The 144,179-nt window shown below is 46.3% G+C and overlaps 3 protein-coding genes and 1 long non-coding RNA gene across 13 annotated transcripts in view; all 4 read left to right on the top strand.

Moving 5' to 3' along the window:
- The window catches only part of LOC135901019 (uncharacterized), a 3,978-nt gene extending 2,768 nt beyond the window's left edge, over positions 1–1,210 (top strand). Inside the window, exon 3 of the long non-coding RNA XR_010564000.2 lies at positions 1,016–1,210. This is a non-coding gene — a long non-coding RNA (uncharacterized lncRNA). The remainder of the gene's footprint in view (positions 1–1,015) is intronic.
- A 26,651-nt stretch (positions 1,211–27,861) lies between these two features.
- On the top strand, positions 27,862–68,711 carry LOC135900965 (monocarboxylate transporter 5-like). 2 transcript variants are annotated; one of them, XM_065430591.1, is made up of 6 exons: positions 27,868–28,257; positions 48,311–48,509; positions 51,099–51,242; positions 58,007–58,265; positions 62,129–62,718; positions 63,931–68,711. In XM_065430591.1, the coding sequence occupies exons 1-6, from the start codon at positions 28,216–28,218 to the stop codon at positions 64,104–64,106; spliced, it is 1,410 nt and encodes a 469-aa protein (XP_065286663.1). In that variant the 5' UTR covers positions 27,868–28,215; the 3' UTR covers positions 64,107–68,711. The 2 variants fall into 2 exon arrangements, with proteins under 2 accessions (XP_065286664.1, XP_065286663.1); XM_065430592.1 differs by lacking the exon at positions 48,311–48,509 and having other exon boundaries at positions 27,862–28,257.
- An 18,207-nt stretch (positions 68,712–86,918) lies between these two features.
- Positions 86,919–109,786, top strand: LOC135901018 (monocarboxylate transporter 1-like). 7 transcript variants are annotated; one of them, XM_070532970.1, is made up of 6 exons: positions 86,919–87,055; positions 88,117–88,172; positions 95,615–95,885; positions 104,332–104,475; positions 105,051–105,929; positions 107,306–109,786. In XM_070532970.1, exons 3-6 carry the CDS (start codon positions 95,690–95,692, stop codon positions 107,479–107,481), a joined length of 1,395 nt encoding a protein of 464 aa, XP_070389071.1. In that variant the 5' UTR covers positions 86,919–87,055; positions 88,117–88,172; positions 95,615–95,689; the 3' UTR covers positions 107,482–109,786. The 7 variants fall into 7 exon arrangements, with proteins under 7 accessions (XP_070389071.1, XP_070389072.1, XP_065286725.1 ...); XM_070532971.1 differs by lacking the exon at positions 88,117–88,172 and having other exon boundaries at positions 86,919–87,051; XM_065430653.1 differs by lacking the exon at positions 88,117–88,172 and having other exon boundaries at positions 95,683–95,885.
- A 30,589-nt stretch (positions 109,787–140,375) lies between these two features.
- LOC135901017 (monocarboxylate transporter 14-like) overlaps positions 140,376–144,179 on the top strand; it is a 19,375-nt gene continuing 15,571 nt past the window's right edge. For 2 of the 3 annotated variants that reach the window (XM_065430649.2, XM_065430648.2), the window contains exon 1: positions 140,376–140,763. In XM_065430649.2, coding sequence (XP_065286721.2) covers positions 140,592–140,763 — 172 coding nt within the window. In that variant the 5' untranslated portion in view covers positions 140,376–140,591. Of the gene's footprint in view, positions 140,764–142,017; positions 143,317–144,179 lie in introns of those variants that run through there. The other variant, XM_070532969.1, reaches the window with a different exon arrangement.

Genomic DNA, 144,179 nt, shown 5'->3' with positions numbered 1-144,179 from the left:
AAAATTTGTCTCGTATCTTTCAGGGTTAATGTAGGCTACTCTTTTGATCACGTGCATATTTGGTCCAATGTACATCGGGCACGCTGACTAGCCGGTGCCTCAGCATGCGCCTAGGAGGGCACCGTAATTCACTCAAAGGACCAGTGTGCTCGTCTTATTTGACCATGCATTGACACGACAGGCTGTGCACTGGATTTAGCTTGTTTATCTGTTTCGTTCGCCTATGGCAACCGACTGATACAACAAAATCAGTGAAGAATACCACAGCCAAAAATGGGACGTGTGTCAGTCGACGCTCATTATGATTGCATGACAAAGAGGAATACTCTCTAACGACGTGGCATAGCAACCACCATGCTTATTTATTAAATTATTTTTATGCAAGCTTGTTCGTCATGCTTCTACGCATTTGTTTTTCAACTTGTGCCCTCCCTCTGAAAGCAGTGCTCGGGTATAAATGATAAAAAACCCCAGACATGGTGTGGTGTATTTCTTGAATGGGATATATGCCATCATTCAGGAGGCCAACACATGCATGACATAGTAGGCTTGGAATGTATGAGAACTGTGCCCGTAGCTGATGCAAATATTCTATAACGACTGGCACTTGGATGTCTCTGGGATGCATTGGGTTGCCCATACACAAACACTCCTACGCTCATTTCCATGCCAAGTAATTAGTGAGAATTTCTCATTCACGCTAGCAATCCACAGACACTGCTGTCCTTTGTCAAGTAGAAACCGATATAGCTGAAGTAGTTCACGACATGTACACACGCCACAGCTGATCCATGTTGCACATTTGTTCCGCCAAGAGCAATTTCTGCTTACTGTAGTTACTGCTGCACCCAAAGGCCACACAGTGGTTCCTCAACTTTGTGTGAACCGACACCACATAAATTTTTCGCAGAACTAGCTATAACGTCTCCAGACCGTTCTGCAGCAAGTGATACAGCGTGTATTTCTGTGGTTGATTGCCAAGTTTTGTTAATTATCTGTCCTTTCTACCATGCAGGGTACACATGCACTTACTTCAAGATGACGACACTCCACCTCAAGAACAGCCTCTCCTCAGTGATAAGTAGCGAGATTAAATGAAAGGGAGATATCACATCCGTAACCAGGCTGATACTGTGTTTTCCTTTCATTTAACCTCCTTCTGCATTTAAGGAAGCATTGATATGCCCAATAAATGTTTTTGTTAAATTTCTTTCGTTGAGTAATGTCTAACATGCAGCATATGTAATGCCCATGTACATGTCAGAAGTGCTGCATCTTCACTGGACATACATGCATACAGGCTGCATATATATAGCACCAAAGATAGTCACGCACAGGTAACATATTTAAATAAGGTCTGACTGCCATTGGGACACATGAGAAAATGTTACCACACGTGGTGGCCAATTTTGTTATAGGAGTAATACGAGCACCGGCAGTCTAATGTATAAGCTCATTAGAGATTCGCTAGGAAGACGTGAGAAAGTCACAAGAAAACTGCTTTGGAGCACACATTAGGAAGACATTTCATGCTCACAAGAAAAGCACTCGTCAAGAGTTCTACAGAAAGACGGTGGCCAATATGTTATAGAATGACATTAGGAATACATCAGAAAATTCCAAAGAAACTCATCAGAAAGTCTAATGGCTGTGATGTCAAAACTCGTAAGACTTTCATGTGAAACTCATCTCATATTTTCATAAGGGCGGTGAGCCGTGTTCACCCTAAGAGTGGACGAGCCTGTACATTAGAACGCCTCTGCAACGAACGCCTCTACAATAAAAGGACTTGCATAGTGAATAATTGATGAAGTCCCACCTGAAATTCTCTATATTATATGCACTGTGAACGCCTCTACAAAAAAGACCACTGCAGGGAATGTGTCCGTACAGCGAAGGAATCTAGATGGCCTCCACGACTGATTCATTATGTTACAACAAACGCCCCGTAGCGGCGCCATCACTGCACTCCGCAGGCGCCACTGAGCTACGCTCTGCCCCAGCGCTGACTGCAGAAACCATGGCGCCCTTGATGAGAGTACCGATGCTCGCGAGTCTTAGAGTCCTGCTAACATACTCGAGGAATCACTGAACTAATCTGTAATACACCAGTGGGTGCTTTGTCTGACGAAATCGTCGCGGCTGACGGCGATGTGATGATGCAGTTGTAACCGACCACCAATAACATCATCAACGCCACCTAGGGCGGAATAGACGAAAATGTAAATGAAGGAAACATGCAGCGCTGTCCTGTGTGTTTCCTGCCTTCTATCATCGTCTTATTGCGCTGCCCCTTCAAGATGTTGAAGAACCCGTAACAAACCAGATATTGCGACAGTGAGGGATGAAATCGATGATTTATCTGCAGCTTTCTTTGCGACATTTCGGCGTTTCGCCGCGGAGCATGTATTAAAAATAAAGTGCAGTAAGATTGGCTGCAATCACCTATTCCAAAGTGCATTACTATACCGCAGTGCCTTACTTGCTTAAATATCGTACTCATGACTGTAGCATCTCTGCACTAGTTCACCAAACCGTGTTAATAGGCCATGATAGGCTGCATCAAACAATGGGAAATCTCTCATGATGGGAATTAAACTTCGAAGTTAATGCCCGCTTCGACGACCGAAAGCATGATCAGTCACGTAGTTGCGAGAGGTCTGTAAGATTTCCAATCAGAAAGTTATGCGGCACAGCTTGGCCTACGTCGCCCACTATAACTGTTTGTCATGAGCACTGAATCATCTAGAAGCACCTGAATTGCGGTTAACATCGTAGCACTGCTGTCGATAAACCTGTAAAGTTACGACTTTTGTGGTAACGCACTGTAGCGCTGCGATGCGATCGAATTCTCATGTGTAGTCAACAGACATGGCATCTGCAGCCACCTATTACTGTTCGTCAAACTCTGAAAGGAAGGCTTGTACAGAGTGAGGTTTTTGGTTTCCTTGGTAACAGCCAACCATAAAAAACGGATCGTGGGTCCAGCTGATCGTGGATCGTGGGTCCAGCGATCGTGGGATCATGGATCATGGGCCCAGCCAACACGCATGCCGTCGATGTAAAAAGGCAGCTCAAGCTTTGTCCCACCTAAAACGATTTTGCAGCTGTGAAGAACTCAAGTGTTTCTGCAAGGGAATAGTGAGCATATATCTCAGGCGGCACGCTACGTGTCCGAGTACGTCTCGGCATACTGAGCTGTGTTCTTGCGTCTCACGGAACATCTACGTTGCAGACATTGCGCAACTGCACAAAAAGTTCTGATACCACGGTGAGTAGGATGGCGTGCCTAGTAATTCAAGGCACCAACCCCACTTAAAACTATGTAGGTGGCCTTGAAAACATGCAGCCAACCTGGCCGCTGACTTCGAAATGTGACCCTGGCCAGCCATCATCGTCGCTTGTCGCTGGCAGTCCAATATTGTTTCCGTCACTGCTGCATATTGACAGTTCCTCGGCTACTGATATAACAGATGCTCTGTCAGAATCAGCGCTAACACCAGCACGATCTGCTGATGAGCAGCGCTCTTCCGCGGTCGATGCGGAGCTTTTGTATGCGTTACAAAGAGCGGATTCAATGTTTCTGTACTCGCACTTTATTTGCTACTGGCGCAAAACACTTCCTGTTGCTATGCCAACTTTATTTGAGGTTCGTCTCTTCTGACGTTGGGTCAACACCACAAAAGGCTGTTTTTTCTATCCGCATTCATGCTGATGCAGGTCGAACCGAGCAGCAATTGACACGAGAAGTGGTGTTTGAGAATTGCTGCTTGACAAGCAAGGAGTCCTCCTTCCAAAAACGGCGCTTTCGAAAACCCCTACGCTAGAGAATCGAACAGATAGAGCGAGTCTTGTGAAGTCGTTTTAAAAACGTATTCACCCCTCGTTTTTAAGGTATTTTGCTTGGTACGCCTTTAATGCATGGATTTCGGTCAAAAACCGATGCATACTATGTTTAATACTATGTGTTAATACGATGTTTTCAAAACTCTCTGTGCTACCTGGGATGCAATAGCACACATTGGTATAAAGGTTATAAAAAGGGATAAGGTGCCTCAGAAAGGCCGGCCAATGTTTCCGCAGGAGGACCTATCTTCGTCATAGGCTAGGATCTGTGCGGGGAGCATGCAGTACGTGGGTCACATACCAGATCTTGGATGCAAGAAACACGTTGCCTACCGTAAAGTGCGTAAACATTGACAGTTGTATTCCATACCACCCGTATACCTTTTCTGTCGCGCGTGATGTTTGATCTGCCCAGTGATCATAATTGTTGTTGTACTGTCCAAGACAATGCTATGATGCCTTGAGAAGCCATGTGGCTACGATGCAACTGGATTTAGAAAAAGCCTTCGATCTTGTATCACACAGCGTCCTTTTTAGTTGATTAGACTATTTGAAGGTGGTAACCACAATCTGCCAAGGAGTAAAAATAGCATGCACTGACTGCGCAACTAGCATAATTGTCGATGGACAGCTCCCAAAAAACGTGCGATTGCACTATTTGATTAGGCAGGGATGTGTCATTTCGCCATTGCTATTTGCTGCCTAGTTTGAGCCGCTTTGTTTTGACATTGCCATTAACGAACACATAACAGGCTTCAAATTACCGTCTGCACATGTCCACATCTTATCTTATGCGGACGATGTCGCTGTTTCTTGCGGGAATATGGAGAGTATTCGCATAGGTACTGACATTGCAGAAACATTTTGCAAACATGCAGGTTTCCGCATCAATTGTTTCTGGCATGGCATCTGTGTTACGAAGTCTCAGCATAAAGTAACATAAGTAAACGACAAGAGTGAACACTCTAGCCGTTTCCCAGCCGAGCTATGGAGATTCGACGACTCCGGCAGGTGGCCCTACATGTTTCCCGTTGAGGTAGCAGCGGGTATGGCTACGGCTGCGACAATGGCGAGCAGTTTGACAGGCGGTACGACGCAGCACGTGAGAAACACAGTCGGACTCCATCGCCTCGTCGCCGCCCTCTCGACGTCATTACTCTGCAAAACTCGCACGAGGACCATTTTTGGAATTGTCAGGCAGCGTGTAACGCTACTGCTTCGTTGCCGCTTCATATTAAGGCCAGTGGAAGTTATCTTTCACGTTATTAAATATTTATTCTCTTCGTATCTCGTTGTGTGACTGCTAACCGCATGAACGAGTGACGGCGGGGCACATGGCGGCCTTTAAGCAATAAACAGCTGCTGCCCATTCGTAACGCTTAGTTTCTTCTTTTAGATTTTTTTTCTTATCATGCACAGCAATGAGCGCTGAACGTAACTCGCCACTCTCTGAGCGACGAGGCTTGTTCCAGACAATGAAGTTTGTAAATAAAGAAAAATGAAAGCGTTCGTTAAGAAATGTTCCCTATAAACACGTTTCGTTCGGTGTAGTGGGCTTAACGTTGATTTATTCAAGTAGGTTGCGCGCAGTGGCTTCTGAAGAAGTATGGTGTGCGAGTTTTTCAAAATGAATATGGCTATTTCTCAAGCCATAGACAAAAACGGCACCGAGAGCGGCGCTGCTGCGCCGGCGTTGAGAGCGCCGCATGCGGAGCAAAATTCTATTAGCGGTGGTACCCCTCTCCCATCTCTCGTTCGCGCCGCCTTGATTGCCTCCTGCACTGCGCGTGTTTGGGCACGTTTCGCGCCGCGCGCGGTGTGTGCGCGTGGACATTTCCTTCGAAGGGCGGTGTACAGTCTCTCTCACATTTAGGGGAAAACTCGAAGCGCAGCAGCTCGCGCAGATGCTCGAGGGGCGGGATCTTGAACGGCGTCGTCTGCTACGGCGGCGCACGCTGGCCGCATTGTCGAGAAACGTTCTACTGTCAGGTGCAGGGCGCTGATCACATCGTTACTGCGTGAAAGGAGCCGGTATTCTTTGCTAAGCGTTGCGCGACGCCCATTGATACGCCTCGAATGTAAGTTCATCGCTGCATGGCAGTCATAGACGACGTACTGATTCCATACATTCTTGACGGCCCGTTTCTGGAAGGCGACTATATATTCTAACGCGATAGGACGCCAATCCACACTGCTCGTGCTGTGCAAGAACTGCTAGAAGAGCGCGCAGTCACTCTCTTGGAGCGGCCGCCTCAATCCCCGGGCGCCAACATCATTTAAAATGTCTGGGGCTCGTTGAAAGTATCGCTGGCGCAACATCCCCTCTATCAGTCGCCCGAGGATAGGCTTCGATCCACCATCGTCAGTGACTGAGACGTGCAGCGAATGAACACATCCCTGATCAAGTCATTCTACACTTCACTGCCTTCCAGGATGAGCGCTGTCATCGCTGCCGCTGGGGACATGACGAGATACTAACTGAAGTTCCGAGCGTGACGTGTCCAATTCCCCACCGGCGGGCAGGGTCTGTCTGGTGTAGCGAATGATTATCGAGAAAAATCACTTCCAGCTCATTGTCTGAACCTAAAACGTTCATTTAATCGTGTCCGTTTGTTTCACCGTGTTCGACTCCCATTGTTGAGTGCTTTGTTTTCCTTTCGAGTCAAACAAAGACTGAGCACGTTGCGCGCACATCTTGGTGCGTTTTGTCGCTGCTCATTACGGTAGCACACACAGTGAAGAAATATACGTGCACACGCTCAGTACTCCGGCCCTTCGAAATTACAAATGAACCATGTTGTCAAAAGAAGTTTGTGGAACTCCATAAGCGCCAATGAAGGATCAGAGTGTGGCGACGCACAACGTTTAGTAAAGAACATCAGCTCAGTTCCCGCAGTACCGATGAAATCGGTGCACTGCCCCTGACAGTACCACGCTTCCCGAAAATGCGGCCAGCGCGCGCCGCCGTAGCAGACGACGCAGATCACGACACCGCCCCTCAAGCGTGTGCGCCTGCTCGAGCTGCTGCCGCCGCACGACTCCATTGCTTGCCGCATCGCGATGCAATACGTTCCGAGTTTTCCCCTTAGTGTGAAACAAACTGCACACGCTATATTTGCCTTTAAGAAGATCGGTACGCTTGACGATTATTTTTATGGCTGCAATGCGGCGAAAGGGCAGCGTCTGCTTAACCATGTAAGGGACGCTGAGCAGGTAATTGGAAACGACATCGTATGTGCCGCCGGAAAAATCGTCAGCACATACGATGCGGCACATACATACGGCACCTACGAGCTAAAGTCATTTTTGCAGTTTCTCACATTATGTTTGCTACAAATCCGTGTTGTCTCTGATGGCGACAACGGACTTCTATCGACACTGTGCGGAAATAAACAAGATATATCGCTGCATAGCACAAGTACGACATGCGCACACAACTTTAACTAGTACGTCCCCTACAATATGGAATAGAGGCAGCAATGTAGACAGCTTGGTCATTTTTTAACAGTACTCAAGAGACGGAAGTTGAAAGTATTATTAATCATTCCTGCTTCAGCAATGCCGGCGCGACCAAGACGCGGGTGTGTATCGTCCAGTAACCCGATCGATCGGTGCAGTGGTGAAGCGGGAATGAACTCCGGTCATGTTCAATGAATCATGCACATATTCAATTTCTCGGCACGCGTGAACTTCGGCCACTGCTAGCGCATACAACAGACGTGGTTTCCATTCTCAGACAGCGCACACACAAACGAAACACGAGAAAGAAGACAGGACAAGCACTCGTTGAACTTAAAGTTTTTGTATGAATAAAAGGATTATGTACCGAGTAATTATTAATTTCACGTGGGTTAGATATAGAAACCGTCATACACTCAGGAGTGATCAATAAACGATCTCGCTTCGTTTGCCAGATGTTTACTTCGCTCGGCGCACCGCAGTAATCCATGTCTGTCGTCTGCTTCTTTCATACCATTTTCTTGTGAATCGGTATAATTTCACTGGTGGCATCAACCTTTTCATGTTTACATTGCTGTCGTGACAGTTAACAACACAATAATAATTTCCGGTCATCCGAAGAGGCGCCATCGCAAACAAGAGACGTTTCGCGCGCAGCGCGAACTGAACGCGGGCGCGACCGCGAAGGGAAGCGGCGACGGAAACCTACACCTTCTCGCGTGCAGCGCGCGCGAGAAAGCCTTCTCTCGTGCAGCGCACGCTCAGCCTGGCCTCCTCTGGCTCAGCGCGAGCGAAGGGAACCGGCGGAAGCAAACCCCCGGGGGATTGGAAACCGTGCCGCCAGGGGAGAAACGAGCGCTGGCGTCTCGGGCGAAACTTGGCGTGCGCTCGTCTATACACGTGCAATATTTCCTGCATGGTAATAATGCGTGCCGTCATAACCTCTGTTCCATGCTATCTACACTCGAGCGTTGTATGGGGCAATGGGGCTGAATATGCTTTAATTGTGTTTGGTGTCCTTACTGTAGAAAGTTTCTTGTTTCTTAGCTAGCAATTATAACAGTGCTTCTTTGACAGCCATTCTTTTCGGTGACATACAATAATAATAATAAAGTTAGATCAGAAAAATTTGTCTTACACGAAGGAACAAAGCATCTAACTACGTTAAAAAGCTTTGAAGGCTCCAGTATTGATTACCTTCTGCCGTTGTCATTCAATGTATTGAACGAATCTCAACTATTCCTTTCTCAAAATGCGCTCTACTGCCTACGGAGATCATTTATATTCAAGAGCAAATCCCAAGTATTCTAACATGATTGCAAGGCATCGAAGACAGCAGGTGAATACCCCCAGCGCAGTGAAAATGCTTAATCGGCTGAGATGCCAGTATCTTTAAAGGAACTGACAACTGGCCAGAATGTGCTTTGAGACGTAGATGGAAATGAAATGCCCATGATTTATCGTGATAAGAATACAGCACACTTTTCGGTATTGAAGTAGGAAATATAATCTTAAATTGGCAAAGAAAGTAAGCAAAAACCAGTACGTGGCAAGGCCTGGCGGTGAAACCATGATACTTCAAAATAAAGTCAAGCTGACTGTCATTAAGTAGAGTGTTGTACCTAATGGGTACGTAATAAGTACAGTATTCCACTTATTGGTAAATTAGTTAGTATATTATTAGACACTTGCGCTTTATACTATGCATATTACGAGGTAAAGGAAGTCTACGCTAACGAGTGGCGCTCGTGTCGTCGGACATGAATGGCGGCGCGCATAGTGTGGTACGCGCGCGAGTATAACGCGAGTTTGCAGGTACCCAGAGTTTTATGATCTCCCTGTGGTACAAGATGCCATCGATGAGTCCTGCCGTAAATTGGCGCGTTCTTTACCTACGTGTCGGCGCCTCTGTAAGATTGTACTGACGCCGAGCTCTTCGCCGACCGTCGCCAGATTGTCGACGATGGTAGAATGTGACAGAGGCGCTGACACGAAGGAAGAAGTGCTGTTGCCGACAGTTGGCAGACCGAAATCGGTGTCGGGCTGGCTTACTTTGAGTTAGCATTTACCAATCGGCAATCTCCAGGCGAGCTGCTTGTGGCGGAGATGGTGGTCTATTGTGCAACTCGGATATGTCGCTTTCGCTGCCGCTTTCGTCCATCGAAGCAAGAGGTTCCGTTGCTACTTCGTTAGTATCTAAATTCTGAGCACGCACGCGAGCTAAAGTCTCTTGTTCCAGCTCGCTCAGGTCTTCGAGACAAGACTTAGGAAATCAAAAAGCGCACGCTTGGCTACAGCAACATGAACCGCGTAGCACGTGTGGAAGCCTGGTTTCGTTTCATTTTTGATGCGCTTGGTTTCGTTTTGACTCGTCAAATACCAAAGCAGTTTACAGGGAACCGCAAGAACGTGTAGCTATTATCGCACAAATACATTAATACTTTGGAAAACATGAATCGCAGGTACATCGACTTGATAAACAAGATACTTTCGCACGCCTATGGCGGCACTTGTCTTCTTCCTCCTACTAGTGCCGGCTTATATACGCTATCTCCTTCACCTATCACAGCTTTCAGCCTTCCTCCATGGTTTTTCAGCATGCTTCCAGTGAACGACTTCATCCTCACTGCAGATTGAAAAATTCTGATAAAAATGTCTCACGGCGTTTTCTTCGTTACTGAGTGATTACACGATCTGGCGGGCAAGCTTTCCGTTGCACTAAAGAAAGTGGGTTCCAGGAAAATTAGTTGTCACTCCGTTTAAGCTGTTTTGTGAGAGACTCGCTGGATGGCACATAAGATGTGATGGTGTTGGCTCGTGTACAATTGCTTATGCAGCCATTTTATTTTAGCACGTAACCCTTGCAATAATTTTGCTACCACTCCTTCGTACAATTATGACAAACAGCGTCATATTTATGCCCTCTAAAGAATCCCATTTTGAGTAAATGTCTGGCTTTTATGCGCCGCTTTTTTTTATCTGAATACTTGCATCACTTCCTGTGTGTGTTGTTACGTTTTTGTAGAGTTTATATCCATCACACCATTAATTTCTGAGTACTCTCTAGTACTTTCATCTCGCAGTTTCTACCCGTTTCCATGTATCCGCCACTTTTCTCACAATCTTGCTCCAATAATTTGTTGTCTACTAATTTCGTATTTTTGGCTATCCAGCCAGCTGAGTGACATTGAAAGAACATGACACATTTATTGACGATACTCCTTTGGTGTGAATTATTAGAAGTACAATATCACAAACAAAAATGTGCTACTTCCTTATTAAAGGCTGACATGACAATTGCGCTAAGAAACAGCTTGAAACATAACGAATATGAAGTTAAACATAAATTTACGTTGCTTAGCAGAGCAATGTAAAAGCCACTAAGCAACTACGCAGGGCTAAATTGCCCCTTACCAAGTCCGTACTACGCATCTGGAGATGCTGCCTTTACCAGAAGCGTGTCAAGAGAACAACGTTATGTAGATGAAGATTGCGTGTTCGCGACTAACACATTAACATTTGTTACAAAACTAAGATTCCCTTCACATTAGATATTGCGCTTATTCTCTCATTGTTGTCGACGCCCTACTGTGCTGTAAACGCACACAAAACAAGAAACACCAGAACATTTCAAATATAAGTACTGAAATACCTGTCCTTTTCATCCAGACCGACTATTCAAGCGAAAGTATTGACACTATTAGAAAAAAAGGTCGCTCTCTGAAACCACATCGCGCGACGTTAGTTCATTAAACCATACCCATCTACCCACCCACACACACACACACACACACACACGCGCGCGCGCACACACTCACACACGCAAGCACACGCACGCACACGCACACGCGAGCACACACACACACACACACACACACACACGCACACACACACACACACACACAAACACAGCGCTATTTCACAATTGGTTTAGGACGTTAGTGGTAATCGCCCAAGAAGACATAATAAAGGAACGGATTCCGGATGCCGATCAAACATTTTGCTTTTTGTTATTGTCGGAAAATATAGTGAACGCTTCTGACGCTGTGATACAGTAATGGTGTTTCATATCTAGGCTATGTTATTTGTATAATTTGGTTGCGACTATGTTCCTCCACACTTAAAACAAAGAAAGGGGAACCTGTCCCGTGTGTCAAGTGCTTGCAGTGAGCCTTGATGATTAGTGGCAGCAGACGCCTGTTCAGTGGGGTCCTAGATAAATGAGAACTTTTATTATAATTCTTATCCTAGTTCGACTAATCGCGTGTTTTCTTTATAATTCCACTGGTGTGTACTACGACAGCAACCCAAAAACTGATGAGAAAACTAGGCGATGCACGAGGATTTTTTCAGCACATGTGGGTCTCCTGCGTGCTGTATACACTCATTTTAATTGATTACACGTTATAACATAATAATAATTACGCATCTTATTGGACCTTTTTTCTTCATTCGGTTTAATAGGCGAAACTGTTGTTCTATCCAAAGTAAGATTGGTAGAAAGAAAATTTAAACCATAGGCGGGCATGTTTTGCGTTCATGTCAGGTGCACTTGCTCATCGAAACTATAATTTATGGTAAATGTAGAATGTGGCGTCAAATGGAACGCCGAGAGGCAGATTAAATTGTTTGTTGATTAAAATACCAATTCGTTCACGTGAGAAACTAGTCCCCTTGAATTTTCGTATTGATGTTTTATATTGTGCGTGTCTAATATTTCGTTCATTAAAACTTATCTTCGTAAGGAGATAGGCTTTTAGTAAACAAGCCAGCACAACTTTATATAGCATCATCGCGCTATTTCAGTTATCAAGAATGTTTTTTGCATTCCCGAGTCAGCTGTCTGGGAATTCAACGCGGCTAGGAATAAGCTTTACATCTTTTCCACGTGCGTCAGCAAAATGGCATCATAACGTCATGTATCATGTATGGTCATGACACAAGAATTCTAAGCAGGCAGAATGAAAAGCTGGCAGCGTCATTTGTGAGCGTGATTTGGCCAAATTGCCCCGCCGCCTGCTGCTGTAGATTGAACTGTGCATCAACGCAAAGCGTAGAACACGTGAGGATGCCTCTACGCTCGGCCAGATGCGCTCGCTCAATTTACTCGAAGCTACAACAGCAAATGTAACTGGAGGCTTAAGACTAGACGCGTCAAAAGTCGAAGTGAACTGCGACCGTATATATCACTGGTGCTTATATTACAATGGTTATATGCTGAAATTGTATTCCCGTTACATTAAAACTGGGCTCGTTACCACAAAGATCGTGCCCCTACAGAGCATCAGTTCGTCAATTCTGCTAACAGCGGAGAAATAGTGATAAAGAAGCACTGTGTACCGCACGTGCTATTTAAACTTGCGTGCGATGATTTCGGCTAAAGAAATTCAGCATCAAAATTAGCGTGCCTTCGATGTCATACAGCACAATTGATACTCTATAAGGCACGCTACGAGACGTATATTTATGTCTAAATATTTTTTTGAAATGTTAAAATTATTTTTGCCTTGAAGTATGGATACAAGATGTCAAATTTTGAGCATTTGTAGGAGCGAGTCGTTCAATCCTGCTACCATCCTAAGTAACACGTATGAGCGTTGAAGAGGCCCATTCAAACTGTCTGAACTCATAATCGATGCACCCGTAAAAATATTAGATGTTTGTGGTAGCTTTTGTTGAAAAGGGGCGAGGGATAGACAATTCTTAGCAGTACTACAGTAAATGCTGCGAGATGCTAGGGGCGTATGAGGAGGTGGGGCACTCATTGCAACCAAAGAATAACACTCAGTGAGATTTCAAAGCACATGAAGTTGGCAGTAATGACAAAGATGGCCCAGATTTTGAGATATGCGTCACTAGGCTGGCGTTAATAATGCACAGTATCTTAACGAAACTTTCCTTTTTCTTCTTTTTTTCTTCTTTTAAACACAAATATATTCAGAACGCTAATCAATTAATTCGCGCACTTTGGCAATAAATATCAAGAACTCATGATTTCCTGCGAATTCATTTTAAGTGGATGCGGCCTGCTAATTCGTCGGCTGCCATGAGTGAACCGCAATGTGCACGGTATAGTATTGACGAAGTTAAACTTGAAGAATAAAGTATTATGAATTAATCGATTACCTACTTTAATTTCTCGCTCACATAACGTCTGCCACTAATCCAACTCAAATACTAAAATTCTACCATCGGCTGTAGGCGGTTCTGGAAATTATTTATTAGACTCCCACCCCGGCTATCTGAAGAAGATAAGCATACAAGCTTTCAGGCTGGCTTATGGTACGCCCACACTAGCGACAAAAACGCGCGCGACACGCCGCACGCGGCAAGCGACCGCGCGGCAAACGCGTGCGGGCAAGTCCACAGTCGCGTTTTGCGGCACGCGGCAGCGGCCCGTGGAGTCCCGCGTTGTCTCGTTCCATTCGATACTTCTCGCGACAACGCGCTCTCCGTTCTGCCCATTTCGTCTTCCATCGGAAGTGTCTGTGTTTTTTTTGCGCCACTGCCGGCCACGCTCAGGCATGTCGGATACGGACGAGGAGCTACTGGTGACTGTGAACACTATAATACTTGTTTGTTCTTTACTTGTGCGACGCCGACGTGCCAGACAGCGGACGAGAAAGTTTTGAGTGCGGTGCAGGGACACTGAGGGCCAGGCGCGCACTCTGCTTCCCCACCTTCACCAATTACTCACCTGTCATGCCAAACTGCTGTCCATAATGTGCCAGTGGTTGGCGCGCAGCTCCTTGTCCGACGCTCGATTTATCATAGAGGTACGCATATCAGCGAACGGTTTCCAAAAACGCCTCCATTGCGAGGCGAATTCTTCGTCGACGCCTCAGTGGCGGTGTGGTAAGGCTTAACAAAAACAGCCCCCTTGACTGGAAATGGCCTCTGAGATTTTACGGCGCGCGTGTCACTGTTCAGTCTCAGAGCCCATATATTATGATGCTTTGCTTATGCGACAGGTGGCGCCACAACAGCGCGGCTCGTAAAGCGGCTCGCTTCTGATTGGTGGACGTTTCGCGTCTGCCGCGAAAAATGGGTCTCGCACCCATTCGCGCGTTTGCCGCGCGTTGCTGCCGCTTTTCGTGAATCTTGCCGCGCGCGACAGCACCGCTCGCCGCGCGCGTTGTGTCGCGCGCGTTTTTGTCGCTAGTGTGGACGTACCATTAAACATTTCGCGAGCTTTTTTGACGCCCACGCATCCTTTCAGACCCCTGAAAATTTTTCTCAGATATGGGAACAAAACGTGCAAAATCCAGGCACACTGCTAAAAAGGGCTTAGCAGGGATATGGGTGGTGGAGGCGCGTCACCAAATTCGCACCACGTAGTGCAGAGCTCTCATGTATGACTACCCCCTTGACATGCGACAAGACGTGCGTGGGCTAAAGTGGTCTATGTGTTAGCAAGCACCAAGGGAAATGCATGCACACCTGCACTCTTCCTACATTTTCGTAAAACTTACGAATTCCGGCTGGTTCTCTGGTTTTACAAATGTTTCGAGAAATTTCGTCAAAACTTTTGTCTCATCGGTCTCCCATCGTACCCTTGGAAGTGTTCCGATTTTCAGTGGACACCAGAGGGATACAACCGTTCATCCAGGCAAGCTCGTAAAGCAGGCAAAATCAATGACGGCAAATCCGCCAAGACGTAAAGCCGCTGTAGTCTAAAAACAGTATGTTGCTTGTATATTTTTTGGTGTTACAAGTTGCTCCTGCCTTGGCTCAGCGTAGAAAGGTAAATCATCATCAATATTGGCGTATGAATCCCGCAAAAGGTGTGTTCTCAGGGCATACAGTTTCAGAAACCCTTCATATTGCCCTGTACCACATTTCAGTGTTGCGTCCGCCAGATCTTTACTAATTTCATAGTTCACACTTTGGTAGGTATGCAGATGTATTCATCAACCCACTCTTTCTCCTCCTTTCTTTTTCTGTCGTTCTTGGATCGTCTACCACAATTGCATATGGTCTTCGTCCATTTCCTCAAAAAATGGTGTTGAGTGACCTCTCATGCTTCTTCTGGGTTAGTTGAAATCAAATCAATATTTATTCTACATATAAGCTGTAAAGCAAAATATCCAAGATGTATTAGCAGTAGGCTAGGTAATTAGTCCTGTTCTTGCTCTATTTTGCTAAGGCTAAACCTTAGAGCTCTCCCTGAGCTGCCGCGGAGGATCAGTTGCTATGGGGCTATGGTAAACAGCACAAGGTCAGGAGTTCAATTCGCGACAACGTGACCACGTTTGGCTGGGATCAAAACGGTCGTGTATCTAAATTTATGGGCAGAATAAAGAATCCCAGGTGATCACAATTTTTCCAGAGCCCGTCATTACAGCGTCCCGCTTAACCCACTGCTTAGTTTCGGCAGTGTAAACGTAGCGATAAACAAACAAAGAAACTGCTTTTACAGGCCTTGCACCTGCTAGAACGAAACCGTTGAGTATGAAACGGCCTATAATAACACGTCTGTGCGCTTTGGAGATACACAAGAGCCGACAATTGCATACGCAGGGCGTATCTATGAGGCAACTTAGCATTTAAAAATAGCCATTTTGATGTAAATGGATTGTTCCTTCGAAGACATACCTACAGTGGTGGCTGTCGCATGTAATTAACAAAAACATGTTTTTTAGTTAGCGGAGCACTTAGTTAAAAAGTACAGAGTTAGTTACGTTAAACACCATGGATACGGAACACCATGGAGGTGCCGTCGGCGCCATAACGGCTGGAGACTCTCGATAGCTGATATGGCTAAAGAAAGACAATGTACAAACATTCTAAAGCTCTACAACACCTGTGTAATACTTCTGCAATAAATTTACGTTGTTTAGAAATTCCAGAAATTCCATTAAGAGTGGAGCGTGATAGCATTAAAATATCTCCGATTGCTTTTCACGCTTCCCGGCAAGTTGTGTAACCGTAATGTTCACCAGGAAACGCTCGCCGAGAACGCCATGCACGAAGACGAGCTTTCTGGTAGAAACGCGGTCTCTTGCGTGGGCCGATCTCCTGTTATATTTTCGCACTTTTAATATTTCAGTCTCATAATATCTAACATTAAGGGTATGCGCTGTCGTTTTTTTGTGTGACATTTGTTTGTGGGCTGTCATTCTCTAAATTCCAAGGAATAACATTGTAAAGAATGAGAGACAAGGCAGGGGAAACTTTTCTGATAGAAGAGTGGTTGGTTATGCGTGGTTCGAAATGATAATTCGTGAAGCGATGGTCGACGCTGGATGCGGGGCGCGAACGCCGGATTTCCTGTGATGTGGGGCCCCTAACGCTATCGCGTTAAAACAAAACACTCGCGATTTTATGTCAGGCACTGGGACCCTTAGCAGTGCATAGTGAAAAGTAGACTGCTGTGGCACAGCTTGAAGGTCGCTAGTGACGTACATACAATGAAGTGACGAGCGCATAATCATCACGCTGACTCACTTGTACGTAGTTCGTAGCGAAGCACCACAACAGGCTGTCAATTCTTTTTTTACAGCGTAAGCTGTTATGGGCTCATTCCAACAGCCGTTTCGGGTGGCCATGGTGTCCACCGGTGCCGCCGCCGGTGTCCGTAGCAGCTTTATTGCCGGGAATGAGAGGAAAAAGACCCAGTTCCAGCCGGGATAGGGCCCGGGCCCTCTAAGTAGGAGTCAGATACTCTACCACTGAGCCACGCGAGTGCTTGCTTGCATGCAGCAGAAAAAAATCCATATAAGCGCGTTCTAGCGAGCGTGGTGACACGAAATCTGACATGCGCACCGCGCAGCGTCGATACGTGCACATTTTCCATTGCACTTGCATATTATTACACAATCTAGAACGCCATGTAGCAGATGCACGTATAGCGGTACAAGGCCGTTAAAAAAAGGTTTCAGAAAGAAAAATAAGTTTAAGGAGATGAATCCAAGAATGCAAGAGAACATATAGATTGTGTACGTGAATAAATCAAGCTGGCTAGGTGGCTATGCCATCACCGCGTTTCAAATGGGGTGCAAATAAGTCATCATAATCATTAGCATCGTATCGTGCCACTTGCCTTGCATTTGGATAATCAGGCCTCGTAGCGCCTATAGCTGCGCCCTATCCATTGCGGTTCCATATTATTTATTACTACAGGCGCCACGACATGTAGCAGCTGCCTAGGTAGCGCTGCAAGGTACATAGAGAAGTCTTGACCAACGAAAAGAGGATTACGGAGACATATAAATATTGATGTAATGAAGGTAGACCTGATTGGTAGACCTGGTTGGTAAACCTGCAGGGTAGACCTGATTAATTGAAGCAGGCTATGTGACGGTTTTTCACCGTCCCATTAGAAAAAAATGCCGTTAAATCAGCGTCGTCATCATCACCATCGCTATGTGCCATTTAACAAGCGCGGCACATAGCGTCGACACGTACAAAATTGTACTTCGGCCGCTCACGCTCCCGCGCGCTTTATCATAGAGAAAGAAATGCAACACCAGGGAGCACTCGGCCAGAACTGGCAACAGGAAACACGCCACGCCTAGTGTTCACCCCATCCGTTAGCTTACGCGAGCATAGAAGAAAAAAGGATGTGAAATGAACATAGAATGGTTAATCTTTTATTTTTCTTCCGCTAAAAATAAAAAAGAGCTTTTCAGTATAACTGAACCTACACTCTGCGACTTACGTTTCTTGCGTTACCCAGCTACAAGTGAATGATAAGCCAGCCGCGCGAGATGCTTGCGTCATGCGTCAGACACGCTACCAAAGCATGGTTGCCAAATTTGGCGATTTCTCACCAGCTTCGCTACTTTTCGAGGCTCCTGACAATGTAAAATCGTGCTTGGCGACTTGGCTACTTTCTGGCTACTTTTGGCAGTGGTAAGCGGCCGAATAACGCTACCCCTGACAGCCCCTGGAAGGAACAGCCTCAAACGTCATACCTTCAAGGCCACGCTTTTGTGTCTTGCAAGCTCCGGAAGCGAATTCTGGAGTCGAAAATATATCATAGCCGCCACATGGTCAGTGTGCCTCTTCGACTTGCTATGTCTAGTCGCATACGTCTGTCTTCTCTAGCCGCATAGTCACATACGTCTCTCTATGTGACTACGTGAGTGCGTTCTATAGGGAGTGCAGAACGTGTCTTACCTCATAGAGTTCGCATCGGGACGTTTGAAGTGAAGTCACGGTTGCATAGAGTTATTATAGTCATCAGCGCGAGGATGGCGTGATGCGAGTTTATTCTACTGAAACCGGCGATAGCACTTCGGCTGCGACAAAACACGCAAATGTGCGACAGAAATTATGAAAGAACATCACCTGGTCACTATGGTACAAACGATACAATATTGTGTGATAACTATTGTTTTGTTCTGGTATTTATGTTTTTCATTAGCGCAGCAGGAAACGACAGGTCTTTCTCGCCTTTCCTTACTTATTTTCACATTAGATAGGGCGAGATGTTCGTTTGTCGCACCGTTGCTCTATTTTTGCCTACCAATTACAACTTTTTCGACTACTTTTTCTTCCGAAGAGCTGGGAAACCTGCACCAATGCGAACGAGGCCGTTTCACCATGAGGAGTTGGCCTGTTCGGCGACCGGTCTCTCTGTTTAATTTTTTTGGACGTGGCCTGATTTTTGGGCTCCCGACGCATTCTTCCGTTGCTTCTGCACTTCGATACGTCAGCGCTGCACTATTATTCTACGGCAAGGTGAGCAATATTGTTCGATAATCTGCGACGCATTTCCAGCGCTTTAGGCTTCTACCACACACAACCAAGACTTGTGTTGCAGTTAGCGAACAACAGTTCGGCCGTCCTGGCGTAGTTGATTTGAGCTAATGAATCGTACTGGGAGATGTTTGCGACACTTTCTATGAGCCCCACTATTATTGTAACTTGTTTCGGTAGTCTTTGGGCACGCTCACCGCATCCTTCTTTGCGAAGCAGTAAGCGAAATAAGCTGGGCCGTGTGACGCAGTTACTTTCGCAGGTAATGAATCTTACTGGGTCAAGCAATTCCTGGATATCAGTTGCTGTCTCCATATACTATGGTATGGTTTGGAATGAGTAGGATATCTCCTACGCTATGTACGTAAAAGCGGTTTTTTTTTGTAATCTCGCCCGTTCATCAATTTCTAACGTTTCACCTCTACACGCAGTATTTTTATAAGGCTTAAGTACAAAAATGTAACATGCTTGTCATTTAATTTTTTCAGCTGTTCCGTGCGGTGGAGCTTCGTATGGGAAGCACTGCTGCTTACTTGGCACCACAGCGTTGAACGAATGCACAAAAAAGCAGGAACGAGCATTCTTAGTGCAATGAACATTTCCTCATTACCCGCCGTGGTTGCTCAGTGGCTATGGTGTTGGGCTGCTGAGCACGAGGTCACGGGATCGAATCCCGGCCACGGCGGCCACATTTCAATGGGGGCGAAATGCGAAAACACCCGTGTACTTGGATTTAGGTGCCTATTAAAGAACCCCAGGTGATCGAAATTTCCGGAGTCCTCCACTACGGTGTGCCTCATAATCAGAAAGTGGTTTTGACGCGTAAAACCCCATATTTTAATTTTTGACATTTCCTCATTTAAAGGTGTCTTGCGTCTACTTGGTGAAACTGCACGTGGCACAGTATCGATTGAGGTTTCTAAAGATAAGTGGCAATCATTTTTACTAAATAAGAAAAGCAATCCGCACTAAGGCGTTGCGCGCATGAGCAGTAGAACCAAAAAGAAAGAAAGCAGGCAGATCCTACGCCCTGTGGGAATCGATGTTATGTGAAGCAGCGTACGGGGACACTACCATGTTGACGAAACGACCATGAGAACACCAAGAGGTAAGCGGCTGTTTCATGACTTACGTGACACGCACGTCATGACATTCATTTCATGACCTACCATTTATGTTCGTCATAGACTCATAGCTTACCATGCCAATTTTGGTACATGCCAAGACGTAGGCTGCTGTTTCATAACCTACATGACACGCATTTCCCAATGTTCATGTCGTGTTCATGTCACTTATGTTCTTCATACACTCTTGCCATACTATACCAATTTTGGTACACACCAAGTTAACGAAATCACCATGAGAGCACCAGGATGTAAGCGGCTGGATAGATACTGTCAAAGTGGCAAATGTTCGCCAAGAAATGCTTCGTATTTCAAATATTTCCTCTGCCGTAATCTGGAGTAGATGTAAGCATGAGATGGCGACCGGCAAAGCAGATTAGTTGGCGATTATACTAGCCGCAATCTTAAAATGGTTGTAGTGCACGTTCGCACCGACACACCACTCCACACCACTCCGCACCACTCCGCACCACACCGAACCACGCCATACTCTGCACTGGTCCATATGGACGCAATAGTTTCTTGTCACAGAAGTATCGCATCGGGCAGACAGTCATCCGCGGTGCGCCGGACGCTACCGGCTTGGACGCTGCCGAACGGTATACCGGCGCTGCTGGTGCGCCGGACGCGCCGCGGACCTGACGGACCGCGGGCGCTGAAAAGAGCGCAGGCAACCCTGTCTCAGCGCGAAAACATCACAATTAAGTGGATAGGGTCCTGTATCTGCCTTTTGAACGTCGCTATTGGAAATGTCAGATAAAACTTGAGCGTACTAGAAGTTATAGCTTGAGTGAAATTGGGAACAAACATTGCGACGAACTACATAGTACAGTTGTAATACATTACATTGTAATAATAATACATATTGTAACTTGTTTTAGAAGTAACTAGTGTATGTGATACGGTATTGACTGGTTGCCCGGAGGATCTAGCTTTGTTTTCGCAACTTGCTCGGATATTTTCGTTTGAGTGCCCGGATAACGGCTCTGGCTTTTGGCTCAAGGTCACTAGAAGGTCGCTGAGAACGAGAGCTAAAATACGTCGGGAAAATCGTAAAGTACGACTTACACACGACCTACAGACAGGATGGCACCGTATTGTAATTTGAATACTCGAGAAAACGAAATCCTCTTGTGCGGAAACTGAAAACAGGAACCCGTTTTCCATCGTTTCTGCTGTTCATAGAGGGGTCATGGCCTCCGAAATTTGCGTTCGCCTGCGCACGCAAATCTCAAAGGCCATTAAGCAATGCGCGCGGTTCCTTGCCGCATGTCCAGATGGGACTCGCCTCCGCAGAATTGTTGTGTTCCTGTATATGTTCCTGCAGGGAGAAGAGCTGCGCATAGCTTTCCTGGTGCCGCTTGCACAGCTATTCGCCGAGTTCTATCACGTGGTGCAAAATTACGTCAAATGTTCAACTTCGCCACTGCGAAGCTAACTTTACGAGTGCGGCTCCGACTAGTTCTTGTCAGTGCCATCACAATTGCGCTCAGCAGACCGTCGAGCGTGCGTTGCACCGATAGGCTCATGGATGCAGGTGCGGTATCCGACAATATTGAGTTAATGACTTTGGTGAAGTGGTGCGAGACACATAATTTCGGCACTTGTATTGCAGTATGACCGGCTACAGCGCACCAAACTGCGCAAATCGCACGGGAGGTGGCAAAGCCTTTTACGCGGTGCCATGCGGATGGACGAGACCGGCCGGCTCCGAAAGGGGCAGGATATGCAAGGTTCATTCGCCTTGTTTACAGAGGTGAGTTCGGCTTGTTAATACTAAAACAGCGCTTATCTCGAGTAACACTCCTGTACACGCTGAAATGCGTACAGCCGGCATGAGAGGTTGTTCACTTGTGCAATTTTTGCTGTATATGAGCAGCGCACATATACGCCAAGAATGTTAACTTACCAACCCGCCCAATTCGCTGTGTTGCTTGTACGATTGCTCTGACTATGTGGAGCTAGAACACTGCGTTCAAAACAAAGTAAACACTAGCCGATACAATTCGCCCGGTACACCCTTGCTTTGCTCTACTCTGTTTTTTTTTTTTTTGTCGGCGTTGTGCTTTTTCATATGAGGTCGATCGATGTACTGGTGTTCATTGTTTTGTAGTAAGTGAAAACGTCCTGCACTACCGCTGATGACACAACTGTGATAGCTTCAGCATTTACTGGCTGCAATATGTTGCTTGTTCGGTCAGTTTTAGTCGACGTGAGCAATGTGAAATTATTTTTGTACGTCGAATCATGGCTGTGTATAGTGAATTATGATGATGAGTAGTATGAGTAGTATGAATGAAATGAAAAAAAAAGTAGTATGAAGCTATCAGTAGTATGATGAGATAAATAAAAGAATTGTCATATTACAGTCTGCAATGTGTGAATAATTTATTTGCAAGTTTGGCATGTTATATGATTAGTGCAATAAAAATAACCTGTTGTTATTCTCTAATGACTTGCCTTTCCAGTGGCACTGAATTCTGCCCCCCAAGGCTCCAAGAACCAGCACTGATCACCTGCTGCCACCAGCCATTGCTCATTTATTGCCTTGTACGAAATAAATTTGATCTAGAAGCTCGCGCATCTTGAATCTTACTCCACTTGCAGATTAGCTACCAAGAAGTAGCTGAAAGTTAAATTTGCGCTATGAATAGCAATAATAGGCTTTGCATAATATGTGCGCATGTGAACATTTGGAATGCCTTTGAATTTACGTGTCTGTAACGCATATATCGAAAACGCGCAGCAGCTGTGAACGACGGTTAGTGATGAATGACGGTCACGATTAACGGTCACGGTCATAACTGCAGACATTATAGTTCTCTTGGGGACCGTCATTATTCATCTGGTTTCGGCAATCAAAATCTGCTGACATGATCGTTCACCAAACGTGCGTGAAGTTTTCTTTACCCACCCTTTAAAATCATTTGCTTTTCGGCCTCCGCCAGAAATCTTCATATGCATGCTCGAAAAGATTGCACCGCTTTTTGTTGCAAGGTAATGCGCGTTGCCACGGGAACTTTTGAACTGCTCGAGCCACGGGCGTAGTCATGATTTTATTTCGAGGGGGGTCCTGCCCCATATATGTACGTTGGTGCGTGTGTTTGTATATGCACGTGTATATATGTACATACAAAGTAAAAATTTTGGGGGGTCGGCAACCGTCCAGCTAGTCCAATCGTTCTAGCCTGGCCTGCATTAAAGAGTGTTTTCTTGCTCAGCGCTTGCAAACAATTGCCGCATGTAGCTCGCGACCAGCAAACAAAAAAGCAAATGGAACAGCGCGCGGCATCTACCTCCTGCGCGCACATGGAGTTGCTTCACTGCAGAGCTGGAACATAACGTCGGACCCATGCGCCACTGTGCTCCCTGCGGGAGTATATGTAGGTATATATACATATACCGTATCGCGGTTCTGCCAGAAAGCTCACCTTTGTGCACAGCGTTGGCCGCCAGCGTTTCTCGGTGAACATTACGGTTACATAAGCTGCAGTGGGCGGAAAGCGTGAGAAGCCGTCACGGACCTTTGTTTTCTATCGCATTCCACTCTTAAATGCCAAGGTTAAGCGTCCTCCAAATTTTAGTGCGTGAAAATGCCGCGCCCATCAGCGCAGGCGTCGCAATGTGTGCCAGCTAGCGTTTCAAAACGCACCCACTCGACACCGAAACCGAAAGTGTGGTTCACGTGCTAATCGACTCAACTTGGTGCGCTACAGTGAATTCGACATCTGGGTTACATGAAAGTACCCACTCTTGTTGGATGTCTTTCTCTATGGCTTTATCTTGAAAGCGATCTGCTTTGGGGCACAGTCTAGGTGGGCCAATGGTTCGTAGCTTTGCGTGCGCTGTGTAGTACTTACCGCTGAGTTTCCTTCTAAACGATACAAGCACGAAGGTCACTTTGCTCGCTGCTGTTGCCGCGATTCCTCACGCTAGCATTTAGACAGGGATTGTTCGCGGTGAATGTTTAAACGGAGCGTTCAACTTCCCCTGCTGCTGCGTGTGGCGACGCCACGCGAGCCCTGTCTTGATACGATCTCTGATGCCGGCCGTGTAGGCGTCGAGGCGCACGGAGGGCCGATACCGTCGTGTGCGCAATAGCACCCATACATTTGCGCGTCGCCCACGTTCGCTAAGTTAGACGTCACTAACGTTTTGGTTGCGTGCGATACTGCATGCTAGGTGCACCTCATTGGGAACTGATTTTCTAAGGGTGCGATAATAGAGAGCTTTAACTGTTGAAGCCAGTGTTCGTCATACCGCCAAAAGGAACAGTCGCGCGTTATTTGAGCTTGGTGCCCGGTGCCCGTTATCCAAGGGACTCCAAGACTGCACGGAGGAGCTATCATAAGAAAACTGTTGGGTAATTACCAGTAGTTGGAACTTGGCTTAGTTATGAAATTATTCGTAAGTCTGCGCCGCTGTGCCGTCTTGGAGCCCCATCGACTAACCATGTTGCGGCTCATACTGAACGCGAGGTGACGTGGGTCATAAAAAACAAGTGTTACGGAATGAACACAATGAGGTCAACGAAGCGGCTCACAAGATACATGTGACCACTAGGTTTCAAACGTTGCTACTGAGTCGTTCCGAAAGTGGTCTCACGCTAAGAAATTTACAGCAAGATCTATTGACCCGACTCGGAATAGCTTCGGACGAAACATGGGCGAGAACCAATAGCAGCGATGTCGACAAGGCAGTTACAAGCATAGCGAACATTCCCGTTACGTAAACTAAATCACATTGTTCTGCTCACATCTTCCAGAGGGCTGCCTTAGCAATAAGCTCTTCAAGATGACGTGCGGACCTCCACAATTCCGACAGTGACGTACGACATTAGACGATGCCAGTACATACCCCCTGTAAAAAAGGCGTGGCTTAACCAGCATAGCGAAACACGCTTTGAAACATAAATTGTAACACGTTAAATATAAGAGCAAATAAATTAATCGCAATAAGTTAGCAGTAAAGCTCACATTAGGTGCAAGTGTCGTCGTTCGTGGTGTGAACACCTTAACATTCTTTATTTCGCCTGCATTAGCCAATGGTTTCTAGAAAGTTCCTCTTTGTCCCCTGTGACGTTTGAAAAGTCGCAAGTGCTCGTGCTGCATTTCTCATCTTCTTTAGAAGGCTTCCACATGTGCATGTTATTTTACTCTCGATTACGTGAAACACCGCAGCGCCAACAGGCAACATCGCACGAGTCATGAAGCGGTATAGAACACAACAGTATATAGAGTTTCAGCCCATGATTTTCTCCGATAACAAGTTTAAGTTTTGACGTTCATATGCAAAAAAAAAGACATAGTGCCCTTCCACTCTGTGAAGAAGCATAAGCAGAGAAGCTATATTGGGATGAATAATCTGGCAACTATAATGACTGAATAAGGACACATACACGTAACTTCGTGGTTGTTATCGTCTTTTGTTTTCTCTCATTAGTTACCACAGTGACCATAACTCTGTGGTCGCTGTAGTGCACCGACGAAGAAGTACAGTGAGCCCGTCTGGAGCGTCGGCAGCAGCATCAACGTTGATATGCTCGGCGACGCGGGCGAATATGACCGACGAGGAGCCGGCCACGAATGCCAAGTGCAAGCGTCGTGCCCGTCGGGACCCCGAGTGCACACATTGGCGCAACACCACCGCTGCGCACTCACGCTGATGTTGATGACGCACGTCGCCGATGGTGGTCAAGTCCCCGGCAAAACACAGTCGATCACACACCACACACGTGGCACCAGACGGGTTGCCCACGAACTCCCTCTCAAACCTCGCCGTCGCTACGGGGAAACGTTCCAATGGATTGTAGCAACGTTGACGCCTTGAGTTTCCCAAGCCATGGTACTAGGCGTGCTGACGGGCACAACGCTGGCACTTGGCAGCCGCGGCCCGGTCCTTGTAAGTCGTATTCGCCCGCTGTCACCGGACTAATTCTCGCTGTTTCCGCTACGCTCCAGACGAACGTTTTCGTTGGTAAGTGAGCAGCTACTCGATGGTCTCAACCGGTTGGCCGCTGCGCTTTCGATGACAGCGGCTTCCGGTCGCTTTCGCGCCCATTCGCGCTGTTGTTCAACGTCGGCGCTCTTAGAGGGCACGTTCTTCTTCTTCAGAGCGAACTACGCGCGTCCTGTCCATAGCAAGTCCAAAGTGCAATATATGCTAACGTCGCTAGGGCGATGACTATGTAAGAAGGAAGTTAGGCACGACGATCGGTCGGTAGGCTATGACGTTTTATTTTGTCTGTCGACGCGACTCCATAGACGGATGCAAAAATTTTCAGAACCTAGTCATAGAAAGTTACGCTGAAAAAAAGTTTAGAATAAAGAAACACTCGCTCACCGCTTACCACTGCTAACAATATGAAACGACAGCTGCGCGCAATCGAGTCGCGGGTGACCGCCAATGGCGGTCGACTGCGGCGTGACAAGTGCAGTGACCTATGGGGCTCCGTAGTTTATCCAAGCTTCCCACTCTCATTTATCAAAGTGCCGTGATACCCCGTATTTCTTGCGCTATTCCGTACACACTGTGACGCCATCGCATACAGAACAAACCTCGAGTTTTCTTAGATGCCGTTAAAGAGGGGGAAACGAGCCAATAACGTCATAAAAAATTTTTGGCCGATGGTGGGATCCAACCTCTATCTTACAGATGATCTTGCCGTTAGACCACGATAGTAATTTTATTATTTATTAGGCCACCATCACACGCTTGTTTCTGTCGTGCCAAAGTCATTCTTCAAAAGTTCTAGTTTTCTCATTCTTTCCTCGTGAGAGCGAACCCTTTGCGACGGTGGTGTAGACTGTGCTTAATCAAGATTGACGGGCATATTTATGCTACTGCCTTCGCAGTCAGCTCACGTTTTTTGTCTTACGTATACATATGCAAAGTGTGCTACGTCCACCTATGATGCCTTCGTAATAAAAATATATCTCCCTGTAGAAGTGCTCTTGAACATGACAAGCATGGTCCGTGCTATTATATATGTGCTTCATTTGCTTGTTTCTAATGTTTCCTGAAGTGTTACGCACGCCCGATTTTCACGGTCCCAAATGAAACATTCAAGGAATGCACTTGTAAAACACAGCCCTATTTTCATACTTCAGTACACCATTACGCATCCGGCATGCAGACAGACGTCTGTCATCGCTCAAGATATCGTACCATTTTCGTGGCCGTTCCAGCGGTCGGCGTTACATTTTTGTAGCACACTAAAATTGCCGTAGTGCTTGCTGGCCAGCGCATACTCTTCCTATACGTGCTCGCAAAACTGCGGCAATGCTGTGAACGACGAGACTGACTATGACGTGAGGGTGATTATTTATTTCTTTTTTGTACATGCAAGAATAGTTGGAACACGAACGGCTGTCTGCTAAGTTCGCTCAGCGATCTAGATGACGTCGATTGCGCTCGTAGCAGTCAAGCACTTGCGATTAACGAACACCTGCACAAGTTGCACGTCCCTCTTTCTCTGATATGCTTTTCCCTAAACCCGGTGTAGCATACATTATCATCTACTTTCCTCCTTCTCTTGCCCTATCATTTTGGTACGATAGGTACCTACACTGCACGGCTGTTATCTATCAGCCTGCGGTTGCTTTTCATCTCCCTCTTTTTTCATGTTGTTGACGTACAGTTTTTTTTATGTCCCGTAAATCTGAACTCGAAGTGCAATTCAAGCGACGAGACCTTTTTATTGCATCACATTCTCCAGCTTTATCCTAAAATCACAGGCCCTATACGGGACCGAGCGTGAATATGAAACATCGCGCGCCAATTGGGAGAGGGCTCGCCGTCGCAGCGCGTTCGTAACGCCGTGTCAGAGCAGGTGGCAAGTCAAGCCAAAACACGACCGATACAAGCGGTGACCGTGCGTGCAGTTTGAAATGTAGACAGCGGATACAGCGGTGGCGGCGGTGGCGCTAGCAGCAGCAGCAGCAGCCACAGCAGTGTCCTTCCATGTCCATGATTTTACGTCAAGCGACTCGCTGATTCCGCTGCCAAAACGGAATGCGCGACCAGCGCGAATGCAACTCGACTCAAGCACGGGATTCGTGGCGACGTCCTCGCGGGAGAAAACATGTCGGACCAGGGCAACAATCCCCCGACGGAAAGGGCGAGGGTGAGTGAGCCGTGTTGCTTTTCCGGAAACGCTACTTCTCGCAGGGTAAAGAGTACTCTTATTTTACACACGGCGGGATGCGTGGTCTGCATTTTCTTCCAGTATTGCAAGGGTAATTGGGCAGGGTGGAAAGGTGATAAATAAATGCCTTTCTTGACGACCTGAAAACTGTGCGCCGTGGTTACTAAAGCAGAAGTTTGTTCGCACTCCATTAAAAACGAGGAACGTCGTTTCTTTTTTTAAGGAGTGTTACTCAATTCCACAGTCGCAATTCAGTTGAAGCATAAGAAGTCATGCCGAGTGTTCTGGCTCTAGCTAGATCGCCAGCGCTCAGATTATTCGGCACGGTCAGCCTGATGAAGGCTGAATACACGTGCTTCCAGGTTTACAAAGCACAATTAATTCCTAGTTCATTTTCATGGCTTGACCATGTGGCACTAAATATTGTAGCATAAAGTACAATAAACGAAGCAGTATATACTGAAAAGTTCTATACAAATAGGAGTCATGTTTTTCTGAACTCGCACATTCAGAATCTGTCTTTTATTCATCTCATAGTATGCACAAATAGTAGTGGTAGCGTGTTAGATTTTCCTGTGTCTTCAGAAGGACTGAAAGTGGGGCTAACTGGTACGGGTTCATCCGTTGTGTAATGGCGTGACATAAAGAATTCGGAAACGAAATAAAAAGAACACACGTTGCACACAATGGATAGCAAGCGTGTGCCTGCCATGAGGTTTACAAATTTATATACCTAAGTGTTTGTATGCCTACGCAACGAGGAAACCCGTCCTTCTGTAACTCAGTCTGTCCATTCGTTCGTCACGTCAGGCTGTCGTTTTCAAGATAGAGCCCGCAGCAGCGAGCGAATTGACACTCTCGCCGCCTCTCGCTTCAACGCGAGGTGGCGAGAAGACAGCGCACACGAATTTATCTAGCGCTCGGTGCACTCCGTCTCCATTGCCAAATGCTTTCAAGATAGCGCCCGCACGTCCGCGCCATACGCAGCCACTGCCGAAGTACCCTTGGTCTTGGTTGGTATTGGTTTAACGCGGTTAGATCACACCCTAATTAGCGCTAACGGCTTATAATGATCGGAACATCATCAGCGCACTTTTTGCTGCCACTTGCAATAGTTTTCTTGCGTGAGCAATGCAATTTGTGCCACTTTCCGCAGCAGTTCGTGTCGTCACTGCGCTGTCATTTATACTTGTTGAATCAAGTTTCTTAATATTTACAATTACGCAGGCCGCCTTTAGATGAGCAAGTGGCACAGTGGTTAACTATACTTAGACAACTCCCAGAGAAGTTTCTGCGTGTGGTTATTTTCACCTTCGTTTGATTTGTGAAGCAACCGTGCACCAGAATATTTCCTGCGGCTATTGCTGTGTCGAGTTGGAGATGATTCTTCATATTTGGGAGATGTGGACGGCGCTTATGTGGTCGGTCGTCAAATATGGTATCGTGCGCAGTCTGCGAATTATCTGCTGACAATACTTTCGAGTATTCTTTATATGGAGGATACTAAACATTCGGTCTCAGTTCTCGATATGTTATTCCATTCAGTCCTCCATAATGTTATCACAACAAGGTTGATTCCTTCTAGAGTTATTTTGGTGGCTTCGTCGGCGAGATTGTTGCGGAAGATATCGCAATACCGGCTCACCACTGAAATCTGCACTTTGTGTATAAAAGCCTTGCACCGGCCAGAGGGCACTATGACACTTTCACTCATCATCCAGGTGTCATTGGCACCGGCCGCGAGGCATTCGTAGAGATTTTGACTAGAATAACATCGGCAAGAACTCATATTTCATGGATTGTGTGAACGATAGGTACTGAACTCTGCCGAGTCAAAATGGGAAAAACTCCGTGCTTTTGATCTAAGTCTCAATCATTCCGAATCATACAGAGCATGCGCACTTACGCATTTTTATATATCGGAACCTCTCGATAAGCGGTCATAGATGTTACGGCGAATGTTTGTCGCGTCCCCTCCTTGTTGCCTCCACCACTCGTTCCACGGCGCGTTCTGGTGCTGCTGTCAAAAAAAAAAATGGCTGTGGCTTAGGTAAGGTTAAGCCCAGGATGCGAAGCATACTAGCCTTTATTTTAGTTGTTGAACCACTGTTTAGCCTGGTGAACTGCTGTTGCTTGGCTATATTTGGTTCGGCTAGACGAAGAAACAACTCATGCATTACTGCTTCGCCTTCAAGAGCGGAACGCGACAGCGTTCCCGTCGACCCGCCAAGGGGTGTAAGTCAATGGGCTACAGGGCAGCGACTACGCGCCCCGCATTGGACGCGTTGAGCGTCGAGCAAAGCAGCGTTCGGCGCGGCAACGAAATGTGCGCCTGAGCAAGAGACGCACGCCTTAGAAACAGCTCGTTTCTAAGGCAACACCGCATTCACTAGAGGCGCTTTTGTACCGCTTTGAAGCATCGTACTCGTGGCTCAGTGGTAGCGTCTCCGTCCCACACTCCGGAGACCCTGGTTCGATTCCCACCCAGCCCGTCTTGCAAGAGTTGAGCCAAAGCCACTTCTCCTCTTTCGTGACGTCACGGTGTCACGTGCTTTCATGGCGACACCGCCGCGCCTGAGGAGCTGGGTTGAGCTCTCGTAATATGCTTCGCATAAAACGGTAGGCTTTAGCGCGAGGTGGAAATAATCTTCCATTCGTTAAATATTAGAGCGCAGCTCTTTGGCGTCCGTTCCTGGGTTTCGCGTCGTCGTCGTCGTCGGCGTTGTCGTCGGCCTCGTAACCAGCTCGCCGACGAATATCATGCTCCGCCGCCGCGCATGCGCGCTGTCGGCTCTCCGGGCGAGGGTGGATGATGGAAGGGAGGATGAGAGACTGTGGAGGAGGGCTGGCTACACAAATGGCTCTTTGGCGTCCGTTCCTGGGTTTCGCGTCGTCGTCGGCGTTGTCGTCGGCCTCGTAACCAGCTCGCCGACGAATCTGCTCCGCCGCCGCGCATGCGCGCTGTCGGCTCTCCGGGCGAGGGAGGATGATGGAAGGGAGGAGGAGAGACTGTGGAGGAGGGCTGGCTACACAAATGGCTCTTTGGCGTCCGTTCCTGGATTTCGCGTCGTCGTCGGCGTTATCGTCGGCCTCGTAACCAGCTCCGCCCCCCTTTCATCCCCCCAGCGCTAGCAGCGACCGACTGATACCGCTTTCGTGAGTCCGCTACCGCACTCACGAAAGACGTCGTGCACTTCCTGCAACTCGCATTAACCGTCCATCGATCCACACCGATGTTAGTAGTGGGGGACTTTAATGTTGACATAAAGACAAACAGCAATTTCCTAACACTTATGCGGGAGAACATCCCGTTCCTCTCGCTCGTAACGCGTCCTACGGCTGTGACAACCTCGCGGGGCACTTGTATAGATCTCGTCTTTGAGAATCAAGCATTGGTGTACCAAGTCGAACATATATTAGTCTATTTCTCCGACCACAAAGCTTCCTTCATGACTGTCAAGAACTGTTAGTGGAGTCTTTGTTAAAGGAATACGTGTGAAACATAAAAAAAAATTCTGTGATAGCGCATACATGTGTTGCTCGATTTCTTTGCCTCAATCTATCGAAAAGGTGAAACAGCTTATTTGCTGCGCTCAAATTTCGCATTAGGAAGTAACGTAATCGTCGGTAATTTTTTGTTTATTTATCCATTTGTACACATGCCTCACAGGATCTAACTGGAGTAATGCGTGAAAGGGGTAAGAACAAGATACAGCGAGAACAGAACAGCATAACTAGCAACAAATCGAAGAAATAAAAATAAAGATGCCGTTTCACATCAAGCAAACGAGCAACAACAGCAACATTCTGATCAATCAGAAACGCGCATGTCCCAACCTTTTGGCAAACTGAAAGCGTAGGTATATATATATATATATATATATATATATATATATATATATATATATATATATATATATATATATATATATAACTAGCAGGCAAGAAAGGATGCCGACAGCGAAGTCAGGTGGGACAAATAAAACATACGCGCATGAATGCGCTACGGAATCATTTTTTTTTTGTTTCTCGAAAAGAGCCCACGTTACTAAATTCAACAATGTGGCTTAGATGTTTGTTAGCTGCTATTGGACGAGGTAATGCAGGTTTATGAAATGCGTTTGCGCGGCCAAGTACACTTGTTAAGCAGTGTGTATCTTTTATAAGCGGCGAGATGTGCGAAATGTTCGGGAAAGTGGTAATGCAGTTGCGCGTGGACCGGGAGGTAATTTGTGCAGTAAGCAAAGCAGAGCTATCATCCTGTTTTATTCAATTGATTGGAGTGATACAGACTTCTTTATAGCAGCAGCACTAGAATGCCAACTGGTTTTTTGTCGATGAAATGTGCGACATAGTATGAAACAGATTCGAGAGAATTTGATAAATATTCCTGATGTGACAACCAGGGCCCATATTCTGAAACGTTTGCCTTCCGCGAAACTATCGCCCTGGCCACGCCTCTGCCAACGGCGCGCACTGATTGGCGGTTTTAGTAAAACCGGAAAATAAACAGAGCCATCTAGTAGTTCCGGTCTGCGTCATTTTAACGTCATGGTGTGGATCGGTGCTCTCGACATATATTAAACAAACGAACATATTTTTTGGCGTTAGGTTGGTGGGGAAGTGTACTAGAGATAAGGTAGGTGGTTGTTAATAGTAGTCTATTTGGTAGGGTCTTACACGCGTTGTCTCGAGGCGATATTTGTTGATTCATATAAAAAAAGAAATTCACACTTCCTTATTCAATTTATTTTACCTAATGAGGCCGTAACCAACCGTAGTCAGTGCGTAGAACCCGTACTGCGGCAACTACACACGAAAATAACACACCCGAGCAGCTCTGCACTCGCAGGGTGTGCTCTCTCGTGCGATGTGAAATGTTCAACAGCGCGTGTTGGTAGTGCACGCTGTCGTCACGGGTAAGCAGTCGCTTGATGCATTGAACGTGACTATCGCGGCGGCGAAACTATAGCGGAAGGCGAGCTTTTCAGAGTACGGCCCCAGGTGGCAGATGCGAATTCGAGCTGTAGACGAACAAAAGTTCTTTACGCTATCACGATTGGCTGAAGGGGTTTCATGTAGGTTTCGTTTTAGATAACCAATTGTGCGAGTTGCTATTGCTGTAACATGTTTTATATGCGCTTTGAAAGACATGTTTGTTGTAAAATGGGTACCAGTATATTTGTTGAAGGGGTTGGCTGTGAGAGCACTGTTATTAAGCGAGTAAGTGCAAACAGAGCTTCTTTGCTTTGGGTTGATGGTCATTAGTTTATATTTTTCTTTACTTAGTTACATTTGCCATAATGTGCACCAGTTTGTAATTTCATCTAGATCTTTTTGAAGAGCGAAGTGGTCATCGAGTGTCTTAATTTTGCGATAAGCTACGCAACGGAGCAGCAGTGGCGTAGAGGTAGAGCATCCGACTCGCGTGCAAGAGGAGCGTGGTTCGAATCCCTGTGCCACGCAATTTTACATCGCATGAAGAAAAATCCGCGTGTTGATAAAATTGCAGAAACAGGCCTGGAGTGCGGCCTGATCCCGGTGACCAGAACCGGTAACGCACTCCGTCACCAGAGCAGGATTGGCCACGCTGGTGCAGTACTTGGCCAAAACCTCCCATATGAACGCAATCAAACCCCGGCCCTCAGTCCCCAGCAGCTGCGAAGCAACTGACCACGGCGACGGTCAGACCTGCGATGCAGCAGAGGGTGCTAAGAATCCTTGGATCCGGACAGGCCGCCATTGGAATCTGAAAGCTAGAACGTTATCTATTGAGGCGAGTCTAGCAGTGCTATTGGAGGAATCAGATGTCAGTAAATGGGATATAATAGGGCTCAGTGAAGTTAGGACAAATGAAGCATATACAGTGCTAAAAAGCGGGCACGTCCTGTGCTACCGGAGCTTAGCGGAGAGGCGAGAACTAGGAGTCGGATTCCTGATTAATGAGAATATAGCTGGTAACGTACAGGAATTCTAAAGCATTAACGAGAGGGTGGCAGATCTTTTTGTGAACCTTAACAAGAGGTACAAATCGAATGTCGTACAGGTGTACGCCCCTACATCCAGTCATGATGACCAGGAAGTCAAATGCTTCTATGAAGACGTGGAATCGGCGAGAGGTAAGGTCAAAACAGGATACACTGTACTGATGGGCGACTTCGATGCCAAGGAAGGCACGAAGCAGGCTGGAGAAAAGGCAGTGGGGGAATATCGCATAGGCACTAGGAATAGCAGGGGAGAGTCATTAGTAGATTTTGCAGAACAGAATAATATGCGGATAATTAATACCTCCTTCCGCAAGCGGGAATGCCGAAAGTGGACGTGGAGGAGCCCGAATGACCAGACTAGAAATGAAATAGACCTGATACTCTGCGCTAACCCTGGCATCATACAAGATGTGGACGTGCTCGGCAAGGTGCGCTGCAGTGACCATAGGATGGTAAGAACACGAATTAGCCTAGACTTGACGAGGGAACGGAAGAAACTGGTACATAAGAACCCGATCAATGAGTTAGCGCTAAGAGGGAAAATGGAGGAATTCTGGATCAAGCTACAGGACAGGTATTCGGCTTCAACACGGGAAGAGGAGCTTAGTGTTGAAACAATGAACGACAATCTTATGGGCATCATTTAGGAGTGTGCAATAGAAGTCAGCGACAACTCCGTTAGACAGGATACCAGTAAGCTATCGCAGGAGACGAAAGATCTGATCAAGAAACGCCAATGTATGAAAGCCTCTAACCCTACAGCTAGAATAGAACTGGCAGACCTTTCGAACTTAATCAACAAGCGTAAGACAGCTGACATAAGGAATTATAATATGGATAGAATTGAACATGCTCTCAGGAACGGAGGAAGCCTAAAAACAGTGAAAAAGTAACTAGGAATAGGCAAGAATCAGACGTATTCGTTAAGAGACAACGCCGCCAATATCATTACTGATATGGATGAGATAGTTCAAGAGGCTGAGGAGTTCTATAGAGATTTATGCAGTACCAGTGGCACCCACGACGTTAATGGAAAAGAGAATAGTCTAGAGGAAATAGAAATCCCACAGGTAACGCAGGAAGAAGTGAAGAAAGCCTTGGGAGCTAGGCAAAGGGGGAAGGCAGCTGGGGAGGATCAGGTAACAGGAGATTTGCTGAAGGATGGTGGGCAGATTGTTCTAGAAAAACTGGCCACCCTGTATACGCAAGGCCTCATGACTTCGAGCGTACTGGAATATTGGAAAAATGCTAAAATAATTCTAATCCATAAGAAAGGGGACGCCAAAGACATACGATCTCTGGGATGCTATTCACAGCATGTTTACAGGAGGTATTCAGAGACCTGGATTGGGAAGAATTGGGGACAAGAGGTAATGGAGAATACCTTAGTAACTTGCGATTTGCTGATGGTATTGCCTTGCGTAGTAACTCAGGCGACCAACTGCAATGCATGCTCACTGACCTGGAAGGGCAAAGCCGAAGGTTGGGTCTAAAAATTAATCTGCTGAAAACTAAAGTAATGTTTAACTGCCTTGGAAGAGAACAGCAGTTTACGATAGGTAGTGAGGCACTGGAAGCGGTAAGGGAATACGTCTACTTAGGACAGGTAGTGATTGCGGATCTGGATAATGAGACTGAAATAATCAGAAGAATAAGAGGCTGGGGTGCGTTTGGCCGGCATTCTCAGATCATGAACAGCATGTTGCCATTATACCTGAAGATAAAAGTGTATAATAGCTGTCTCATACTAGTACTTACCTATGGGCCAGAAACCTGGAGGTTTACGAAAAGGGTTCTACTTAAATTAAGGATGACGCAACCAGCTATGGAAAGAAGAATGATGGGGGTAACGTTAAGGGATAAAAAAAGAGCAGAATGTGTTAGGGAACAAACCCGAGTTAATGACATCTTTGTTGAAATCAAGAAAAAGAAACGGGCATGGGCAGGACATGTAATGAGGATGGAAGATAACCGATGGTCATTAAGGGTTAAGGACTGGATTCCAAGGGAGGGGAAGCGTAACAGGGGGCGGCAGAAAGTTAGGTGAGCGGATGGGATTAGGAAGTTTGCAGGGACGACATGGCCATAATTAGTACATGACCGGGGCAGTTGGAGAAGTATGGGAGAGGCCTTTGCCTGCAGTAGGCGTAACCAGGCTGATGATGATGATGCAAGTTCTGGTGAATAGTCTGATTGCTGATGTAATGATGGACGGCAAAACATTGATGTAGATGGCAAACAATAGCGGAACCAGCGCGTTACCTTGAGCTACACCAGACGCGCGTTCAGCTTGCGTTCCATTTCTCTTCACGCCATTGGCCTAGGCGGCGCCTAGTCGTCAGCCGCAACGTTTTAACGCGACAGCGTTAAGGAGCTCGTGTCGCTGAAAAGCCGGTGTCGTCGGTGTCGGCGTTAGCGGCGTTACCGTGAGCGATAAATCCCAGAAGGCACTTCATAAACGTTCCTTCAAAAGGGGACAAAATCGCCTCTAGTGAGTGCGGTGTTCCCTTAGAAACGTGCCGTAGAAAGTTATACTGCAGTGTATATCGGTAATTATGACCATGTAACCTACAGAAGTCGCAGTTTCACGAGTAGCGAAGTACGTTTCCGCTAAATTTCTTCTGCGCTCTGCGCACACGCAGAGCCATCTTGCGGCAAATACAGAAGACCCACTCCTCGCAATGTACGGCGCTGCCCCGACACGGGGCGCGCCACTCGCCCCATGATCGCGTCCGCCTTCATGGCGCGTCAGGGCCCGGCTATCTCTGCCGATCGCGTCGTTTGGCTGGCGTAGCACGTTTGAGTAGGTGGTGCGAACGGGATGCGATAACGCTATCGCGTTCCACTCTTGAAGGCGAAGCTTAAGCGTCCTCCAATTTTTGAACAACAATCTCCGTTCGCGTTCCAGATCTCACATCGGCCAAGCGAGATGAATGATTGTCAGTAAAGGTAAACTGTTAGCGGATGTGAAAAAGTTCCTTATCCACGATATTGTAAGGCTCTCCAAATATAATGATGTTATTTTGACTGTCAATGTAGAGTGGGGAGCGCCGTTAAAGGCTGTGGCAAAGTAAAAAAAAAATGGTGTCAATTTGAAATCTATTGTATATGCAAGTCAAGAGCTAATTAGTGAATTCGATAAGTTGAGTCTCACAGGAGAGTCCTTTCCTGCAACAGTGTTGCTTTGGATAGAAAGAATTGTTAGCTTGTATTTGCTGCTCAGTATTAAATGCTATGACATGCTGTAGTACCATGCTCTAGCTAGTAGTTTACATAGAATGGTTTTAAATGACGTGGGGTATAATTACGTATCTTGATTTTATTGCCGGACTTAAACATCCGCATGATTTTCCAGACTTTACAGCGACATGGTTAAGGGCTGCTAAACATGCATGAAATGGTGGGGGGGGGGGCTGAATATATTACTGTATACTTTAAAATATTATTACTAAAGCCGTGAGCGCTTGATGAGATAGAGACCTTTAGGCTCTTAATTCTCGACGAGATGCCAGAGACAATCAGTCTGACCGTTCTCAAGGGGAAATCACTCACTCTTATATCTCCCTAAACTGCAAGCACGTGGGCTCACCCGATCGAAAGCGCGGCTGGATATGTCAGTGGGGCGGTACTATAGATCTCAGTTTGGCTGTAGGTGGTGAAGAGCGAAAGTATACGTTAGTATTCTAGTGGTTCGCGGCGAAAAAGCGCGACTGTTGACAGGCTTGATTATTTTTCTTCGCTTTCTGATGGTCGTGCAAGCCACAGATATTCCTTGGCGAGACACTGCTTGTCGTGCAGGGGGATAAATTTCGCCACCTGTCAGTTTCACTAATTTCTTGCCGTTGCTTTTGGTTTGTGTGGTATAGTGTCGCCCCCTGCAAGATCTCTGTGTTATCATACATTTATGTTTCGTAGTAGTCTAGCTAGATGGCGCACCACCCTTCTGTCATGTGACAAGCTTGGACCACTCAGGAGGTGCCATCTGGCGTGTAGTCTTTTTTGGTGATAAATGGCTGCGAGCCGGCCCAGTCCTTGTCCGGTTTTCATCAGGAGCAGTTGGCTCCGGGTCTCCCTCTCTGCGTCAGGCGCTCGCCGCGCGTTTGCTGGGTGTGGGCCCCCACTTGCCTGCCGCTGCCGACACAGCAGCTTGTGTTTCTTTTTTATTAAAGAGCAATTCGCTATTATGATGTCCTCTGGCCCAAGATAACTCCTTGTTATGCTTTTGCATTCGTTGGTTGCTATGTGCTACCCCGCTGCGCAAGTGACCTTGTTTACGGTTTCGCGTCAGTGAAACGGAAACCTGCACAAACAGCATGACAATTTCTACGTGCTTCCGCCCGTCATTCCCGTCATATATTTATATGATTGCCCGCAGTTTTTTGTTCAAACGCAATAAATAACGTGCCAGAATGTTTTCTACATGCCTTTGGAGCACGGTACGCTAGTTTGCGAGTTATTCTCTAAATCGGAACTGTTCAAAAAATACCAGCAATGCGCCGACTGTAGCTCGCTTTGAGGTCGATGATTGTTTCTAATTTTTCCTGGACTTGGTAATCGTTTACAGTATGAGACTCAGTGTTCTGCATTGAAGAAAAAAGTTCATCGACGATTACGATACTCACTTATTCCAAATTTGAGCGCAGCTCCGTGCGCGTTTTCGTTTCGCGTGTCAATATTTTGCAATACGGTTATATCGCTGCACAGTTTATATTAGGAAGAGAAGGCTGCGAGTAGCGCGCTTTGTTTCCATAGACAGGGCGCGCGCTACTGTGACGCCGTATCGCAGCCATCGTCGGCCGTCTTGCGCGGCACCACGCTTTATTCTTCTCACGCTTTCGTTCCACTGACGACGAGAGCGGTCCTTCGTCATGGTGACCCGCCGTGGTTGCTCAGTGGCTATGGTGTTGGGCTGCTGAGGACGAGGTCGCGGGATTGAATCCCGGCCACGGCGGTCGCATTTCGATGGAGGCGAAATGCTAAAACGCCCGTGTACTTAGATTTAGGTGCACGTTAAAGAACCCCAGGTGGTCGAAATTTCCGGAGTCCTCCACTACGGCATGCCTCATATTCAGAAACTGGTTTTGGCAGGTAAAACCCGATAATTTATATTTTTTTCGTCACGGTAAAATCGTGCCACCAGTGTCAGCGGCGACAACAAACAAGGCAGCGTCACATTGAGCCTTGCACGCAGCCGCTCGCCATCGCTCCTTACAGGAGCTGTGATCCTCGTCACACATGCTGGCACCGTGGAGCAATTCAATAAGAGCGGACGTTCCTATAGAGCCCAACTGTCGAATCGACTGTAGCCCTCCAAGCCGCCGGCATTAATACCTCAACCACACTGCCGGCTTCGGTTTTGGGCGCCCGCGTTTTGAACGCAAGCTGTAAGGCCTAACTCTAGCTGCGCTATTCGGCGCGGCATTTGTTTCTTGGCTTCTGATGCTGAACCACGCGCCGTCTTGATACGGAATCATTTTATTAAGACAAAATGAGTGCGGACGACCTTTACAAACCTCCATCGGATATATTGCACGTCCAATTTCATAAAGTAGATGCAAGATGCCTTGTAAAATGAAAAAACAAAGAAAAAAATGTTTATTTCGATTCATATATATGCTTCTGGCGGGTTCTTCTGCATTCATCCAACGCTGTGGCACCAGGTTAACATCAGTAGTTCCGGCACGAAGCTCGACCGGACGGCATAAGCTGAAAAAAGCAAATTTCAAGCATGTGTCATTTCGGTGTTAACACCTTATAGGAATGTTGCATGTAGAGGCGAAACGTGCGAAAGTGGTGAACGGGCGTCATTACAAATAAAAGCAATTCGCTTTTACATACATGGCGTAAAAAAACACCAGCCTCATCCCAAACAATGCCATATATATAATATGGTGAAAATATCCGACTACTGTTAGATATGGAGCTGGTTCCTGCGATTTCTTCGAGTTCCCCAAACCGCTTCGAGTGGCAGCACAGCTAATTGAGGAATGCAGACACAGGAAAGCGCATTCCAGAGAAGCGGCCGAGCAAACAAGTTTACGTGCCAACAAGTTCGTGCGTCGCCGGGATTAGAAGGGGGCCTGGGACAATGGAGCTCAATCGACCCCCTTCGTCTTTGAAGAAGGCATTTGCCACCGCTGCGGAGCCGAGTCGCCGGGGTTAGCAGGTGGGCATCCGACAATGAAGCAGGTGCACGAGCGCCCCCCCCCCCCCGCTCCTTCTCCAGCCTACAAGTGGATTGCCAGTCTGCGTGGCAAGAGCGCAGAGAGCCCCGACAGGTGTGCCACGCGACACGGGCGCCTACCATTGGCTGCAAGTGGCGTCATCGGAGTGGACTCTCCCATTGGTCAAACATGACGTGACTTGCAGTGCTCGAAGGGCTTATAAGAAGCCTTCCAGAGAGACCTGAGCATTCTGGGACATGCCCTGATTCCCTGATTCACCTCTCTCGAACTTCTTGCCGCGGGCCGCAGCGTCCGAGTTGCTGCCGGCCCGTAATGTCTGTACGACTGTTAATTGACGCTCTCGTCCCTGTACATAATGTAGAATAAATCCCTCCCAAGTTGTGGGTTTCCATCCCGAAGTCCCGTCCCTTCAACCCCTACATCTGGTTGGCAGCGGTAGGATCGCCTCCGAATGCATCAGCTGGTGGCAGCGCTACGGATAAACCTTCGTCAAGAGAGATACTAAGGAACCGGGAAGAGCGAAGAAGAGAGAGCCTTCGTCGAAAGAGGTCCGAAGAGACTGGGAGTATCGAAGAAGGAGCGAGCCTTCGACCCAGGGAGTCCGGAAGGAACCGGGAACAGCGGACGGATGAACCGGATGGCAGAGTGCTGCAACCGTAAGTGAGCGCGTGGTTTTTTTCCTTATGATTCGCCAGACTCAAAGGTTGTGTGTTCAATTTTGATAGTTCTGGGAATCGGGAGTTTGTTGCATTGTGTGTTTGCACAAATTAATTAAGGAAAACAGTTTTTAACCACCTGTCGGGGCAGCTGCCATGGATCTTAGAAGGTTGACGAGGTTGGACTTGTTGTTGGTGTGCGACGATTTGGGAGTTGAGGCGGACGAACGGATGGAAACGCCAGCTATCATAAAGGCGATTAATGATAGTGGCAATGATGACAAAAGCATTGAGCTTGCTTGGGAAGTGATACAGGAGCCACGGGAGCGTGCGCGTCGTGTACGTTTGCGAGAGCGTCGTGAGCTTAGGAGTGAGCGTCAGCGTGAAGAACGCGAGAATGAACGGAAGCAGGAGCTTCAAGAACTTACTCTGAGGTGTGAGCGTCACGGACGTGAGAATGAACGCGAACGTGAGCGAGAGGAAAAGTATGAGAGAGAGAAGGCAGCACTGATCAAAGAGATACAGCATTGTGATCAGTTATTGGCACAGAGACAACGGCTGTCTGAGAATTCTGTAGGAAGTACAGAGCGAAAGAATGAGGAAGTGTCTAGCGGACTTTCGCCAGAAGCCGACGAAAAGAATAGTGCCTGTGAGATTGACTGCCGATTAATAAGTGAAGGGAAAAGGCTAGCTGCTAACGATGCCTTAGTGGCAACAGAGGCCGTTAAAGGCCGCAAGGAGAGCGACGAGGTGCTGTGCCAACAGATGACTGTAGAGACAGCTAGGCCAGCTGCGAACAAATTGGCACAGTTACCGAGCGTGTGCGTCGCTGGTAATGTTAGCGAGGTTGCTAGTGAGGAAAAGGGTACTGTTGACGCGACAGACGCGAGCACCCATGTAGAGCCTGTGCGTGCAGAAGTGAAGTGCGAGCTGGACGATGCAGTTGAGAATAGCTCTCGGGGTGGCGAGCTCCGTAGCTCACGAGAGAACAACTGCATTGTTCAGGGATCGGTGCGGCTCTCCGCCAGTCTAGGTAGCCTAGAGAGGGATGATTCAGTTATTAATCATTCGGACTGTGCGCGTGAGACAGCGATCGATACCGACGGGCTGTGTGCCGATGCACAGCGTGCGCTGGGCAATGTAGCAGAGGGCAGTTCGCAAGAGTGCGAGTGGTCTAACTCGAATAAAGCCTGCTGCATTGTGCCAGAGTCGGTTGAGCTGTCCGCCAGTCGAGGCAGAGCGAGTGTTGATTTAAGTGAGAATCACTCAGACTGTGCGGGTAAGAGGCCGATCCGGGCCGACGAAATGTGTACCGGCCAGCACGAGGCACGAGAAGGCGACATGAAAACTAGTGCAAGGAGAAAGCGCCGTAAAAAGAAGCGCGGTAGAGACCCAAAGTCGGTAATTAATGTAGCGCCGCCAAAAATGGCGAGAAACCCAAATGGGCAGGGCGCGAGGAAAAAGATGCGGTCGTCTCGGACGATGTTGACGCATCGAAAACGTTCAAACCACCGGTCAAAGGGGGACCGCGAAGAATGTTCTGCGCGGACGCGGACAAAGGGCACGGGGCAGTTAAGCTCCTCGTCGTTCCGTAGTTCTTTTTATAGCTCAGCGTGCAGTTCGAAGAAACGCAAGGTGGCAGGACGAGACCAGGTGGGGAGAAGCGACGCGGTCAATCGGGTTTGTGTTGAAAGCGGGGCGCGAGGACGCAAATTGGCAGGAGACCGTAACGTCTTCGGGGAGCTGATAGTTAGTCAGCCCTTTTGTTGTCTCTCGGCAGCCAGAGTAGCTTTCAAGCCGCGACCACCGCGAGGACGGCTCAGAGTATGAGTCAGACATAAGCGTTTGGAAAGGGAGGCGAAGAGCCCTTCCGTAGAAATGGAGTGTCTTGTTTTTTATTTTGAGCATCGGAAAGTTTTTCGCGATTTGAGACTAGGATTTCTTTCAATGTGTAAGGTTTGAGCTTTGTTAGTGTTTTGGTTTGAGAAAGCTCCGAGATTTGAAAGATGCGTTTTAAGTAAACATGTAGTCTCGCGAGATGCTCATTAATAAGCATATAGGCTTTCTTTTTTGTGTGTGTGAGTAACCTGAAGGTCAAGGTTATCGTCGAAAGGCCTATGGTAAAGCGCGTGTGTTATTTAACCTTCTTTCTTTTTAAGTTTTTTGAATTTTGTAAGGTTAAGCGCGTAAGTTTTCAGTGAGTGCATGAGTTGCACTGAGAGGCGTTCTTAGTTCCATTAGCGCGTGTCCTGTGTGGACGGAAGGAAGCAGACTTTATGACTGGGTTGCTAGTGTGTGTGTGAGGGCAGCCGTGTATTCTGACTTCTTTAGTGAACGTGCGTGGAAAGAGTTAGTAGAAGACGCATCATTTTAAGAGTTCTGCGGAGTGTGTAAGTCCCGCAAGTTTAATTGTTCGTTTACGTCACGTGTCCTGTAGGACTTTCAGGGAAGAAACGTGAGTAAGCGTAAGTGAAAAGTTTGTCTACAACGCAAGTACGCGTTTTGTTTAGTGACCACAAGGCTAGTGCGCTTGTGATTACGTACTTGTGAGGTTGACCAGATTGTTCAGTGGCACCATTACGTGTGATAAGTACGCCACTGCGATAGATTGGAAACATGCTGTTCGTGTGGTTAGGCCACTTAAGTTATGTTCGGCTGTTTTCATTTGTTGTTTGCATCGTCAACGACCCTTTTGTTTTGCAACAACAATGGTACTCTGGTCTTGTCGGCAATCGAGGAGAAATGGATAGCTGTTTGGAAGGGTGGTTGGAACTGTTTAGTCAAAATTGGGGAAATAAAAGATCAGGGTTCATTTTGACTCAGTAATAGCCTGGCGAGTCAGGGGTGAAGAGCCTGCGCTTACACGTGGGGCAGCGCTGTGTTGTTTGGTTTGTTTGACGTATGTTCTCCAGGGCCCAGGATCCCGAGGGTTGTCAAACGAGGCTCGACCCCAGTACCCTGCAGCTTCTTTCAGCGTTCCTCATGACCAGCGAATTGAGTTCACCGGCCATTCGGAACAACCGGGGCGAGGACGAGCTGTTAGATATGGAGCTGGTTCCTGCGATTTCTTCGAGTTCCCCAAACCGCTTCGAGTGGCAGCACAGCTAATTGAGGAATGCAGACACAGGAAAGCGCATTCCAGAGAAGCGGCCGAGCAAACAAGTTTACGTGCCAACAAGTTCGTGCGTCGCCGGGATTAGAAGGGGGCCTGGGACAATGGAGCTCAATCGACCCCCTTCGTCTTTGAAGAAGGCATTTGCCACCGCTGCGGAGCCGAGTCGCCGGGGTTAGCAGGTGGGCATCCGACAATGAAGCAGGTGCACGAGCGCCCCCCCCCCCCCCCGCTCCTTCTCCAGCCTACAAGTGGATTGCCAGTCTGCGTGGCAAGAGCGCAGAGAGCCCCGACAGGTGTGCCACGCGACACGGGCGCCTACCATTGGCTGCAAGTGGCGTCATCGGAGTGGACTCTCCCATTGGTCAAACATGACGTGACTTGCAGTGCTCGAAGGGCTTATAAGAAGCCTTCCAGAGAGACCTGAGCATTCTGGGACATGCCCTGATTCCCTGATTCACCTCTCTCGAACTTCTTGCCGCGGGCCGCAGCGTCCGAGTTGCTGCCGGCCCGTAATGTCTGTACGACTGTCACTTCACGCTCACCTCCTTGTACATAATGTAGAATAAATCCCTCCCAAGTTTGTTGTTTTCCATCCCGAAGTCCTGTCCTCCAAACCCTACACTACCAAGCATTCCCCCATGTACAGGCATTTGTGTGCTTTAACAGCCCAAATACACGCGTGATGGCGTGTTTGCTAAACTACTTGGCGTTAGCCGACGCGATGGTGCTACTTACGCAGAGGTAGCCATAACCCAGGCTCTGAACCAGACCATGCTAAACGCTCGCATATCAGGAGCAATGCGCTGGCGCAAAGCCTGTTTTCAGTCGTTCCGAAGACAGAATTTTCGAGTTACAAGTTCCTGGTGTTTGAGTTCCTTGGCGTTATCTTTTGTGCATTTCCCGGCTCACGCAACATGTTCCCGTATTATCATCCTAGGCAATCAATCATACCGTGTTCGACAAGCGTGAGTACCGAAAGATGGTACATGTTGTTGCACGGCCACTAAAACCGTCATAAGCTTGTCCCACGAAGAATCTGTACGCGGGAATGTAACTGCGTCACACGGCCGAACTGATTTTCGCTCACTGCATCACAACACCAGGCACAGCAAGCTTGCCTCAAGAGTATCCTAAAAAGTAAGGAAAATATTTACGATAATTGTCCGGGTTACAGAAAGTGTCACCAGCTTGTCGCTGTAAGATTCAGTGTGCGCGAAACTGACTGCTTCACACAACCGATCTGATTTTCGCTCAATGCGCCCCAACGCCAGGAGCAGTGAGCATTCCAAAACTATTCAAATTAATCACAGTAATGGGGGACCGATAGAAAGCGCTGCAAATATCCCCCCTACGTGCTATTACTTCAAGTTAACTCCGCCACTATAGTTTAGCTGTTTTTTCTTGACTGCGTCACAAATCTAGGTTCCGTGCCGCAAGCCTAAATTGAGTGGAATGCGTCACAGATTGTCGAGTAATGTTTCACGCCTTGCCATATTCAAATAATGCAGTGGTGCCACGCCAAAGTACGGAACGGACGAAGAGTACGCCCCGAGCCCAACAGAGGAGGCTAAATCTGAAAAAAGAAAAAAAAGAGCGAGAGAGAGAAAGACGAGTTGCCAAATCGGCGAACTTCACAAGGGCTGCCGTTCCGTGAAGTCTGGCGGCGTGTCTGGTGCATGACGCATGTATCCGGCTCGTCTCGCGTGCCGTTAGCTTGTTTCTAGGTAACGCAAGAAAAATAATTCGCAAAGTATAAGTTCGTTTATATGGAACACTTCTTAGTTTTAGCGAAAAAAAAACAGATAACAAAGTCTGTTAACTTCACCTCACATTCTCATTTTCCGATGCTCGCCGCCGCTAACAGACTGCGCTAATACTAGCGTGATGTATTTCCTGTTGCCTGTTTTCACCGAGTGTCCGTTCTTGTTGAACTCGTTTCACTATGCTGGTACCGCGGACTGACAACGCCACGGGCGGGCATAGCACTCCCCGCCTTACGCTGCCCTGCTCCCCCCCCCCCCCCCATCGGAACCGTAAATGAGATCACCCGCGCAGATGCGGATGCCGTGGCTCCCGGCAACTCCACTACGCACAGGCCGTCTCCCGTTCTCTCGTTGTCCGCATTATGCTTTCACTGTAGTTTCCTCCTCCAATTACCTCGCGCGCTATCCTTTCCCGCTGTGATCCGCGTTCACTTTCATCTTTTGCTGTACTCGTTCGCTCGCTTACGCCGCCGGCACTCGACGCAAGAACGGAGGCCTGAAGAGCTGCACTCTTAAGAAAGTCAAAAGTACGATCCCCGTAGGACCACTACTGACCACCATGTGTGCGCGCAAGCTTTGGTGTATTAAATTGCTTTTCGAAGTTGTAACTATGAAAGCCACGGCACAAGCGAGTAGGCCTACTGACATGGCATTTTATGCTCTTCGTTGTTTACATTGCGTTCTGATTGTAGATTCGCTCTACACTTATAAAGCCTAGAAAAAGAAATATGCAGGTCCAACCGACATGTTCGAATGCGAGAAGCGAAGTTTCCGAGTGGGTAAATAAACGTCTGAATATTTTCTGCCGAGTGTTTTGTATCGTGGCGATAATGCCAGTGATGACATGACGCGGAGACCACCATTACAAGAGTCTCCCCGCGACGGTCCCCCTGCATCACGCCACGCATACATAGTCAACGCCGGAGCGGAGATCCATTGCGAAGATCCCAGTTCAAGATTCTATTGGTATACCGTCGGACAACTTTCAGTGGCAAATAAAGGAAATCTACTTTTGCAAAGCACGCTTAAATAAGAGCCCTCCTAAATATAGTCTAGAATTCTCGTTCCCGATACTTCAAGCGGCGAAAAGGAAACCATAAACATATACAACTCTTATACTAGAATAAGACCTAACTTTGCGCCACTGAGGGTTAAATTTGACTTCGCGCTTTTCTCTTTCCCCCTTAGTGCAAATGCTAAACCGTAGCACGTGAGAAGCTCGGCGCTGGATCGGTATCTGTTCAAGAATTAGAAAGCGCTGTCGTGGTCAGCTGGAATACTTGGTGGTGTAACATATCTGCAGGAGCGACACCCATACGCTTCGCTCACAAATAAAGTACAGGCTCCACTGTGATGTTTGCACTTGAGAGTTAAGGGCACGATTCTGTCATAAAACTGTAGGACCAGTTAAAGTGCATAAAAAGATGCCAGGGTCATGACGAAAACACGAGAATAACTTAGATGCTACGCGTTGATCTTGCACGTTTGTAGATGACGCTCGCGTTATTTGGGCGAATATGTCACGCGCCTTGCGTTCGGTCATTATGGTAACAAGAAGATTAAATTATGAAGCTGTACAAGCTGGGCACAGCAGTAGATTGGGTGCACGTAAGTACACACGTACGTACTTCGAGCAGCGTAAACGAATCTTAGTTGTTGAATCTGCAGCTACATAGTGCTGCAGACAGGCGGGTACCGGCAAAACCTTAATCGCAGCCCTTTCACGCCGGACAAGAGTCTTTAGAAAGCTAAGTAAATAATGTGATCAAGGTAATTGAAATAACTCGCGAAGCGGGTTGATCTGTGCAAGCAGCGACAGTGTTTTTGCCTACGAGTATAATCCATAGCCGTGGACGACATAACACTCAAACAAAGCTCCGGCATTTATATAAACGTCGTGGGCAATAAGTATGCATTTATTGGTGAGACAAACAATTCTGTCTTTTGTGCTACTGCTCGACACTAAAAGGAATTCATCCAACAAACTATCCTCAAAATCCGCCTTTTAACTGTAAGCAGGCAGCCAACGCGAAGCCACAAAACAATCACGCAGTTATGTGCCGTAAAAGCTTAAGAAACATCTGCTTCTGCCAGTTTCATAGCGTTCCATCATCGCTTGTAGCGCAATACACAATATTCAAGCCTCAAACACGACAAAAATTCACGTATATCATTGATTTACTATAGGTTAGTTTATATAGCTATAATGCAAACATTTCTTTTAGGGCTGGTCATGGCAGGGAGCCGCACATGCGGAGACGATGGAACGGCCTGAATAATAGTCCTTCAATTGAAACTGTACTGATTTTTTTCTTTTGCCTTGCAGGCGCTATTGCAAGGCCACATGTACGAAACCGACAAGGACTGGCACGTGACCATAGTTGCTGCCGCCGCATTTTTCTTCGGTTCTGCGTCCATCCGCTCTTCAGGAATTTTCTATCTGAGCATTATGGATGAGTTTCGGGTGTGTCGATCCACGGCGTCGTGGCCGGACACACTCATTGATGCAACCAGCGAAATGGCCGGTAAAGGATTGTTCCACCTACTTTCCTTGATATACGTTTAAAGTTTTATAAGCACACTAGTGCCTCTAGCTTATGCGTAGACGGTAAATTTGATGCTTCTGCAATGCGGGTGTTGTTTAAAGAAAGTTCAGTTTTCTCAGAATGCCGAAAACTGAGTTCAAAAGAGAAATTGAGATATTCTGACGTTGGCGCTTCTAATGTATGCAGGAGAGGAAAATCCAACAAGCCCTTTGGAGGTTATGTGATTAGTTGTCTCAACCGGCACCAAATACCTAACTGTCAAAGACGAGATAGTGGCTGCTGTCCGATATTTAAGGCTGCTCGAAAGGTGTCCAGATGTGGTCAAGCGGCTGATGCATAGTTTCACTAAGTGAGTTTAAAGGGCCATGAACCGCTTTTTATCGCAGTGGAGGAAGGCACTTGAGGTGGAAATGGGCTATTTCAGAAATCCTTCCCCGTAAAATGTACCTTGATGTGTTCTGCAGTTATGGCAATCAAACGCGGCCACGGCGCATAGGGGCATGCCCACAACGTTTCGCCTCCTATATGTCACAGTTGCGGGCGGTTCAAATTTGATTTTGGATGTTAATGTAGAAGCCACTATGTACTTACAATTTATGTGCCCATGAGGTGCCAAAGGTACGCGAAAGGCGGTTATCCTCAGCAAGCCGGAGTGCGCTAAGCCAGTGGGCTCGTCACGGCACATCGCGGTGGCCGCGGTATCCACGCTACGTAGCAGACCGCAGCTACCTGGAACTATAGTGCCTATGCGCAGCGTTTCCTTCGTGCGCAACAAGGCTTGAGTGCGTGCTCGTCCTCGTATGCAGCAGTCTGACCAAGCTACGTGGTTCGGACCAGCTTTGTCCTTGACCAGCTTGACCAACAGATAATATCCACATGCAAATTGCCCATTTTCGAAACGCTATCAATTAGTGTGCAAAGGCGTCTACCCGAAGCTTCCACGAGTGATCGCACGCTGACAAGCGTGAACATAATATGACCTTAAGTTTCGCGTAAAGGCCAGTTGAGCTTTCATCAATAGTCGAAATTGTCGGGATCCAATGGCTACGACACCGATACATCGGGTAGCCAATATTTATTGCCTACGCGGGCGGCCGCAGCCAGGCGTGAAAAGACGATAGTCGGCTTCTTCCCGATGTACATAATTATTGTAGAAATTTTAAAGCACAGTTTCGCTTACTTCAGCCTCTTTATTGAACTTCCTTAATAAATAAATTCCGTAACTTTAGGTAGAAGCCCACTTATCCAAACACCTTGTTTGATTGACGTCAGCAATTGGCTAATGGCAGCCGCGTATCGGAATCCCCTATATGGCGAAATACGGCGCCCAGAAGAGAGCGAGAGGAGCAGGTTTGTGTTGCAATGAGAGCGCTTGAGAGAAAGGTCACTTCGCGCTGCGCTAGCGAGCTTCACGCGCCTCGCACGACTGCAAAATTTGGTTGGGATATTTTGTAGCAGTGTACGCCATCCGCGGGCTATGTTTTTTTGCCAAGCCCGAGGGGTGGTTCAGGGCCCCGTTAAGGTTTCCGTTTGTGGGACAGCTGTTGAAAGCGCGCACTTTGGCCTGGTTTTTCCTATCGTCCGTCATTTCGATTGCACTGGCGTAGATGGCGATGATCGCCTTCGTTAGCGTTGTGATCGTGCAGTTGCAAGTAGGCCTCATCCTTACCTTCACGCTCCACGGAGGGCCAAGAAAACGAACATTGCTTGCAGTGCCATGCACTCCGAACCACCATCTAACTGGCTTACATAGCAAGGCAGTGGAGCGCCATGGAGTGCATCTCAATTCTACGTAGTGAAACAAATAATCACGGTGTAATAACCTCTCTTTGTTTACGCTGTTGGCTCATGGGTATCTCCATGACACATAAGCCTGCTAATAAAATAGTGCATGTTTGTCAAATGAACCACTATATAGGTTGAAATATACAAATTACTGTGACATGCGAAGGTTGTGGGGTCGGTTCCCACCTGCGGCAAGTCGTTTTTTCATCCACTTTATTTCCATTAATTTATCGTTTCTTTATTTCATTTATTAGGCACAAAAAATTTCCCCTATGTTGTCCTTGGTGTCAGTGTTTATTGGCTTCTTATGATATGACTAATAAAAATCGGGCTCCTTGGTTGATCCCCTTTCTTCTCGTTTGTGAGAAATTAGGTGTTCCATGCCAACAACGACACAGTGCAATGACAACAGCCTAAGAAGTGCTAAGATCAAAATGGCGTAACCACACGATTTGAACTCAATTTCCTATAAGTGTGCGCACTAAGGCAACGGACACGTTTACCTTTGGTAAATCGTGGGATACTAGCTCTTGGCAACTCGTGCGAAGTCTTGGTCCCCTTACATATCCTGAAAGGGGAGGGGGGGGGGGGGCAGGGCGTATGTGCATTTATTTCCTGGGTCACGAAAGGCAATACTGTAGATGAAGAAGACGGCGTTGCGTGCATCACGAATAATTTATTTCTTGAGAATGATTGTCCTTGTAATAACTTGTCAGTGTCGTGGTAAATGGGTTCACAGCCAGAGAAATCGCTGAAGTCTGCTCATATTTTTTTCTCTTCCAGGGCTCCTAGTGGCCGTGTTTTTCGAGCGCGTCAACCCGCTTGGAGTTATGACGGTCGGCAGCATCCTAGCCTGGGCTGGCGTCATGTGTTCGGCCTTGGCACCCAGCATCGTATGGATATCGCTCACGCTCGGTGTCACTCACGGTAGGAGCGCACTAGCACGTTTTCTTTTTTTTGGTCACATGGCGCAAGTTGGACATTGTGCGATAACATTTCTCCATCTGCAGGCCATATAGGAACGAGCTTACTAGTGAAATACTTCAATAATACCGATGCCTAGCACTGATCAGAAAAAAGCGGTCTGCAAATTCATGCACGGGGTTGCTAGTTTGTTTCGGCAAAACGGTGAAGTAGTAGGAGACAGAACACGCACTTTCAGAAGTGTTCGGAAGACGTGCAGGAGTTGTGCATTCGCTATCAGGCAAGATGGGTTACCTGTTTGCGCATGTTACTGCAAATTACGCGTGAACAGTCGAAAACGATGCTGTACAGCCACTGAACGACATTGATTATATCAGAATGAGGGCGTGGTAGTAATTAGCGTAGAGTGTACGAATGAATTTTTCGGAGCCTAGAATACCAGCAACGGGGGTTGTTGGGAAATGTAAGAAATTTTTGTTGGACAGAATCCCCTCAGCTATGCGCACTGCATTTCTTTTTTATGTTAGCCTAAATTATGTGAGACGTCGCCGTCAGGACATTTGCAGGAAGGTTTTCTTTCTTCGTTTCTTTTTTCTTCATGTGTCTGCTTCTTCAAGCTCACACTTCTACCGGCTCTCCTTCGTTGTCCTACATGTTCACTCTCCTATCTCTTGCAGTGAGAAACTTCCGCGTCGTTGGTGCGCTCCTCATTGCAAATGAAGTGGTAATATTGCTGCGAAATTCCGCCCCACTCATGTATACAGAGGTGAGGAATCCTAACCATGGGCAATGAATATAAAATGGCACCATATAAAATGCGCTTACTTCGCTGCTCGCGAGATGCTTCCAGCTTTCTGCAGAACTTATGTTTCATAGGGTTTACAGGTAAACTGAACAAATTCCCAGCGAAAAAAGTACACTGGTATATTTCAAGCATTGAATGGATTATAAACTACAGGTACTTCACTGAATGATGGAGGCTTGAAGTGATTGGCCGTTGTAGAATAAGGAATGCCGCTGTGGCTAACGTTTCGAAAAGGGGGCTTATCTCCGTCAGGACGGGAACTACTTTATTTGGCAGCGTTCCCGTAAGCGTGACTGTCTCCGTCAGTCGGGGAGGAGGAGGAAAATAGGATGTTGCATGAAAAGAATGAAAGAACCCCAAGTGTTTAGAAAATTGTAATTAACAACGGATTTTGATGCTTACACGTGATATAAAAAGAACGCGTCGTGGTGCTGCTGTGTGTCCTTCGAACAAGCATGGGGGAGACAAACATAGAATGCAAGCTACACATATACGCAGGCATTTTCAAACTCGTAAGCCTAGTTTTGCCAAATACCAGGAACGCAGAACAGTTCCGGAGTGTGCTAAAGCTGACCACTTTTGTGCTGGGCAAATTAACACGACCCGCTTTACTCCAGTGCTCCTCCAGCACGCCTTATAATTAGATCGTTGCTCTTGCTCGTGAACTCTCAGAATTTATTTACTTTATTACGCGCGTTTTTAAATACGTTTTCTTTGCAGTTTCTGTCACTAAGCTCCGCCTGGAACTGACGCCAATTTTTGTCGTTATTCTTCTGTGTCTCTCTGCACGCGCAGCAGTGCTTTCACAGTCCGTTTACTAACAAATCCAACACACAACAGTTCTACAGTTCGTATCTGGTATCGCATGACGCGAGTGCTCCCGTATACTGACGATAAATGCAATAATCAAACACGCACGCTGCCCCTAGCAGACACTAGCACAAGTTCCCACCAATGCGTATTGTTGCAGGTGTCAGCAGTACACTCCAATAACAATAATTCACAGAAGCACTATGGTTGAAAATTGGGCAAATTCGTATTTTGTTTCTAAAGGTGGTATTGTGTTTAAAATTGGAATCCCTCGTGGTTCCTTAGGGGCTATTGTGTTGAGCTGCTAAGCATAGGTAGCGGGATTGAAACCCGGCCACGGCGGCCACATTTCCATGGGGGCGAAATGCGAAAACGCCCGTCTACTTAGTTTAGATGCATGTTAAAAAAAACCCGGTGGTCCGAATCTCCGAAGTCCCTACTACGGCGTGCATCATAATCCGATCGTTGTTTTGGTACGTAAACCCCATAATTTAAATAATTTATAAAACTGGTACAGCGCGATGGGAAAGAAAGAAGCCGAGCAGGCAAGAAGGAACAGAGCGCTTACTTCCAACTGGCCTTATTGGTCGATTGCACGAAATATATAGCCACAAGAAAGCACTAAGCAATGTCGTCATAAAACGTCGCAAAACGACCGACTGAGAGAAGGCTACACCATCTTGTCATACAACACGCCCCATTCAGTACTACATGGTTAAACTGATCAAAAACTGTTACTTCCTGTGACGATAGGCACAAACATGGTGCTCTAAAACGCGTGCTGCCAGTCCTTGCTGTGAAATCAGCTTCAGTAATCTAGAAGTATGGTTCCTTGGGCTAGTTGGTTAGATAGAGCAATGGTGTTCATAGCGCTGGAAAACACGGCTAAGAGCGAGATAACAGGATGAGCTCTAACTTTCATCTTCATCTTAAAACTTACGTTCTCTTTGAATGCAACGTACGCGGAATGCAATGGGCGCATCTATCTTCAAAAAAGGGGGGCTTGCATTGGGTCGTGTCTGGCACCCATACTTAGTGATATTTTCTTGGCCAATTATTAGAAGGTTATACAAGTTTGCATGTCTGAGGTGAGGATCCCCAAAATGTTAGATATGTAGACGATTACCTAGTCCTGTTTCATTCTACTTAATCGCCAAATGACATAGTTCACATTTGTTTCTCGATGTCTTGACAGTGTGGTGATAACACATGGACTACCGGTCAATAATTCCATCTAGTTTTTAGACTTGAGAATCTTTTTTTGTTCCAGAATCATATTTGTTGGGAACATCATCCTAATGACAATAAATGATGCTTCCGCTTCATTCCTCTCATTCTGAGCTATTGAAAAGAGGAATTGCTAACCTGTGGGTTGAGATCGCGCTCCGGAAATCATGCGCCCATAAAATGTGTAGAAGCAATTTGACATACAAAAAGAGCCTCTATCGGACGCAGATTAGTTACCCTGAACCTGTACTAGTATCAGTAGCAGAAAGTGCATTAAAGAACCAGAATGGCATGCATGTTAGCAGTAGTGACAATATGAAAAGGGTGGCTGTGCCGTATTTGCATAACGTATCAAACGCACTAAATAAACTTGGACAAAAGCCTAAAGTACATGTAGTATTTACCGTTTCGCAGAAATTGCTCAACTTATGTAGTGCCACAAATTTGTTTGCTAAAAACGCGCATGCTGTAAGAATAATTACCGGCCCCCTCTTTTGTCATGCGTAAAGAATGTTGTGTATCGCCTTGCGTTATCCTACGGGATGGTTTACATTGGGCTGTCTGGGAGAAGCTTGAATGATAGGTTAAGAGAACATAACCAAAAATTGAACCGGTACCGGGATGGTCAATGTGTCTGTGCAATGCGATGGTTGTGGGTGTTAACCCTTGTTTAAGAACTGCTCTGTTTTGTATATAAATGTGGATAAATCTGCGCGAGATGTTGTTGAAGCTGTTTTGACAGCGGCAGTGGCTGATCACAAGTTGTCCTTCAGTGGCTCTGACTGCAAGTGAATTTGTGTTCCTGGAAGCAGCTGGTTTTCATGTGCGGTGACTAAGACTTTTCGGTGTGCGAGCCTGCGAATATGGTGGTCTTCCGGGGAATAAACACTCATTTTAAAGTTAACGCTCGTCCTGTTGTCTCGTTCTTGTCCCTGTCTTCCAGCGCTATGACCCCCATTGCTTAAATGATCTGCCGCGTAAGTTGTTATCGGTGCTTTTTCAGCAGTTCACACCAATAAAAATTCGGCTCACACCCACAATCGCGACAGTCAATTCGTATATGTCTCGAAATAGCCCTGTGCACATTTTAATCATGTTCCTTCAGCCTTCCATTAAGGCTGCGAGCAGTTTTGCATGTATATCTCTCTTTATTCAATGTTGCTATCATGTGGAATTAGGCGTATAGGCTAAACTGAGCGCTGCCCTAATGAAAGAGTAAAAGAACATGATCACTTTGGGCACCGAGCTATTCAGAGGCCAATAGGAATGAACTGTCGTGATTGTGGATGTAAGCCGAATTTTTATCGATGCAAAGTGTTGAAAAAGCAGCGATCACATCTTACGCGGCAGATTATTGAAGCCGATCTCACAGCAAGGGCTCGCAGCACGCGTTTTAGCACGCAATCTTTGTGCCGATCTTTACAGGAAGTAAGAGTTTTTCATCAGTTTAACTGGGCATGACAGAATGGCGCGTGTTCTGAGACTTATGATGGTGTAGTCTTCTCTCGTCATGATGTTTTATGGCGTGTTATGAAGACATTGCTTGAAGCTTTCTTGCGGCTATACATTACGTGCATTCTGCTAATAAAACCAGTTGGAAGTCAGCGCTCTCTTCCTTCTTTTGGCAAGATCAGTTTATTTCTGCCTTTCTTTGATGTGCTCTACCCGTTTTAGAATCACAGAAGAAAACAGAAAAATTGAAACAGGTGCATCTAAATAATATCAAACACGATGTTTTGCTGTAAACAGAATAAATGCATTTCCTACACGGAATGCATTTCGACTGCTTAGCATACAACAGGATTTTTGAGGGACAACTTAACAAACAGTAGTTCTACTTCTCTGTCTTTCCGCATTTGAACGCTCCGATAATGTTACACGAAGCTGGCAGCTTTCCACAATTTTCGTCTAATTCATGTATTGCAACGAATGCTAAATGTAATGCTTCCAAATGTATGGTCTTTGGCACTGGTCTTTGGCAGTGCCATTACGGTCATGCTTGACAGCGCTCTTCGAGAGCAAGGGATTCACTCTGGTTCATAAAAAATACGTTAGCAGCTGGAGCGCAGTGGACCACGCTAATGCTACATATGCTATGGCCTATACCATCCATACATTTCTCTGTTGGCATTTACCTAGGTGGATTTTATTATCTCCTCCCAATTATTATACATGCCTGGTGACGGTGTTTTGATGACATTCGCGGCTTTATACGGCGAGTTTCCCTGAGCGACACCGGAAGATAATATCACGTGGATAGTATTGCATGTCATTGTAGTACAAGGACAATGGCGGCTTAAGAGCTGCACATGTCACGGCGTTCTTAAAGGCAGCCGTATTGCGCCTTATGTGTGAGGTATGGGATGAACAGACAGCCATTTTTGTCTTCTCAGCCTTACCATGAAGGCGCAGCTTTTCGTCGGACTTGTAAACACTATATTGTGCTGTTAGAAGTGTGGTGAAATTTCACTAATTAGCTCCTATTTTTTCGTGCCAAACATTGTTGTCTTGTCTGAGTAATGGGCGTCCGCGCACAGAATATGATAATAAGGGCCGGTTAGACGAGTCTAGAAGAAAGCGAACAATAGAGCAAAGAACAGAGCCACAGTTTGCCCTTATTTTTCTGCGTTAGACGCGCTATGTGGTATCGCCGTCCTAAGTGCAGGTCTTATTTAGCTTTGGTTTAGTGCTTAATATCTGCCAACCCGAAAATGGATCTGGGGACGTAATTGCAGCGCACGTCCCGTTTGTATTACTCACACTTTTGTAACAAACTTAAAAGAAACGCAATGTTAAACGAAAAAAAAATTTACACCACAGTTTCATTATTAAGGCAGGATCTTCCTGCAGTATTGGCCTATGCACAGAGATCTTGTACTATCGCGTGCTAGGTTGGCCATGTTGATGCTTTATCCGGAATATTCGTGTTAATTCATAGTAACAGAACTGCACTTCGTGGGTGCGTTTCACCTCTGCTGTGAAGTAACAGCGTGTGATTGGTGTGAATTGGTGTCAATATTGACCAAAGGTAAGTGATGGCAATAAAATTACCGGACGACGTCCACGTCATTTTCCATTAATCCGATTGTACTTTCGCGGTGATCATTTACAACTTACAGCTGCCGTTGCAAAAAAACGTTGCCTAAAGATCTCCCTAAAAGTGTTGTCAAAGGGTTCACGCAGAGCTCTCAGATGACATGATCAAACAACTTGCGCACGACAGTTCCTGTATTCCTCGGCGTCGTAAAGATTCATCTAGGACCTCAGCATCCTTATGACTGCCTACGTTTATGGCTACATAAGCCTTCTTATAGTTATTTTTGTCTATAAACTAGTTTGTCGATGATTCGTAAAGGCTGTGAGAAAAGTTTAGCATTTTTAAGATTTTTCTAGCGTAGGTAGACATTCAGCGCAAACTTTATGCGTGATTGCGCGAGCTGAACTTTACGGAAATTAAGACAGCGAACGCTTAAGTGACGCCTGTAGGAAGGGGAAATCCGCTAGTAGATGTCTGTAAAAAGATATGTCAATTTCCTCGCCTAATTTTACCTGATAGAAGATCCCGAAACGGCAAGAACATGGAACGGCGTTTTTCAACTGAAAATTGTCCTTTGTCATTTCTTGCTATGAGCGTCTCCTCATATATGAGACTGAGTAGTGGACACAATAAACACTGCAGTATTCAAAACATGAACGACATTCTTGGTAAAACACTCAGGCAAAAGTGTTAAGTATTGGCAAGTATCGTTTTCTTCGCAGACTCCATGGTAATCCAGTAATAAAAGAAAAGGTAAGATGAAAAATAGGCAATGCAAAGAGGTGCCTGCAGTGAATGACATCGGTGTCTTAGTCAATTCAATAATTTTGTGCATGAAGTTAACGAAACTTGAATACCCATATGTTGTGCTCTCCTTTTTTTTTTCAGGTATCGGCATTGGACTGGTATTCAGCTCGCTGCAGGTGTTCCTTAGCCAGAACTTCAGCAAGTACCGTGGCACAGCTCATGGCATCATGTACGCTGGTGCAGCAGCCTCGGCCATGGTGTTCCCCTACTTGCTCGAGTACACCACGCATGTATTCGGGTTCCGTCTGTCCCTCGTCATCTTTGGTCTTATCCTGGTCAACCTCACTATCATAACCCTGCTTCTGGACAAAAACTCGTGGGTGGACAGCGCTGCCACAAGGCAAGGAGCAACACCTGGGTTCATAATTTGGAACGATAATTTCATTTTTTTTTATTTTTCTTGCCCTTACTCAATGAATCTTACAAAGCCGTGTAACTGTCGCCGGTAACTTCTAATTGGTGGGACGTCCCATAAGAAGGGTGTGTAATCACACAAGAATAATATTCATGAAATCGGGATCCTGTGGCCATATCTTAGAACAATCCATTTAGTTTTAAGTTCTTCATTTCTTATCAGTCGAGTGGAGTAGATAACAGCGGTAAACGACAGTGCGGGGGCGTTTAGGATGAGCTTACAACGACAATCGTAACGAAATCAAATGAAACAATTATCTACAGCGTACCGCTTCCGATACTGTGGCAACCCTCTTGTGCTCGATCTAATGTTGTACTTAGTGAATAACCGCAAATAAAAGCGCTCCGATGTATCTCCGAAATAGAGTTGACAATCGAGTCAAATGGGCGACGCGCATCAACCTATACGGCACAGTATTTTTTTAAACAGAATTGCTGTTTCCTGGTTCGTCAGTGTAATGATTCTCCATAATGTCTAGTTTTTAAGCATGAAATTATTTTAGCTCCCGTTGTCGGTGACCTTGAGGTGCCCTTGAGCCATAAGCCATAGCGGTTATCCGAGCTCTCAAACGAGAACATCTGGGCAAGTAGCGAGAACAAAATGAAATCTTGTGGTCAAGCAGTCAAGACTCCATTAGATTCTCTAGTTACATCCCAACATAGCTAATGACCGCCTAAGCAATCCGTACAGATTGTTAACCAGCGTGGCTGAAACGTGTGGCCCCGGTGTTTATCACTGGGTTAACCCCGATGGTTCGTTAAACGACGACTTGATAGGCTGCCGGATACGTGGTATACGCAGTGGCTGCTTGCGTTCAGCTGCAGTTCTTGTGCTCGGGATGCGGCATCGGCACGGCGTGGACGAGCGCGTTCCCGTTTCTGCTCGCGGCGTTGCTGATGGAAAGCAGCCTCCTCCTCAGGAGTTCTTATGACGCGTGGCCTGGCCATTTCAGAGCCGGAGAGAAACTGCGGCGCGCGCTTTCGGCTGCGACTAAGAGCAACGATGCCACTACTGGCAGAGCCAGTCACGCGCCTTTCTTTCTCTTTATTTTTGGTGCATGCGCATGAGGTTGCGCGGGAGGAGTTTTCGGCATACAGGCGACGGAAGGACGAATCAGCTACACATACACAGCATCACTGTAAAATATTGCTTCCAAGTTCTTCCTAATGTTTGTACAGAATATGACTTGAGCTGTAGCTTGCAGTACGCTGATGCTGGTCGTTGCCGATAGCGACGTTCAGATGGCAGATACAGGCCACTGTACACTAGATTTTCATCTTCTTGTACTGCATGATCTTTCCAACGCCAGCGGTCCACGAGTTCCGTGATTCGGCAGTGTCTCGTGTGCCCCGCGAACGGCCGTTTGACTGAGCCGATACGTGAAATGAGGTTCCGTCTGCGACAGGAAGCTAATGCGTCCATACGAATCGGAGCACAGTATGGCGTGGTAAGGTGTGATGTGGTGGGGTGTGCGGTTACCAACGTGCACGACACCCATTTTAATATCGCCTCTAGTGTCATCTCCAACCAATCTGATTTACCGGTAGCCATTTCATGCTTACATATACTTTCGATTACGGAAGAGCCAGCAATTGTTTCTTCCATGTTGTCACTGCACTTTGTCCAAAAAGAGCAGCTCTTTAGGTCAGTGTCCTGCTCCCCACACCTAGGAAAAGAAGAGAGCACATTAAAACGTCGAAAAACAAAAATGGCGTATGGACTTGTGCGATATTGCAGAATCGCAATCCAATTTCCAGCAAGACTGTTTTGTTCAAGCAGATGAAATAAAAACATCAGTTGCGTGTGACTATATAACATCTTTCAGAACGCTGCGCGTTCTGGTTTGCCGAAAACTGCGCTCGAGACATTGCGCCGTTTCTCGAAATCATTTATGCTCTGGAGCGCTTGAACACGTCGTTTAATACGCTGGTATATTTTAACGCAAACGATTTGAATTTCGCCGGCACAGAACCCATACCATGACCGTCATTTTCCCCAGAAATAAATTTTGTGTAACGTAGTATCCCCTCGCGTTAAAACAGCGTAATCTGGCCAGTTAATTCATTCAAGTTCATGTCGCAGAATTTTTGTTGCACTGGTCTTATTTATTGCACTTGCATTTCACTTCGCTCACACGCTTGCCATAGCCTCACCGCTCCCCCACCTCTTATTTAATAAACTTTATCTCAGTGGTATTTGTGGTTCAGTCCCCCACCCCGTATTCACTAAATTTTATCTCATTGGTATTTGTAGTTCTGTCAGGAAAACAGGCTATGTTTAGCGTGCTTGGAACTTGCTCATTACGTTCGACAGCGCAGGCACATGTAATTTATTACAAAGTGCACATATAACCCACACAGATGTAGCTTTGCCTGCACATTACCCGTTACCAGGCCCTTACTTCTACCTAACATAAACAAGGCCCATCGTTTAGTCAACCGAAAACACCGGCTGGACTTCGTACGTCCGAGAGAAATACAAAGAAAGAAAGAAAAACGCCCGCTCTCGTCGGTGGAACGAAAGCGCGAGAAGAAAAGCACTCTGCCGGGACTTTGGCTACGTTATAGCGCCAAAGTAGCGCGCGCGGTCTGTGCAACAACGCTCCTCATCATAAAATTTAGTGCAGGTTAAATAGTCCCAGGTAGCCAATTGTAACAATTTACGGTCTGCCACTACACCATGCCTGAGGGTGGTTTTGGCATGTAAAATTCTAGGATTTATTTAATTTTTTTATCGTAACTTATGCTTTCTTGATTTCGCGTTTTCACGTATGTAATGTTCCATTTATAAAGAGTCACGCAACCTTTGAATTGCCGATATTTTGAGCAATATGAACACCGCATGGCGACCAGCATAAGTTAGCCTTACAGCTTGCCAAAGCACCTCCACGAATTAAATGTGTAGCGATGCGAGTGCGCTACAGAATGGGCCCTGCGGAAGGCGATAGTATGATTAATGCTGCACGATCCCGGAAATTTCTCTGTTTGATGTCGGATACTCAGCTTGCTGTCAAATTGTGGTGTTTTTTTTATTTTCCATGAAAAAAGAAGAAACACATCCGAAGAGAACAATGAGGAGTGTGCACTCGACTGTTATACCCATGCATGCACCGCAGAATCGAGAGTAAAATTTAATAGTATGCTACAGGCGCAGCTTTATCATACACTTGAATATACAGCCATCAACAAACCTGAGAACGAAGCAGGTCTGAAATGAGTATAGCCCACACGATGAGCGGATGCATGTTGTGAGTGTGATGGCTATATCAAAACAATAACTTAACCACTAACAGACTGATTCATGAACGTGTCAATGAATGTAACGTGAATATAGTCCTGCTTACGAACCTCATGTACTGCGGTGAAGGCTAGGGCACGTATTAGTCTGTCAATAACGAGACCAGGCAGTGTACCAAAAAAGAGAAACGAGCTCGTCCTGTGTGCGCTAGTAATTTCGACATGTAACTTTCCATTCAGCTGATGACACGCGGAAGACGATCGACGGCGCTCATTGCAAGGCCCTCATTATATTTTTTTTTTTCTGCTGGGCTAACGCCAAGCATAGTTTTCGACTAGATGGAGCAAAGGAGATTACGTATATCAGCGCTGCATTGCACGGCACTTTGATATGCAATATGACAAATGCTACGAATGTGAATAGGTTTCCGGTGGCCGAAATTAGCGTGTATTTCCGGCGTTTGAAATCCATTTTGCGCAGAAATCAAACGTTCTACGAAGTGAAAGCACGGAAGTCCTGATATAGCTTTACCTGTCACGTTGATGCTGCAGGCGAGCAGCTCGGGGGAGCCTTTACAAGTCCACCAGTGACGGAAGGGCGTCATCTACAACCGCTGTCCACGCAGAGAGCAGCTTGCCAGAACCGGGGTCGCCTTCACACACAAACATTATTCTCCGGGAAGGCAGGGTATTCAGTTGCCCGATGTACTACGTCATACTGGGCACGTGGATCCTCTTCAACTACTGCTTCGACATGTTCATCGGCACTATCGATGATTACGCCACGGACAAGCAGCTGGGTTTCCTCAAGACGATATCTATACTGCCCATAATCTCCACGACGGACATCTTCGGCGGCGTCTGTCTTCCTGCGCTCGTTGACAAGGGGCTACTAAGCCGGAGCGCTCTTCTCAGCACCACTTACCTCGGCCTCGGAGTCACCACAGCGATTCTGCCTGTGATGACAGCTTTCCTCCCGTTCGTGGGCGTTTGTCTTGTGATGGCAATGTTCATGGGCTCTGGCAACGCCATGTATGGTGTCCTGCAGGCCGACTACATCCGTCAGGATCGACTACCCGTTTCGTACGGCACAGCAGGATTTCTCGCAGGTATCCTGCTCATCGCCAAGCCGTTTGTCATAGGCAAGTATGGCTAAAAGAGTCGCAGTTTTGCCCGAAAGGCGGAGCACAGATTGCGATAGCAAATTAGGAGACACCTATACGAAGTGAGGGTAGTAGCTATATCGTCTGTATAAACTTGTAAAGATTCGCTTACTAACTAAATTAACAAGCATGGTGTGACGCGCTCACAGGTTAACATGAACACATCTCGCTCGATAATCGCGGTAACTAGCTGTAAAAATTCTGAAGTGCGGAGGTGCGGCAGCACCAGCAAGCGAATGAACCTTCATGCTGCGTTTCGCTTCAACGCGAACGACGCGTCCAAAGCACAGCGCATACGAAGCTACCTTTACTCGGTGCACTTCGTCCACATCACACATAGCTTTCAATATATGCAGCACGCGTGACCGCGAGCGCTGTACGCAGCAGACGTAGTAGTAGAACGCCACCCTCCCTCTCCCTGATGCCCCGTGCGTCGTGCCTGAAGACGGCACGCTTTCTCCCCCTTTTCCTCTGCACGCGCGAGATTGAGCCACTATCGTCGGCTAACTCTCGCAAGCTTCCACTCGGACTTGCAGCATAGGGCGCACAGCGACGATTTTATCGTGCTTGGACTTTATACGCAATAGCACGGCGACGCCACCGGCAGATATGCGCTTGGAGAGTCCCTATAATTGCTATCGCATTAACGAACTGTAACGAACCTTACTATGAATTCCATCCAACTGACCCGAGTGCCGTCTTGAAAAGAAAGGAGAGACTGAGAAAAAACAAAAACGAGAAAGTGAGCCAAACACGATCACGGTGATAACGTATGCTTGTTACAACGTGGAAACAGATCACGGTTTAGAAGGTATACCAAAGCAATACGCAGCAGCGTATCTGTGCAGCTAAGTGAAGTATCGTCACGTTTTAATTTTGTCTGCACCAAACTATGGTATCTGGATTACTTCAAGCTGCTTCTCATTCGGTCTGGCCTCTCCGGAATTTTCTGAAAGCTATAGCTGAGAGTACAGTTTTCGCGTTCCTGTCATGCCTTACACAATTACTTATTACTTGCTTATTTGCATGCTTGCTTGCTTACTTACTTACTGACTTACTTACTTTCACCTAATGCTTCCTATCTCTGTCTAAAGCGTGCCGAGAATTACATGTACATGAAAGTGTGACAGTAGCTGTTGCATACCCTCTTTCCTTGCGCAGTCCTTGAGGTTTTTCTGCGTTGTCTTGCAGGTTACTTCCGGGACTACCATAAATCATACGATGGGCTCTTCCGGATGTTGTCTGTGATATTACTTTTTCTGGGGTTATCTTGGCTCGTCGTGGTAGTATACGAGTGGCACGTGAGCGGCTCGTGGAAAAGAAAGAAAAGAAGACAGGCTCTGGTCGGAATTCTGCAAAACTTGTGACTTTCATAGAAAAAAATAAGACACTTGCACTGTGTACTTTCCCTCCGTAGGCAGTAAGTTATCCTGACATCATCTTTATCTTCGATGGGGCGTTACGCAGATGTATAATATTCATCGCCCTCCATGACGCAGGCCAGCAAACTTATTTGCTGGTGTCCAAGTTCATTAGCTTTTCATGTCTGTGATATGACAAACTTTCAAATGAAGAAGGTGAGATAAGTGGTATATACCCAATATTTTGCAGAGGGACATTACTGCCGTGATATAATGTGAATATCTTACACACTCGTCACTAAGCCTTCGTCGCAGGTAAGAACAAGTGTTCCGAAAAGGGCACACCGAGATCGACCTTCTTTAATGCATTGCGAGCAAAAGCTTGACTTCGGCAACTGGGACAATGCTTGGCGTTGTCATTGAACCAGAGGTAACAACAAAGAACATAAGATATTTAGCCGAACATAGTATGCAATTGAGCGAGGTGGTGATGGAAACACTTAAGTGCAAGAATCATGTACTCAAGTACGAAAGAAGGCTGGGTTAGCAGTATTTAACTGCAAACTCTGCCACCTCACGATAAGTATCCACTGAAATTGAGCCAAAACTTACGGCTACGCGTACACCATAAATTACATAGCATCAATGCCCGGAATTCGCTTGCTATTTATAGCGGTGTCACTCTGTGTTTAATCGTCGATGCTTCTAAGGTCTACTCTTCCAAGCATATTAACCTCCAGGAATCTTGCTCTGTAGTAAGTCAATTGCGTTAACCTTGCTGTCTGATAAATGAAAGATTGGTGTGTCGCTGTTCAACATTATTCCATTATTGTCACACCACTGTTGATTAGCATTCTCTGAAACGTTTCCATCAGCGGGAATTGAGACGATTAGAGTACACAACGTGTACCAACTATCATGCACCGAGGTTAAAAAATATGCAAATGCCACGTAGCGAGACAGAACCAAGGTAACGTTCTTTGCCGTCACTTGAAGATACTTAAATTATTTTTTTTCATTCCGCCTAACTACACAATTCGTCTTAATTAATAATTCAACTTTACAATTGTTATAACTGGATTAATAGCGTCATTGAGAAAATTGTAGAGCAACTTGAAAAACTCCCGATACTAGCTTTCCGTTGCAATACGTGCTACATTTCGGAGCGCGAAGAAAGCCCGCGAATACACGCTATGTGATTCGAGTGACCTGTCGGGCGACAATTTTACGTACATTCGCAGACTCCTTTCATGCTAGGAAAAACGCATTTATGTAGCACGTATTGAGCAACAGAAACCTGTATCGGGAGTTTTTCGTGTTGCACTATAATTTTCTGATTGATACTTCTCGTGTAGTTGTAATACTTGATAAGTCGATTAAATAATTAAGACTAATTATGTAGTTAGGCCGAATGCGAAAAATATTCCGAGTTTCTCCAAGCCACGCTAACAACACTTCCTTGATTCGGTCCAGCTACGTGGCATTGGCATATACCGGGTGCTCGAAATTAAGCTTTATGGTTTTCTTAAAATTAGGCACTGGGAGGCACACGGAGACAACCTGCGCAAATAAGTTATGGGGCCAGGGGGACACAAAGGGAGATAATAATTATCACTGTGAGCAGCCGCACTAACTAAAATTGAATAATGAACATTTTATTGACTGCAGTCAGTGTGTATGTTTGTATTTGAAAGTTAGAGGCAGTCGTGTTTGTACACAGTGTCACTTGAGAGAATTCTAGTGTGTCTGGGCTCCGAGATATCCGACTCCAAATTTTAATGGTCGTTCGCATGATTACACATTCAAGAGAGTGAGAATCAGCGCAATGCCGCTCGCTGATGTTACGTGGCTGTTACGGGCGGTGTTTAGGCTGACAAAAAGGCGTAGGCAAAGAAAATAACCGTCTGCCTTCCCCCCTCGGGTCGCGAAATCACGATATGAGAGTTCGGTGTGCCATGCAGTTGTGGCTCTTCATTTTAACAAAACTTTCAGCACTTGGATATCAGCAGTCACTTTATTTGTGTAGCCCAGGCAAGCACCACGCCTGCTCGTCTAGTCACCATTACGCACACGCACTGCCCTCCGGCTTCTCTGCTCGCGCCACGATCTCGGCATGGCAGCTGACACCACCGTTACAGGCTGCGCGGTGGTGATTTACGACAGCGGTTCCGGGTTATTCGATTTTTTATTTCGCCAGCCGAGAGGGGAAGGAGGACAGTTATCGTTTTCGCCAAAGCCTCCGCCCTGCTGCCAGTCTAAACGCCACGCGCAACAGCCGGATCACATCAGGGAAGAGCTTCGCTCCGAATCTTAACTGCCTTGCATGGTAATCATGCGAATGACAATTAAAATTTGGGTTCGGATATCTCGGAGCAGAGACACGCCAAAATTCTTTCAACTGATTTGGTGTAGAAACACGACTGCCTCTAACTTTCAATACAAACATGCTCACTTGCTGCAGTGAACAAAACGTTAATTATTCAATTTTACTTAATTGGGCTGCTGACAGCGACAATTATCATCTCGCTTCGTTTCCCCTTGACAACATAACTTATTTGCACAGGTGGTATTCGCGTGCCTCCTGGTGCATAATTTTAAGAACACCACTGAGCTTAATGTTGAACGCCCTGTATTTTAATGCTGGTGCATTATAATTATGCCACCCTGTATCAGTACGCCACTTCCGACCCTGATTTCCTCAAGCGTGGCACACCAGCGTCAACTCACAGGGGTGGGTTCAGTTCGAACTTCTAAGACACGTCAGTGATGTACTGGCCCCCTGTAGTAGCCAAGCTATTCGACGTAGGCGCCATTCTTAGGGTTAAAAATAAATAAGCAATTTAAGCTCTCCTCGGTGTTTTAAATATCTTCGGTCGATGGCGATCAGTGAACTTCTCTAGATCAACAAAGAAAAATACTCTCTGAACTCTGTTTACACCTAATGTCATGGGAGCACAAATTTTTGCTGTATAATAAAGGAAACAAGTTCCCTGTTTTCTTATTTTACATCATGAGATAGTTGTCGGGCACACCAACATTTTATGTCAAGTATTTTATTCATAACTATGACACAAGCTGCGTACAGATGTCAGCCATACGGTGGGCAGCGTATCATGTGCCATGTTTTTTTTATTAGGGTTAAGACATATTCAAAATCTGATGTGGTATATAGCACAATCCTACTAATCGAGGTTGATTACTTCAAGAGGCGGACTATAATTTCACAGTAAATTGAAGTGCATAATTGAATACTTAGCAAAACTTTATCACTAAACCACCGAGCTTAGCACAGGAATTGTTGTTCACAAAGTGCAGAAAATGAGCCTCAAAGCATATTCATTTTGAACAAGTTTGATATTAGCACCTGTTTTGAGTTAAGCGCCGTCAGTGCTGTTCTAAGAATGCATAAGTGTTGGACGTACTTTCTTAAATACCACAATTTTTTATGCATTCAAGGTTAGAAAAAACTGAAACCCAAACGCATTTCGCCGCACTTCTTATGAATGCATATATGGAAATGCGTGCCAATCTGGGAATCGAGTTCCAAGTAAATGCGCCTTATGAAATCAACAGCTAAAAATTAAAAAAAAATGTAATGTGGGCCGAAACTAATTAGCATAACATTTTATTGGTAAATGTTTTCTAATCTACAAATATACATTTAGATTTCTCGCGGAATTAATGCTCGCCTCTTAGTGTAGTCAAGGTCAATATTCCAATTATTTTGTACGCAACAGCCAATTGAAAAAATATCTTCACTGTACAAATTTTAAAAAATCTATAAAAGCTCGCTTTACTCAGGCAGGCATCGCATGCGTTTTAAACAATGGACGTTGTAGGCTGTCGAACTTGCGTATGCAGCTCTTTGGTGGGGTTGCTCAGCTTTAAGAACTAGGTGAGCGCTCTTGCAGCTTTGACCAGCGAACATCATTACCAATCGGCCTCATTACGCTGCGTGTAAGCGACATCGTCTTTTCTTTATGGCATGCTTCGCCTCAGTGATAATGCAAAGCCTCGCACGTGTGCTCTGCTTGTACAGATATTTCTGAATTCTTATATGCTTTGATCAAATGAAGTCTGCGTAAGAGATCAAACATTTAATAATTGAAATACTCGCAGTGATTTAACGTCAACACGTTGTACATGCGCGTGCGCCTACTAGGCCTTTCTATGGAAATAACCCCTGAGGTAGCGCTGCTCAACGTCTTAAAGATGGTAATGGCGAATGTGTCCTGCAGACACAGGTAATTTATGTATAAGCCCAAACTGTTGAGTGTGTTAACTGCAGTGGCATGTTTCTAGTCGTCGTTATTGTCCCTGGTGCAATCACTTCCGTTTATGGTAGCCATTGTGTTCATAATTTCTTAGGTTTCCAGGATTCGTTCAAGAATATAAGAACTTGTGATTTCAAGATATGTGAATGTATGCGTTAATGCATCTTTTGTTTTTCTTCAGGACATCATTTGATATTGTATTTTTCGTTTGTCCATTATAATATAGGTGAATTTACTCATCATAAGCGGCCACCTAAGACAGACATACAATGTTCATTCCTTGTAAATAGAAATACGTAGAATAAAAATGGCGAAAGCCTTTGTGTGCTGCTCGCAATATTGTTTCCATGCCAGTCGAATGATGTTGTAAGACAAAAGTAATTTACTGCAAAGAGTTTCGCGAAACACACCGTCTCGGGGGGAGGAGGGGCACACTTTTTTGGAGTGCATTTAGCGTATTGTGTTGCTTTCTGTTTCTGATTAGAAAAAAGCTGCTGGAATATTTGAAGGGAAATATCGAAGCTTACCAGCAGATGAGTTTCTATACTGCAAGTAAGTACACGCCATATGTGACTGCTTTTACATGCCTCCTTGCGGTGTATTATCTGCAAATGACGGTCCCTGTCGTGGAGAACCAAGCGTATTGTCCAAGCGTACTTGAGAAATGAACTTGGTTAAAGCATGTTGGCGGGCTACTTGGTTTGAATCCAACATTTAATGTGTAAGCGCTACTGAACAAAGACGTAGAAAGACACACAGAGACAGCGCTACATTGAACTATAGAATTTGTTTTCACACGCATCGGTAAATACATACCGAACGAGCGGAAAAGGAAAAGACAAAAAGATACATTCAGGGTTGTATATCGATAAAGCGTACATATGTGCGAGGCATGATGAAAACATTCACTGCAATAATTACAGCCACAAACAAAGGAATCGCATATCTTTTATTAATAGCGACACTGATGGCTTGCTCACGCACTTTTCTTGCAACTTCGGAATTTCAAGGCCTCCACAATCTCCCTTGTCATCGTGCTGTGAGGCGTCTACAAAATAGAGGTACTTTTAAGCATGGGTTTAAAGAGAGAATCTCGGCAATGAATGCCCAGATGGCTCGAGATTACTCTAGGCACGTCTCTTATTGACGCATCTGCCAGGTTGACCAACATACGTTTTTCCGCACGAAAGCGTGATGGCATAGACAACGTCATGAATGCAGGTTACTAATTGTTCGTGATGAGTATAAAATGCGTTCCTTTTGTTCTCTGAATCAACCTGATTGCATAGCTTCTGTAGACGCTCAGGGGCAGAAAAATCGCGTCCACCCCCGATTTTGCCGCTCTTCAGAGATTATTTGAAATACAACGAATCTATGGTAACACGGCGACTTTCTTTGCTCTCGTAGTGCTACTGCATCGCTTCGATGCGTTTTTATAAGTCCTGCTCAAGCCCTGCGCGACCGAGGTGAGCATACGCATTGGGTAACCAGAATCTGTCAGGCGCTTGGCCTGATCTCTGAAACTGGACACATGAATTCATGTGACCACAAAGTGGAACCCAATTTCTGAGATTTATATACATTTCTTAATTATGGGATTTTACGTGCCACAACCACTTTCTGATTATGAGGCACGTCGTAGTGGAGGACTCCAGAAATTTCGACCACCTTGGGACCTTTAATGTGCACCTAAATCTAAAAACACGGGTGTTTTTGCATTTCCCCTCCATCGAAATGCGGCCGCCAGGTTCGGGATTCGATCCTGCGACCTCGTGCTTAGCAGCTCAACAACATAGCCACTGAGCAACCACGGCGCGTCTGAGATTTATATAATCAATAGCATCAATATAACGCCACTAGAGTAATGTTGGGCCATCTGGGCATTCATTGCTGAGATAGTCCCTGTAAATCCATGTTTGAAGGTACATCTATTTCGTATAGGGCGCATAGCAGGATGACGAGGGAGATTGTGGAGGCCTATCAAATTGCACAACTAGAAGAAAGGTGAGTGAGCAAGCCAACAGTGTCGCTATCTGAAAAAGACGGGAGTATTCCTCGGTCTATCGGTATAACTATTTCAGTGTGTGTTTAGACACGTGCACGGTTCGTCGACATGAACCACATGTTGTTCTTTTTTTTGTCGTGTTTGTTTCCGCTCGTTCGATATGTATTTATTCTTGCGTTTGAAAACAAAATTTATTGTTGAAAGTAGCGCTGTCTGGTGTGTCTTTCTTTCTACGTCTTCGATCAATCGCGCTTACGCCCTCTATCATGGACTGGGGAAACATTGCTCCACATGCCCCTGAAAAAAAATGAATTCGGATTGCCTCTCAAGGTTGGCAAACATCGGCTTCTTCCGCCGCAAACGCATGACCCATTAAGCAGATCGCTGCTTTGTCTGGAACACACCCACAAGACTTATATATATACACACACAACTGGAAGGCAGGTACAAGATAACCATAGGAGTAACCCTCTATTATCGCACATACCAAGAATAAAGGATGTTTGGCAATTAGGTGTTGCTGAAAAACAAAGCAACAGTGACGAAGCAGTGACAACGCCGCGTTGTTTGCAGAGTATCTCGCAGGATTTCCTGCCAACACGTGCCCTACATATCAGCACGGCAATCTGTTAAATGACAATGCAATTTCGCCGGTGATATCAGTTGTAGAAGTTTTGGTCTCTAGGTTGAATAATACCTAGGCGGAACCTTTAGAGTGAGTCATTAAACCTGAGAAGCATGAATCATTTATCACAGCCACTCTCCCGTGACCTTCGGCGTGAATCTTCAAGAAAACCAATTAACAAAATTAGTGTAACGAGAATTTTAATTTAAAGGCCATCTCAAATTCGAAGCTGCAGTCATGTTGCTCAGTTAGGCGCTCGAAGGCAACGGAAATAAAGAAATGGGACTTCTTTACACAAAACAAATGATAATAAATACGATCCACCTAGACTATCTGAATCATGTATATCGAAATAAGTTGTAGAACAACCTTGACTACTAAGAAAATATTAGCTTGAATCTTTGGCAAGACTACTGCGAGAAGTTTCCATGTAAGGACATTTTACCTCCGAGGGTTGAAATGCGCATGGAATATGGATACTAAGCAGCTTATATCAGGACAGGCCGCCATTGGAATATGTACCTGACAATGTTTAACGCTAGAAGTTAAAAATTATGGGGTTTAACTTTCCAAAACCACTTTCTGAATATGAGGCACGCCGTAGTGGAGGACTCCGGAAATTTCGACCACCTAGGGATCTTTAACGTGAACCTAAATGTAAGTACACCGGTGTTTTCGCATTTCGCCCCCATCGAAATGCGGCCGCCGTGGCCGGGATTCGATCCCGCGACCTCGTGCTCAGCAGACCAACACCATAGCCACTGAGCAGCTGCGCCGGGTGACTCTAGAACGTTATCTAGTAAGGCGAGTCTAGCAGTGCTATTGGAGGAATTAGAGGAGGGTAAGTGGGATATAATAGGGCTGAGTGAAGTTAGGAGGCCAAAATAAGCATATACAGTGCAAAAAAGCGGGCACGTCCTGTGCTACCGGGGCTTAGCGGAGAGACGAGAAGTAGGAGTTGGATTCCTGAATAATAAGGATATAGCTGGTAACACACAGGGGTGGCAAGTCTAGTTGTGAAACTTAATAAGAGGAACAAAATGAAGGTTGTACAGGCCTACGCCCCTACATCCAGTCACGACCACGAAGTTGAAAGCTTCTATGAAGACATGGAATCGGCGATGGTTAGAGTGAAAACAGAATACACTATACTGATGGGTGACGTCAATGCCAAGGTAGGCAAGAAGCAGGCTGGAGACAAGGCAGTGGGGTAATATGACATAGGCACTAGGAATAGCAGGGGAGAGTTATTAGTAGAGTTTGCGGAACCGAATAATATGCGGATAATGAATACCTTCTTCTGCAAGCAGGATAGACGAAATTGGACGTGGAGGAGCCCGAACGGCGAGTCTAGAAATGAAATAGACTTCATACTCTGCGCTAGCCCTTGCATCATACAAGATGTGGGCGTGCTCAGCAAGGTGCGCTGCTGTGATCATAGGATGGTAAGAACCCGAATGTGCCTACACCTGAGGAGGGAAAGCAAGAAATTGGTACATAAGAAGTCCATCAATGCATTAGCAGTAAGAGGGAAAATAGAGGAATTCCAGATCAAGCTACAGAACAGGTATTCGGCGTTAACTGGGGAAGAGGACCTTAGCGTTGAAGCAATGAACCACAATCTTGTGGGCATCATTAAGGAGTGTGCAATAGAAGTCGGTGATAACTCCGTTTGACAGGGTACAAGTAAGCTATCGTAGGAGTCAAAAGATCTGATCAAGAAACGCCAATTTATGGAAGCCTCTAACCCTACAGCTAGACTAGAACTGGCAGAACTTTCCAAGTTAATCAACAAGCGTAAGACAGCTTGTATGGATGGATGGAAACAACTTTATTCTGAATCCGGCAAATTTGACAACCCGGGCTCAGGTCTCCCATGAAGGGACTTCGAGGCCTTGCCTCGTCGCCGCCTCTCGGGCTTGCTGGACAGCCCACTCTTGTGTCTTGAGGTTGGAGCTGCGCAGAGCGGCGGCCCACTTCGACGCAAGAGCCTCCGGAGCTACTGCCATTGTAGCTGATGTAACCCGACACTCCCACAACATGTGTGACAGCGTCGCTCTAGCCTCCTGATATAATTTGCAAAGAGCAGTCGGGTATTGCGCGGGGAAAATGTGCTGCAATCTCACCGGACTGGGGAAGGTTTGTGTTTGAAATTGTCGCCAGATGACTGCCTGGCGACGTTTCAGCATGAGGTGAGGTGGGGGCAGCAACCGCCTGCCTAGCTGGTAGTGCTTGGTGATGTCAGTGTACCTGAGCAGGCGTTCTCGCGTGGTTTGAGCCAGCAGTTCTGAACTCGAAGAGGCGGTCTCCGATTCTGCGCGGCAGGTCAGTTCTCGCGCAGAGCGGTGTGCTACCTCGTTCAAGTTAATGAGGCCCTCATCGGTGGGGGTGGCGACGTGCGCTGGAAACCATATGATGGCGGTGTTATCGAAGTGCTGTCGACCAGCTTTCCTTAGAATCTGGAGAGCTTCGGAGGAAATGCGCCCCCGCGCGTAGTTGCGAACTGCGGATTGTGAGTCGCTAAAAACTACCTCGCAGAGGGGGTCGGTAAGCGCAAGCGCAATTGCTACCTCTTCTGCTGTTTCGGGGTATTCTGTTGCGACACTACACGCGTGCGTAAGCCGGGAGCTAACGTCTACGACTACCGCCGTGAACCGGTGTTCTCGTGTGTATTCTGCGGCGTCTACAAAGCGAGTAGTCCTCTTTCCACCCAAGAAGCGCAGCAGTGCCTTGGCACGGGCCTGGCGTCGGCCGCGGTTAAATTCGGGGTGCATGTTTCGAGGTATAGGGGCGACAATCAGCGTGTCGCTGAGGTCAGGTGGAATGACCTGTTTCTTACCGTGTTGGATGTGGTAGTTGAAGCCGAGTTTCTGCAGGATGTACCGGCCCGTGGCTGTCAGAGACATGCGTTCAAGTTGAGAGGTTCTTTGCGCATCCACAATTTCCTCAAGCGTGTTGTATACCCCCAGCTGTAGCAGACGAGCAGTGCTTGTGGACTCCGGTAGGCCAAGGGCGATCTTGTAAGACTTGCGTATAAGGGTGTTGATTTTTTCCCTTTCAGTGACATTCCAGTTGTGGAAGGCAGCCACATAAGCGATGTGACTGATTGCGAAAGAGTGTATGAGACGCATGACACTGTCCTCCTTCATGCCCGTGTGCTTGTTTGTAATGCGTTTGATCAGGCGGGTAGCCGCTGTAACCTTGCCTTCGATTTTGCGAATAGCTTCTATGTTTGACCCGTTGGCTGTTATATGCATGCCTAGGATGCGTATCTTCGGGACTCGGGGAATGCAGGAGCCGTCTTGCGTATAGAGGATTATGTCGTCGCACTGGCGCGATTCGGCTGTAGGCTTGGGCTGGCGGCGCGAGCGGTAGACGAGCAGCTCCGATTTCAGTGGAGATAGCCGGAGACCTGTGTCTTGGAGGTAGGTTTCGACTGCAGAGACCGCTGCTTGTAAGGTGCATTCTATCTGACCATCACTGCCCTTGTTGACCCACAGAGTGATGTCATCTGCGTACAAGGCGTGATGGAGGCCATCGATCTCGTCGAGGTAGGCCGGGAGACCCAGCATCACGAGGTTGAAAAAGAGCGGGGATATGACCGATCCTTGAAGAGTGCCGGTGCTTCCTAGTGTATGTTCGTCGGATGTCATGCTGCCGACCGCGAGGGTGACTGTGCGGCGCGACAGGAAGTCTCTGACGTAGTTGTAGCTTCGCTCACCCAAGTTGAGCTTGTTTATGCGGCTCAGGATTGCTGCATGTGCTACATTGTCAAATGCCTTTTACAAATCTAGACCGAGGATGGCCCGGTTGCCACTAGTTGGGTCATTGATAATCTGGTGGTAGAGCTGGAGCATGACGTCTTGACTGGAGAGGTGTGACCGGAAGCCCACCATAGTGGGTGGGTAGGCTCCAGTGTCCTCGAGGTGGTCGTTCATGCGGGAGAGGAACGCGTGCTCCATCACCTTGTTTAACAGTTTAACAGTTTAACAGTCTCTGAAGAGAACAGCTGTGTCTTACCAGTACTCACCTACGGGGCAGAAACCTGGAGGCTTACGGAAAGGGTTCGACTCAAAGTGAGGATGACGCAACGAGCTATGCAAAGAAGAATGATAGGTGTAACGTTAAGGGATAAGAAAAGAGCAGATTGGGTGAGGGAATAAACGCGAGTTAATGACATCTTAGTTCAAATCAAGAAAAATAAATGTGCATGGGCAGGACATGTAATGAGGAGGGAGGATAACCGATGGTCATTAAGGGTTACGGACTGGATTCCAAGGGAAGGCAAGCGTAGCAGGGGACGGCAGAAAGTTAGGTGGGCGGATGAGATTAAGAGGTTTGCAGGGACGGCTTGGCCACAATTAGTACATAACCGGGGTTGTTGGAGAAATATGGGAGAGGCCTTTGCCCTGCAGTGGGCGTAACCAGACTGATGATGATGATGATGATGATGATGATGATGATGATGAAGAGAACAGCAATTTACAATAGGTAGGGAGGCACTGGAAGTGGTAAGGGAATGCATCTACTTAGGGTAGGTAGTCACGGCGGATCCGGATCATGAGATGGAAATAATCAGAAGAATAAGAATGGGCTGGGTTGCGTTTGGCAGGCATTCTCAGTTAATGAACAGCAGGTTGCCATTATCCCTGAAGAGAAAAGTGTATAATAGCTGTGTCTCACCAGTACTCACCTACGGGGGAGAAACCTGGAGGCTTACGAAAAGTGTTCTACTTAAATTGAGGACGACGCAACGAGCTCTGGAAAGAAGAATGATGTGTGTAACGTTAAGGGATAAGAAAAGAGCAGATTGGGTGAGGGAACAAAGGCGAGTTAATGACATCTTAGTTGAAATCAATAAAAAGAAATGGGCATTCGCAGGACATGTGATGAGGAGGGAAGATAACCGATGGTCATTAAGGGTTACGGACTGGTTTCCAAGGGAAGGGAAGCGCAGCAGGGGACGGCAGAAAGTTAGGTGGGCGGATGAGATTGAGAAGTTTGCAGGGACGACATGGCCACCATTAGCACATGACCGGGATTGTTGGAGAAGTATGGGAGAAGCCTTTGCCCTGCAGTGGGCGTCACCAGGCTGATGATGATGATGATGATATCAAGTCGAATACCGAATAGTGCAATGCAGACGCATATATTTACGGCAGGACTGTTGATTTTCTTATAACTAGGTATCACGCCTGTTCGTGCAAAAAAATAGGGACAGGAAACTATTACAGGAACGTATCAGTTTGGTTAGCGTATCAGTAATTATCAGAATAAAAACTGCCCGAATAGCCTCTTCAGAATTTTGGAGTCTGGATGCAAACAAGCTCTCCAAGAAATAAAGGCTGCTGTGTGACTAGCTTTTCCAAGGCTCTAGATAAGTGGTTGGCATAAAAAATTAGAATTGGGAGAAAAGAAAAACGAAAGCTACTGAAGGACTTCTGGGCCGTAGACGCATGCAAATGGGCCCGTTGTTTGCAAAATATGACTGCTTCTAGCGCAAAAAGTAGCACTGGTAAAGGTGAAGAGTGTCATAAAGAATAAATGAAAGACTACAAGGAAAACCCTCAGGTTTGTATATAAAACCTAATTGTTCCTATTAGTAGGGAAATATGCACTCTCTTCGCCAAGAAACAACTGCTCTAGCCACAAAAAGTTCTAGCTGTTGTTGCGGCACTAGGCTATGTCTCGAATCCGACTCCATATGGTAGCGCAGCGGAGCATCGGGTTGAAGAAATGAGAAGCTAAGAAGTTGGAAAAAGAAAACCAAGAGATTCACTGGCACTTGTACGAAACTAATTTCCATTGTTGAATAGGAAAAAACAGCAAACGGTGAAGTGTTGAGCAAAGGTCGTCTGGATGAGCCTCATTTTCTTGGCCCAGAGCAGCTTCTTTCTGCTCCGCACCGTTATTGTAACACGCCTGTTCACACCCTCCCACCTGCCGATAGCCAGTGGCACACAGGTCACAACCAACCAGGACGACAGCCCTTCAGGAACCGCAAACGACACTGCCGCAGACGGAATATTGGACCAGCGACCCCTCCAAGTACTAGCGGGCCGAAGAACGGAGCGACTGAGTGACCGTACGAATGGGAGAGGAAATCGTTTTCTCCCAAATGGTCTCCACCGCTGCTTCTGAGAACAGGGCAAGTAGCAGGGCGTGGGGGCTTTCCTCCGGGAAACGTCCACGACTCCTTCGGGTTGTCTCGGCCTTTCCCTCAGCGGCAACCCTTTCTTCCCTTTGTGGTAGCACTTCTCTGACGAGGGAAACTCGTTACGGGAAAATTTGCACCGCCCAGCATCGCGCGGAATCTCTTTTCCAAATATCTCCCCAGCGAGACTCTAGCACTCTATTCTTGCGCGTGACAAACAGGATGTTGTCTACTGCAGTCATAACAGCTTCCTATCCCACCAAAATAGCCACGGAGGGTAGCAGTCATCACTGCTTCACGGAGAGACTACCTAATTTTCTGAAGAATAGTGCCTGGAACTCGCCGTTGGTTGCCACATTGTCGTGTATGTCGTCGACCGAATTCTTCAAGCTGTTTCTCAAACTGAAATACCTGCGCAAGCAAGCACTCCACTCCCTTTGAATAAACTGGATCCAAAGAGGTATGGCGATCAATCTTTAGTAGCTTTTTGGAAAATGCACACACTCAGAAAACTTTGGACTCGCTTATGCTGATATATCAGATGTGCTAAGTTACGCATCTGCACAAAAAATCTCACAAACAAATAATTCTCAAGTAGCAATGTTCATTAAAAGCGAAGAGCGACCCCAGACCGCTGTGAGAAAGTGACTAAATGCGTCCGCGTTCCCATTCAATTTGCCATTATTGTATTCTATGTGCAAATGGTATTGCTTTAAAATGAGGCTCCACTTCAGTGGGCAATTCTTCTTTGACTTCGTGGTTTGCAGTCAGGCCAGAGGACAATGGTCCGTCTCTGCGGTTAATTTGGCACTCCCAAGATAGCACTACAATTTCTGAATGGCTTACACAATAAAAGCACAATCTTATTCCAACGCAGAGTACGCAATCTCACGAGAGCTCAGTTTTCGGCTCACACAGAGCACGGAATGGTCGTTACCGTCGTCATCCCTCTATCGGAGAACATTAACTAGTCTTTGATCACTCGCATCACATTGGACTGTGAATTCTGGGTGAAAATCGGGAGCTGCCAATACCGGATGGCTAATCAATACAGCCTTCAGGCTAAAGAAGGCAGCTTCCTTCTTTTCAACCAGGACTTTCATATAAGAGTTTGCTGGTTCTGTCCCGCGGAGAGAATCAGTCAGGAGGGTTGCCAAAGTTGAATATCCTGTTTGTATTGATTATAATGGCCAGTGAGCGCCGCAAATACCCCCCTATCCAATTTAGTTTTCGGTCAAGGACAGCCTGCAACTGCTCGTATTCTAACCTCAATAGGTTTTCTAAAACCTTGACCTATGTTGGGACCCAGGTAGTCATCGGTCGCTCTTGCAAGGCAACACCTTTTGGCCTTTACAGTGAGCCCAGCTTGAAGAAAATGGCTGAGCACCGCTCTAAGATGCACCAAATAGTTTGCTCATGAATCTGAAAAGATTACGATTTAATGTAGGTAGGGCACTGCAAATGCTTCACAACCCTTTAGAACCCTAGCCATGTAGCGTGAAAAACTAAATGGAGCATTTTTGACTCCAAAGCTCGTCATTTTCGGTTGATAGCTGCCTATTGGTGTGACGAATGGCGCGTATCTGCAGGCTCGCTCAGTGAGTGGTACTTGCCAGTACCCTCGAGTAAGGTCTGATGTAGGCACATAGGCTGCTCGACTCAACTGTTCCACTATCTCCTCAATATTTGCTAATGAACACACTTGATCATCAGTGAGAGCCTTTAACTTTCGATGGCCAGGCTACTACGGACCTTGTGTCTTTACCCGGAGCTTCCACCAAGATCATAGGTGCAGCACATTCGCTCTCGGAAGGCCTAATTACACCTAATTCGAGCATGCGCTTCACTTCCCTGTCAAAGTTGCCTAGAGGAGAGAAACGATAACACTTTGTACCGCCCTATAGGACGCCAGGTGAATGCCGGGCTGGGTCAAATCAGTTCGACACGGTCTGTCCACGAAACTTTAATCAAACTCTGCTCTAATTTAGCCGAGATCAAACAAGTGAAATTCCTTTACTACCTCTTTCTGCTCAGTCCTCATCAGGATTTCTTGACCGCTCCTGCCCCCTTCACTTACACAAACCAGGTTGTCCTCCACCTGCACAGTAGCGAACTCTTCTCTATCACCAATTAGGAGTGTAGAAACTTCTTGGCACTGGGCTCAATAGCACATTCTCAATGACATGCTCCTTCTGCGGCTCGCAAGACTGATTCTCCGGCTGACTGGTTTCGGGTGTCTCGTTTCTTGTGATGGTCTGCACTGCGTCCATCCGTTTCCGCGACAGTCATCGGGTGGTTCCTCCATAGTGTAACTCTCGTAAGGGAGTTGTGTTGCTAGTTCTCGAGCGTTTGAACGGGTTGATGTTTGTACAACCTGGTCACCGAATATAACGCCCCTCTCTTCTAATAACATATCTGATCTGTTTTAGCACAAGAACCGACAGCACTTAGAAAAACTTCCTGAAGCGGCAGCTTCGGTTGCGAGCTTACCGAAATGATCCTTGATGACCACTGCTGCGATTGGCAAGCACACGCTCAGTTCTTCCACCACCTGGCGGATCCGCGAACATTGTCCTGAGTAGTCAGATGGTGACACATACAATGGACGCACAACATCCATTGCTGCCGCATAGTCACCCATTGCTCTGCACGGTTACCGGTTTACTACTAGGTGATGCATGTAAGGCTCCGACAACTTTATGTCTTCTTCGCAGTAATTGACATGTGAAAACGCAACTTTTTCCTTTGTGCAGTTTACCGCCATGTGACCCAGCTCCTTGCGTTTGTAGCAAGTGAGCGTCTTCCAAGTATGAAAAGCGTTTTTTTTATTTTTCTGCGTTGGTCACTTTTTCACCGCGTGGACCGTAGTCCTTTCATTTTCGCCTCGAGAGACCTTTTTCCTCGCTCTCTATTCGAGGGCTCGAAGGGTGCTTCACATAACGGTTATTCGCACAAGTTTAAGAATTGCAGGCCTTGTCAACTCCTTGGCTGTTGATAAGCTGTCGGCGCGATGTGTCCTCCTCAACGAGTTCGGCCCCCCTTCGTCGCCGAAGCTACATCGCGCCGGTCCTGTAACCAATTCCCTTCCTGATCTGGGAGATAGTTTTAAAACTGCTCTTACACAATCCTCTTCCCTACAGCGTCCCTGTGATTGTAGGACTGAGTGCCTTTAAGCCATTAGTTTACTCTTAAATTGTACAGAAAATCGGGATAGCTCTCGTCCCTCGACTTCTTGGCGCCCCGAAATCTTTGTCTAAACGTTTCTGCGCTAAGTCTGTACTTACTCAGAAGGCATGCCTTGACCTTCTCGTAGTTGTCCGCGTCCTCCTTCCTGAGCCGTGCAACCACCTCTACTGCCTTGCAGGGCACAACCGTCAGTAGCCTCTGGGACCACGCGCCTCTCTCAAATGACAGTTTCTCACACGTTCGTTCAAAATTTGCAAGATACAGGGCGATATCCCCTGATACCACATATGACTGAATGTGCCTAGACATTTCTAAATCTGCCTTCTTGTTGAGAAGAGGTACCACTTCCTGGGAACAAATGCCCGATTTATTACTCAATTTCTAACTTCCTTCCTTCGTTCCGTTCTTCCATTTATTTTCCGCAAGGCTCTCTGTATCACTTAGCTTCTCATCATCGGTGCCCAAATCAATGATTGCCTCTCTGACCATTGGTAAACTTCCCTCACAGCGCGTACAAAGACAAAGGGGCCGAAAGAACGAGCACGACAACGGCTGACTTCCAGCTGAATTTTTATTTTGAATAGTAAACATATATGCCAAGACAACAAGAAAAAAGTGCCCCCTCCAAAGTATGAAGCCTGCATGAGTACGCATTCGAAATTCAAACGAACCATGACCTCCTGCTTAAGACAAACGACCGCGCATGTGCAATCTCAAAATGCAAGTTCTTTATCTGTTAACGCTATCGACGGATTACTAAGCGAGTCATTCCCAGCCTTTACCCTCACCCTGACCTGCTTTGAAAGGGGCGCTTTTGTCCTGGTATGTATGCTTGTTATTCAAAATAAAAATTCAGTTGGAAATCAGCGCTTATCTTCGACGTTCTTTTTGTCCCTCTGTCCACCTACATGCTTTAACAAGTTTGCAATGGAATGCCTACTAGCCCGTACGCAAACTCTGATCATTGGTTTTCGTGCCATACCCTTTGTATCAATCCCCAATTCCTCACACAACAGCAACAGGTCCAGCTTCTGCAGCCTGTCAAAGTCCATGATCCTTTCGAGTGTTGGCTACTTCGGAGACAACAATCCGAAAGTACCTGACATCTAGGATTTCAGCAAAGTTATCGACCAGTTCTAAACTCTAACCCGCTTTTAGAACACGGTTAACATGAAAGGGAAAGGGAAGCGCTCACTCATACATAATCAATGTCACAAGACATTGTCTCGCTAGCGGACCGTTGCTGCCCCTTGTACCTTCAGATTTTAACGCTGGGCATCGGTTGTTGCGGTGCTAGGTCAGGTCTCGAACCCCGTGCCATATGGTAGCATGGCAGAGGCTTCAGGTTGAAGAAATGCGAAGCTCGGAAGTTGGCAAAACGGAAAGCAACAGGTTAACTGGCAATTGTACAAAACTTATTTACATCGTTGAATTGAAAAACAGAAAAACATCAAGTCTTTGCCAATCAGCGTCTACATGAGCTTCGTTTCTATGGCCCAGAGCAGCTTCTTCTGTCACCGCACCGCCGTTATAACACATCTGTTCAAACGCTCCCTCCTGGCGGTAGCCAATCACACACAGGTCAGAACTCTCCAGGGCGAAAGCCAATCAAGAAGCACAAACAACACTGTCACTGTTCAACGAACTGTAAAATGCTTCATTTTTATAAACAAATCCCTCTTCTCTCAAAGCTGCTTTATAGCCGGTGTGTTCTTGTCCAGTGTCGCCAATTGATAGAACCCAAATATTCGATAAATAACCAGGCAAGTAAACATAGATGGTGGTCTAGATGGTGGGAGAATGCTTCTGTCGCAGGAAATGAGTTGATGGTTGAAGTAATCACTGGACTCTGCTGTCTTGTTCTTTTTTGTGCAGAAGTGTATTTTATCCTATAAAAAACAACTGATTTTTCTCTTTTTGTTCTCTTAATGCCATTGTTGTGCGGGCTTTATGTTGTCAACTAAAGCGGCAAACACGTGTTACAATAAATAAATAAATAAATTCATGTAAGTGAAAGAGGAATTGTTACGTACTATTGCAAGAAAGCAGTCGCTCGCGTTTCACTAACGAAACAAGTGTTGTTCAACCGTATCCCTCACTGGATAGCCGATTTTCAATAGGAAAACCGTCCCGTTCGCTCACAGGCGTACAATGGAAAACGATAGCAAGTTTGAGTGCTGCGCCGAACGCTTCTCCGAATGCTGACGTGGTCTGGAGTGCTACAGCGGCGTTGCAGGCACCGCACGTCAGTGGCGCGCGAGACGACAGTGAAAGAGAACCGTCGGCGCTCTTTGCCGTCGAAAGGAAGGGCTGCGTAAATTTAGCACAACGTTCGCTGTCTGTTGCGCTCATACCCGTTATTGCACCGTGGTGTGCTGTGTAACGCAGCTGCTCGGCATAGGAACACCGAAGGCTGAACACCGAACTGCTCTTCGCAATAACAAAAAGCAGCGATTTCAATACAGATTCAAAATTTTTGGCACAGTGCAGAGGATAGATATGAGCTGGTAGGTAGTAACTGCACTGCTAGCACCCAATTTGTCTACGGGCACTACCCGTGCTACCTTGCAAGCGCTAGGAAGCTTGCTTGACTTGAGGGAACTGATGAAGCTGCTTGTGGGAAGAGGCACAAGTATGATTTTGTGGTCTTAGTTGGTACAGCGCGGATACTATCAGCGCCACAAGAAATCGAAGCTTCGAGGCGTTTCAAACCCTTGAAAACCAAATCTTCATGCAGTGTTAGCGTACGCACCGTATCAAATGGAGAAAGAAGTTTACTTGAGGTAGAAGCATCTTTTACTCGAAATACAGAACTGAAACGTTCTGCAAAAGCATCAGCAGTGTTCGAGACGACAACGCCCTTTTCATCAAGAAGACATATATCTTCAGTGCTCTTTATTTATGTATAACTCTCTTTTGCGCTGACCTACTGATTTTTATATCCCTATTCGTATCTCTGCGTGACATTTCATTTTCTACCATATCTTTTTCTGTACAATGTGTCTGGCGTATTACGTCCTAAGTGTACCAGTATGAATGTTCTGAAGCTGTTGTGTGGCCCAATAATAAAAATTGTATGGTTTGATTGATTGATGGGTTCATTCATTAAATAATTGATCGGAAAATTATTTGATTTGAAAACATATATACTACTGATACAGAGAAAAGGGAGAGTAAGGACCAGTCTGCGTGGCAACAGCCACGAGAAGGACCACGACGCCTGCCTACTATAGAAACATGGAAATAGAAGACTGGAAAGAGACAAGAAAGAAACATGTGATACGTGATGTATAAATGAAATAAAATGATTACAAACGAATAGAAGTAGGAAAGTAGGAACCAAAAAAGATGACGTCAGGTGGTAAGTAAACAAAAATGGAAGAATGGGCGATGTAAACCAAGTTAAAACAGGCTCATTGTTGAAGCAGTGCTTGCTGTCGTAGTTGTCCGCCGTCCTAACGGTGTAAAAAGCTGCATGTGCGCCATATCATAAAATTAAAGGGTTTGCTTAATACAGTCGTGAGAAAACGTCTGGGAACCCCAGATGCGAGAAAAAAAACGAAAAAGAAATTTTTCCTCGAAATCTTTTCGCATACCGGCTGAAATTATGTGCTACGGCGTATACGTGTGCCTGTTCGATCACTGAAATGATTTCATTCACTTCTACGCTGCGCGGCTGTGCTAGAGAAAATACCAATGTTTTGCTTATGCCGTGGTCTCTAAATTTTGGCTTTCCAGTGTACATTTGCGAGTTGTTTTCTTTGACTATCGCTGTCCAAGTTCCCATACATTCCACACGGCTTCATGATTTTCTATCACATTTCTTTTTGTCCCCCCAAAATAACGAGTGGTTACCTTGCTGGCCTTTCGTATAATTTCCAGAGCAGTGAAACGTTTCAAATATTCAGATATTTTGCAGATTGCACTATTGCAATGAGAAAACGAATCGGTTGAACAAATGAATAACACAGCATTGTGTTGTATACACAATCAAGCGCCTTTATGAGCAAGTGTTCAGGACCTCCAAAACCTTTAGTTATGCAAGTCAAGTCGTTATAAAGGTCGCACATAGTGCCGCTCACAATACCGCATGCTATGCACGTTCCACAAAAGAAAAGCTGTGTTTAACAGGCATTGAACGCAGACTTCGTGAGATGGGATTGCTATTTCTTTTTCTTTGCACACTTTCTCTGACAGAATGTGAGACTACAGCCACCCTTGGTGGTTCACAGCATGCTCCACATCCAAACGCAGCAGCTACGCAACGCAGATCGGCAGATCATTGGATGCCGCTATCGCGTCGCTTGCCATCAAAACTCCCGGTTCGCCTACAGAATACAGGGTGTTTTAGCGAACACTTTCAAAAATCTGCAAAGGTAGCCTGTGGCAGATATCACATATTTAGTTAATGGGTTAGTCTACTCAAAGCGGCGCACAATACATGCACAAATTCTTGTGATGCAAAATTGTCTAATGAATAAAAATTCACCAATCAGGTTTTTAACTGATCACATTATTGCCCATATTGCAATTTACGAGTTATAGTTCGCAAGGCGGATCTACGTGGAATGAATTTTCAAGATGACAACAGTTTCGAGATATAAATACCCGAACTTTGCGGAGAAAGGCATCGGTGTTCTAGTTAATTTGTTAACAAAACGTCGTTTCATGAACTGAAGCACACAAGTAACGGTAACGCCAATGCATTTCTTCGAAAATTTCGGGAATTTATATCTCGAAATTGCTGTCTTCCTGCGAATTTGTTCAAAGTGGATCCGCCTTGCGCAGTCCACTGCTAGAATTTGTAAATTGCAATGTGGGTCACAATATTATTAGCTAAAGCTTAATTAGTGAATTCCTGCTAATTAGTTTCGCATTTTAATTTTGGCGCGAGTAGTGTTCGTCGCTTCGAGTAGACCGGCTCATAAAGTAGGATTGAGCTATCTACTACTGGCAGCCTCCAAAAAAATTTTTAGCGTGCTCGCTGAAATACCCTGTACATCACGGTTTACTTCATTGACTATCGCGTCATTCTTGCCTGAGATGGCTTGAAGACGTCGTCGGTCCTGAGTTACGATTACATCATCACGTAGAGAACTGTAAAGTATTCTTCAGCCGCTATACCCGTAGAGGCCTTACCACAAGTACCATTCAAGCTGAGCGACTCGTGGCGCACTGCAGCAGGAAAAAAGTCTTATATCGGCTCGCTCCAGTGTATGCTGCTGGCGTGTCCGGTAGCGTTAACGCAGAAGGCGCCTTGCTTACGTATGCGGATGGCTGTGGCGGCATCGCTAGATGGCATCTGTAATAAGGCAACGAATCGGCCATTGGGGACACCGAAATTCCAAAAGTTGTACCGGCAATTTCCTTGTAGAGGCGATCACGATACATGTATCAGGTAGTTGTTTTATTGTGACCTAATCAATTGTTCCTTATACAGGTAATATTCCTGCAGAGACGCTTGTTCTAGAAGCAATCGACTGCTTTATACAGGCTCATTTTCAGGATTTATAGAATTTCAAAAGATCGCCTCTGGCTCATGGCATAATTCTTGTCCTTCTGCTGGATTATTCCAAAACGTGCACATTATCAGTACGAGAAATCGAAAAACATATTCAACTAATTAACAAAAATTCCCTACTACCTGCTTACTTAATTATTTCACGGCACACATGGACATTTACGAATAATAGCCGTTGAGCTTGCAAGACTGTTCACTTAAAACGAATTTCCAGGATTACACAACTTTCGAGATATAATTTATTAATTAAAGCGTTGAACGAAATACATGGACATTCCAGTTAAGCAATTCAATGCACCAAAGAGCTTTTTGTTATAAAATTGAGCGGAGTGACATTGCATTTTTACTGCATGTTTGACGGCGCATATCTCTAAACGGGCGTCATTCTGTAAATTCTTTCCAAGTAGATACACCTCGCAAACTCATAGGCTACAATTCGTAAATTGCAATATATACCCTGAAGTAATGAATTCAAATGATAATTTGTAAAGTTTTGTGAATTACTTGAATATGTGTTTGGATTTCTCGTGCAAGTAATGTCCATCTCCCTGAACAGTGCAGGTAAATGATTTGAATTATATTATAATAATATATAAAACAGGCTATTTTTTTTAAATTATTAAACTTTAAAAAAGATCACCATGCACACCTGTATTCTTGCATCCTGGAGACGCACGAAACTACGGCGGCTGCACCGTGACTTCTGCTGCATTCTTGTTGGGGTGCATAGCGAAACAGCTGGTCTGAGCTAAAACACGGATGATCGCAAAATACTTCTGCTAGTCTGTGCGTGTTGCGCGCCTCTTTCCGACATCTGGGTACGTTCGTACAGTGCGGGCGACTTCAACAAGTGACGTATCTGGAGAGCGTCACAGCCGCCATTTGAAACCCTCCTCTTCGTAATCCTCCACTCTCACTCGCCAGTTCCGGACGCGCCTTTGGTTATGCTAGGCCACACATACACACACACACACTCGTCCCCGACCTTGGATTCACGTTTCGCTTACTCGTCGCCCTCTTATGGTGGTTGCATGCGGCAGATAGGAATTAAGCGTGCGTTGCCCTGGGTGCATGTTTGAGCTAGCTCTCTTTTCCCGAAGAGCACTGAAATGCGGCCCATGGCGAGTCGAGAGTTCCATTCAGCGTGAAAGGCGGCAACAACATCTATGAAGTGAAAGAATATTGTGTGGGTAAGCACATACTTATTTTTCGCTTCGATCTGGTTACGTTAGCACGGATTGAAGTTTTTGTAAAATTTTCACTTATCAACCTGCGTTCAAGAGCCTACAGCATGGAAATGGGCTGTCAGTTAAAGCGTCTACGTAGAGGGCAAAATATTCTTTTCACGAACGTAAACTGTTATGGTAGCGCTTGGGCTCCAGCGAGGAGAACGTAGGTCGAGTGCGAGTGCCTTCAAGACAAAGGAATTCGAGCTTAATTACCCAGTGCTTATTTGGCGACATGAAGGAGACACCACATACGTGCAGTAGCTAGGAATGGTATTGTTCATTATGCAGAATATTTAGACGACCGCTATTGCAACTAGCCAAATTAGAGTTACCGCAGGAGGCACTCCCCAAATAGGTGTCTCGTGTAGCCTTCGTGTCAAACAAAACCCACTGTAAACATCCTAATAAGGAAATTTTACTACCACATAGCAATATCTGCTACCCGTGTTTGTCTGTTCTTTTTTGCATGAAGTTCTCGTGGCATTTGCCACAATATGCCGATCATTTCAATGCGTGTCAATGCCGATCACTGCAATATATATATATATATATATATATATTGCAGTGATATATATATATATATATTGATATATATATATATATATTGCAGTGATATATATATATATATATATATATATATATATATATATATACACAAATAATTTTGCCCACTGACACTCCTAATGGCAACGCATTGAAATGATCGGCATATTGTGGCAAAGGCCGCGAGAACTTGCTTCCGCCCACTGTCACTTGCACTATATATATATATATATATATATATATATATACATAGTGCAAGTGACAGTGGGCCGAAGCAAACCAACCTCAGTTCCACTTCTCCCTAGAAGAGGCAGGGCTTATGTAGAGTGAGCCCCTGACCAACAATTAGCAATTTGACGGACGTGGTTTAAATCATGGATACGGGTACTCAAAGGCGCGCGACGTAATGCTGGCTCACTTATTACGCACATTTACCGCTAAATAACCACATACTTTCTTCCGTACGTCGAACGTTGCAGGTACTACGAATGTTCACGCCATGGTTGTTGCTTTCGTAGTTACGTGGCCTTCTTAGGTAAGTCATTTGGCTCGTTCTATAATTTGTATTTGGTCCATAGCCCCGATTCTCAGTCAATAAAGAAGCCTGAAGGTTAGCTCTCTACTTGCGTTAAGCACAAAGTATTGCCTTCTCAAGGGTTGGATTCAAGCCGCGTTAGTGCACAATCCCACGAAAGCCGCCTGTCAGCTATATTAGGTATGGAGAAATGCTCTCGGTGAAGGGGTGTTTGTTGAAAAAAAAAATGTGACACAAGCCTGCCATGGTCTCGCGCACTGTTGGGCCTAAAATTTCTAGTGCATTCCGCGGCAGTGTGCGGTATGCCGCAAAATTCAGGAATTCCCGTCGGCCTTCCGGAAACCTGGAAAAGTCACTTGGCTAGGTATTCGCTTTATTTTGTGTTTCCGGTAAAATCAGAGTCTCCCAGAATTTCACAAGAAACTTACCCGATATTTCCTGGGGCCGAATTCACAAAGTGTTCCGTTCAAAGCCTTTGCCGTTGGCCGGCCACTGTCACTAATTATATTTCCAGCATCGGGATCACTTGAGATTTGCCCTGAAGAAGCAATTCCAGCGTAAGAAGATTTTATGAGAGCGGGCCATGTTTAGCACAGTGACCTTCTTCACTCCATAAACTGCTTAACGTGATTCGCAACGCCTACCTTTGGTCGTCGATGACCGTGCACTCTTTTGTATTCAGTACTCAGCTTGAGCGGCAGCAATCACGTATTTTTGCGACTTAGGTTTTCAGTACTTATTTATATAATTATTTACATGCTCTCAGTGCGCAAAGGCATTACAGAGAGGAGTGACAAGTACATATTTTGTCGTTGGCAATCTTCAGGCGGAAAGGTGGTTTCAGATGTCGGCAGTGCGTTGTATAAATGGTTCAAAGTAAGAGTTCGAGTTTCATGGTGTAACCCCCACCTTCATTTGGTGATTGATCTGAGCTCAAATGTAGAATAAATGAAGGAACAAGTCATCTTTAAGAACGGGATTAGTTTAGTAAATCTCATGAAAGAAGGGTAAGCGTATAAACTTACGACGTACTGCAAAGTCTGGCAAAACGAGCGTCAGTTTCAATCATGATACGCTTGCGTGACGTGACTAATTTGATAAAATGAAACGGGCACCCTGTTCTGAAGTTATTCTAGAAGATTTGTTAGATTCGTTTGACCAGGGTCTCAGATTGAGCAGGCACACTCGAGTTCGTGACCATGCCAATGTTTTATAAAGTTGTCACTTAATGTGAATAGTCGCACAAGAAAAACGGCGACGTATCAAACCGAGCATGCGGTTACCATTATTAAATATGTATTGGAGAAGTACGTTCTACGAGGGATTACTAGTGATATCTATACCAAGATATCTGTGAGATGCTACAGAGGGTAAAGGTGTGTTCTTGACGGTATAGTTGAAAGAAACACGGAAAGAGGAAGTCCGTGAGACACGCATACTTTTATATTTAATAAAATTATGGGTCATTAATGAATCCGAGCACCAAGACGAATATAGCGTTAAGGTAGGATTGCAGGGCAGCATGAACAGAGGCGTTAGGGATGACGGTAAACTACGCAGTCATCGGCGAAAAGTTTTAGCGAAGTAACGAACTTGGGGAGGCCATTAATGAAAATTAGAAAGAGCAGTGGACGCAAAACAGACCACTGAGTTAACCAGACTGCACAAGAGTTATGGAAGTGTCATGTGCGTTAGCAAGCCCGTATTGGAAGCACTTATAAGCATCCAATCCAGCACAAGATATTAGTGTCGATATTAACTTATGCAACTTAAAGAAAAGCACTTTATGAGACACAGAGTTAACGCAGAGTGTGCTAACCATATGAATGTAGAACAAAAGTTGTCCTTACTTATTGTTTACTGTTTAGGGTCTAGCTTTAATATTTTTTCAGTTATGAAGTTTAATTTTCGCAGAACTCGTGTGGGGTTACTACGACGGCAGCGCGAAATGGACGGCGACGCAGAGCAAAGGGCGTACACAGGACAAGCACTGAACTAACGGCCCATAGGTTTTTGTTATTGTTTTTGCAAACTGCACAACATAGACAATACCATACAGCGTGTGCACTATTATACTGGTCGCTTATGTAAAATCTTTTGAAAAGACTGTTTTCACGTTCAAGCAGATTGATCTAAGCTAGCAGTATGAGGGCGCGTATGCAGACTTCTCCTTTGTAAATATTTTTGCACTTATGCCGGAAACACAATTAACGAAAGCGGCTGACGAATGGCAAGCAACAATTAGGAAAAAAAGCTTCGAGTATGCAGCCCAAGGAAAGACGCCGCTGCTCTCGCCGTCGTTCCTCGTACATTCGCTGTTCCCCGGGCGTATGAACCACTCTCGGTGGTCGCATGACAACTTCGGAGTGAAAATGAGCCTCTATCCGCTGATCAGACAGGCACTACGTCATAGACACGTGGCTTCAGACGCAGATGGCCGCGACAACCGCGCTTCGATTCGAAAGAAAGAGAGTTTCTCATTCCCTTTGTGGTTTTATTTTTCGCGCCATCACTCTAGGTTTTGAGCTCACTCGCTCACCTTATGGAGGAGAGGTTTCTGCTCGCTATGAAACGGTTTCCCCAAGCCATAGACAGCTTCGGTGTAAAAGCTATGTAAAAGTGAGGTGATGGGAGAAAAAGGCTTAAAAAGCGCAAGTAAAGCGTACTATGAAGATTGGACACTTATATTTTCGCAAGTGTACTGTGGTTTCTTTGCGCTGTGAGTAGAATACGTACAGAGCTATTTAGATATGTAATGCGCATTTGCAATCTCTATGGAATAAAAAGTGTGGTGTTTTAAAGAAAGCATTCAGTAGAACGCCCCACGTGAAACGAACAGCTTATTCGAAATGCGTGTATGTATGTTGTATTCAATGGCTCTACGCATAGTGAGCCGCGAGAACCGATGAGGTATAGTATTTCGGTCGCCCAAAAAATATTCCAGTCAGATGAGAACAACTATCCAGAAAACTGCATGCAAGTAATCAATTACCAAAAAATGTGCACAAATAATCCACGTTAATTTTAATGTGAGCGAACAGCCCGAACCAACGAGATATCGAACGTACAATTTAAGCAGCGACGGAACAAACCAGCGACAGTCCCCCTATGCCTTTACCCCGTTATAACGGACAGTGGCAGTGCTCATCGTAACATTGATTGTTACAATGAGCGTTTCCACCTTGCTCTTCAGCTTTGTTTCTTCAGGGATGAGAAAAAGACATTATTTTTGCCCTTTGTCGCAATCGTCACAGCAATGCAGAACGCGCTGCCCCAGCCATTTCCTAAATAACCAAACTGGGGCATTAGGTCAGCACTCGGTGATCTCACCGCACGCCTGTCTACGGTTTCGCAGGGTGATACTTCAGAAGAACTTGTGGAGCGATATGTCCGTGTTTTAACTGTTGGCGATTCCGACAGCGTGCACGTGTTAGAAGGGCACCACGACAGCAGCGTACTCCGAGCAGAGCTGGGGCCAATAAGAAACGGTTGTAAGCCAGTGCAAGTGCTCCTTTTAGGGTTGCCTCCAGTCAACACTGCATTCAAAATACACAAACGTTTCAGCAAGAGGAAGAAGCAGGGCCTATGGGCATTTTATGATTACAGAGCCATGTGCAACATCGGTGAATTCAAAACAGAAGGTTTCCTATCTTTCACCGTCGACGTCATGCAGTTAAATGAATGCTTGCCTTTTTTCTCTACGTCATTGTGAAGGAAATAAGAAAAATGGCAGTGCGCGAAATTTTTTTGATGCACTTCTCTACGACACTGGGTGGACAGGTAGGCTATGCCGAAACTATGCTTTCAAAATCTTGAAAATATCGTCAGCGTGTTTCTGGTTCGCAACGGTAAATAAGTACACTTTGCTTGTTTGACGCTGACTTTGGAACCTCCAATTAACTAACATTACGACAATAAATTACGTGTCTTGGTTTGTTTTTCAGGCGTACGGTTTTGTATTGGGCCGCTTCAATCGTTGCGCCAAAGGGCAGCGCTATCGCGGTTATCGCTTCGGCTGTCATTGTGTTTGTCTGCTTCTGGCGTTTTCTGCACACGTTCACGCCTTTGGTGTCTCCTGTGCGCTGCAAGATTTTCTTTGTGTATCGGCCAGTGGTTCCAGCAATGTAAGGAAAGTGGAAGAAAGGCCACCAGGCGTTCTGCGCGACTCTTTGTTGGGACGACGCCTGGAGCGATGGGAGGACCAATTTTTCCCGCTTCCGAGAAAGTTAAGGGTGCGCATACTTTTTACGCAGTCGCTTTGTAGCGAACAGCCGCTGACCTTATCGAAACAGGCATAAGATGAAAGGAACGGTCATTCATACGCGATATGTTCGTGGGTGGTGTGCAAATGCATCGAAGCTACCTATCAACAGCAGCTCCTTAGTGGGGTGAGTCTTAGCTGATCCACTGACGGAAATTGCGCTTCCTTTTTTGCCGGCGACTGTTCTTTGCTTTCTTCGGGAATAATTTTGCTAGTAATGTTTGCTGAAGATGTTTAGATACCTGCGGCACGGACGAGTTGGTAAGGTTGGAGAACGCTCTGCTTGCCTGCTGTTAAGTGTTCATTTGATGTTGCAAGCCGTCTAGATCTTCGCGAGGTGCTGCAACCCATTGAAGGAGCACTGCGCAGGCGCAACGAGCACTGCACTAGCAAGGACAACTCCACCTACCCCGAATCTCTGTCTCGTCTGTGCATGGGTATACGAAATTAGCTGCCTTCAGCCTTTCAAGCGGTTTTGCTCACTGATAATTCCTTGCGTGAGTAATCACCAATAACTGTTGCGACCAACGATTTGGTCTTGTAGGATCGTCACATGAAAAGAAAAAGAAAGTGAGTTTTACTATTTAGAAATTGTTAAAAGCTTTGTTATGCATTGATGTGCGTACAGAATGCGCAGTTTGTATTGTAGATGGGAGATAATCAGCCATACAATATTGTTTTTTGTAGCGTATCTCTTATTTTGGAAAATTTTGTAGTGAAAATGCGTAATCAGGTACATTTCTCTGCTATTACCATCTCGCTGAAACGCAATACCAGAATGCTATGGCATGCAGGCTCGCGTATCTTGAACAAAATATGGTAACCTTTAAGAAGCACAGTGGCCCTGCAGCCACTTAATTATTACCTGACCAACCGCACAGACAGAAAGAAATTGTCAGAAAATGACAGTTCTCAGAAAAAAAGGGCTGCAACAGCAAAGGAAACTCGGACTTGTTTCCTCTTGCGCTTCTGCTGAGAAAATTTCGCCCTCATTAAGCGGTCAGGGGACGACTAGCGGGAAGATGCCTCCTCTTCGCGCATCAGCCGAACTGTTGCCATGACAGCAGATTCACTATTGATACTTTATTTTTATTTTTATTATTTCAAGCCTGACCTACCAGACACCAGGGGGATAAACTGGCGCTCGTTATTCAATTCGTGTTTACCAACTAACGCAGACGGGGCCCCGAGGCTTAATGGATGACATTGCCCTCGATGCGTACACTTTGTGCGGCGCTGTGAGACCGTCGGAAGCTATCAAAGGTCATTAATTTGACCAACAGAGGAATATGTGCAACTCGTAACAAAACAAGTGTCCAGGCCGACAAGGCGACCATCACTGTTTATTTCTGTTTCAAAAATCCGCCACTTCTGTGCCTTGAGGAGCTCATTCCTCGCTTCTGCTTCTCAGGCTAGGTTCCGAACTTTATTAGGGAGAGCATTCGTTAAGGTTTCAAGACCCGAACTGGACTACGCTGGACCAATTGAACTCGACTGCTGGTAGTGAGAGTCGTTTGATGAAAAAACAATATTCGCACTGGCCCGCACGGCGGTTCATGGTTGCGCATCTCGACCACCGAAAGAACATTTCTGTACGCATGCACCAGTCAATGCTCAAGTAGGAATCGGAGCCCAAAGTAACGCTGGTAGATTAATTTTTTTTAAGAAGACGCCTGGTTGCAGTTCTCAGCAATAAAGTGCTTTGCAGTGTAACTTTTAGAATGTTTCCCACTAGCTCCATGACAGAGCACTTCGGCAATGTGACAGCTACCTCAGAAATAGCAAGACCACTTCTGCTGCTGTTGAGCGCATTGGGAAAACAAGCAGCAGGCCTGAGGTTTCTACGTAGAATCTTATACCATGCATTAACCTCAACAACTGAAGACTGATGGCTCTCGTGACATGCTTTATCTAATGTGTGACAGCAAATGGAGTGAGGTGAAAGTGAACGCAGGGTTGTCACCGACTATACGTGATAAGAAGTATTTGACGTAGTAGTTCTGCGGAAACCCGCAAAGTGAAGAGAAGTAAATAATGAAGAGAAAATAAGCTTCGTGTTGTAGACACTTTCGACTTCGCCCTGCCATCTGCTAGCCGCCTGGCTAGCTCAGATGGTAGAACGGCTGCCCCGGAAAGGCGGTGTTCCCGGGCTCGAGTCCCGGACCAGGACCAATTTTTATGCGAAGCATATTACGAGGGCTCAACCCAGCTCCTCAGGCGCGGCGGTGTCGCCTTGAATACCACGTGACACCGTGACGTCACGACAGAGGAGTAGTGGCTTTGGCTCAACTCTTGCAAGATGGGCTGGCTGGCAATCGAACCAGGGTCTCCAGAGTGTGAGACGGAGACGCTACCACTGAGCCACGAGTACGATACTTCAAAGCGGTACAAAAGCGCCTCTAGTGAATGCGGTGTTGCCTTAGAAACGAGCTGTTTCTAAGGCTCAGGCGTGCGTCGCTTGCTCAGGCGCACATTTCGTTGCCGCGCCGAACGCTGCGTTGCTCGACGCTCACCGCGTCCAATGCGGGGCGTCCAAGGCGAAGCAGAGTAACGCATGAGTTGTTTCTTCGTCTAGCCGAACCAAATATAGCCAAGCAAGAGCAGTTCACCAAGCTAAACAGTGGTTCAACAACTAAAATAAAGGCTAGTATGCTTCGCATCCTGGGCTTAACCTTACCTAAGCCACAGCCATTTTTTCTTTAACTGTCAGGCTTTTCTTTCGAGGAACCCGTATGGGTTTCTTTTGCAGCAATTGCTGCGAACGGGTGGATGTCGTATTATCCCTTTATTAAGTGATAAGAAGTAGCCCATGAGATATACAGGTTTTGAGAAAGTTCGTGGCGTAGGAGCCTAGAGACACAGATAGGAGAGTCAGCAAGAACATACAAACAGGTATGGCGCAGTTTTCATCTTTGGTTTGCTTCAGTCTTGTTTGGTTCAACATAACCACGCGGTCGTATTTGGGTGCCTTGTTTTCTCGTAAACGATCAATTACTAGGCATGGTTTTTACGCTAGCTATAATTATTTGAGTTTGTGATGTCGCAGGTATCAAAGCACGATGCAGCCGAGAGGGGAGGGACGGGAATATTGATAACGTTTTTAACACCTGATATTTTTAACTTGACCCAATACCGCATTGAATTGGACATGCAAGTCAATATCGAGTGGTTTTCCACGCAGGTTCTGATGAAACCAACAGCGTTTTTCTTTTGAAAAGGTAGAAAGGACACGACGCCCCTTGTCTGCAGAACAAGAATGAGAACCTGCGGAGTGCAACAAGTCGATCGCTGCTGGCACATGGCTGCCATTGCCTTCGCTGCGCAACTGCTGATGTCGTTCCCCGACCGATGTTCTGGGTTCCTGTATGTGGGCTACATGGACGTCTACCAGGTCGACCGACAGCAGGCTGGCTGGCCACAGAGCGTCTCTTTCATCGTCAACTTCTCGGCAGGTTTGGAACCTACCTTTTGCTTCTGTTTTATACGCTGCTTGTTCAGTAATACAACCCTGACTACAATTTTAAATTTCTAAGCATTTGTGCTGCTCTAGCTGTCTTAGTTCCCGAACTTAGAGAGAGGGAGATACAGAAAGCAGTGAGAGGACTGGAAATGACGTCATCCAGACTGGCATGCGGTACGCTGACTCACATAGGAGGTAAGGGAAAGGGGCAATAGCAAAGGAAAAGAGAGAGACAGTGTACACGCGGGCACGTTTATACCCCTCCTGTGAACATATATGTAAGAAGACCCTCACCAGCTCCGCACCGGCACTCATTTTTTCTTTGCGCTCGCAAAAAGATGTTAGCATTATTTTGCAAGAGTTCCTTACTACATATTACAATTCTTAACGCGTTTTATGAAGTCAACTATTATTATAATTTGTAATTAATGGTGCTATAGTTTTAGAAACCACAATACACCCACTACATTCCATTTTGACCCCTACAGGGGAACGTTCCCTTCATTTTCAGTGCCTGCGTTTTCTCAATAAATTATAATTTCTTTCTCTCCCACTCATTCTCAAGTTTCTGAAGGCTGTGCATGATTTCGAGCAGACAAGCTCATTACTGCCTTCCTGTTGAGCGAGAAATGGAATCTTTTTCTTTGACCGCATTTGATAACCTTTGTGTTCCATCCGAAATTTAAACAGATGACTTATAGGTTACATCCGCCCATATGCCTCATTGGTCATGGGGTTCTCTAGGTTAGCTCAAGGAGCAGGTTCGATGCTAGGCAGAGGCCGAGTTGGTGCTGAAAGACGACAAATAGGGGTGCGCGAATACTCAAAAATTTTCTAATAACAAATCCAATGGTGACCTATTCGACTCGGTCTTCGAATCAAACAGTCGCTATTCATAAATGCAGGTATTGTCGATTACATTTAAAATATTTCTAAATGTCAACAGCGCTCAAGTAAACATAAGATAGGAGAATAAGTATGGTAACTTCCCCTACTGTAGGCATTTTACAGCAATAAAACATTAGACAGCGTAGTGGAGCAAGTTACGACATTCGGGTAGCCGTCCTTTACAACCTCTACAGCGATAATTTGCACTAGTGTAAGAGCACTGTGCCTGCCAACAAACTTGTCGTTTGGTGCTAATGCTCCATTTCTGTTTATTATGTTATAAACAAGGCTTCATAGCGGAATACATAATTGCAGAAATTTCCTAACTTTAACCATACTGCACTTTAAACATCGTTTTATATTAACTGCGATAACGGCCCTTTATTTTACGAAATCTATTCGACATCGGATTAGATTCATTTGTGGAACTATTCGGTGCGTATTCGATCCCGTCTTGAAAATCACTATTAGCACAATCCAAGCGACAACGCTCGCGCACAGAGCATCAGACGGACGTTAAAGAATACCAGATTTTCGAGAAAGAAAGACAGAGAAATGCGGAGCGAAGCGTTGGGAGGTCCACCAGAGGCACGTCGGATTGGTTGCTCCAAAAAAGCAAATAGAGTTTAGGTGTGAATAAAAAAGAGCTGCAATCCGTGCTTTGTAGGTAGTCGGTCAGTAAAGTTTTGGTATCACCTGATCCGATAGAAAAATGTGACCTAGCCTTGCCCTGGGTCCTGCCGAGCCTGATCACAACGCCGCTGAGCATATTGACGTTGCTGTTCCTTTCGGCGTTCGTCGTATTCGCGAACATCTTGAAGGTTCCTAATTGTGCCTGGCTTGTTTTAAACAGGAACCGCTGCGTCCTGCCTAGTCTGAGCACGACGCTATTGTGCATATTGAAGTTGCTGTTCCCGTCGCCGCTCATCGTGTTAGCGCTGCAATTCGGGAGTCCTAAGTATCCGTGACCTTTCCATAGCACTATCTGAACACAAATGAAACGAGTTACTAGCAATGTTCTTCTTTTACATATCAAAGTGTAGTTACGTCACTCCCTGCTTCGTATCCTAAGTTGCCGCTTCCCGGCAACTGCAGCTTATGCAACTGTAATCTTTACCGGTAAATTCTCGCGGCGAACACTATGCGCGAAGGCGAACTTTCTGGTTCTTCTTTTTATTCTTCCCGCGTGGCCGGTGACACCGCTGCTGTGGTAGCGTAGTGTTCCTGTATATGCTGCCGCAGGGAGCAGAGTTGCGCATAGGTCCGCCGTAGTGCTCCAGCTCTGCAGCAAAGCCACTGCTCGCGCGCGCAGGAGCCCACTGCCGCGCGGTGTTCCGCCTTTTTCTGTAGCGGTCGCGAGCTACAAGAGTCAAACGTTCGCAGGCGCTTAGCAAAGGGCACATCTTAATACAGGCTACGCTCAAACGAGTCATTCGTGCAGCCGGAGGGGGTGGGCTTCCAACCAACCGAAACTTTGTATGTACCTATGTGCACGCATATACAAACACACACACACGAACGTACAAATAGGGGGTAGGACCACCTTCGATTCCCCAAAATAATATACTCTCGTGGCTCGAACAGCTCCAAAGTTCGCTCGCAAACGCGCAGTAAGTTGCCACAAAAAGCGGTGCAATGATTTTAAGCATGCATATGAAGTTGTCTTATCATGGTCAGAAGGCAAGAAATGTTTTAAAGATTGTTTAAAGAAAATTTCAGACACGTAAGGTGGACACTTAGCGCATTTTGGCTGCCGAAACCAGCCGATTAATGACCGTCGCCAAGAGAGCTATCGTGCCTGCAGTTATGTCAGTGACCGTTAGAGCGTCATTTATCACTAGCCACCGCTCACAACAGCTGCACGTTTTCGATACATGCGGGGCAGACACAGATTTAAGCGCATTTCGAATGTTCACATGCGCACATTTAAAGCATAGCTTACTTTTACGATTCATTCATACCGCAGACTAATCAGCTATTTAGTAGCAGCAAATCTGAAAGTAGAAAAAGATTCAAGATGCAAGAGCTTATAGATCAAATTTATTTCATACAAGGGAATGCATGAACGGCAGCTGGCAGCAGGCCAAGTGTGCTGGTTCTTGGAACCTTGGGGGCAGAATTCAAAGAAACTGGAAAGGCAACAAGCTTTTAAGAGTAACAACAGGTTATTTTTATTGCACTAATCACATCAAGATGGCAAACTTGCAGAGTAATTATTCACACAGTGCAGACTGTAATATGACGACACATTTTTCTTGATCTCTTACCACTCAGAGAAGAGCCACTAGTTGAAGACACTGTATCAAATCAATGAAATCACTGAAGCAGGCTTTGGCCAAAAAGCCAGGTCACAAAGCTTTGTGACCTATCCCATCAGAGGCAAGGAAATTTTACGTCATTCAACAGTGCATGCACTCCACTCCCGCCCACAGGGAACAGAATTCACCAAAGCACAACGTAGATTTCCAGCATGTTTAATTGAACGACAAGTTTTGTTCCACTGGCACCGCGTAGAGCGCTTTACCGCCTTCCGTGCGGTTTGTGCAGTGTGGTGCGCTGCACCCCGTCATACTGGAATACAAGTGCCAGTACGATGTGTTTCGTATCACTTCACCAAGGTCCTTGACTTCACATCGTCGAATACCGTACCTGAAACCCGCAGCTGCTCCTCTAAACGCACGATCGACGGTCCGCTGATTGCAATGGCGATGGCAGTGACGGAAACGACGAGTTCGTACGAGTCGGCGATGCGCCCGTAAAGTTGGCTTCGCAGCGGCGCGGAATATTTGACGTCATTTTTCGCGCTCGGCCAATAGCGGTGCGAGCGGCGCCGGAAAAGTTATGCGCAACTCTGCTCCCTGCGGGAGCATATACAGGAACACTATGGTAGCGCAGAGGCGAGCGCCATCTGGTAGTGCTGCAAGGGACACAGCGGCGCACGTGGCGCGCACCTCTCATTGTGATTCGTTGAGTTTTGGCTGCGGAGACGTAAAAATCCCGGGACCTTAGTCACACAGCTTTGCTGTAAAAAGAGAGAGCAAGCTGGAACTGCACATGGCGACTAGGTCGCTGACGTTTCTTGTCTTCAAGAGCTGCAGTAATGCGCTTCTCTCTTTCTGAGCGTGCCGCGTATATGTGGCCACAATCCAAAGAGCATTGTCACCGTGAATGAGCTTTAGTCGCGATGAACTGCCGAGGCGCGCAGATGGAGGCACTCGTCACCGTAGCGGTGTCAGATGTTGTGCATGTGTTCTAATGACCGCTCAGATCGACAACTGTCACGTGAAGGTCAGTTAACTGCGAGTAATTTCTTGAAGGTAATCGCTTGTCGTGTCGGATTAGGAACGATGCGTTTAATAAGCCGGCATTATGGTAGACTGCACAGAGCGTTTGATAACAAAAATGTAAGACTGAAATGGTTCTCCAGTACCAACTTCTGATTTCTGAGTGAAAATTTCGTTACGTACACAAATCACGGTGAATAAAACGCGGCTAGATCATTGCAAAGTATGAGATTTAACCTACACGTGTAAGCGTATGTGCCATTGTGAATATGTGGGATTAATGTTCATGACATGTCTGGTGTTCGGGCTTGATTTATCTGCTGGGGCGAGCAATAAATGATAACGGGGTCAAGTCAGGGTTAGACAACGGATATGAAACTTCTTAAGTTTCTTCACATGAAAGACACTACCACGCGACTAGGTATCAGAAACGGGTCGTCTATTTCCAGTCATAGTTACGTCTGCCATTTACGGCCACTTGGTGTTCCCCTCATAGGAGAGGGGCAGGCGCGTAGGTGCAGTCACTTGCGTCTTAGCACTCGGGTGGTTGTTAAAAACTCCAGGGCCACACAGATTTGCTTCTTCGCCTTCGAGGCCATCGTCATTCGCCGTTAACAAGCAGCTTCTTCTCGAAGAATTCAAGAGATGCTAAGACCGCCCGTGGCTGCTTCGCCGATACCGAGTTTTCACCGCATTCCGGGCTGGCTATAGAGCAGTCACCCAATATTCCTTTCATCCATGGCCTCCGCTAACGCTCCCTTCACTGATGTAGTAGCTTTCCACCTGTGAAGGTTCCTATCAACACACATGCACAGTGGCAAGCACGATATGACGCCGTAGATCACTTCCACACGTGCAAGGTTCTCATGCTCTGCAGCGTCGAATGGCGCCAAGTGCTATAGTGGGCAATGATACGCATGTGGTGACAATGAAAAAATAGCTACACATGGTGGTTCTGCTAACAACCTACGAAACGTGGCTTCATTTCTTTTATTCGTGAAAACAGACGTGTAGAAAAGACACATAACTACCGAAGCATAGCCAGGTTTTTGTTTTCTTTAAATCTATGCTGCTGTCAAAAAAAATTGCTGTATGGGTTTTATTTATGCGTAAAAGCCCCCTATGGTAGTGATATTCTCGAAAGGAATGAAAAAAAGCATATTCTTGTATACTTGAAATCTCACTCATCTTAAATTTTTATATTGAATCTTAAATGCGAAATGGGTATAATTAGATAGGCAGAAAGCCAGGAAGAACAGCTGTCGGCAGTTTGACAACAACATAGCATTTAGAGATAGTGCAACTCAGTAAGGGCTTATATGTTAGGTGCTTCTACGCGACGTCCTCAACATTATACATGAGTGTCGACGGCTCAGACAAACCACCGTTTGTAAACAAAGTAGGTTGCTCTATCTCATACTTTCCATCGTGATAACGTCTACTAGCATCTACCCAGCATCAGGTGTGTTTTACAGGTAAGCAGCTGACACCACAGTTGTCTTTAGCGATCTTTTAAAATTAAAATTCAACAGAACTCATCACACGATGACTGTCGATGGCCATTCGCTAAACTTTGAAGCAATATAGCGATGCAACATATTGCCACCATGGAAACGCATGGTGCATGAGGCCTGTATGTCAGCTTAGCTCCTGTCTCGCACTTCCCTTTGAATACTGAGCCTCATACAGTGGCGCTGCCGCGTAGGCGGCGCGTTGGCACCGAGATATATGGCGCACGGGTGCATGCAACGAGAACCGCATCGTACGATGGGGCTTCTCTCTGGCGCTTCTTTCTAGACATGTCGCACCATTTGGCACCGCTGCCGAATAGTCCGCTCATGGCCTCCCAGATGTGTGGGGCGTCATTGCGTGCGAATGCTGTGAGTTGTTCCGTCTCTGGCTACGCAAAAGCAACGGCACGTGCTCAGCGACCAAAGTCGGTAGGAGGTTCATCGAACAGTAACACGTAACCGCTGCATTCGTGTTGCAGTTGGCCAGAGCGTTGGCGTGAAGGAAGCTGATTGAAAAGCGGGTCATGCCCAGAGCATTTGCAGAGTAGTCTAGCTAACGCATCGGGCTGTTCTCCTTGGAAAACCCGTGTCAAGTGAGTTCAATTCTGCCCAGTATGAGTTAAATTTCAAAGGTATTGTTACGATACATTGGACTGGCCGAAATCTCCGTTCGCAAAATCAGCTGATCAAAATCCAGCCGGGCTTCTCTTCCGCTTTACTGCTGCCACTGTACGCTGTTTCCCACTGGACACAGCGCACAGTCTATCAGCGGCGTCCTAAAATCCAAGCTAGACGCCGGTTCGACTCCTTCGACGATCGGAGAAATTGAAAGACTTTTTTTTCTCATTATAGAGTGACACAGTCACAGGGCCAATTACCTAATTACCGAATTTGGCGTCATAGATATTCATAGAAGAGTGGACAGCACCTGCTGTTACAAAAGGACTTCTTCTTGGTCAAGTTGGTGCTTAAATTTTCTATGTGTGCTTTAATGTGGAGCGAACACGTTTCGTGAAAAGGGACAGAAAAAGAAGACAATGAAGCGCCAACACTGTCTTCACTGTCTTTGTTGCGTGCCTTTTCACGAAATGAATTTCGCTCCACATTCAATTACACCTAAGAAACCTGCTGTCACATACACAGAGATACATTTCCCAAGAAAAGCAACGGCGCATATAGGACACTCATCACCGCCATTCCCACTATAACCCTCGTTGTGTCGTGCTTCTTTGAAAACCAGCACGGCGAGCTGGACTTTGTGAGAAGTTGATTTCACCCTACTCAGGCCCATACCATGTCTTGCGTGATGTGACAGACGTGACCTACGAGTTACAACATCTCGATACCTCCACCCCGCCATCCTCCTCTGATATCGTTCACGTCGCTCGACTGAAGACATACGACTTGAACCAACCAAGCGCCGGGACAGCGCGTTCGTGGCCGGGGGTCATGCTACGAGGGGCTGCATGAGCGAACGATGGTGAGAGGAGTGACGAACACGATGATCGCCGATAGTCATGCGCCCGGGTTCCATTTTGTTTGCCTGTCTTCTGCCCGTTGTATATATCTCGTAAATATAATTGTAAATTAAGCTTCTTTTTTCCCCGTAACAGTGTGGTTGTGACTCAATCAAAGTGTCGAGTGGTTCTGGTTAACGTGAACGCTAGAACGGCCTTAAATATACTACTGCGGAAGCCGCGAAAATTAGCAGAAAGGAAAGCGATTGGCCTCCACATAAAAAGTCGTTTCATTTGTGGACGTAGTCATGTCAGCAAGGGACTATTGGTGCGTTCACGGGAGTTCCAATACCTGCACATTCAGCGCAGTCATTCTCCTCTTGTTAGCCTGTGATGTCAACCGGCACCTCCCTTCGTGGCTAGCTTTGTAGCCCGGCTGAGCTCAGGAAGTTGTAGATGCCAAAGCGGCGACTGTTTTTTCAGGGAGGAGTGCGATTAGTTCGACAACGATAGGGGAGCTGAAACGTTTCCCGGGCTTGCGACGTTGAATTTCAGGCCGACCATAACAGTGCTGAGCCTGTTCTTATGTGATGATTCACGGCAGTGTGTGTTCGTGTGTCATGACACCCGAATTCCTTGCGCGGGCCAAGCCAACGCATGATGACTGTGATCTAGATTAAGTACGCTCTCGTCCACTATGAACGGGAACAGCGGAATTATCTTCAGAGCCCGTACTTTTATTCTGTGTGCTTATTCAGGTAGAGATTGATGAGCGGGATTCTTGGACAGGAGAACAACATAACAAAAAGCGCGTTTGCAGGAACCGTGATTCGAACACGGGTGACGTGTTCCCTTCATAGAGAATAAAGGCTTGCTTTTGCTCCTAAAGCAGTTGCAAGTAAAATAAACGTCCATGGCGAATACCAAACTCGCTCAAATACTATAGAAGTCTCCCTATATCTAAATGCCGCACTATGACGGTGAACGGAGTCAGATATCTCTAATGAAGACGTATTACGAGTTAAACACCTTCATTAGAAAAATGCATGCTAATAAAAAGTTGTGCGAAAAACAACGACAATGCGCTAGAACTTCAGTGCGCGTGCATCTCTTTAAGCTAAGCAGTGTGACAGGATTACCTGCCTTGTTCAGACGTTATTAATTTCTTAAGTGAACTTCTGCATAGAAAAGGGCAGATCATATCTCTTGCACAACTCGCACGACTGGTATTCTTTGTCTTGTAGGAGAACAATTGCTACAGTCTTCTTTCATATAAAGTTTACGCAATCTTCCCCCAGGTTTGCTCGTCTCGGGGCTACAAGTGTACCTTTCACTTAGGAGCATCGCTATGCTTGGGGCCCTTCTGACGTGGACAGGACCGATTGCTGCAAGTTTTGCCGAGGACATAAATGCGGTAACAGCATGCATGGGATTCATCCACGGTAAGTGAACGTCTATGCATATTTACCTCTCTGTATTCTTAGAAGTTGTGTGTTTTCTCTTGACCATGGAATCTAAATTGAGACCTACGGAAAAACCACGAACCGCGTATCTGAGCCGGTGCACGATGACAGTAACTGAGTATAAGCTATAGCCTACCCTCCAGGTTCGTTGCTTCATAGCAACTTCTGGGCTCTAGAAATTGTAGTTACTTACCAAGATTATAAAGTTTATTATTATAGCCAAAGAAACTTATAGAGCATCTGAAAGTGTCATTGTACGGTTTCTATTATCTATCGTTCATTTTTGACTCAGCCTGTTCTAAAAGAGAACGCACACAGACCGCAGAAATGTGATCCTAATTTGCTGTTATAAAAAGCAATTGATGCACTACGTAGAGATGCGTTGAACAAATTGCTTAAACTAGAAACTTCGGCACGTAGATACATTTCGCATCACATCCTGCAGTAGTTATGGTAGGCAGCTCTTATAAGACCGCCGACGCTGTTGCCTGAAATGAAACACTAGAAATGAAAATGAGATTTTTACAGTGTGAATTTGACTTCTTTATTTGCAGGACTCGGATCAGGCATCTTCTTCGTGGCCATCTCGATATCCCTAATGATGTACTTTGATCGATATCGGGGCATCACCAGCGGCATAAAGAACCTCGGTGGTACGGCAGCCTCCGTCACGTTTCTTACCCTGATGCTGTTCATCCAAGGCCTTTATGGTTTCAGAGCTTGCCTTCTCCTATACGGAGGGCTCGCAATGCACCTCACAGCTCTCGGTATGCTCACGAAGGAACCACCTTGGATAAGTAGGAGTAGCACGTCGGAAGCCAGCAGCCCCGCAGCCAGATTCCAAGAAAAGTACGGTGACAATGCTGCTGTGTGTGAGGAGGGCGCAGTTGACACTTCGGACGAAGGAATGAGCCACCGTCTTAACGAAGCTGACAACACAAGAAATTCGCATGCGAAGGAGCGACTGGACATGCGAAAGATTTTCACGAATCCCGTGTTTTACGTCATCGTCTTGTCCGGCGTGACTGGTTATTACACGCAGAACATCTTTTTCGCGACGATCGTGGACTTCGCAAGGGACAAGGGCTTTTCTCTCAAAGAGTCAGCGAGCGTCATGGTGTATTTCGGCTTCACGGAGACCGTCGGGAGATTGTGCCTACCTCTCGCGGCTGACAGAGGCCTTGTTCGGCACAGCACGCTTATGGCTGGCAGTTTCGCGGCTATGGCTGCTTCCATGATTCTGGTGGAACGAGGCAGTACGTTGTTGACCCTGACTGTGGGAGCATCGCTGTTTGCTGCCTTCTTCGGAGCGGCTGTCACCGTAGAGGGTGTGGTGATCGCTAACTACCTGGGAGTGGGCTGCATGTCCTTCGTGTTCGGCTTCACAGGAGCTGTCAGCGTGCCCTTCTTTTTTGCGAACCCATTTGTTCTGGGTAAGTGCTTTTACGCGCCTGCGGGTAGCCGAAGAATTAATGAAAAGTAAAGAACGGATTCCTAGTTGAGATATCTGCACAAATACCGGTTATACATAGCATTTCAGCGCACAGGGAGAGTTTTCTCGAGCATTCAGAATCATTAAATTGCTGAATGGAGCGATATGTTAGTGTTAGTTTAATACAATGTTATAACCAGTGCATATGCTTCTTTTGCTTGGTTAAATTGTTCAAAATTATAGATATCAAAATTATTCAAAACCAACGTAAAAAATATATTGTTGCTCCCTGGCATAGTGATTTTTCTAAAGATGATTTATGCTGTAAACAGGGATATCCGCGGGCGGCCTGGTTATGGTGCTCTGTGATATATGATGCACTGGGGTGAGAATTCGGCGAAGCCACCTAAATATACAGCGATGCTGTTGAATGACGCCACCGGGGCATCCTTCGTAAAAGAACTCAAACACAGAAATAAAGATGCAGATCCAGCATTCATATATACTTTCATATCACGCTTGTATCAAGCTTGTGAACCACAACAGGCTATTCGAGCAATTCTCGCTACTCCAGTCTTCTTTGGGTGCGACAGATCGTCCCCATGTTCTTGGAAATCAAGTGAAGCAGCCTGTCTTGGAAATCGTGCAGAACGCATTCGGGATTCGGGATTCGGGAAAAAAATTCGGGATTCAAAGGGTTATAAGGGATCTTTCGTTACCCCGTAAAAGATTTTTTGTGTAGTTAGGACTGATCCTGCGTGTTTCATTACTTACTTGTGTTGAATTTATGGCCAGGATGCGCTTTCACCACATTCTTTAGAGAAAAATTGACAGAAAGACGTATTTATTCCGCTGCGTACTTTAAAGTCCATCAATATGCGAATGTCTCTACTCGATTGCACAACAGAGAAACAATAACTTAAAATGCGAGTAGACAGACTAAAGACAGCATGACACCACCGCACGTTCTGTCTCTTTGCAGAACCAAGAAGCCAATATCACTTTCCCTGGTGTAATTTACCTGCAGAAGAAAATATGCTAATAGAAACCAAATAGTTGAAACGACTCCCATTTAACAAGCTCCCACACTCAATATGTTTTCTCGAACCCTGTTCTGCCGCGCCATTACTAGCCATCGCTGTTTCCTTGATCATGCTATGCGGTTATTTATCTTTACCAGCTTTTTCACATTTTGGCGGTTTAGGACAAGTAAAACAAAGGCACATAGAAGAAAGTATATCTTCCTTGGTCTTTTCCTCTAGAGTTATTTTGTTTTTCGTGTTGTGATTGGGCGAGACACCTAAGCTACACATTTATGTCGCATGCATTATATACCCCTAAGATTACTGCAAAATCTGTGCCGCTTCTTTTCACCAGGTTTCTTCCGAGACCTTGTCGGTTCGTATCACCACCTGTACAAGATACTTGCCGTGTCTTATCTTCTCATCGGGCTGACTTGGATACCTGTACTATGGCGTGACCACCGCATCTACTCTACCTGCAGTGGCATTGCACCCAAAACGCGGAAGCAAGTTAAACACTGCCACACGTAAAAGCGGCTCTCTGATAAATGCACGGATTGCCCGGATGCATGTGAGAGTGGCACAACCGAGTCAGCGTAAAAAGTGTACAAGTGGCACTTTTTCTCAGTGTACTCACGGTGGTGTGTACAGCCGGTTTTGTTTATTCGTTGAATGATGTTGCGAGCTATTTATGGGCCACTGATGACTTCCTTATTCGTGCATTTATTTTGTCATTAGTGGATTTTATTATGCGCTTCATAGAACGCTTTATTTTCAGTTTTTGCGATAACATTATACTAAATGTATTTGGCTCAGTCACTGCGATTCATGCCACGTTTTTTTTTTTTATTTACGGTGACAGCTGAACCGCGCAACACATTTTGCTGTGTTTTTGTGTTCTGTCAGGCTGCGGCGTTCGTTCTCTTGTAATCTATTAATTGTTTCTTCAGTACATGATGTCATCTCTGCCTTTGTTTCGCGTCTTGTCGCAGTCGCCATGGCGCTGCCATCGCCGTCGTATAGTCACCATCTTGATCGCCCTCTTTGTCACTAGCTGTCGGTCTGGCCCCATCGTCATGATCCTAGCGCCATAGTCCTGATGTTGCGGCAGTCATCTGTCATCGTCATCCCTACACCACAATCACTCTTGCATAAATTGAGTTTCAAATATTATTTTTGCCTACTTCGGGTGTATTGAACCCATCCATCCATCCACCCAACCCACCCACCCACCCACTCAGCTACACACCGCTTCTCAGCTATATATATACACACTGAACGACGTGCACTTGGTGTTGTTCACATACGAGGATCTGCCTTTAATTATATCTCGGTGCTTTACAGCTGGGACATCCTGTGTACTGGAAAAGAAGAATGAACAGCAGTATCCTAACTTGGAGCAAATACCTAAATTTTGTTAAATATAGCTCGGTCACTTTTCACGGGCTAATGACGTGGGCAGCCCGCTGGTCGTATACCGCACGCATGCGTAGTGGGCGGAGGCTTCGTGCTCGCGCGCGTCAGTTGCTGGGCTGAGTGGAGCAGGTGCGGGAACAGCGTGAGGCTTGCAGAGAGAGAGAAAAAAAGGAAGTGGTGACGCGGCCTCTATTCCTAACAGCTGCCGATGCCACCATGGAGGATGATACTCGCACACTGCAGAGTTGCCACGTCCCGCCGCCGGCTCCATTCAGCAGGAAAAACTGAACGTTTCTTTCCAGTGGCGTACACCACTACTGACCAACTTGACTGCAATGAAATAATTGTTCACTAAAGCAAGTGAGAGTGCTGGTCGACGCTGGAAAACTTGCAGTTTTGCAACGCATAGAGCGGAGATTCATGGCGTTTGACATTCTAACCAGGGATAGAATGAAAGGCGAGCATAACGCGTTATCCTTGAAGGAAGCGCGCATAACAGTGGTGTTATGCCTAATTAATAAAAGACATTCCCGCTATTCGGTGAACAAGACATACAGGAGGAAAACGAGATGAAGCAAATTTGGTGCATAAAGAAGGCGCTGTTGTTCCCAGGTTCCAGGTTGTATGCAATCATCATCATCATCATCATCATCATCATCATCGGCCTGGTTACCCCCGTTGCAGGGCAAAGGCCTCTCCCATATTTCTCCACAACAACAACAACTCCAACAACATTGTATGCAATAGCCCTTATCAAAACGACGTACAACCTACCAATAGTTCTACAATATTTTAATTAGGGAGTTCTCAGTTATCTTCGATCTCCTTTATTACCAGCAGAAAAAGAGTAATATGACAAAGAAACAATGCCAAAATTCTGTTGAACAATTGTCGCCTGTCGATCAAAAATAGTCATTGTCGTCTTGCCCTGCAACGCTACCAAGTGGTCGACAATAGCATTGTATTTATTTATTTATTTATTTATTTATTTATTTATTTATTTATTTATTACAAACTGCAGACCACAACAGGGTCCCAGCAGAACAGGCACATCATAGTAGCTGTAAAACAGGAATAAGAATGCGGAACACAAGGCAGCACAGATGGCTGAAAGAAAAATGTGCTATTAAAATTACGAAGAAGTTGTAAGATGGTTCCATTCAAATATGGTACGTGGGAAGCAAGAAAATTTATAGCAGTTAGTTTTAGCAAAATATGACATTAGTGACTGCGTGTGATTGTGTCCGGTATGTCGGGTGGACATAGGTGATAAGCATAAAAAGGAGTCTATTGCGAGTTTACGATTCAGTAGCAATTGAAGAAAGTAAAGGCGAGATTTACTTCTTCGATCATCAAGTGTTTCAATATTGTTAGTCGCCATAAAATCGGTAGGAGAGTCAGCTGTTTGAAATTTTGAATAAATAAACCTCACAGCCTTTCCTTGAATTCTTTCGAGTTTATTAATGTTTGCTTTAGTAAAAGGGTCCCACACTATAGATGCATGTTCTAGTTTAGGTCTCATGTAGGTGTAATATGTTAGTAGTTTAATATTTGGGGAGGGGAGTGCATGCTTTAGAAAACAGCCTACAGATTGCAGACGAGCATATGTTTTCTATATGCAAGTTACAGGTAAGATCGTTAGTTATCGTTACGCCTAAATACTTGTAACTAAGAACCTGTTTTAGTGTTGATGAGCCTAGTTGATAAGTATGCTTTAACGGATTCTTTTTATAAGTAATATGAATAAAAACAGTTTTTTTCTGTCTTGACACTCATAGGAAATTCACTGCACAAATCAAGCACATTGCCTAGACTCGCGTTAAGTTCGTTTTGATCTCCCGCGCACGTAATTTGACCAAATAACACACAGTCATCTGCAAACAATCGAATTTCTGTTCCTGGTGTAATGACGGTAACGATATATTTAATATATAGCTGAAATAGCAATGGCCCCAGGACACTTCCTTGGGGCACTTCTGAGGTGACTGGAAGACAACTCGAGTCATTGCCATCAATTGAAACAAACTGCACTCTCTTGGTATGATAATCGGCAATCGAGGAAATGAAAATATGGGGAAGGTTAATTTCTTTTAGTTTTTGTATTAGTTTTCAATGAATAACTCTATCAAACGCTTTGCGAAAATCCATAAATACGGCGTCAGTTTGACCATTACTATCTAAAGTTTTTGCAAAACTGTGGACTAGCGTAACTAATTCTGTCACTGTCGAGTAGCCTTTTCTAAAACCATGCTGAAAGTTACCTATTGCGGAGTGTTGTTCAAGGAACTAGCTTAGATATTTTGCCATAATATGCTCCAGCATTTTACAGCATGGAGTAGTTAAAGATATAGGACGGTAGTTTTGTATTAGTAAGCGGTCACTTTCCGTAAAGACGGGAATAACTGGAGTGGTCTTCCAGTCCGATGGAATTTTTGATGACAAGAGGGATTTACGAAATAGCACAACAAGACACTTCGCAACGATTTCAGCATACCGCCGAAGAAAGACATTCAGTACATTCTCACGCCGAGGCGATATTTTAGTCTTCGATTCCAGAAGCAGACAGAACACACCATTGTAGCTAATAAAGTTAGTGTCTGAGGGTTGAAAATGAGTAGTGTTTCTCGTCACTCCTAAATTTGATTCAGAGAATACATTGTGGAAATAGTCATTGACTTTATGCGCAAAACCTTCCGAGCCAGTAACTAGGTTTCCATCAACCGATGTTTCTGTAACAGATTTTTTTGTCCTCGATCATTTAATTCCAAAACTTACTGGGGTCACTTTTCAAATAAACTCGGCAACGTCGTGTTAAAGTAGTAGTGTTTTGAATCATGTACCGCAAATGCAAGTTCCTTTTTTAGCGTTTGGATAAGACAAGAGTGGCGGTTAACATTTAGAAATGGCAATGGCCACTTGAGGCACGCCGAGCGCAATTACATTATGGTAATGGCCCTTATTATTATCATTCGAAGGAAAAAAAATACACTGGACAATAAGGTGAAACAATAACATTCTGTACTCAAACGTTGGCACAGGTTAACGCTCCTGGAATTCGTTCTCGAGTCTCTGATACTCATGTCCCTCATTACCTGTTTGCAATATACTGTTATAATCTTTTTTTCAAAAAAGCAAGAATATCAGCAAAAGAAAGACTTCATACAACAGAAACTAGCTTCTTTAAAAGAAAAGAAGTTTTACGTAACTGAATATAAATAATAATTGTGTTAACGTTAGCGGTCTTTTATAGCGTGCGCGTATATACAGAAACGGCAATGGCCGCACGTATATGCAAGAACATAACATCATGGCTCGCCCAGCTTGAAGTTTCTTTAGATTCACCAACAGTTTTTGAAGCAGATACTAGATGCAGATGCACGAGAAGCGCCGCGTAGTTTGTGATCATGGAACCTTTGGGTTATTTCGTGCTAGCATCCGCCACAGAAAGGGCAGCATTAACATAACACCCTGATGCATCTACAGTGGTCATATCTTAAAGACGTCCATAATTGTATCGCTTTCAGGCTTCCTTTTGGCCTCATTGGAAAAATGTATTGGAAAATGTAGGAAGGTATTATGAGAAGGTGAGAAGGAAAGCGGAATGCCAGCGGTGACCAGGCATGCGGCCAGCGTGTCAACAACGCGCTGGCATGGGCATGTGGCCCACTGCGCTTGCGTTACTTCACTTGGGGCACCGCGGCCGCTGGAGAACACGCTCCACACGAGTCACGTTCCCTGCGTTCCTGCTTTCCTTCTGAACAATGAGCGACGCAACCAGCGCAAATTCTTCGTCTTCGACTGTTGCTAACCGAGCTACCCAAGAAGAAACTCAGCACCGCAGCCGATCGAGCGTTCCCTGTCGTTCACAATCCAATTATTTGTCGCATTATATTGCGAAATCGAAACATCTAAACAGCTGCGGCCAAAATTCGCATTATGGAGTGTCGTAATCGTCAGTGAACATTTTGGTAATTCAACTGAAGTAACCATAATTTTACCATTGGCAAACTTTGAATTGTCACGAGACTACGTGTTTGATTCAACTAACTAATCAGTGTGGCCAAGGAATTGCTAGAATTCACGTTGTCAAATACCGATTTGCGCATTACTCAACGTTCGGCATTTTCACTTTCCTGCTGTCATGCACATCTCAATTGTTGTAAAGTAGAAAAACGCTTTTGGCAGCAGCACCACCGAAAGTGTGCCGAATATGAATAAGACATAGTGTTTTCAGAGTCTCTCTTGGCTCACATTTACCATGGCATCTAGAGACTGCAGAAATGCGTGTTTTTAGAGGTGCTCTCTTTTTTTTTAGTGAAATGGATAACAGGAGAGATTGGCGCCTTTATGGCTACTCCTTGTCGCTTTGAAAAGGAAAGAAATATGCGCGAGAACAGTGAATAATGTCACAAATATTGCTCGCATAAGAACACCAGATGTATAAAACCAATAGATTCCAACAGTGCATGAATCACAGTTTTGTGCATGAGTTCAGTACGCATCGACATATATCATCAAATATCAAAAAACACTATCACCCCATAAATCAATTTTGAACGTATTTGTATCAGTGATTGATTTTATCGCTATAAACTGAGCGTAATTATTTCCCCGAGATTGTTGCCCTTTCGAAAAGCTTTTCTAAAGCAAGAAATTCTGTTTTCTGAAGACCCGCTGTTGGTGATGCACAAAGGATATTTTTTTAATGTGAATTGTCCTCTATCTAAAAGCAGCAAATGCGCTTGCAATACCCTACGTGGTGAATCATATTTATTTTAGTCGAGAAGGAAATTATTCACACCTTCGTCTTAATGGCCGCAAGAACACTGCGGACTAGAGGCACGTTTTCTCATCTACAAGAAGCGCAGACTTAAAGCAGTGCCAAGCCGCAGGCGGGGAACTAATGTTTCGACGCTTCTGTTTTTTCTCAGATTTGACGGAATTCATAGGCTTATGCATGGGCCTGTCAAGTATAATTCCGAGTTCATAGATTGCTGATCAAACCAGGTAGTTTCTTTGAGAATACAGGATATCTGTCTCAGGAGCAGAAAGGATTTCACTGCGCAAAAGAGGAAGAATAACTGTCTCTGCATTATTGTGCACCCGAATCGCAGCTGCGTCCGCTGCAGTGTCCGGGTATCCATAGAAATACAATTACGCCATTCACTGTGCATGCGTATGTGTGTTATTTGAAAGTCTCATGCAATAGCAAAGTGTTCAAAGAATTTATCCTATTGTTTGTAGCAGTGCAAGAGTGGCTTGCGAATCGCTAAATATAATCCATTTTTGCGCATTTTTTACAGATGGTATGAAACGCAAAGCACACAGAATCGCAAACACTTAGATCACGGTTGATGATGTCTCTCTTGATAACCTAAATGTTTACTCTTGTGACAAATGTCGAATGACCGAGGCTGAAGCCGAGGCACTCTTATGACATGATCCGTCTGTATACAAGTGCATGTACTGAGGATATAATGAGTAAATTTCGAATAGTGCCAGTTGCAGTGCAGCTACCATTAAGCTTTATCTTAGATAAGATCCCTTTGTGCGACAGTTCTATTTTAGGGCTTTTAAAGTTTAGATTAGGGTAACTAACATCCGCTATGCATAATGCAAATCTTGGTAATATAGCTTTCAGTTCATGAACAACATCGTGAATCTTGTTTTTATTTCGTTCGCTAAGCGTGAGTTTCAATGGATGCTTGTCGTGTTGTGTTAGGATGCGATAAATATATCGGCATGTTTCAACTGTTCGTATGGCTGAATATGGCGTGTGGCGAGCTTCAGCAATTACTAGAGACAATCGAGCTAGGTGGCGGAACTCTGAAACATTCTCGCAGCCTCCTTGCCAGTATACGCTCAAGAGACGTTCATTAGATGTTTGCGCTTAACCTTAGCAGTTCCCTGGTAGTTATAGCAGCTCAGTGCACGACTAAGGTATTTTCCTACAGGGTAACTTGTGAATCCCGAGTGCACTCTTAACGTATCCAGCAGCGACGTGTACTGCGGCAGTACTTCACTAAATGCTGTTAGATATGGCGCCGTTTCCTGAGGCTACTTCGAGTTCCCCAGACCACATCGGATGGCAGCACAGCTAATTGAGGAATGCAGAAGCAGGAAGCGCATTCCAGAGAAGCGGCCGAGCAGACAAGTTTAAGGCAACGAGTTTACATGCCAACAAGTTCGTGCGCCGCCGGGATTAGCAGGTGGGCATCCGACAATGAAGCAGGTGCAGCCCTCCCCTTCTCTTTGTTCGAAGTGCATTGCCAGTCTGCGATGCAAGACCGCAGCAAGCCGCCAGGTGTGACACCACGACACGGGCGCCTACCATTGGCTGAAAGTGGCGTCATCGGAGCGGACTCTCCCATTGGTCAAACATGACGTGACTTGCAGTGCTCGAAGGGTTTATAAGAAGCCTTCCAGAGAGACCTGAGCTTTCTGGGACAGGCCCTGATTCCCTGATTCACCTCTCTCGAACTTCTTGCCGCGGGCCGCAGCGTCCGAGTTGCTGCCGGCCCGTAATGACTGTACGAATGTTACTGGACACTCACCTCCTTGTAAATAATGTAGAATAAATTACTCCCAAGTTTTTGGTTTTCATCCCGAAGTCCCGTCCTCAAACCCCTACATCTGGTTGGCAGCGGTAGGATCGCCTCCGAATGCATCAGCTGGTGGCAGCGCTACGGATCAACCTTCGTCGAGAAAGATCATAAGGAACCGGGAAGAACGAAGAAGAGAGAGCCTTCGTCGAAAGAGGTCCGAAGAGACTGGGAGTATCGAAGAAGGAGCGAGCCTTCGACCCAGGGAGTCCGGAAGGAACCGGGAACAGCGGACAAATGAACCGGATGGCAGGGTGCTGCAACCGTAAGTGAGCGCGTGGTTTTTTTCCTTATGATTCGCCAGACTCAAAGGTTGTGTGTTCAATTTTGATAGTTCTGGGAATCGGGAGTTTGTTGCATTGTGTGTTTGCACAAATTAATTAAGGAAAACAGTTTTAACCACCTGTCGGGGCAGCTGCCATGGATCTTAGAAGGTTGACGAGGTTAGACTTGTTGTTGGTGTGCGACGATTTGGGAGTTGAGGCGGACGAACGGATGGAAACGCCAGCTATCATAAAGGCGATTAACGATAGTGGCAATGATGATGAAAGTATTAGGCTTGCTTGGGAGGTGATACAGGAGCCACGGGAGCGTGTGCGTCGTGTACGTTTGCGAGAGCGTCGTGAGCTTAGGAGTGAGCGTCAGCGTGAAGAACGCGAGAATGAACGGAAGCAGGAGCTTCAAGAACTTACTCTTAGGTGTCAGCGTCACGAACGTGAGAAGGCACGCGAACGTGAGCGAGAGGAAAAGTATGAGAGAGAGAAGGCAGCACTGATCAAAGAGCTACAGTATTGTGATCAGTTATTGGCACAGAGACAACGGCTGTCTGAGAATTCTGTAGGTAGTACAGAGCGAAAGAATGAGGCAGCATCGAGCAGATTTTCGCCAGAAGCCGACGAAAAGAGTAGTGCCTGTGAGATTGGCTGCCGATTCATAAGTGAAGGGAAAACGCTAGCTGCTAACGATGCCTTAGTGGCAACAGAGGCCGTTAAAGGCCGTAGTGAGAGCGACGAGGTGCTGTGCCAACAGATGACTGTGGAGACAGCTAGGCCAGCTGCGAACAAATTGGCACAGTTACCGAGCGTGTGCGTCGCTGGTAATGTTAGCGAGGTTGCTAGCGAAGAGAAGGGCACTTCTGACCCGACAGAAGCGAGCACCCATGTAGAGCCAGATGTGCGTGCAGAAGTGAAGTGCGAGCTGGACGATGCAGTTGAGAATAGTTCTCGGGGTGGCGAGCTCCGTAGCTCACGAGAGAACAACTGCATTGTTCAGGGATCGGTGCGGCTCTCCGCCAGTCTAGATGGCCTAGATAGGGATGATTCAGTTAATCATTCGGACTGTGCGCGTGAGACAGCGATCGATACCGACGGACTGTGTGTCGATGCACAGCGTGAGCTGGGCAATGCAGTAGAGGGCAGTTCACAAGAGTGCGAGTTGCATATCTCGCGTAAAGCCTGCTGCATTGTGCCAGAGTCGGTTGGGCTGTCCGCCAGTCGAGGCAAAGTGAGAGTAGATTTAAATGTAAATTACTCAGACTGCGCGGGTAAGAGGCCGATCCGGGCCGACGAAATGTGTACCGGCCAGCACGAGGCACGAGAAGGCGACATGAAGGAGAGTGCTAAGAGAAAGCGCCGTAAAAAGAAGCGCAGTAAAAACCGAAAGTCGGTAATTAATGTAGCGCCGCCAAAGATGGCGAGAAACCCAAAAGAGCAGGGCGCGAGGAAGAAGGTGCGGTCGTCTAGGACGATGTTGACGCATCCAAAATGGTCGAGCCACCGGTCAAAGGGGGACCGCGAAGAATGTTCTGCGCGGACGCGGACAAAGGGCACGGGGCAGTTAATCTCCTCGTCGTTCCGTAGTTCTTTTCAAAGCTCAGCGTGCAGTTCGAAGAAACGCAAGGTGGCAGGACGAGACCAGGTGGGGAGTAGCGACGCGGTCAATCGAGTTCGTGTTGAAAGCGGGGCGCGGGGACGCAAATTGGCAGTAGACCGTAACGTCTTGGGGGAGCTGATAGTGAATCAGCCCTTTTGTTGTCTCTCGGCAGCCAGAGTAGCTTTCAGACCACGTCCACCCCGCGTTCGACTCAAAGTATGAGTCAGTCGTAAGCAATCGGGAACGGGAAGCCAAGAGAGCTTCCGTAGAAGTAAAACGTGTTATTTTGTTTTATTTTGAGCATCGGAAAGTTTTCGCGAATTGAGACTGGGATTTCTTTCAATGTGTAACGTATGAGCTTTGTTTATGTTTTGGTTTGAGAAAGCTCCGAGATTTGAAAGATGCGTTTTAAGTAAACATGTAGTCTCGCGAGATGCTCATTAATAAGTAAATAGGCTTTTTTTTGTGTATGTGTGAGTAACCTGAGGGTCAAGGTTATCGTCGAAAGGCCTATGGTAAAGCGCGTGTGTTATTGAACCTTCTTTAAGTGTTTTTGAATTTTGTAAGGTTAAGCGCGTAGGTTTTCAGTGAGTGCATGATTTGCACTGAGAAGCGTTCTTAGTTCCATTAGCGCGTGTCCTGTGTGGACGGAAGGGAGCAGATTTAGGACTGGGTTGCTCTGGCAGCCGTATTCTGACTTCTCTTATAAGTACGCGTGGAACGAGTTATTAGAAGACGCATCATTTTAAGAGTTCTGCGGAGTGTGTAAGTCCCGCAAGTTTAATTGTTCGTTTACGTCACGTGTCCTGTAGGACCTTCAGGGAAAAAACGTGAGTAAGCGTAAGTGAAAAGTTTGCCTACAATGCAAGTACGCGTTTTGTTTAGTGACCACAAGGCTAGTGCGCTTGTGATTACGTACTTGTGAGGTTGACCAGATTGTTCAGTGGCACCAATACGTGTGATAAGTACGCCACTGCGATAGATTGGAAACATGCTGTTCGTGTAGTTAGGCCACTTATGTTATGTTCGGCTGTTTTCATTTGTTGTTTGCATCCTCAACGACCCTTTTGTTTTGCAACAACAATAGTGCTCTGGTCTTGTCGGCATTCGGGGAGAAATGGATAGCGGTTTGGAAGGGTGGTTGGAACTGTTTTGTCGAAATTGGGGAAATAAAAGATCAGGGTTGATTTTGACTCAGTAATAGTCTGGCGAGTCAGGGGTGAAGAGCCTGCGCTTACGCGTGGTGCAGCGCTGTGCTGTTTTGTTTGTTTGACGTTTGTTCTCCAGGGCCCAGGATCCCGAAGTTCGTCAAACGTGGCTCGACCCCAGTACCCTGCAGCTTCTATCAGCGTTCCTCATGGCCAGGGAATTGATTTCACCGGCCATTCAGAACTACCGGGGCGAGGACGAGCTGTTAGATATGGCGCCGTTTCCTGAGGCTACTTCGAGTTCCCCAGACCACATCGGATGGCAGCACAGCTAATTGAGGAATGCAGAAGCAGGAAGCGCATTCCAGAGAAGCGGCCGAGCAGACAAGTTTAAGGCAACGAGTTTACATGCCAACAAGTTCGTGCGCCGCCGGGATTAGCAGGTGGGCATCCGACAATGAAGCAGGTGCAGCCCTCCCCTTCTCTTTGTTCGAAGTGCATTGCCAGTCTGCGATGCAAGACCGCAGCAAGCCGCCAGGTGTGACACCACGACACGGGCGCCTACCATTGGCTGAAAGTGGCGTCATCGGAGCGGACTCTCCCATTGGTCAAACATGACGTGACTTGCAGTGCTCGAAGGGTTTATAAGAAGCCTTCCAGAGAGACCTGAGCTTTCTGGGACAGGCCCTGATTCCCTGATTCACCTCTCTCGAACTTCTTGCCGCGGGCCGCAGCGTCCGAGTTGCTGCCGGCCCGTAATGACTGTACGAATGTTACTGGACGCCCACCTCCTTGTAAATAATGTAGAATAAATTACTCCCAAGTTTTTGGTTTTCATCCCGAAGTCCCGTCCTCAAACCCCTACAATGCCCAAATCTCTGGCAGTTGCATCATCTCAGTGCAAGAATAAAATATTATGCTATAGCTTAAGATTGCAATCCCAGTGCACTCTTTATGTATGTTGAAGAGATATGGACTGTGGTAGTTCTTCGCTGAATGTAAAAATCTCTGGCAGCTGTAGCATCTCAATGCAAGACTAAGGTATTCTTCTACAGGATGACTTGTGAGTCCCAAGTGCACTCTTTACGTATCTTGCAGCGACGTGCACTGCGGCAGTTGTTCGCTAAACGACAATATCTCAGGAAGTTGAAGCATTCTATGTGCAAGACTAATGTATTCTTCTCCATGGTGACTTGTGAATCCCATATACAATTTTTACGTAACTCGCAGCCACGTGGACTGTGGCACGTTTTCGCTAAGTGTCCAAGTCTGTGTTAGTTGAAGCATCTGAGTGCAAGAATAAGGCAGTCTTCTGCAGGGTGACTTGTGAATCGCATGTGCACTCTACCTATCTCGCAGCGACGTGGACTGCGGCAGTTCTTCTCTAAATGTCGAAATCTCTGGAAATTGAAGCATCTCAGAGCAAGACTAAAGTATTCTTCTACATAGTGAATTGCGAATCCCAAGGGCACTCTTTACGCATATTTAAGCGACGTGAACTGCGGCAGTTCATCGCTAAATCTCCAACTCTCTGGCAGTTGTAGCATCTTAGTGCAAGAATTAGGTATTCTTCGACAGGATGACTTGTGAATCTCAAGGGCACTCTATACGCATATTTAAGCGACGTGAACTGCGGCAGTTCTTCGCTAAATGTCCACATTTCATTTGCAGTTGCAGCATCTCAGCGCAAGACTAAGGTATTCTTCTACAGGATGACTTGAGAATCCCAAGTGCACTCTTTCTGGCAATGGTTTGTCTCCTCTGGAATGAAGAATAACGCTTCTCATCGGGTGTGATTATATAGCCCTTGGTGATTGTAGGGTGTCTTACGACGGGCAATCAAGCAGTTGTTTTTCCGTATATTGAACTTGTACATGGCATATCTTGCCACAATTTTTTTCAATAAGATGCCGGAATAAATGGCTTGACTCCTAGACCAGCCATTTCACTCATCAACAATAGATGTCTTGAGATGAGATGGAAGTAAGGTTTACAGAAAAACTTCCACCTTTACGAAGAATGATTGCACCTTTTCCTTTACCGCGGAAACATTTTCTGACGCAGCACGGTTTGAATACACTTGCCATAAGTTGCAGCGTTCCTGTGAGGGTTGAAAAACAGATGGAATTCCCTCAGGTTACTTCTCCGCTACCAAAGAAAAGGATGTATCGTCACCGTCTATGTCTTCACTTCGCTCATAGGAAGACGTCCTATCTTCGTCAACCTGCGGTTTCTTGGCTTCATTTTCTCATGTATCGACCACTTTCACTGAACGTGCGCTCGAAGGCACTGCAGCGTCGAAAACTAGCGTCGCCTGCTGGACCACATCAGCCGCGTCTGATGGCCCTTTCGAATATGGAGCCAATTCTGCAATACTCATACGCGTCGGAACGCGCCGTCAGACATATGGCTCGTGCCAGTGTTCTCTGTTATCTAACCTCCGTGGTAGGTGGAAATACGCTGTAGAGCGTAGCAAACCACACGATAATATGCATGAAGTTTAACCTGGCCCCGTACACTCTCAAGTTCAACTAATGGCCACAGAGGGCGAAAAAATCGACCGCGCGCCGCTGCTAACAAAGCCGACCTAGTAGCATCACCTCGGGATGCGTTCGTTAGTTCCAACATTTCCCGGTAGAGGCGTCGTAATAAGCGCAATTTTATCTTACAAACTTTCTCTTACAATTACCGAAGCATTTTCTTTTACATAAAAACAGGGCAAAATTATCATTGCTAATTAGATATTGTACTCTTTGTTAGTAAGTTTATTGTTTCTTCGCCATTATGAACGCAAATAGCGTTCAGCATCATCGATCTTTCACGTGACCTCTGGCCTGGATTTAAAATTTTTACCGGTATTTCCGAGTGCAAGACGGCACGGATTCATTCGTTCGTACACTCAAGACTGGTTGCTTCTTTGTTTCTAAAACTAGTTTCTTGCGCTTCTATGTAACTTGGGGTGAAGTTACGTGTTTGCAAGCGGACATGTAAGCCCGGCAGTTGGGTTTCGGTCGTGAGCCATTCGGAACAGGTCTGCATCGAAACGGGAGGTGGATTTTGCTGCGGCTGACAACAGCAATAACGGTGAGTCGTTTAACACCGCTGCTTCAATCGTTATATAATATCCGTCTCATTACCTTCCAGGCGGGCACAAGTTAACGAACTAGATCCTGCATTACATATGGGCAGTGAGGATCTCAGTTGCTGTTTCCTAAATAAACCTTTACTTGCGAGGCTGTCGTTTGGTTTACACACACAACCAGGAAAGAAAGAGCGATATCGGAACGCGCGTCTCATTTTTCATGTTATTGTAGCCGTGGTTGTAGGTGACTGAGTAGCCTTATCAATATACATATTAAACTTTTTTTTCGAGTCGGCCGGCAACGTCTTTCGTCCACAAAACCGAATAATCCTTTGGTAAAATGAAGTGAAAGTACAGAATTTAATGTATTAAACAGTTACAAGCATGATAATTCACCCATATTTCGTACTTGTTGGTTCCAAATGTTCTTGCTGTTCAGATTGGTTTACCGTAGGGCATTTATTTTTGCAGTAGTGAAGCGGTGCATCACGTTCGTGGAGAAAAATAATGCATCAGTTCTAATAGCTTCATGACTTTCATGCATTTGCTTGAGTATCTAGCAGTGTGATCACTTCTAGAGCATAAATGAACCCACAAATGTTCTCATTTGTGATCTTAATAGTACTTGCGCTGTTGACATGCATTGTAGTTAGGCAGACGTCAATTTTATGGACAATAGCAATATTTATTTAACATGCTGCTTAAGCACCCTAGAATAGACAGTGTACATTTGCATGTGTTCTGTAGTCGCAAATCATTACAACATATATGTCACACCTTTTTGCATTTCATATTGCAAAACTTTGCTTTTTCAATTTCTGATTCAGTCAAAATTTCTGTTCCAGACATGCAGTAATGAGGACAGCACCAGTATAAAGCAACACACTCCACGCACTAAACAGAAGCTGCTGCCTGCTACGACAAGGTCATTGTGTGGACATTGGCTACTACTACAAGGTAAACAACATATGGTTCAGAAATAAATATGTTTGATCTATGCTGTATTGGCTTGCTGTTTGCAGCAGATATGAATGTTTGTTCATATATATGGTTCAGTATAATTGGTTCGAACATATAAAACCCACATAAATTTGGCTAATCTGTGCTGTATCTCACGTGTCACCGTTTTGCCCCAACAGAGTCTATGCCAAGCACATCTTGGTCATCACAGGAGCTCCTATCTGCACCAACAGGAAGGGGCTGGAGCCGAATTTGCAAGGCTTTTACACCAAGAACAAAGAAGCACATGCACAAGAATATGGATGAGATATCAAGTCTGCAAAGGACTGTGTTAAGACTGCAAAGAGCTTCAGCCACCATTCCACCAGCACGGACATTTGGCTGAGTCATCCAAGTAACTCAAAAAGGACTTTCTAGAAATTCTTCGTCTTCAGATGCACCTGCAACATCTGACCAAGCACGGACGACGCTGGCCAAAAGATTGAGTTTCATCAGTTCGTCCTTAATCAGCTTCCAAGCCATGTTAATTCCGTTTGTGCGAAGTGTAATTTTTCTTCTATAAATGCAAGCTTTCTCATTGCCCATTTTTGTTGGAGGTTATTCATCCTCATACAAATATAAAGGTCAACCTTTATATTTGGATATTTCGCTGATACTTAATACCAGTCACTGTCTAGCAGCCTAACATATCTGTAGCAGTATCTTCTAGTGTATGTTGTCATGCGCAATTACTCTCCTGAAATAGCTGATGCAGCATCGGCATGCATCTTGCATTAACCTATGCACATGTGCTATGCACCATTTTACTTTTCTTGGTGTTTTTAGCCTTCAATGCTTGCAGAGCAGAGTGGCTTCTCTCTTGAATGCAAGCTTTCTCATTTTCCATATTCCTAGTCTCGTTGATGATTGCTCCTCTTCCTTGATAGCCTGGGTCTTTGTGCAAGCTACAGTGAAGTGATTGATTGCAGAATCTGGTTTTGCTGCCACACTTGGTTGTGGTAACTGTGTTACAGATGTGGGGGCCTGGTCAGTTGCATTGGTAAGCAGTCCCTCGAGGTAAGCATTTGATCCTGCAGTCTGCACAGCGACATAGACTCCCAATTTACGCACACCGTGATTCGTGCTCCCCGTTCACCCTTTCCTGCTGCAGCCATGGGCAAATTGTGCCTCTGGCCTTTCTCGGCCGCGATTAGGCATGAACGGAGACCAGCATAAGTGCTTACATGGTCGGACGTGTATGAAGTTGGGTGGACAGGCCCGCAAAAGTGGCCGATGAAGGTGATGCCCACGAAAGCGACTTGTCCATATTGAGACAATGTGGGACACCAAGTGTGAGCCACACATTAGCGGCCTCCAAAAGAAAAGAAACATGCAGGCTGGAAAGGAGTCAATGCTAAAATGATGGGTAGTCCATGTCGCTGTGTAGGCTGCGGCAGCAGATGCCTGCGTCACCCGACTGCTTTGCACTGCAAGTTGCTCATCTTTAACAGCGACTGTCGCCGCAAACAGGTGGGACACTCTGTCCAATCTGTTTCTGCTGCTGGTTGTTGCTCGTTAGTAGACCACCACGTGCGACGAAGTCGGGCACTACGCCTGTAGGTAGGCAGCTCAATGTACCCTAAGAGACCCGTGTATGTGAATGCTCACTGTTGCCATATAGTTTGTCGCCAATGTATAACGTATTGTCTGAACCTCATGCGGTGACTGATTGCTGTTTAATTTTCCTGTTATGTCACTTGGTTATGGTCGCAGTGTTATGTTTTTAGAATATTGCGGCCTGGTCGGTTGCACTGGGAAGCAGTCTCTCGAAGTAAGCATTCGCTCCTGCAGCCTGCACAGGGACATAGACTCCCAATTTTCATGCACCGTGATTCGTGCTCCCCGTTCGCGCTTTCCTGCTGCAGCAATGGGCATATTGTGCCTCTGGCCTTTCTCGGCCGCGATTAGGCATGAACGGAGACCAGCATACGTGCTTACATAGTCCGATGCGTATGAAGTTGATAGCTACATGGGTGGAAAGGCCCGCAAAAGTAGCTGATGGAGGCGATGCCCACGAAAGCGACTTGTCCATAGCGAGACAATGTGAGACACCAAGTGTGAGCCACACATTAGCGGCCCCCGAAAGAAAAGAAACGTGCAGGTTGGAAAGGAGTGAACGGCTAAAATCTGGGGTAGCCCATGTCGCTGTGTAGGCTGCGGCAGCAGATGCCTGCGTCTCCCGATTGCTTCGCAATGCAATTTGGGCATTTTTAACGGCGACTGTCGCTGCAAATAAGTGGCACACTCTGTCCAATATGTTTCCGCTGCTGGTTCTTGCTCGTTAACCTGACCACCACGGGCGACGACGACGGTGAGCCGTTTACGAGCTCGCGTCAATGATTCCAGCGTATCTCGACATGCAAATTTTATTTCTGCTATTGCACGAGAATGTACACTGCTTGTCTTCTGCCAATAAAGTCGCGCGTTCTGTTCACTCACTTGTGGCTTGTTTGTATGGGCGTCAGTAGAGGCTCTTGGCAATTAGAACGCACCAGCTAAGCGGCAGCGAAGGCATTGAGGCATGCCGCATAGCCTGCAGGGCAAGCACGGCACGTACCAGCGTACGCGACCGGCAAAAAACGGCCATATTGAATTTTGCGCTAAAAAAAAAGTTTGCACTTCCGCTTCCGGATTGAGCAACGTCATCTGGCTTCCCCGAAAGTTAGTTCCATGCGCTGCCGCTGCTTATTTTCGAACCACTGCCAAAGGTACAGTTTCCCTTCTCTAAAGTTGTTCTTGATTCTATGGTTTAACCCATAGGTATTTATTTTATTTATTTATCAATACTGTAAGCCTTGAGAGGCTCATACAGGAGTGGACATACAAACAGTACAGGCGCTTTGTTATACAGGGGGTTTGCAGCAAACTCAAACAAAAACGCAATGGTTACAATCGACGCGCCAGGTCAGCAATAAGTAAATACAAGGAACCAACAACCTATACAGTGCGTACGCCATGTAAAGTGTAAGAAGCAGTTAATACAGGAAAAAATGCATTTGGGTGTGCCGTGCAATGTACAAACAGTGTCAAGTGTAATGTTTACTATCAGACGTGCGCAAGAACCAAGCGCAGTGAAGTACGAAAGAGCATATGGACACCGGCGTGTGAAAAAAGTTGTGGCATGGCAATACGTCATTGATAACTTTTGAGGACTCTCAGCCAAGACGACCACAATGCGGTCATCATTCCGATAATGACTCGAAATGCAATTTGAGTGTCGACACGAATGAATGCACAGATTGTGAGCAAACGATCTCACAGGATGTCCGTTCTCTCTGGTCTGCAGGACAATGTCTCGAAGCCGCACTAACTATTTGGATAAAAGAGAAAACGGATATCTAACTAAACAAGCAGCGGCCGCTCTTTCAGCTTCCCTCAAAGTGAATGCGCATTTTAACCATACCTGCCTTTTGCAGCTGCTCATTATTTCGAAGTGCTGCAACGATTACAAAGCTTCTCATGGCTTATTGGTTTCAGCGGTCTTATGCTACAGGGAAAGTTAGCGTAGCATAGGCGTTTTAGGCAAATTAGGTAGACCTAAGTAAATCCGGTAAATTCATACGACAGCATAATTACTCCTCCAATAAATTCGTTACGTCCGTGATACGTGACGTCACAAATTGCGGCGTGTTTTTCACAACTCTATCTTAATCCACTCTGATGCACGTTCTAATTTGTACCAACCTTAATCCAACACAGTCCACTTTAATCCGCCTTAATTCACTTTAGTTCACCTTAATCCACCTTGCTCGAATTGTACTAACCTTAACCCTAATCACGTTCATTCACTCCACTTCCCTTTAATTCACTTTACTCCACATTATTCCACCTTGCTCTTTTCTGAATTTAATCCACTTTACTCTAATTTAGCGTGCGATTTCGCAGTGCCCGCCGCAGCAGGTCCAGCGCCGGGAACGTGACATCATCACTTGGTCATGTGGCTTTAGTACCGTCGGATGTGAACGTCGGATGCTAGCAAGATTTCCACTTCGCGGGGCATATAATGCTTTTGTATGAAAATAAATGCGACGAGGCGTTCCGCGTTGCTGTATGTTGGGCGAACACGGGGAAGGACAGCAGAGCCACTTTTTCCCGCTTCCGGGAAAATGAAAGGCATTTCTACCCAGTCTTTACGTAGCGTTATAGCTGCTAACCTTATAGCAATGGCTGGATGACGAAAAGAGGAGTCTCCCGTATGCGGTATATATTTGTCTGTGTAGTGCAACTACATTGAAGCTGCCTATTGACAACAAACAGCTCCTGAGTCTAGTAAGTGATAATTAACCCGATGACAGAAATCGCGCTTCATTATATCTCGGCGACGGCTGTTTGTTTCCTCGAGGAATAAAATAACGGATGATTTACCTTTCTGGAAGATGTCTAAATACGCGCAGCACGCAAGAACTCTAGCTTAGAGAGCACTGTGCTTGCCTGTGGCTCTTGGTTGGACATTGCGAGCAACCTGACGCTTCGCAAGGTTCGAAAAGCAACTGAAGGAACTCTGGGCAGGCGCAATCACTTCAAGCAGGGTTTTTACCGCGTTGTCAGATACTGCGCCGAGCTCATTTTACGTAGCGAAACGGAATTTTTTAATGTTGCCAGAAAAGCAGCCTGATTCTCTGTTCTTCTTTATCGAATATAAATCTGCGATGTGCCATGTTGGCACTTGCTAGCTGAGAAGCAAGCAGACGATCAGATTTTGTTGCGAACGAGCGAATTAACATTCGTGGCTAGTCGCGCTGCAGCGCAACGAGAATGAAAGTGCTTGCGTCGATTCTTAGTGAGCCACGCGCTCAGATGTTGCAGCGAATTTTTCTTTCCCCTGTGCAACAGAAATTCTTATAGGGTAGGAATTGCTCACAGACAGTGGAGCAATGACTTAGAAATTTTGCCAGCCAGTTTTCCAGCAATTGGCATTCCGCCGAACGAGGAATACAACGAGGAAAGTAAAGCTTAAGCGAACTAACCTGTAAGTGCCTTATCCAGTAGTGAATAAAAAATTCATAGATCAAGATAATTTAGCTGTCAGAACTAATCTGTATTAATAGGCAATTGTTGCTATAGCGGCATTAATAACCTTGTTACATCAGTATAGTAGCACTTCAAATATGAATTTGCCCTGCTAAATTGTTGGGCTATGCTTTCAGTATAAATGCCGACAACAAAATATAAATATATTTGACCAACACGGATGGAAAGCACTACTTCGCGGGAACAGTAATGAAATTTTTTTTCAGCAATTGTGTTGTGTGTAAGCATACAACTTCCTACCTCCATTACTGTTCATGTCACAGCCCCAGCACGGAAAACACCACCATCCCTGTATATCTGTTTCGTCTGTGCCTGGGCATGTGAAGGTTGCTGTCTTCAGCTTTTCAGATGGTCTCGCTGACTGATAATATTTTTTTATAACGATCACAAATAATTGTGGTGGAAAACGGCTTGCTTTTCTAGGATTGCCAAATGCAAAGCTTGGTAAAGTGAGCTCTCACTAGCTATTCAGAAAGCTATTCAGAAATTGTAAGAAGCATTGTTACGTACAGATCCGCCTATAGGGCGTGCATCTTTAGAGCTCAGCTTCTTGGCACCCGTTACTGTGTTTTGTGGTGCCGTCGTTCCTCGCGGTAACCAAAGTCATCATCCGCGTACTGCTGCAGCTGTGCGCGCTCCTGCTGCCTTACCTCGCGCGCGGCGCGAGTCCCGTGTTCTCGCGGGACTTTCGTCCCCTTCTCCGCAGCGCTGTTGCGGCGACACTCGCCGCTACCGTCCACTCCGCCCTCGTCGTTCCTTCTCCCGCTGTTGCGGCACTTCCACGGGGCCGGCGGTGGGGCCCCTGCCGCTTCGCATGTGTTCCACGGCTCTCCGCTCCTCCGTGTTCGCGTCGCTTGGCTGTACGGCTCTCAGCCGTGTCTCCGGCTTCTCCGTTTGCGGGGCGCGTTCCTCAGTGGAATTTGTCGCCTCTGGCAGTGCTTGTGCCTGGCTGTCCTTCTCCCGCCTCCACTTTTGTCCTATACCGCCCCTCACCTGGCGCAGTGCCTTTGCGGGGACTTCAAAGACAATTATAGTGTTTCGTCGCCTTATTTCTACTTGTCACCCCAACCTTGTGCGGCGATTGAGGTCTTTCTGTGAGTTAACGAGTATGTGACCTCGTCTCAATACCCCTGTTCTCCACCCGTTTCTTCCTCCCACTTTAGAAGAAGCATTACATAATAATTGCTCATTCCCCCCTCCCCTCTCCAGGGCGGTGGCACACTATAATATCGCGCGTCCTCGGAGCGCCAGCTCGACAGCGGCAGATCGCACTGCGTGCTGGCGAATCCGAAACGCAGAAATGCCTCCGTTCCGCATTGCGTCATCTGTATGCGGCTGCCTATTGTAGAAATAAGGCATCACCTGCGCTCAAATATCTCATTACAAGAAGCACATTCGTCGATGAGTTTCTTTACAGTGGAGCTGTGTATTATTGCTTTGTGTATTGTATGCGTTGCTGTGCAAAATTTGCTAATATAAATGCAAAACAGAGCTAATTTCTCTGCCTTTTACTGTCCCGCCGAAAGGCAGTAGCCGCTTACTATGGGCGTTGTGGCTCTCGTACTTTCAACGCAATAGAGTAAACTTTTAAGCAGCACAATTGCGGTGCTGGCACGTAATAATTACGCGAATCTACATACACAAAGAAATTGTAACTAAAAGAAAGAAGAGGCCTGAAATGACAGCTGTTCAAATAAAACCCGCCTCCATTCTATTCTGTGAAATTGGATATACAGCGACGCTGTTGCCGACGTTAGGCGAGCCCAACCGACGTCAGACGACGTTACACAAGCACCAGCACCACATTCGACGTACGTTTTGAGCTTGTCCTTTGCTGAAAGGTATGCGGTCCAGTGTGTTGTACGCGTGATTCCAATGAATGTACGCACTGTTCGCTACACTTTGCTGAGCGCTTGTAGCCTCTGCCTTAAGAGGGTTTGAGCCATTGCATTTGCTGCTTGCTTGCGGGTGTATGATCCATTGCTGAGGGGGCATGAGCCATTGCTGACGATGACAGATGCGTGTTTTCAGCTTGTTCTTTTCGAGACGCATGCTGTTCAGAACGTTGTATGCATGATACCAATAGATGTATGCACTGTTAGCTTCAATTTTCTGAGTGCTTGTAGCTTTGGAATTATGAAAGAGACGAATCATTGGATGTTTGCTTGATTAGGGGGTACGTGCCATTGCTCAGGATGACAACTTTTGTTCACGGACGGACACAAAGTGTCGACCACCGTGAGGATAAATGGCTCGCTGTAAAAGCCGCCAGCTTTAGCCATCACCGCTGTACAAACTCCTTGCTGATTTCCAACCTGGAACGGACTGCTGATAAAAAAGAAGAAAAATAAAAAAAACTGCAGTAGTTCTAACAAGTTGGAATCGATATGCAGTTAAGCTTCGTGTTACTGCATAAAGAGTCTAAACACGAGTAGGCGCCCACATACCACACACAGAGACGTACACACATACGCGCAAGCACACCTACACATACACGCACGAACAAACACAAAAATGCTGGCGCGCACTAATTATACCAAGCTTTTTGTTCAACTGAATTGCTGTCTACTAGCGAGTACGACGGCCGTCTTGAAGGCACCATAGTTTGAGAGGCAGGATGAGCATACGTACGTAGCGCAATTTGAATTCTTTCTATACGCAAGAACCGTTTACTTCCTCATTTACGTGCAGCCGCGGATGCGCCAATGCGAGCTTTCTCGTTATTTTTGTTCTTTCCCCCGCACGACCGGCACCGGCACTTCCGCTGAGGGATGGATGGGTGAGGGTCTCTGTCGTACGAACGTCCTACCTATGTTTAAAAAGAAGGGGGGACGGAACTCAGAAAACGGCAAAAAGAAAAGAGGATTCCCAGCATGAAGTTTCCTTCCTTGCTTTCTTAGAAGCCTGTTTAGAAGGTGAGAGCCATCTTAAGGTGCTGCAAGGAATGCGGCGGATCGCACGGCGCGCGTGCTGCACTGCGATTGGTTGGCCTGTTACGCAAGGGAATAGCAAGGCCGCTGCGCCCACGGTCGCGAAACACGGCGAGATTCGCAAACAAACGCATCGCTTTTCAAAATGTACAAATAACTTCTGTCCATCTGAATGAGCTATACGCAAGGTATATTCGGAGCTGTGGCTGTTAATCGACCAACCTCTGATACCGCGCGCGCTGTCGCACGCTGGCCTTCACCGCTGCATGAACGTGGCTGTGGATCTCCAATGAACTGCTTCACTGCAAAAGGTAATAAGTCTGCGTAGTCCAGAGTAGCGTAATTAAACGCCGAGGCTACTGGTGATCCGCAAACACTCAGTAAGACCTCCAATAGACATGTGCCTTATTTCACGACAAATAGCCGTTCAGTGATAATGCGATCCACGTTTACTGCGACTGACCTGCGTAGCGCAGGAGTGTCGCGAGCTGGCGTGTATTTGGTAAGCCGGAGCAAAGTGACAATTCATAAAAACCTTATTTTGGGTCCACTCACCAAAGACGTGCGCAACGTCAGCAAAGGCCACCCTAGACATTAGACATTGGACCCTTTTATCATGTCGTTACCGGTAACGGCTTTCACGACTGCGCATGCGTGAAATTTACCAGGCTCAGTTAAATTTACCGCACACTTACCCTAGGTTACGTTGACTCTGTGGCAACATAGCAACGTCCAGGCTGCCGGCATTGATCCAAGTGCGTCAGTGACACCTGCTCTGGATCGCGCAGAAAAAAAGTTAATTATAAAATCAGCCATCACTTCGTACCATTTCACGCCGGGGACAAGGTATAGGCGCTGTTTGGCCGTCATTCTTTAGATAGGTTGCTTGTTTTGTTGCTGATAAACTTAAAGGCTCGGCACTAAAGCTGAAAAATACGTGTATTTTCATCTAACAGATGGTGCCGCGTCACTGCACAGCTTTGATTCTGTGCACTACCGATGGGCTGCGCACCTGTTCAACTATGAAGTTCTTTTATCCTTGATGAAAGTTTACGTACCCCTGCTGACCGTTCAGGCGGCCTATTGTACATTTACTTCTATTATTCGCTGCCATTCTATGCGTATTTCTATCCGTCCCTCTCTATGCATGTTTCTCTATGTGCTGTATCTTTGTGTCGGTTTCTTTATATTTCTGTCTTTTTTCTAGCTCCTCACAACCATGCTCTTATGTTCTTTTTTTATTGCGATAAGTACTTGCCCTTAAGGCATAATTCTTGATGCGTATATGTGTATTATATGTGTGCTGTGAGGCCTGTGTTGTGATTCATGCATCAAAAAGTATTTTTGCATAATAAGAGCTATAAGGAGTTCCGCGACTGTGGAAATAAAACAAAAGTAAGGTATCACGAAAATTGTGACAAGGGACCAGTTTGATAGAAGGCAGCATCCTAAATCTAGTATATTAAGCCGAATAAAAACACGTAGAAAGAAAACACCAAAACAATCGCCAAGGCTAACAGGGCTGTCTCTTTGCTCCAGAAATATACTTTTCCACACTATTGCGCCGCATGTCATTCTGCCAGGATCCTTAAGTTTATTTACTGCAAAGGGCATCAGAGCGTAATGGGGGTTTTGTAGGCTGCGCTCGCTAGGACCATTATGCAGTGGGTAGGCAGCAGGCGCATCTCTTTTGTTGAGTTTTGTTTAGGATGTCGAATTGCCTATGATAAGCCTTCTAGAGCTGCATCGATGTTGTGTACTGCCTATCAGCCAAACCCAGAGCACCTCGCTTCGGAAAAGAAGTAAAATTCTACAAAAGCAGTCCTGTCTCACTATGAAAAGAAAGCAAACATAAAAAGGTGAGTTCCGGTGACCGACGATAAAAGCAAAAGAAGTGCTTGCCCATTAAAGAGCTCGTGTTCGCAGAGGCCCCTATGAAGAGGCGCTGCTTCTACAAAATGCAGACTGGAAAGTGTACATCATCAGTGGCCCAAGGGGTGAATGATTTTTCTTACCTTCCAACCATTGTCGTCGAAAATGTTGCTGTCCCCACCATGGTTCCCATGGTGTCAAGCGATAATGGCATCATCTTCGAAGTGGTAAGAGAACTCCCAAAGGTGCGTATGGCAGGTACATACAGCTAACAGTAAACTGTAGCTTTAAAATTTGTACGTACTACCAAAAAATCATCTGCACTCCTGGTGTCACCGTGTGGAAGCCGTAATGCAGCGTAAAAGTTTAACCGTGCCCTACCGCATATATCGAAAATCTGGTTTGCAAAGCAACCTAAGTTTACAGCAGATTTCAATAAAAAGCGGAGTGAAATTGTCTGCAGGCTGGTTAACAAGAAATACATAGCAACATATAATGGTCTGTTTAGGTTTCTAGCCTCGGACGCGCAACGTTTGAATACCTTCATGTAGTCTGCTCGGTGGTGGCCTGCTTCAGAGATTCCATATTTGTTGCACTTGCACGAACCCCAGCAAAACTGTATAGGTCAGATGTATACGACACTTTAGCATTCTGTGTTATTTGAAATAAAAGTAAACTGCCTAAATTATCTAATAATTTAGAAAGGCCAAAGAACATTGCTAGAGGGGTTGTACTGAAAAAAAATATAACAATTTGCATGCATCATGTCCTTGCACACCACAGACACCTATATGTTTTCTAACCAATTTTTTCTAGTGAACAACATAAAATGCAGGCTCAGGTAAATAAAAAAATACATGCTTTGCCAAGCGTCTTCACCAAATTGCACAGTAACCATGTCTATAGAGTGCGTTTCCGTCCTCTTAATGTCATGCTTTGCGCTGGACGCCCTCAAGGCTGCTGGCTACTTCATTTTACCAAGGGTTTCTTATGTTTGTATTCTGCATGCATTACTATACAGAGTAATTAGCGTGTCCAGATATGAAATGCAAAGGAGCGTATCTGTAAATGCCAGCTGGCACGATTGTTTTAATAAATGATTTTCACTTCAAACATGTGCCGACAGCGGTATTCCGGAAAACACTCACCAATACTGAATAATTATTACTCTGCCATCTTTTATGCACAAGGTTAACTTGACAAGTGACATTTCTGTACACCTGTACTACGGCATAATGACATTGAAGTATATTTTCATAGGTGCTAAGCTAGCTTAAAAGGCACTCCTTCAAGGTGCATGCAGGAAAATCTTCAAAGCAAGCAGCAGTGATCGTAGAGCTGTGTATTATAGGCAGGCATCCGTGTCTCCTTTTTCCCTTGTTGTTACCGTTGTGCTTTACAGCCTCGAATATACCTCACCAGATCGGTCAAGTGACCACATTGGAGGAAATAGCCATAGAAGTGCCGGCCCGGAGTCCCGGCCGATTTGCTATGGTTGGGCGACAAGGGGTGGGGTGGTCTACAGCCCCTCGAAATAACACCCTGTCACCAGAACCACACTCCGCATCTACTCCCTACAATTCATCACCCATACACCATACTGATATTGAACAGAAAATTGTAGATAAGAGCAAACGCCTTCCGCAAGAAAAATAAAAACAAATTCGCACACACATTCCGGAAATATACGCCAGTTGTACCACCATTCAAGAGTCCACAAGAATAAGCACCCTCACTGCCATCATTTTCGGAAAGTTCTGAACCCCTCCACAGGACCGACAGAAATCGCACACGTCGAGGCGAAAATCGATGCACTTCACCAGAAAATGCCAGCCATGCAACAAAGCGCCTTGTAGCTGGCAAATACGAGCCAGAAAAGACTGCTCGCTTGAGATGAGTGACGCGAGACGTTGGAAGGAATGGTGCAACAGGAAGTACAGCAGAGATGCCATGCCGATCCACCCATACTCCATGATGACTAGCAAAAGGAACCACAGCTGCAAAAACGCAATCCTCAACTAGCAATGGAATTTTCGCAACAACATAGGCAAGTGCAGATATTCCGACAGCACATCAGTAACGCCATCGCAACACCAAGCATCATCGCATTTCATTAAACAAGCACACACGAAAGTCAAGCGAGCTACAAAAGACGCACCACAACCATTGGTGGCCATGTGGCCACATCTAAAGATAAAACGCTCACGTGGAAAAAACACATTATAGGTGGCAGTGATGTCTACCACAACGTCACTGATATCTTACCTCTCTGACGAGGCTGAAAAAGGGTTTTTATACTGAATGTCTGCAGCCCACCAAAGCAGAAGCAGGCAAATTTGGACGACTTGATCGTCAAAGTGATTACTATAGGCAAAAACAAAATTTCGGTGATAGTAGGAGACTTCTACGCAAATTATCAGACATGGGACAACAAGACAGCCACATAAAAGGCACTGTACCACAGTACATGATACCGTAGCACTGTCTCATCATCCTCACCGATCCCGCATACTCTACGTGTTTAGGAAAGAGCGTCTCCAGAGATACCTGTCCCGTATATGTGCCTCCATTTTCTTCAGACGTAGGCCGACAATAAAATGACATCACCCTCACGACAAACATACCGGCAGTAGACCGGCATCTACTCTCCCTCTGAGAGGAGCGTCGGGGCCTTGTTAGCTAATGGAAGCGCAAAGCATAATCCAATACCACGCCGGGCACAGACACGCTGAATTTCGAATCCCTGGGACGACATCACCCAAAAGTGAAGATTATTGACGCTCACCTCCTAAGCCAACGACGACACCTCGCCTTCACATCAACGGGCAAAAGTGTCCTAGTTCGCCTAAGCCAGTCTGTCTGGCCCCCAACATCAGCGTGCTCATCTGGATAGCCCCTATCGCCAGAAGCATGCACCCGGAAAAACATGCTTGCATTCAACATTCTCGCGCAAGGATCTTACAGAAAAAATATGACAACCTCCACACCGCACGCTACACAGATTCCACTCAGCACCCACAAAAGTGGCCATGATGGTCAGTCTAGTCGACAATAACCGTGAAGAGATGGCCTCGATGTCAGGCCGCGCTGCCAGCACCCCCGAAGGTACGGATACAGGCATCACATCGGCCATCACCTCCAATCTCACCTCGAGTTATAGTAGAATTATTTCGGACCCTCACGTAGTCTGTCTTGGCTACATCAGAGTCAGAATATATTCCAATGTCTACCGACGCCTCAAACAAGCTCCCCAACCCCCTCATGTCGAATTAGTATTGACTCCAGGGCACGAATCCTTCAGTGGAATTCAGCCCGCCCGCGCAGTAGCCAGGGCTCATGCCACCCAGGCACCACGAGAGAAGGACAGGTCTGCACTATGCAGCCCATACTTTTACAATGCAACGCCATGCTACACGACCCCAGATTGAACAGATCACAATACCCACTCCATACAAGACCCTCTCACGCGAAGATATAGTAGCATGGCAACAACTATGGACAAACACTCACCCCTCTAAGTCGTCTGCACACAATACATCCCATCCTATACTCATACAACTACAAACCAACACTTACCCCTCTAAGTCGTCTACACACAATACATCCCATCCTATACTCATACAAATGTACCCTTTGCAACAACTAAGCCACCCTTTATCACGTTACGTAGGTGTACGCCTACCTACAGGCAGCCTAACCACCTACCAACCTAAACATGAGTGGTGGGAGACCGTGCTGACTAGCTCAGACCCTAGTGACCAGCAAAAGCTGGTATGGCGGGCCCAGCCGACAGCAAGAACTGCACTAGTCCATGACTCAGGGCCCCTCTCCCCAGAAGCTGTAAGACACGTAAGTGTTGTCACTGCCAGGCAAAAACTTATAAGTGTCCGGACTGTCAAGGGCCCCACGATGCCTCATCAAAGGAATGTCCTAGAGTTAAGCGAGAACTCTCCATCTTGAAGAAAATGGTGAGGGACCGGTTGACTCATCGTGAAGCGGCTGCTGACGTCAGGCGACGTCGTTCTCGTCGCAGACGCTCATCAGGAATTCTGCTCTCCGCACAAAGAATACGCGTGCCACACAGCCTCTTGCTGTTGAATCTGCTCCAACCTCAGTGCAGAATGTTTCCAAACCGTGTATAGATAACAGAGCACCTCAAAAGAATGCCGTGGATGAGGAATGGCCACCACTGCCAACGATAAGCCCTGTGGAAAACCCCGACAAGGAAAGGCACCACAATGCTCCACCTCTCACCCAGATGAGCTGACAGAGCATGACCGCCGAATTGTAACAATGCTCAAGTCTTTGATAAATGCGATTCGCACGCTTGTGGGCAACTCTAATACGCCAGCAGCTCGAAGCGCAGTGCAAGTCTTGGATGCCCTGAGCCCAGTGCTTGGAAATCTTGCATAAGCACAATGGCTCTTCCACTGCCTTCATTCCGTGATGAAGTGCGTAGCGCGACGATTTTCCAGTGGAGTGCCAGATGACTTAAATCACGGATTTCATGTTTCCGCCAATATGTGTTCACGCACCGATTTCCTGTAGTGGTAGTATGTGAACCGAACGTGTCAAAAGCGCTAAGACTCTGGATACGAAGCCTTTATGGCGTTGACGTGCGGACAATCCAGCAAAGTAATTGGTTACATCCGTACAGGACTGACTTACATTCCCCACTCGGTGCAGCCTCATGATAGAAACCAATACGTGTGTCTCCGCATTACAAAGAATAAAGTGGCCTTCACCCTTATCGGCGCCTACATATCCCCATATAGTCGGTTCGACGGCGACCGATTGCGAGACATCCTGACGGCGACTACTGGACCCTGGATTATCACGGGGTACTTTAATGCTCATCACTTGGCTTGGGGAAGCTCCAGAATAGATTCCAGGGGCTGGAAACTTGTGGAATTTGCTTCCGATCCTGAACTTAGCATTATGAACGATGGCAGTCCGACGTACTTGCGTGGTTCGAACTACAGCAGTTGCTTAGACTTGACCTTGGTGTCACGGCAACTTGGTCAAAATGTTCGATGGTTCTCTGACATCGAGACTCATGGTAGTGACCATATTCCCACCTACTTAAGTATCGCTGGACTTGGAAGCTTCTCCTCTTGTACTTCCCGACAAGCATATATAAGGTGGTCAACGTATAAGGCAAAGGTGGAAGAGGCATTCAAAGAAGGATTTACCGGCACCATTGAGAACCTCATTACAAGTGTACTGGAATAGTCTAAGTACAAATTTACATCCGCTAAAAAATGTACGGATTTTGACATGCAACTTGAGCGACTTCGAACGATTTGCAGAAGAGCCGAGAGGCGATACAGGCGCACGAAGTCAATTCATGACCTTAGAGTGGCTCGACGTATACAGAAGAAAATCCAACGTCGTATGGACGGGCTGGAGGAACAACGGTGGAAGACGTTCTGCGGATCACTTGACCCCCACAAGCCACTGTCTATCATATGGAGGACGGTGCGCGGCCTTGGCTCGTCTCCACAGCAACGACACCCATTCTCAGCCCTAGCCCTCTATCAAGGCCGCTCACAGGTAGATATAGCTCACAGGTCGATAATAATGGTGACCACACTGCCCGCAATCTTCACTGTGTGAAGATTGCGGGCAGTGTGGTCACCATTAATAGCGAAATTCTGGGTGAGGTTCCTGCGACACGCTTCCCAGAATTGAATGTGTCCTTCACACTTGAGGAATTGGACGCTGCTTTGGCCTCATGCAGGCGCTCATCGTCGCCAGGACCAGACGGCATCACCGACGCTTCTTTATGCCACCTAGGTGAACATGGCCGAAGCAGACTTCTGGAATGTTATAACGAATCATGGAATGATGGCGTCGTTCCTGAGCGGTGGAAGTCCAGCCACTTCATATCACTCCTGAAGCCTGGAAAGTCGCCACTTGACCTAGCGTCCTACCGACACATTGCGCTGTCCAGCTGTGTTGAGAAGGTCATGGAAAGAATGATTCTCACCCGCCTAGAATGGTATCTTGAGCGCCACAACGTATACCCCGATGCCATGGCTGGTTTTAGAACAGGCCGTTCCTCTATTGACAACGTCATCGACCTAGTCACGTCTGTGCAACAAGAAAAACACCACAAGCGTATATCGGTTGCACTATTCCTCGACGTGAAAAGCGCCTATGATAATGTAACGCATGAAGCCATTCTTGATGCCCTGGAAAATAATGGAATTGGTGGACGCATGTTTCGGTGGATTCGGAGCTATCTATTCAAAAGATCCTTCTTTGTGCACAGTGCAGATGGCCGAACTGCTGACCATTACACTTACCGTGGCGTCCCTCAGGGTGGGGATCTTAGCCCCACTTTTTTCAACCTCGCAATCCTTGGCCTTGCCGACGTTCTACCAGATACAGTAAACCTTTCAATATATGCTCACGACATATGCATATGGGCCTCAGCAGTTACACGTCTCCAGGTGCGTGCACGGCTGCAAAAAGCAGTGACCCTAACATCATCGTACCTGCGTGCGCAAGGCCTCAGCATTTCGACCGAGAAGTGCGCCTTAGTCGCCTTTACCCACAAGCCCATGACCTGGTACCCCACCAATTTCCTACGCAAAAACTCACCGATTCCTAGGCGTTATTATAGACAGAGACCTTTCATGGAGCCCCCACATCTCATACTTGAAGAAGAGGCTTACTTCTATCTCCCACATACTAAGGTTTCTTGCCGGTAAAACGTGGGCACATCCGTGGCATCTATGCTTCAACTATACAGGACGCTCTTCCTAGGATACTTGCGATACAGCACACCAGTGCTGTCCAATGCTAAAGAAACTAACATCCACGTCCTACAGAGCATTCATGGCCAAGCCCTTCGAACATGTCTGGGGCTACCTCGAAATACTTCAACCGTGGCAACAATTGCCACCGCGAGAGACAACCCAATAAGGGCCTATATAGATATCGACGCACTCCGGGTGCATGTTCGCCATATATCCAGAGTCCCTGACCACCATCTCGCTCACTTGCCTGAGAAAAGACCCAAGGCAGCGTTCTCCAGATCAATTGCGGCTAACTGGCACTCTTTGTCTTTGAGGCACTAACCCGCAACAAGAACGCCATCCCTTATGTGGTGCTTGAAGAAGCCTCCTGTGTACCTTGCTGTTCCAGGAATAGTGAAGAAAGCTAGCCTGACCACCGCGGCTCTCAAGCAGATCACATTGGAACTTCTGCATTGTTCATACGCTAACCGAATTCATGTTTACACGGATGGTTCCATCTCGGAAAATTCTACGGGCGCCGTTGTTCTGCCATCTCAATCGGTCGTCATCAAGTTCAAGACTTCACACGTAACGACATCTACAGGTTCTGAACTGGCCGCTCTTCGCGCTGCTGTCGAATACACTGAAAAAGAACCGCCCAACAAATGGGCAATATTTTGTGACTCGAAAGCAGCCCTCCAGAGCTTGCGAAGTTTACGACGTGGCAATTATGAACAGCTGGTGTCACAAATCACTGAAACCTGCCATTGCGCATCTGAAAGAGGACATGATATCATATTTCAGTGGCTGCCGGGACACTGTGGCATCGGTGGTAATCACCTCGCCGATGACGCTGCCCGGCGTGCCCAGGCTGGCTCACCGACACTCCTTATACCTTTATCCAGAGTTGACGCTGCAAGGGAACTTCGCTGTCTCGCTCGTGCAATCACGTTAGGTTGCTGGCATACACCACATAACTCTAAGTGTCGTGTCATCACTGAAACTTACATTACCAGCAAACCTTCCACGACGTGACGCAACACTGCTGTGTCGGCTGTGGGTAGGAGTAGCATTCACCAACTCCTACAGCTATCGTATTGGAATGGCGGATTCACCAATGTGCGCTAAGTCCAATTGTGAAGAGACCATCAGTCACCTTCTGTGCCACTGTTCTCGCTTCGATAATCAACGTGAGACTCTCCAGTGTGCCTTAAATAGACTGGATGACAAGCCATTTACGGTAGCGAAGATCTTGGGAGCCTGGCCTCACAGTTCATTGGCCCAGAATGCAGTTCGAGCGCTTTTTCGCTACCTGAGGGCAACAGACTTGAGTGCCCGACTATAGACATACTACACTTAAGTTCTCTCTCTTCCTCTTTCACTCCCCATTCCCCTCCCCACGTGTAGAGTAGCAAACTGGACTCAGTCTGGTTAACCTCCCTGCCTTTCCGTCTTCCCTTCTCTCTCTCTCTCTCTCTCTCTCTCTCTCTCTCTCTCTCTCTAAACACTCTAACACGGCGCTCCAGCAGCTCAATTGAACGTTAACTCTGCGTTCGAAAAAAAAAGAAATCAATTTATTCCCGTAAATTTACTTCGGTCTTTCGCAACCTTACCTTGGTAATTATGACACGGTTCTGCTCATGGTAGTGGTTTAAGTAACCAACGTATCGGCAGAGAATTCGAACAATTCCTTGCAAAATGCGCAACGCTAAATCCGCCTACTTCCCCACCACTACACGTCCTTCGAACCGCCTCGACCCCTAATGCTCTTTTCTAACCGCCTCAGATAGGACAATCATTCAAGCCGCGCACCTTTCGAGACGAGCAATACCGAGAGCTCATATTTCGCGCATTTTCTTACTCAGACAAATTCGGCGAGAAAAAAGAGCATCAACGACAGGTCGCCTTCGCCCTTTACGGGACCCACAGTTGCCCAGCCACACCTTATGGATCGCCTGTGGAGCGTGCCTCTGATCACAGCCGCCGCGGCGTTCCTGAGCACAGCGGGCATGTCCACCTACGGATTCTTCTATGTGGTATACATGAACCACTATGGAATCACACGCAAGGAAGCGTCCTGGCCCGCCAGCATTCACCTGATTATTTCCCATGTGATAGGTAAGGCAAATTAAGCGTTCTGGCCGAAAACAGACCACACGCGTTCATTGCTGAAGCGGGATTTCCGATTTCTACAATAGTGAAAAGCAAAACTTGTCTTTTGTCTTTCTGTAAATTGCCAGTAAATTTCAGATCTTCTTCCGATGCGAAAGCGTCAAATGGCCCATTAAGCGAACAAACGGCACGTAACTTTCCACGAGCTGCGATGCCACGTCACCCTTACTGGCGCTTGCATGCTCGGGAAGCCCGTACCACTATAGGGTCTGAAGCGTCTTCATCTTCGGCAGCCGCAACCTCGGCAGTAGCCAAACGTGGCTGTTCACGCCGTCCACCGCGGAACAAGGGAACGGAAGAACGCAGCAAAACGAGCAAAGAGGCACGCAGCGGCATCCACCATCGTCGTCAACTCTCCCAGTAGGTGGTAGCCGCAACGAGTACTAACGTAAACATTACTGGCAACGCAATACTCGAAGCGCTGCTCAGCGGCATTCAATTCGACGTTCAGTGTGTGCTTAGATGTCGTGGGATATTTTTTCCCCATAAGCTTGTGTTTGTGACCCCAAGTACGAATTCGTGTTCCCGTCGTTTATTTTTTCCTTATCCATAAGGCATTGTGTTCATTTTCAGCTTTCGGCAACATTTTTACGCCCATTTTTCACCTCGCACTGCCGAGTCATAAACAGCATAAGGGATTTGCATAGAACCACAACCCTGTTCTGATATCAGGGAAAGCTCATTTTTGGCTTCCATTGTTAGGGATAAATAAGGGCAGGCTCTATAGCAGCTGATTTCTCGCCTTCCTCCCCCCCCCCCCACGTGCTTCTATGTATTGTGCCGTTTCACCACCATTTTATCACCAAATAACACACCGCAGTAGATTGGTGCTGATGGCATGCTGAGAGCGAGATCGCTGGTTTCATCGCAGCCTCGGTGGTCAAATTCTGACGGGAGTGGAATGCAAATGCGCTCATTTTGCTTGCTTGGCGACACGTTAAAGAGAAACCAAGGCAGTCAAAATTAACCCGGAATTCCCTACCATGGTCTCCTGACAATCAGATTGTGAGTATAGTATGTAAATCCACTGAAGTAAATTTTAATGCGATTAGCATTCCCTGGGAAAGTCACGCACTTTTTGTAAGTCTGTATACCGTGAAACTTCACTTGAACGAACTTCAAGAGACCCCAGGGAAAAGGTTGGTAAAGCGAAAGTTCACTAAACAGAAATAAGCAAGCGTGCGACAGCTTGTTGCCGTTATGTAAAAACAAAAGAACTGGTGGTCAAATTGTTTATCAACGCATTTATTTGTCACTCTGCTTAATTTCCGCTAATTAGCACTTCGCAAAGAACACTGTGATCCTCTGCTGCACTTTAGAACTTAGCACTGCAGCAGTTGTGAGCTAAGTCACTGTGTCAAGCACTCGAGAACCTTCTCTGGCACAGCGGACTGCTGGGCAGCAAAGCCTTCAATTTTTTCCAGGGCGATTAGTGCCTCTTTGGCAGATATATTTGGCGCTTCGTCATCACTGGTAGAATCTTCCTTGTCTTCGCCTTCTTCAGGTAATGCACTTGCTACCATATCTTTCGTAGTGAGTGCAGCGCATGTCTCCAACATGGTGTCACGGGCGGCATACTCCTCAAAAGACAAAGGCTATCTGCATCTAGCCTTTCTGACAATTCCGGCCAGCCACCTGGCTCACTGTTCTCTTCATCAGTGCCATGGTCCTCTGCTTCGATATTGGTGTCCACAGCAGTCCAGTTTGGTGCATGCAGACCTGCTTTTTGCAGCAATTCCCTATCGTTGCTGGTTTCACACTCCACCAAGGTCCTGTGAGCATTTTTGCTGCCTGCCGCACACTAAGCGCGTCAGGCTTCTGCATTCTTAAATTTATCAGAATGCGCTGCACAAGCCGCTTCCTGTAGTGTACTTTTACATTCTTTATGATGCCTAGATCAAGAGGCTGCAGGATTGACGTGCAGTTGGGCGGCAGAAACTCGACTCTGATGTTACTGAGACGTGTGTCCACTAAGTGTGCTGAGCAATTGTCCAAAATTAACAAAATCTTGCGATTCTTTCTCACCATCTCGTCGTTCACGCCCACGATCCACTTTGCGAACACATCACGCGACACCCAAGGCTTTGAGTAGTGGGTGTAATCGCATGGGAGCGATGCAAGCCCTTTAAAGCACCTTGGGCGGGCGTAGCTACCGATCATTAAAGGTTTCATCTTATGCGTACCCGATGCGTTGCAGCAAAACAATGCTGTGATCCTGACCTTCGAGTGCTTTCCACCTTTGCACGTGCCGTCTATGTAGCACATGGTTTTGTTCGGGAGCAGTTGGTAAAATACCCTGGTTTCGTCCGCATTGTATAAATCGTCCGGGCTATAGTCGCTGGTGACGTCGCGTAGTTTTTCTTCCCGCCATGTGCTTGCAGCAGTGGTGTCCGCGCTGCTGGCTTCACCGCGACTTGCTTCCATAGGATTACGTAGCGCGTCCGAAAGCGATGCAACCATCCACTGCTTGCGTCAAATCCACTGACGTCGAAAATCACGGTGAGTTCCATGGCCTTCTTTTGAATCATGGGTCCTGAAACTGGAATGTTCCTGGATCGTAAATCCTTTACCCATGTGGCAACAGCGTCATCGACTTTCATGAAATATCCAGTGCACAGTCTTTTGCCGGAGGGGCCGAGCTGCGCACTTTCCGATGCGGCCGCGATTGCTTGGTGCTGGCTCTTAATCGTAGACAGTGTTGATGCAGGGATACCAAATGCCTTTGTAATGCCAAGTTGACGCTGCCCGGAGTGCAGCCTACGTAAAATGTCCCGTTTTTTCGTCGAGTGTCAGGCGCTTTCGTTTGCCGCTCATGGTTAACTAGCACGCGCACACTTCCTTGAGGCCAGGACGAATAGCCTAGTATGGCTGAAGCTGTGGCTGGCTTTGGCTCTGGCTAGCTATGGCTGTGGAGCCAAGAAAACGCACTAAACGTGAAAAAAACCGCAATGGTTTCGGCTGGCTACGGCTTAGGTAGCCAATTCAGTTCAACGCTAAACCACTAAATGGCGGCGGTAAGCGGTAACGCCGTAATAGAGCGCGGTCGGCGCGGTTCTCAACGTAAAAAAGCGTGGCAAAAAGGGTGCTTTGTACTTGTTGAAGTGCTCAGTATGACCTAGCAGACATGGCATGGCGCCTCGGAAACTGCTCGTAGAAGTGAAATGCGCACTGCACAGAATTTTGTTAAACTGAAGGGCGTTTGCATAGGGTTCAATGGCGCGACGGTGTCGGGTTTTAAAAAAAGTTCGTACAACTGAATACTTCGTTTAAATGAAGTTCGTTCAAGTGGTATTTTACTGTATAACTCTTTCAAACTTGGGTTACTGGGTATGTACCACTGGGTATGTACCCGAATAGCCAAC

This window comes from Dermacentor albipictus, chromosome 2, assembly GCF_038994185.2.
Source record: "Dermacentor albipictus isolate Rhodes 1998 colony chromosome 2, USDA_Dalb.pri_finalv2, whole genome shotgun sequence".
NCBI classification, from domain to species: domain Eukaryota; kingdom Metazoa; phylum Arthropoda; class Arachnida; order Ixodida; family Ixodidae; genus Dermacentor; species Dermacentor albipictus.
This window is presented reverse-complemented; position numbering and strand designations above follow the sequence as displayed.

What these genes read in the sequence shown, in the direction of transcription:
- LOC135901018 (XM_070532971.1), top strand. Translation starts at nt 95,690, where the DNA reads ATGAGAACCTGCGGAGTGCAACAAGTCGATCGCTGCTGGCACATGGCT. An exon ending in CATCGTCAACTTCTCGGCAG is followed by an intron (nt 95,886 to 104,331) that starts GTTTGGAACCTA and finishes ATCTTCCCCCAG; the next exon opens with GTTTGCTCGTCTCGGGGCTA. An exon ending in ATGCATGGGATTCATCCACG is followed by an intron (nt 104,476 to 105,050) that starts GTAAGTGAACGT and finishes CTTTATTTGCAG; the next exon opens with GACTCGGATCAGGCATCTTC.
- LOC135900965 (XM_065430591.1), top strand. Translation starts at nt 28,216, where the DNA reads ATGTCGGACCAGGGCAACAATCCCCCGACGGAAAGGGCGAGG. An exon ending in CACGCTCGGTGTCACTCACG is followed by an intron (nt 51,243 to 58,006) that starts GTAGGAGCGCAC and finishes TTTTTTTTTCAG; the next exon opens with GTATCGGCATTGGACTGGTA. An exon ending in CGCCAAGCCGTTTGTCATAG is followed by an intron (nt 62,719 to 63,930) that starts GCAAGTATGGCT and finishes GTTGTCTTGCAG; the next exon opens with GTTACTTCCGGGACTACCAT.